The 144,179-nt window shown below is 40.9% G+C and overlaps 3 protein-coding genes across 13 annotated transcripts in view; all 3 read left to right on the forward strand.

The window, feature by feature from the left end:
* The first annotated feature begins 8,602 nt into the window (after positions 1-8,602).
* On the forward strand, positions 8,603-91,045 carry EXPH5 (exophilin 5). Of its 7 annotated transcripts, none has more exons than XM_032285663.1 (7): positions 8,603-8,688; positions 8,892-8,978; positions 59,605-59,765; positions 62,872-63,034; positions 71,161-71,209; positions 81,229-81,367; positions 85,063-91,045. In XM_032285663.1, exons 3-7 carry the CDS (start codon positions 59,714-59,716, stop codon positions 90,459-90,461), a joined length of 5,802 nt encoding a protein of 1,933 aa, XP_032141554.1. In that variant the 5' UTR covers positions 8,603-8,688; positions 8,892-8,978; positions 59,605-59,713; the 3' UTR covers positions 90,462-91,045. The 7 variants fall into 7 exon arrangements, with proteins under 7 accessions (XP_032141554.1, XP_032141552.1, XP_032141553.1 ...); XM_032285666.1 differs by lacking the exons at positions 8,603-8,688; positions 8,892-8,978 and adding exons at positions 30,815-32,210; positions 63,140-64,070; XM_032285661.1 differs by lacking the exon at positions 8,603-8,688 and having other exon boundaries at positions 8,695-8,978.
* Positions 91,046-101,872: 10,827 nt separating this feature from the next.
* Positions 101,873-125,684, forward strand: POGLUT3 (protein O-glucosyltransferase 3). Of its 4 annotated transcripts, none has more exons than XM_032285668.1 (8): positions 101,873-102,130; positions 107,825-108,022; positions 112,403-112,686; positions 116,651-116,867; positions 117,843-118,039; positions 119,718-119,912; positions 121,490-121,594; positions 124,105-125,684. In XM_032285668.1, the coding sequence occupies exons 1-8, from the start codon at positions 101,932-101,934 to the stop codon at positions 124,228-124,230; spliced, it is 1,521 nt and encodes a 506-aa protein (XP_032141559.1). In that variant the 5' UTR covers positions 101,873-101,931; the 3' UTR covers positions 124,231-125,684. The 4 variants fall into 4 exon arrangements, with proteins under 4 accessions (XP_032141559.1, XP_032141560.1, XP_032141562.1 ...); XM_032285670.1 differs by lacking the exon at positions 101,873-102,130 and adding an exon at positions 102,219-102,479; XM_032285669.1 differs by lacking the exon at positions 119,718-119,912.
* A 5,730-nt stretch (positions 125,685-131,414) lies between these two features.
* The window catches only part of CUNH11orf65 (chromosome unknown C11orf65 homolog), a 65,989-nt gene continuing 53,224 nt past the window's right edge, over positions 131,415-144,179 (forward strand). Inside the window, exons 1-2 of one of the 2 annotated variants that reach the window (XR_004270952.1) lie at positions 131,415-131,496; positions 137,866-137,955. Coding sequence is in view for 1 of the 2 variants with exons in the window: in XM_032285672.1 (XP_032141563.1) it covers positions 137,875-137,955 (81 nt within the window). In the remaining variant the exon portion in view is untranslated. The remainder of the gene's footprint in view (positions 131,497-137,865; positions 137,956-144,179) is intronic. The other variant, XM_032285672.1, reaches the window with a different exon arrangement.

The following is a 144,179-nucleotide window of genomic DNA, read 5'->3' on the forward strand; positions in this document are numbered from 1 at the left end:
TTCTTTTTCTGGTGTCGCTTGATGTGTGCACAAGGATTGTTATTGAAAGGGCACTTCTGAACAGAAGGGCAACCACCTGGAAGTACATAGAACTGCTATAAGGAAGAATGTTCTAAGAGTGAATACTATAAAATACCAGAACTGGTTATTGAGGTAATATTAAAACTGTCAGCAATCTTATTTCTGTAAAGCAGTTTAAAGTTCTTAAGTTATCTTCAGAACTGAAGGTTCTTTTTCTAAATCCAGTTAGATTGTGAAACCTACAGAGGTCTTTCATAATGATATTAAAAAGCCCTTATCTGTTAGTTTAAGACCTTCAGGGAAAATAAATAAATAAATAAATAAATAAATAAAAGGCCCTTATCAAAGTATGCACATTGTGATTACAACTGTGTTATGAGTGTTTGTGTATATGTGTATATACAATTGTGATTATAACTATAGCTTTATACACACACACACACGAGAAAGAACTTCAGAATGATATTCAAATATGAAAACAGTCCTTGAATTAGGATGGTAGGATTATAAATATTTTTTTTCTTTTACCACTTTGGTGTGATGATGCTACATTTTCAATTTAAAACAATTTAATCCTTATGTCATATATGATGTGAGATGAGTTCTGCCCAGAGGAAAGAGTTCCTCTAACTTGGAGGCAGGGAGAGAAGAGATAACATCTGGAAATTCTTGTTATTATCCCAGAAGCCAGCCAGATGTGAGGAGGAAACTGTCCAGAATCCCATTGGCCACCTAGCTGGGAAGGTCTCTCTCTCTGTCTCTCTCTCTCTGTCTCTCTCTCTCTCTCTCTCATCTGTCTTTTTCAGGAGGACTTACCATACGCTCCACACTTCCCAGAATCAGTACATTTAATTGCACAAACTTATGAGATGGAAGGAGGTGAGATGGCTACCCAAAGTCACACATTTAATAAATTGCGTGTAGCCAGAGCTTGAACCAAGGAATACTGACTCCAAGCCCATGCCCTCAGAATGAAATCTAAACTCCCTTCTTGGCTGAGCTCCCTTATGTTATCAGGCCCATACTTCCTTCTCCAACCTCCTTTTTTATGTCCCTCCTCCAGATATTTACCATGGACCAGAACCATCAGCCCAGAGCCTGCCAATCTCTCGCTTGTCTCAGCATCTTGGCACTTATCTGTGCTTGGAAAACCCTTCTCTTCTGTCTTAGCAAAACTGGAAGGCTACCCCAGGGTAGCCTTCCCAACCACCCCATGTAAGATTATCCCCTCCTCTTCAAAGTTACTCTCCACCATGTCACCTGTTAATTTTCTTTATAGCATTTATCACACTTGGTAAATCTCCTATTTATCTACAAGTGTATTGTCTCTCTTTCCAAGGGAGAGCAAACTCCCTGAAGACAGAGACCTGCTTACCTTGGTGCCTCTGTGTTTACAGCACCTGACACAGGGCCTGACATACAGCAGGTTAAACAAATACTATATGTCATAACTACTAAGCCCATTAGCTGGGTTAAGTAACCCAATGGAGTATTTCTCAGATAAACATGAAATAGTTTCAAAAGAACTTATAAATAACACATACATCTACTTTCTACCCACATTTTATTCAACCGATTTGAGGACATTTGTATGCGTATTTTCCCAGTTCTTCACATGTCTGGCTTCTCACCCTTCAGATTTCAGCTCATATGACATTACATCATACAGGTCAGTCTCCAGCCTGACCACTCTGGCTGGAGCCTTCCCTGCAGCCCTCCTGTCCTCCAGCCTGTTTACTTGTGGTTCATAGTTCTTATCACACTCTAAACTTATGTTGATTTATTTATTTTTTTAACCTGTCGATTAGAAGGCAATGTTCTTGAGGGCAGGAACATCTTGTCTACACAGTTCTTAGAACACTTCCCAACACACGGTAGACATTCCATAAACATTTGTTGAATGAAGCCACATGCGGCCACCAGTTTGTATTCCCTTTTTAGTTCTAATAGCTTTTTAACAAATTTCTTTGGTCTTTTTCCTAAGTAGATAATTATCATCTATGATCAATTTTCTCTTTTCTAAGAGTTACACCACGTAGGTTTTTTCCTTCCCTATTGTATCAACTAGAACTACCAGACCAACGTTTGACAATACAGGGAATAGCAGGTGTCCTTGATTTGTTGTTTTTTCATAGACTCACCATTAATTACAACACTGGCATTGTCTGGGACAGACATTCCTTGCCACATCAAAAAAAAATCCTTTCTAATCCTACCTCACCAAGTATGTTTAAATTTAGCTCAATGTAGTTTAGTACTGACAAAAAGCAATCTTGAATTTTATTGGAGAACTTTTGATAATAATGTGTTATTACTTTGATCTAATGATAAAGCAAACTATGTTAATATTTAAATATTCTCGCATTTCTGGAATAAACTTTACTTAGCCATTTAATATATTTCTATCTATTGTCAGCATTTTTCTTCTTAAATCTCCACATTTAAGCCACAAAGGAAGTTGTGGTGTGCTTTTTGGTTTGTATGTTTGTTTATTGACCTGCTTTTTTCAGGTGCTATCAGGATGACAGTAGATTCTTACAATGTCCCGTGAAATGTTCTGTGGTTTTTGTTTTCTGAGTTTTGAAACAGAGTCTTGTACATTTGTACAACTCTCAGAGTCCACTGCCTCCCTCTTTCACCCTTGAAGTGGAACAAGAATACTGAAAGCCCTTTACAGTGAGGGTGTGAGACAAGGCAGAATTAAATGTCTAGGACTAGGATGAATAGTAAGTATGTGTTCCTTGGTTCCTGGATTTTGTCAGGATTTTTTTGTTTTGTTTTCATTTTTTATAGGGTAGATTTTGAGAGCTAGACTTCAGATGTATTGAATTCTGATGTAAAAGAACAGCAGTCTCTGGCTCATATGATGCTCTGGGTTTCAGAATCATACTCTACCTGTCACACCAGGGGTCAGTGACAGATAGTTTGGCTGTATTCCCACCCAAATCTCATCTTAAGTTGTAGCTCCCATAATTCCCATGTGTTGTGGGAGGAACCCAGTGGGAGAAAATTGAATCATGGGGGTAGTTTCCCCCATACTGTTCTCATGGTAGTGAATAAATCTCACAAGATCTGATGGTTTTATAAGAGGAAACCCCTTTCACTTGGCTTGTCAGTCTCTCTTGTCTGCCACCATGTAAGATATGCCTTTCACCTTCCACCATGATTGTGAGGCATCCCCACATTGGAACTGTGAGTTCATTAAACCTCTTTTTCTTTATAAATTACCCAGTCTCAGGTAATTTGTCTTTATCAGCAGCATGAAAACAGACTAATATAGTGACTCTTTTAAACAGTCCAGAAGTCTTTATAAATCTAACTTAATGTTTGTATTACTTAAGGGTCTATGATACCTCATTATCCTAGGGGACTCTGTGTAGCCATGCAAAGGAGTAGATGGAAGACTATTTAATGTAATATTATCTGTGTGTGTGTATATACATAGATAGCACATGGAAAAAGGAATTAATAAGGAAATGAATAAAAATATTAAAAAAATAGTGGTTGGAAATGGATATATGGATATAGATGTCAATACTTTTTTATGTAATAAATTTTTTTGTGTAATAAAATAAAAATACTAATTTTTATGTAATAAAATTCCTAGAGGTAGCCACGATTTCATCACTTTTCTGTAAAGGACCTAACATGACTGGAGTAACTTTCAGCCTCTCTGCCTAATTCTTACTTACTCCTTCTCAGGGTAAGTAGAGAAATAAGTTATCTGGTGGTAAGGCTATGAGATTCCTTGATCCATGCTTTTTGACTGGGTGGGACTAATTTATTAGAAAGCTTGAAGCTTTCTGGTTGTCGTTTTTTTGTTGTCATTTTCCAGACCACCTTCTTTTATCACCAATAATGTCTGTTCCCCAGATTCAAGCCTCCTTCTGGTGCTTTGCACCAGGGTCTAGATTTGGAAAAGGTGGTACTAGTAAGCCTATCTGGGTGCAGAACTAAGCCACATCCTTCAACTCAACTTTACCAGTAATAAAGTAGAGATTTTAATCTCCATCTATCTGAACTGTACATTTTTTAATTTCCCCAACAAATAGGTATTACTTTCATAGTCAAGGAAAATGTTACTTTTAACATATGTATATGTATAATACGCTGAGAAGAAAATTAAAATAAAATAAGAGCAGGGTACTTTGTATACATATAATAGGTACCATTTACTGTGCACCAACAATTTGATGTGCTTTATGTGCCTCATCTCACTGAATGTTTACAATTTCATCAGGTTGTTCTATTATGATCGTTGTTTTATAGGTTTTAAAAAAAATGGCTAAATTTGGGGATTTTTTTTTGGAGGCGGAGTCACACTCGCTGGCCCAGGATGGAGTGCAGTGGTACAGTCTCAGCTCACTGCAACCTTCGCCTCCCAGGTTCAAGCAATTCTCTTGCCTCAGTCTCCTGAGTAGCTGAGATTACAGGCAGGAGCCACCACACCTGGCTAATTTTTTTTTTTTTTTTTTTGAGATGGAGTTTCGCTCTTGTTACCCAGGCTGGAGTGCAATGGCGCGATCTCGGCTCACTACAACCTCCGCCTCCTGGGTTCAGGCAATTCTCCTGCCTCAGCTTCCTGAGTAGCTGGGATTACAGGCACGTGCCACCATGCCCAGCTGATTTTTTGTATTTTTAATAGAGACAGGGTTTTACCCTGTTGGCCAGGCTGGTGGCGAACTCCTGACCTCAAGTGATCTGCTCGCCTCAGCCTCCCAAAGTGCTGGGATTACAGGCATGAGCCACCATGCCATGCCCAAGGGATTTTTAAGTTGCTGTTTTTCATGGAATATTTATTCCATATTGTGGCTGTAGGACTGAAGCCTAGGTGGAACTGAAAAGGGAGTTTTCTACCAAGATTTGCAAAGCTATTCACAAAACAGAATAGTAAAGACTAAAATGAAAAACTGCGAACTGCCTTTTGGAGTTTTGCATCTTTTGTTTACTAATAAAGACTTGGATCAACATCAAAAGTTCAAGCTGACTTGTATTTTCTTGTTTAACTGAAAGCTACCACCCAAACTCACCCCATGACTTGCTGTTGGAAGAGAAGACGTTTGCATTGTCTAGGTTAGAAGACCCAAAACAGGCCAGAAAGATACCTCTGTGAAAAAACTATCCCCAATCTACAGAGTTGCTTCTCAATGGCCTACTAGGTTTATTGGTGGCTTAAAATGGCAAAAATTCAGACATTCAGGCTGGGCGGCTCACATCTGTAATCCCAGCACTTTGGGAGGCCGAGGCGGGCAGATCACCTGAGGTCAGCAGTTTGAGATTAGTCTGTCGAACATGGCGAAACCCTTTCTTTACTAAAATTACAAAAATTAGCTGGGTGTGGTGGTGTGCGCCTATGATCCCAGCTAATCGGGAGGCTGAGGAAGGAGAATTGCTTGAATCCCGGAGACGGAGGTTGCAGTGAGCCGAGATTGAGCCACTGCACTCCAGCCTGGCGAACAGTGCGAGACTCCATCTCAATCAGTCAATCAATCAATCAATCAATCAGACATTCAAGCAAGTGATGTGATCAGTATTTCTCTTGGCTTGGTGATTGTCAGAGAAGAAAAATCTAAGCTCTCTGGCAGGGATTTGGCAAACAGACTAGAGAGGGTAGGGAACTATGAGAGATTTCTAGATTATTGCTTTCTATGCAGCTGTAACTAATAAAAACCAAACTGATGAGTATCTCTTCAGCTGAGAGCCCGGGCAAAATGTTGCTAGGATTACCAGATACGAAGATTGAAAATGGCTGCTTGCCACTGGCTGAATAAGCCCATAAAACAAACCTTTGGAGAATTATTTTTATTTTAAGAGCATTGTGTTTAAAACTCCACAAAAAACAATTCTGTATGGTATCCAGGGCAGTCCCCAGTGCCTTGTAAATTTCTCAGTATAAACGTTTCTCAATAGTATGCCCCATTGTGCCACAACCCAGGGTTGAAACATGCTTTAGTGCTGATGTCTGATGAGGTTGGTCATTCAAAGATCTCAACTCAGCTTCCACTCCTCATCCTTCGTTTGCTATCTCAGGGTTTTGGCAACCATTTTTAAGCAGATAACTTCCAAATCTACTTCTCCTTCTCTGTTTCAAGAATTCAAGTCCCACATTTCTCATTTTAAGTTGCTATGTGGATGAATTGCTGGTACCTCAAACTGCTTATGGCAAAAACTTAACACCTGATTTCTCAACAAACCTGACATTTTTTTATTCTATCAAATAGACTAGTCTCCTTTAGACACCTCTCTTGAGATCTCGCATCATCTTTGTGTCTCTGTCTTTCTTAATCCTCCTGTTTAATGAGTTACCAAATCCAGTCAATATCTTTGAAATTCCACCCCCTTTTTCTTCTCTCACTTACATTGCCTTTGATCGGGTCCTCTTTCTCTTTCTCCTGCATCAGCATGCCCACACAATGGTTTCCTTGATGCCGTTTTCACTCTGCTCTTCTTGTCTACTGCTATCAGAGCAATCTGCCCAAAGTTCCATTTTAACTGTATCGTTATTACCCTCAAAACCTGTGTTAGCTCCTCAGTACTTACACAATGAAGTCTAGATTTCATCACATGGCATTCATAGATGAGCTCACCTCAACCCAGTGTTTCTAAATCCCTTTCTCATTACTGTCCCCACTATGAACCTTTTTAGAACTTACTTTGGCAATCACCTCCCTCATGCAATGTTAATACTACAGATATACTGTATATCTGTGAAGTACATGTATATTTGTGGTTTCTACATAAAAAGAGGAAGATTTTACCCCTGTTGAGACTACATGCTCTGCCAAAGCAAATCACTTACCAATCCCTGAACATGCTCCAGTATTTTCTAGCTTCCAAGCTTTTGTTCAATCTGGCCATTAGTCAGAGAGGTTGAGGGAATATGAGAAGATTCCTAGACTGTACTTCTGCTATTCAGCATAACGATCCCTTGCCTAGAATAGCCTCACACATCTCCTCCCACCATCCTCTATTTCTTCCTGTTGAAATCTGACTCTTCATGAAGCAACCTAAATACTGTATTCTCTCCCCATCCACTCAGTTGGCATTTACTTTTCTGTGCGTGCAGGGAATTTTCTTTATTCCTCTATTATATTCTTCTTTGATATGTAGTCATCTTTCTATTTGTGTATCTCTCCCACTGGATTACAAACTTTCTAAAGACAAGGACTCTTGTTCACAGTGTATGATGCCTTCATGTAATAGGCACGAGAATATGTTGGTTGAAATTAATTCACGGAGATACTGGAAACAGTGTAAAAGCCCACCAGTGTCCATATTTAAAAGTCCCTTGTGTATGCTGAATAAATGAACACACTAGAAAATTTGGATACCATATACAAGACACACTCCCAAAACATAATCATTAATACAGACACTATAAAGGAGTTCTGTGTTGTGTACACCATGGGTGAATAGAATTGGTTCCTGGTTAACACAAACAACAGACACCCACAGAAAGTTGTCTGAATGGCAGCTAGCTGCCTAGCCATGTTTTAAATAATGACGATCAAGTGGGGTAGCCCAGAGACCAAAACAGAAATGGCAATTTTTGATATCATGTTCTTGTACAGATACAAAATTTTAATTGGATTTAAAAGAAATGATAAATGTAGAAGTACATTTTATACATTAGCAATCATCACCACCGTCTTTAAAATGACCAAATTAAGGCTGTGGGGCAGGAAAGTCAATCTGACAAAGTTATTTTTGTGTAGGAAGTGAAGCCAAGATAAAAACATGTTTTCTGTAAAAGCCTTGATAATTTAAACAAATGTATATATGTGAATATCTTTGGAAATTTCTATTATTCTTTATTCCATTGTGGAACAATCGACTTTCTAGGAAAGCTATTTCTGTGGCTTCATAGGATTACCTTTTGCTTTCACCAGAGGATTAGGAATTTTTAACTGGCACTTGTATTACTTCTCTGAGTTTATTAAGATGATGATAAAATCATACAGAAAACTTTTAACAGGCGTTTTCTACCTTCCTTTGCTTCTGGGCTGTCTTCTCCTAAAATACCACAAACAGTTTTGTTTATTTGTTTCTAAAATCTGAGAATGAGTTTTGTGGGACAGTGGATGTAGGAGGTGGGGGATGTCTATGGGATGAGAGGCTTGGCAAAGAATTCGTTTCCAAGGATACGCTAATTTCCGCCCTTCAGTCAGGTTCATTCACAGTCAGTGTAGTGAGTTTAGTTCTTTCTGATATTTCAAATAAAGTAATTCTTTTGCCAGTTACAAATCCTACTTGCAATTCTGTTTTCTATGGGCTCTTAATTATTCAAAGGGACGATTCCTCATGAATCTCCTTTTTCTCTCCTTCTACTAGTCAAGCTCAAGTTGTGCGAGCAAACAGCAAAAGCAAATACTTTGGGGCCAAAACAGCCTCCGCCTCACTTAGAGGCAGAATTATATAGCCTTGTTTGCTTAACAACTCAAATAGGGGGCGGGGAGGGTGACGGGAGGAGAAGGGGGAGGGGACTAGGGAAGGGACAAGGGAGGGGACAAGGGAGGGGACAAGGGAGGGGACAAGGGAGGGGACGAGAGAGGGCCCGCCACCCTTGGAACGGGATTGGTCCCCTCTCTCCCTCAAGCCGTTCACTTTGCATCTCGGTTGGACAGGTTGAGAGAAACATGTCATTAAGGTGTTGTCAATATGAGCCCTGTAGGTGTGGGCCGTTCCCTGGGTTTGTGGTTTTAGATTTTCAAAGGGGCGGACTTATTATTGGCTGTGGGATCAAGTTTTTGAAACTGGTCTTGTATATGTTGAAAAATGCCTTCCTAACACGAGGCGCCAAGGAACTTAAGTGTAACTCACTCACACACAGTAAAGAAAATGACGAAAGTTCCTCCGGGGTTTGATTTCAGTTTCTTAAATGACGAAGAGGCTAGGAAGATCCTTCAGGTGCTGGAAAGAAACGAGGAGCTACGGAGGGCCGAGAAGGACAGGATCAGGTACGGTGCAAATTCGTTTCTCTTGTCCTGGGCCTGGGTCCCGCAGGGGCCGGGGGTCGGCGGGGAAGGCGCGGAGCCTGCGCGGGGCACCTGCCCGGGGTTGGGGGGCCGAGGGGGTGCTCCGGACAGCTGCTGCGGAGGCTGCGGGTCGGGGAGAGGGAACTGCGCCGAGTTGCTCTCTAAAGGACTTTGGGATGCCTGATCGGTACTCTCTCCGTACACCGCATGCAGACGGGCTCGGCTGTGGGTCTGGGGTCGAACAGGCTGGGGGTCGGTGCGCTGCGGGGGCCGCATAGTGACGCTGCGCTGTGCTGGGTGTCTGCTGGGCCATCCCGGGGCGTGGGCCGTTCCAGGCACTGAAATGGGGCGGGGGCGCGATCTGGAGCGGAATCCTGGCTGCTGCTCACTCCGCGGCCCGCGCGCACCCACGTGCTCGCACGGGTCCCGCAGAGCTTCCACCCTCGCCTAACACACTTTTCTCTCCGCACCAGAGGTGCATCTCTCCACCCCACGCGGGCAGGAGCACCTCACGGGAGGCGAAAAGTCCCCACCCCAAGGGCAGGAGCTCGAGGAATTTGTCAAATAGAGGCTTCTTTGTGGGCGAATGGGACTTGGACTCACAGGGGTGGCTAAAGGAGTGGGTCTCCTTGTGTGTGGTGCTGTGGGGAGCGAGTTTCTGCGGAATTTCACACTTGACCTTACTACACATTGTTGTAGGTGAGGGATGTTACTAAGGAATGAAATCCAGAGACACAGATAATTACCTGGGCTGTAAATCAACCAGTTTTTCTGCTGGGGAAGTGTGGGGCAAGTGCTGGAATGAATTAAAGGGACTCTCTCGCCAATATTGGCATATGTTTATCTAAGTCCTTCTCTAGACAACTGTGGAAGGGAATTCAGGATATCACTCTCAGGCCACACTGTGTGCCATTGATTGGAATTTAGCGAGTCATTTTGTTTTATGATCAGCTGCTTGCTATTGTGAATACCGGGTTCCCAATTCTTTCTAAATATCCCCACCTGCCTGTCCCCGACCTCCGAAAAAGAAACCCTCCAAGGACCCTCTTCAAACTGGAAAATCTAGTTGGTCTTTGTAGAAAGAATTAGTATATACTAAACTCAATGCCCTGACTTCACCCTTCTCCCCGAAACATGACTCTTTGTGAGATAAAGGAATATTTGAGGTTGGGGAATGTGGGTTTCATACCATCATAGTCTGCCTTGAGAAAAAGTAACTTTATCATCCCCCGCCCCAACAGTATGGAAAATGTGCCTTTATGAGAACAGTATGCCACACCCACACACACCCACGTGCATGTACCTACACATATGCACATGCACCACACACGGCGCACCTAATTCTGGGAAGAAGAACTTCAGAACTGCACGGAATTTCAATGCATATTCCAAAGGCACTAAGAAACTGCAGTTATTCTCAGTGTGTGTTACTGGAAGCGTTTCTTGACTCTGAAGAGGATGGTTTTTTTTTTTTTTTTTTTTTTTTTTTTTTTTTTTTTTGCCAGAGTTTCACTCTTGTTGCCCAGGCTGGAGTGCAATGGTGTGATCTCAGCTCACCGCAACCTTCGCCTCCCAGGTTCAAGCAATTCTCCTGCCTCAGCCTGCTGTGTAGCTGGGATTACAGGCATGAGCCACTACACCCGGCTAGTTTTGTATTTATAGTAGAGACAGGGTTTCTCCGTATCGGTCAGGCTGGTCTCAAACTCCTGACCTCAGGTGATTCGCCCACCTCAGCCTCCCAAAATTCTGGGATTACAGGCGTGAGCCACCGTGCCTAGCCAGGATGGGACTTCTTAAGTGATCCATTGTGTATTTGGGGAAATTGAGAGGAGAGTTAAAATAAAAAAGAGAAGCTCTCATTTAAGATGTGATCTTTTGACTTTTTATTTTTGACCTGATGCTTGCCTTGTTGTGTTTTCTCTATTGCAACTCATGATGCCCACTTCAGTTGACTTTAGAGGGAACTCGATCTCCACATAGATATACACGAAGCACATGTATCGCCACAAAACCATTGGGCTGGGCATTAGAAGGAAGGTGAAAACACATTTTCTAATTTCATGGTACTCACATCCTAATGGAAGCACAACAGAAAAATCCATAATGCTAAAGCAAAATCAATACTGTATTATACTAAATATTAAAAATATTTAATTGCCCAAATATTTTGAAAAATATCACCATTAAAATCCAAAAAATCATTTAAGGAAAGTAGATGTGTGGACCAAATGCCCAAAGCAATTATTCTGTCTTTTCCCCTGATTAATTCCCCTCTTCCACTATTGAATACCCGTGTCTGGCTTGCCGTCTCCATGGGACTGTTGTGCCTACCCACTTCAGGCTCACAAGTATTCATTTCAGTAGCAGATATTGGCCTACAGAAAGGGCCTGAGACAACATGTCAACTTGGCTGCCTCTTCTGCTCATTTTCTTGATATGTTTGATCATATTTTCCAAATCAAAAATCAGAACACATTACTTATAACTCAAAAGTATAATTGCATTCTGTTATGCCTTGGCGTATATGAAAAATAACCAAAAAGAGATGCTTCAACAGGCCTGAGAGACTCTGGGACGCCTTTTTACTGTATTAAGAAACAGCTTCAAGATCTCTTGACTAGAGCAATAAAGGTCCAAATGGGGAAGTTTAGAAAGTTAGCAGGTTGGGGAATAACTTATGAGTTCATTTATATCTATTATAGGCTTAAGGTATCTACAAGACAACTAAGAAGAAATACACGCACTCTATAGTTAGCAATCTAGAACTACAGTGTTGGGGCTGGGCCCAGTGCCTCATGCCTGTAATCCCAGCGCTTTGGAAGACTGAGGTCAAGAGTTTGAGACCAGTCTGGTCAACACAGCCAGACCCTGTCTCTACAACAAAAATTAAAAATAAATTAGCCTGGCATCATGGCACATACTTGTAGTACTAGCTACTCAGGAGGCTGAGGTGGGGAGATCCCTTGAGTCTAAGAATTCAAGACTGCAGTGAACTATGATTGTTCCACTCCAGCCAGGGTGACAGAGTGGAGACCCTGTAGCTAAAAATAAAATTTTAAAAAAAAAACAAAGAACTACAGTGTCATGCAGGGCCAAAAATGTCTGAGATGGATGTTAAAGCTGTGAGAGTAGTTGAGTTCATCATGCAGAAGAAGGCAGCAGCCCCACCCACAGAAAGTTCCTGAACACACAGAACTTTCTCCTGATCTCCCCTCATCTGTACCAGACCTCTCTGGCTCCAACTTACCAGAAAAGTATTTGCATTAAATATAATAATGTTTCTAATATAAGTTTATTCAAATTTTTAAGAAAAACACCAAGATTCAAACTGATAAATAGGCAAAAGATAGAAATAAATTATTCACACTCGAAAATATGCAAACAGTAAACATAACAGTTAGGAAAATGTTCACCCTCACAGTAATAAATGAAAATTGAAGTAATCTTGAGATACCATGCTGCCCCTTTAAAAATAACAAAAAAATGTTAGTGAGGGTTGAAATGAAATGGGTAGATTCTGCACATTGTTAACGTCATCATATGTTGATTACAAGCCTTTTGGTGAGAATTATGGCAATATCTATCAAGATAAGCTTTACGCTTGACCCAATTGTCCAATTCTTGGATATTTCTCGTTAGTAAGAGATTAAGGTGGAGGAGATGGCCACACTAACATATATTAAGTGCTACCTTTTTATGTAATAATAGTAATTATTGTAGTAATAGTGACAGCTAACATTTATAGGCCCTTACTTCAGGCTAGGCACTGTACTAAACATGTTATACAGAGTCAATTAATCCTTCCAATAACCTCTTTAGGTATATTCTCATCTCACAGAGAAGGAAACAATTTTAAAAGGTCAAGTGTCTTGTCCAAGGTAAGCGATGGAGCCACAATTTAAAATCCAGGTCTATCTCAAAACTATTTTATTCATCAACGTTGAATAATCCTCACAACCGTTTCTTGGGGTATTAATGGCTTTTTACGGAAGTAAAACTGAAATTTGGCAATATTAAGGAACTTGCCTAAGGTCACACAGCTCATAAACATCAGGAAATTTGAACCTAAATCTATCTGGCATCAAAACCTGTATTCTTTCCATATATATATATATATGTATGTATGTATACATGTATATATGTATGTATGTATGTTATACATGTTATGCATACATATGTAAAACATATTACATACATGCTATGTTAAACATACATATAACCTGAAAAGCATCTAACTTTTTACAAGTCTTTGAAAACCATAATTACGTATCTCATCCCCACCTCCACCACTGGCTCTCCTGAATGGAAATCTGAAATAGAGAAGGACCGAAAGATTTATGTCTCCCTGTCAGCTTACAGAAGAAATATCAGTAAATCCAAAATGTTTATTTTTCCAATTGCAGAAAACTATAAATTGTGAGATGTTACAGTGCCTGGTGTAATCAAGGTTTTAAATGGCATGTCTAGATTTAAACCATTTTTTGCTCCATGGCAAGATTGCAGCCCGGGAGAGTTTTCCAGAATTTAGTTGTTTCTGATTGATTTACACTAACATCCTTGAGCACAGTTCTGAAGGGGACTATATGTGTCAAAGTCATGAAGTGGTCTGTAGCTGGTGGTAGCTGCCATATCTGGAAGAGATTAAAAGCCAGATACACAAGCCTCCTGTCTCCACTAATCATTCTGCCCTCTCCTCTCCCAGCCTGTGAAATCTGCTTCTGATTAAGGGGCAGACTTTCTAGAGACACTGGATGTCTACTGATTTGGCTTTTACTGTGTGCCAGACACTGGGTTGGCCCTGAGAATACAGTGGAGTATAAAACGCGGATTCTACCCCAAATGGCTTCAGTCTATGAAAGGTTTTCATTGGCAATAGAATGGGTAAGATGAAGTGTTCATATAAACGTAGCTCGCCCTTATGCAGCCCTGTGTGGCTTGGAAAAAGGACCAGGAGAACAATGCCTGGAGTCACAAGTACGCTCAAGAGGCTTGAGCGTGTTCTGATGCATACCAAGGTATCCGATTAATATGGATTTCTGAGGTGTCTGCACTTTCCAATGGCATCCAATTTAGTTAATTCCTTTAAACTGAGGGAGAACTTTCTCTCAGATATATTCTCCTATCTAGTTACTCCTGTGGATTGGTCTGCATAGGCAATAGGCGCAGAACTACTATAATAATATAGTTCCATATTCCAATGCCAAGAAGCAGTGTTCTTTTTAAGCTTAGTGCTATTGTAACTCTTTTAGCATATACAATCTTTCATATCTGTTTGTTTTTATCCTCATCTTCAACCTGATAAAGCGAGTATTATTATCTTCTTTTTCAAAAGCTAATAAAACAACTGCAATAATCGCTAACGTTTGTTGAGCATTGACCCATGCTAAGCTCTTTGTGTGCACTATCTCATTTAATTCTTACGGCAGCCTGATGAGTTAAGGGCTGTCTTTATCTCCGTTTGACAGAGGAAGCTTAGAGAGGGAAAGTGACATGCTTGCGATGATACTGCGAGGGAGTGTCAGATGTGGGAACTCCATCTCCACACAACCACTGCGCGGTGCTGCCTCCTACAGTACCAAAAAGTTGAAGTGCCTTTCCTCACCTGGCCCATCTGGCTCGTAACAGAACCCAGACTGGGATCTATTCACTTTAAAACTCTTGCTATTTTATTTCCACTGACCATAAAAATAAAAACCACACAATTCCAGGTAGTCAAATACCCAGCTCAAAGTTGGAGATGTTATTACTAAGGAAAATAGCATAATGGATATGGGAGGATAACTAGTACCATCCGCCTATATGGAAGGAAATTGCTGGCAACCATTTATGTTAAAAAATGCACATATGCTTTCTGATATAAAGTTCTTAAACTTTATACTGTTAAAATGGTTATCTTTGGGGAATGATATTTAAAGGGACTTTAACTCTTTTACTACTGTTTTATTTTTTAGTTATCATATGTTATTAAAAATAGGCCAAGCACTGTGGCTCACGCCTGTAATCCCAGCACTTCAGAAAGCCGAGATGGGCAGATTGCCTGAGGTCAGGAATTCAAGACCAGCCTGGCCAACATGGTGAAACCCCATCTCTACTAAAAATATAAAAATTAGCCAGGCACGGTGGCCAGCATCTGTAATCCCAGCTACCTGGGAAGCTGAGACAGGAGAATCGCTTGAACCTGGGAGGTAGAAGTTGCAGTGAGCTGAGACCGTGCCATTGTACTCCAGTCTGGGCAAAAAGAGCAAAACTCCATCTCAAAACAAACAAATAATAATAATGACACTGTTTCTTTGGATAATAAGTACAGAATGTTTGGACTGGAACTAGAAAAAAAAAAGAAAAAGAAAATTTTAAAAAGAAAAAATATACAGAATGTTTGATTTTTTACTTTCATAAACGTCTTTTATGAAGGTAAAAGAATATTTTAAAATATCTTTAAAAATAAGTATCTTTTAAAGGTAAATTTCTTTTTTAAAATGTCTAAATGTTTTTCTGCCCTTGTCCTTTTCTTTACAATGTTAATGTGTGCACAGGTAAGTTGGTACACGGTAAGTCATACATCAACCTTGATTCCTTGGGGTCAGGGATTATCTGAGGGATGGAGAGTCTCACATACTTAGTGGGTACTCAATTCCTAGTCAAATGGAACTTAACTTACTGCTGTAGCAAATACAAACTAAGGGAAAGAAAGATCTGCGGAAACCAGGTGAAGGGCGAAAGAAGGTCAGGTTAAGGTTAGTCAGAAAATACTTCTGTTCCTCATTAGCACAGATGTCTTAAACCTGAGAGCCACGTGAAGGTCAAAAGGAGGTCAGGTAAAGGTTAGTAAGAAAATGCTTTCCTTCCCTGTTATCACAGCAGGGTCTTAACATTGAGAAGAAGGTGGCTAAGAAGTAAGGAGTGCTAGCTGAGGCATGGTCTTTGGTAAACGTGGGTGGATTCTCTCCACCTTCATTCAGTTTGGTTTTTCTGCAGTGAGTTATTGCTGTTGCCCAAGCTGTGAGATTTGAGAGCCATAGGCTCGCCACCCTCTCCTTCTCGGGGTATTTCCTTATTGACATTGCCAATGACCCTATTAAAAGGCCGTACTTCAAATATTAACAGACCACAGGAGCCAGCTTCCTCATTCCTTAGAAAGTATGTTAGGCTTTCTAAATGAAAGAGGAAATGGGGGATGACAGTGACCAAATTTCCCACACCTCAACAAAGAGTCGTGATATTTTTATATTGATCGAGTTTGCCTTGGTTTCAACTTTGAAAAAAATACATTTAACAGCAGTTGAGGGAGGAAAGGGGATGGAGAGAGAGTAACTTATCCTGGCAACCACTATTTTGTTCTTCATTACTATAGTTTTATCTTTTTTTTTTTTTTTTTTTTTTTTTTTTTTTTTTTTTTAGATGGAGTTTTGCTCTTGCTGCCCAGGCTGGAGTGCAATGGCATGATCTCGGCTCATGGCAACCTCCGCCTCCCAGGTTTAAGCAATTCTCCTATTTCAGCCTCTCAAGTAGCTGGAATTACAGGCATGCGTCACCACGCCCAGCTAATTTTGTATTTTTAGTAGAAATGGGGTTTCTCTATGTTGGTCAGGCTGGTCTCAAACTCCCAGCCTCAGGTGATCCACCCACCTCAGCCTCCCAAAGTGCTGGGATTACAGGTGTGAGCCACCACACCCAGCATCTAGTTTTATCTTTTAAAGAATGTTATATAAATGGAAGCACAGAATACATAACCTTTTGAGAATAGTTTCTTTAACTCAGTAAAATGAGCGTCACACGGGTTGTTGTATGTATAAATAATTCATTCTGGCCAGGCAAGGTCGCTCACACCTGTAATCCCAGCACTTCAAGGAGGCTGAGGTGGAAAGATCACTTGAAGTTTTGCCATGTTGACCAGATTGAGACCAGCCTGGGCAACATGGCGAAACTCTGTCTCTACTAAAAATACAAAAATTAGCCAAGCATGGTGGTGCGCATCTGTAATCCCAGCTACTTGGGAGGCTGAGGCAGGAGAATCGCTTCAGCCCACAAGGTGGAGGTTGCAGTGAACCAACATAGTGCCACTGCCCTCCAGTCTGGGCAACAGAGTGAGACTTCATCTCAAAATAAATAAATGAACAAATAAATAAATAATTTATTTCATTATATTGCTGAGTAGTATTTAGTATTTCATTATAGGAATGCACTACAGTTCATTTATCCATTCACCCACTGAAGAGCATTTGTATTGTTTACACATTTTGATGATATTGGATAATACTGCTATAAACGTCCATATGCAGGCTTTTGTGTGAACATGATTTTTATTAGTAGTGGAATTCCTGGATTATATTCTTGAATTTATAAAAAACTGCCAAACTGTTTTCCCCGCAGCTGTACCATTCTGCATTCCTACCAACAGTATATAAGAGTTCCAATCTCTGTCTTTGTCGTTTAGGCTGCTAGAACAAGATACCTTAGACTGGGAAATTCATAAACAACAGGAATCTATTACTCATTGTTTTAGACCCCGGAAGTCCAAGATCAAGGCACCAGTAGATTCTGTGCTTGGCGAAGTCCCCTTCCTCATAGAGGGTGTCTTCTCTGTGTCCTCATACGGTAGAAGGGGTGAAAAGGCTTCCTCTCAAGCCTCTTATAGAAGTGCACTGATCCATTCATGAGGGAGGAGCCCTCTTGACCTAATCACCCCCTGAAGGCCCATCCCTTACTACCATCACCTTGACGGGTAGGGCTCAACATATGAATTTTGTGGGGACACATACGTTCAGACAAGAGCATAGTAGTTCTTCAGTCTTGCCAGCATTTGGTATTTTCAATATTTTTTATTTTAACCATTCTAATAGGTTTGTAGGGGTATCTCATCAGGTTTCAATTTGCATTTCCCTATTGACTAATAATGGTAAACATCTTTTTATGCTTTTTATACTTACTTGCCTTCCATATATTGTCTTTGAAGCATCTGTTAACAGTTTTTAATTGGGTTATTTATTTTCTGATTGGTTAATTTTGATAAGTCTTTATATATTCTAGATACAAATGTCCTATTGAACATCAGGTTTGCAAACATTTTCTTCCCAGCTGTAGCTTGTCTTAACGCTCCTACAGCGTCTTTGTAGAGTAAAAGTTTTCCAGTTTGACAAAATCCAACATATCAAACTTTTTTCTTTTATGAATCATGCTTTTAGTAGCATTCTAAGAATACTCTGCCTCAGCCCAGATTGCAAACATTTTCTCCTGTGATTTCTTTTTAAAGTGTTATAGTCTTATGTCTTACATTGATGCATTTGGAAATAAATTTTATGTAAAATGTGAAGCTATGATGAGATTTATTTTATTTTTGCATATTAATGCCCAATTATCCCAACACCATTGTTGAAAGACTATCCTTCATTAAACTGCCTTTGCACCTTTGTAAAAAATCTGCTGTAATTTTGGAGTCCATTTCTGGACTCTGCTCTTTTCCATCGATCAATATGTCTTTTTCTTCACAAATACTACGGTATCTTGATTACTGTGGCTTTATAGTATAGTAGGTCTTAACATCAAGTAGCCTGCTTTCTCCGTTGTCTTTTTTTTTTTTTTTTTTTTTTTTTGCATTTTTAGAAGAGACAAGGTTTTGCCATGTTGGCCAAGGTAGTCTCAAACTACTGACCTCAGGTGATCTGCCCATCTTTGCCTCCCAAGGTGCTGGGATTACAGGCGTGAGCCACTGTGCCCAGCCAGATGAATTATTTATAAATACAACAACCTGTGTCACTCTCAAAGGTGTTTTACTGAGTTAAAGAAGCCATTCGATTTTATTTTTTGTTTTTAAAACTTTGTGTTTATTGTTCCTTTGCTTTTCCATGTAAAGTTTTAAATTTCAGTTTAAAATTCTTCATTGCTGGCCGGGCGCGGTGGCTCAAGCCTGTAATCCCAGCACTTTGGGAGGCCGAGGCGGGTGGATCACGAAGTCAAGAGATCGAGACCATCCTGGTCAACATGGTGAAACCCTGTCTCTACTAAAAATACAAAAAGTTAGCTGGGCATGGTGGCACGTTCCTGTAATCCTAGCTACTCAGGAGGTTGAGGCAGGAGAATTGCCTGAGCCCAGGAGGCGGAGGTTGCGGTGAGCCGAGATCGCGCCATTGCACTCCAGCCTGGGTAACAAGAGCGAAACTCCGTCTCAAAAAAAAAAAAAATTCTTCATTGCTAGTGTACAAAAACACAATTGATATTTGGTATTGATCTTCTATCCTACCACTTAAACTTACTTATTGGCTCTAGGATGTTCTTTTTTTGTGGGGGGAAATTTTTTGGGTGATTTTCTACATAGTCATGTCATCTGTAAATGGAGATGGTTTTATTTCTTCCTTTTCAATATGTATGCCTTTTATTTCTTTTTCTTGCCTGATGGTGGAGTGTTGAGATTGTACTTCCTTGCTTTGTTGCTGACCACTCAGTCTTTCACTATGAACTATCATGTTAGCTGTAATTTTCTTGTCGATGACTTTTTCTTTTTTATTATTTTTTGTTAATTTTTTTTTTTTTTTTTAATAGAGACAGGATTTTGCTATGTTGGCCAGACTGGTCTCGAACTCCTGGGCTCAAGTGATCCGCCCTCCTCGGCCTCCCAAAGTGCTGGGATTACAGGCATGAGCCCCCATGCCCAGCCTGTAGATGACTCTTATCTGGTTCTATTTCTTGCTTGCTGAGAGTTTTTATTATGAAGTTTATTAAATGCTTTTTGTGCATCAATTTGTATGACCATGTGGCTTTTTCTCCTATAGACTATTGATATACTTAGTAACAATAATTGATTTTAGAATATCAAACCAGCCTTACTGTTGTGGGTTGAACTGTCCTTCAAAAAAATAAAAAATTAAGTGTCTATGCTAGACACTTAATCCCCAATACTAGGGAATGTGATCTAACTTAGAATCACAGAGATAATTAAGTTAAAATGAGGTGGTTAGGATGGGCCCTATCCTACTATGAATGATGTCCTTATACAAAGTGGAAAATTTGGACGCAAAGACGGACAAGCATGCAGGGAGAATGCTTTGTGCAGACTGGAGTTATGCTGCCGCAAGGCAAGGAACTATCAGAAGCTAGGAGAGAGGCCTGGGACAGACCCTTCCTTAGTGCCTCCAGAGGAAGCATGGCCCTGCCAGCAGCTTCATCTCTGGCTTCATATGTCTCACAGTTCTGGGAGCTGTGGGACATTTCTGTTGTTCAAGTCGCTCAATGCGTGGTACTTTATTATGGTAGCCCTAGCAAAGAAATTCACTTATATTCTCAAGAAAATCCCACTTGATCGTCATGTACTATTCTTTTTATATAATTTCACTACATTTGCTAATATTGAGGGTTTTAAAAAAGTCTGGGTTCATGACAGATACTGTTATATCGTTTTCTGGTTTGATATTCTTTTTTTTTTCCTTTGAGTCAGGGTCTCATTCTATCACCCAGGCTGGAGTGCAGTGGCGTGATCTCAGCCCACTACAACCTCAGCCTTCCAGGCTTGATCAAACCTCCCACCCCAGCCTCCCTAGTAGCTCGGACTACCGGCTCATGCCACCACGCCCACCTAACTTTTTTGTATTTTTAGTGGAGACAGGGTTTCACCATGTTTGCTAGGCTGGTCTTGAACTCTTGGATTCAAACACTCTACCTGCCTCAGCCTCCCAAAGTGCTAGGATTACAGCCATGAGCCACCACGCCCAGCCTGTATGCTATTTTTGTGTGGTTTTGGTGTCAGTAATTTTAGCCTTGTAAAATGACTTAGGAAGTATTTTCTTCTATTTTCTGGAAGAGATTATATAGACTTGGCATTGCTTCTTCCTGAAATGTTTGGTAAAATGAAACAATGAAACCACCTGGAACTGGAAGTTTCTTTTTTGAGAGGTTTTTAACTACGAATTCAATTTATTTGATAGATACAGAGCTTTTTCCGCTATTTCATCTTGAGTGAGTTTGACAGTTTGTATTTTCTAGAAATGAATCTATTCTAAGTTGTCAAATTTATATGCATAATGTTATTTATAATATTCATTTATCTTTTTTTTTTTTTGAGATGGAGTCTTGCTGTGTTGCCCAGGCTGGAGTGCAGTGGCATGATGTTGGCTCACCACAACCTCCGCTTCCTGGGTTCAAGCGATTCTTCTGCTTTAGCCTACCTAGTAGCTGGGACTACAGGCAAGCACCACCATGCCTGGCTAATTTTTGTATTTTTAGTAGAGAAGGAGTTTCACTATGTTGGCCAGGCGATGTCGAACTCCTGACCACATGGTCCACCCGCCTCGGCCTCCCGTAGTACCGGGATTACAGGCATGAGCCACCACACCCAGCCCATTTATTATACTTTTAATGTTTGAAGATTATATAGGAATAGCCCCTCTTTCATTCCTGATATTGATAATTTGTGTTCTTTCCCTATTTTTCTTTTTTAGTCGTGATAAAGATTTATCAAATTTATTGATCTTTTCCAAGGACCTGCTTTTTGTCTTACTTCAATTTTTCTTTATTATTTTTTCCATTTCAATTTAATTAATTTCTGCTCTGATATTTACTATTGCCTGCTTTATGTTTATTTTGCTATTTTTTTCTCATTTCTTAAGGTGAAAACTTAGATTATTGACTGAAGACCTTTCTTCTTTTCCAGTATAAACATTTTTTGGTATTTACATTATTTTCATTTTAATTAACAAATAATAATTGTACATATTCATGAAGTACATGGTGATCTTTCATTATGTATAATACATGCTGATTAGATGAGGGTAATTAGCACATCCATAATCTCAAACATTTATCATTTATTTGTGTTGGGAGCATTCAATATCCTCTCTTTTAGCTATTTGAAAATGTCCACACACACACACACACACACACACACACACACACACACACACATATTTTTTTGAGATAGAGTCTCACTCTGTTGCCCAGGCTGGTGTGCAGTGGTGTAATCTGGGCTCACTGCAACCTCCACCTCCTGGATTTTAATATTAAATATTAATATTGATTCTATTAATATCTTAATAGAATTTAAATATTCTATTTTAATTTGTATTGTAATTTTTACTATCTAAACTTCCCTCTTTCTTTTGTGGTTATGCTAGGGATACATACATAGTTCTTCATAGTCTACTTAGAATCACTGTTTTACCCTTCAAGTGAAACGTGGAAGACTTACCACCACGTAAGTCACTTTCCCTCTCTGCTTTATATTGTAGTTGTTTTGTATATTAGAACTACATACAGTGAAAAATCTCATCAAATAATGTTACAATCTTTGCTTTTAATATTTTACAGAACTCAAGAAGAGAGCAGTCTATTATATTTACTCAGTTTTACCATTTCTGTTGCTCTTTCTCCATTCCAGATGATCCAAGTTTCCTTCTGGTATAATTCCGCTTCCTTCTAAAGAACTTCCTTTAGCAATTATTTTATAGCAAGTCTGCTGGCAATAAAGTCTCTATTTTCCTTTATCTGACAATGTCTTTTCTTCATCTTCATTCCTGAATAATATTTTCACTGAATACAGAATCTAGGGTTGATGGCTTTTTTCTTTTAGCACGTATGGCATTGCTTTCATGAGTTCCTCACCTGCACAATTTTCCCAGTGCTTTCTGGTTCCCTGGAGCTCCCCCTTTCAGTCATCTGTCCTCTACTGGAAGGACATAAAGAGAGAAAAAAAAAACCCAAAAGATGTTTGCCACATCCCATGGGTCCACAGCTCCTCTAATCGGAAGATAAGATTCCCTTCCCTGAGAGTTTTAGTGTGTATGGGTCCCGGCTACCACTGCTGTTGCTGCCAGAAAACCCTTTTCCCTACTCCTCAAGCCTGAACTAAAGGGCTTCTCCTGGAACTCTCTCCATTTGCACCAATGCTCCCTTCTGGGTTTTGCACTACCCTGAGTCCATACCAGGGTATAGTGGAGGAGAGGAAAAAAGTAAATTCACAGCAGCTTCAGCAGTATTTTGTATTCTTTCACAATTTGCCTACTACTATTTACTTATCAGATATCTGTTCTGTGCCTTGTGACCAGTTTCTATGGCTACATTCGCTAGGAGAGACAGGGTGGAAGTGCTTACTCTATGTTACCTGGAAGCAGAACTCCCCATATTTACTTTTTTCTTTTTCACTTCCAAACTCATTATACAAGGCCAACATTACCCTCATACCAAAACCAGACAAAGACACAATAAAAAAAGAAGATTACAAGCCAATATAACTAATAAATACCAATGCAAAAATACTAGCAAACTGAATTAAACAACACATTAAAATGATCATTCAATGTGATCAGGTGGGATTCATCCCTGGGATGCAAGGATGGTACAACATATGCAAATTAATAAACATGATACATCACACTAGTAGAATCAAGAGCATAAACCATATGATCATTTCAATAGATGACAAAAAAGCATTCATTAAAATTCAACATCCCTTCAAGATTAAAAAAAAAAAAAACCCTCTCAACAAACTGCATATAGAAGGAGCATACCTCAAAACAATAAAGGCAATACAGGACAGACCCACACTGAGCATCATACTGAGTGGGGGAAAACAGAAATCCTTTTCTCCAAGATCTGGAACAAGACAAGGATGCCCCTTTCACTACTTTTAGTTCAACAGAATACTGGAAGTCCTAGCTTGAGCAATTAAACAGGAGAAAGAAATAAAGGGCATCCAAACTGGACAGAAATAAATCATAGTTCTTGTTTTCAGACAATATGATCTTATATTAAAAAAAAAAAAAAACCTAAAGACTTTGCCAAAAAACTGTTAGAACTGATCAACAAATTCAGTAAAGTTATAGGATTAATAACCAGAATATGTAAGGAATTTAAGCAACTCAATAGCAAAAAATAATATCATCATCATCAAATTTTAAAACGAACAAAATATCTGAATAGACACTTCTTCAAACAATACATACAAATGGCCAATGGGTATATGAAAAAATACTAAACATCACTAATCATCAGGGAAATGTACATCAAAACCACAGTGAAATATCATTCACCCAAGCTAAAATAGCTATTATCAAAAACACAGAAAATAACAGATGGTGATGAGAATGTAAATTAGTACAGCCACTATGGATAACAGTATGGAGGTTCCTCAAGAAACTACAAATAGCACTACCATATGATCCAGCAATCCTATTGCTAGGTACATATTCAAAAGAAAGGAAATCAGTGTATCAAAGATACCTCTGCACTTCCATGTTTATTGCAGCACTATTCACAATAGTCAAGATACGGCTCAACCTAGGTTTCCATGAATGGATGAATGGATGAGGAAAATGTAGTGTATATATGCACAACAGAATATTATTCAGCTATAGAAAAGGAATTAAATCCTATACTTTGCAACAACATAGATGGAACCGGAAGACATTACGTTAAGTGAAATAAGCCTAGTATAGAAATACAAATATCATATATTCTCACTCATATGTGGGAGCTAAAAGAATTAGTCATGTGGGATTGAATAGAAGGATGATTACAAGAGACTGGGAAAGGTAGTGGGAAAGGGAGAATGAAGAAAAGTTGGATAGTAGGCACAAAAATACCGTTAGAAAGAATAATATCTAGTGTTTGGTAGCATAATTGGGAAGCTAGAGTTAATTTATTGTACACTTCAAAATAGCTAGAAGTAAAGATTTGGAATGTTTCCAACACAAAGAAATGATAAATGCTTGAGGTGATGGATATTTTACTTACTCATATTTGATCATTATATATTGTATTCCTATATTAAGTATCATGCGTATCCCGTGAATATATACAACTATTATATATTCATAAAAATTAGAAACAAATTCAAAAAAGAATGAAAAATAAACAAAATTGTATTGAAGTTAAATTCATATAACATAAAACTATCCACTTTAAAGTTAACAATTCATTGGCATTTCGTACATTCACAATGTTGTACAATCACCCCCTCTATCTAGTGCCAAAACATTTTCGTCACCCCAAAATACAACCCATTAAACAGTTACTCTTCATTCCCACCTCCCCTCAACTGCTAGCAATCATGGATTTACCTATTCTGGATATTTCATATAAATGGAATTATAGAATGTATAACTTTTGTCTGCCTTCTTTTACTTAGTATAATGTTTTGGACTTTCATCTACCTTATAACATTTATCAATACTTTATTCCTTTTTTTTGGACTAAATAATAGTCTATTGTATGCATATGCCACAATTTATCTATTCATCCATTGATAGACATTTGAATTGTTTCCATATTTTGGCTATTTCGAATAATGCTGCTATGAACAATTGTCTGGCAAGTATTTGTTTGGGTACCTGTTCTCAGTTCTTCGGGGTATATGCCTAGGAATGGAATTACTGGAACATATGGTAATTCTATGTTTAACTTATGAGGAAATGTCAAACTGTTTCCCCCATATCTTTTTTTTTTTTTTTTTGAGACGGAGTCTTACTTTGTCACCCAGGCCGGAGTGCAATGATGTGATCTCGGCTCACTGCAATCTCCACCTCCCTGGTTCAAGCAATTCTGTCTCAGCCTCCCAAGTAGCTGGAACTACAGGCATGTGCCACCACACCAGGCTAATTTTTGTATTTTTAGTAGAGATGGGGTTTCACCATGTTGGTCAGGCTGGTCTCAAACTCCTGACCTCAAGTGATCCGCTTGCCTCAGCCTCCCAAAGTGCCGGGATTGCAGGCGTGAGCCACCACACCTGGCCTTTCCCCACATTATTTTTAACACAGTTGTGGTCTTATGTATTTGTGTTACTTATGAAGATCATAACATACAAATAACCCCTTCATATTAAAGATTCAGAGTCAACATTAATTTTGTGGTTGCACACTACTGCACATATTCTATGATTTAGTTAATCATGCCGATATTTTAGCCTCTTTGATGTTTTCTTATTCTATCTGTTCCTTGTTGCTATGTTAAGTAACACTGGCAAGCCTTTATGCTTACATTCTTAATTCAATTTTAATTATCTCAAGGGTAAATTCCAAAAAGTAGAACCATTCATTTAAATAACAAAAATGTTTTCTAAGTTCCTGTTACATGTTACCAAACTGCTTTCCAAAAATGTTCTACAACATTGCACCTTCACCGGCAGCGTGGGAAGGCCTTTGTTTTAACATATCCTTTCTATCCCTGAACGGCAGTATTACTTTTTAAAAATCTTTACCAGCTTTGCAGGAAAAAAAATTATGCTTCATTTAATTTCTAATGCTGTGATTATAATGACCTTAAAGTGTTTCATATGTTTACTATTCACATTTCTTGATATGTGAATTGTCTATTCATATTGCTGCCCATTTGTAAATCAACATCTGTATACAGAATGCTTCTGATCACAAATAACAGAAAATCTAACCATGACTTGAACAAATTAGGGGTTCATTTTTCTGACATAACAAGACATCTGGAAGTAGGCAACTGCTAGCTGGTTTAGTGGTTTAAGGATGGGCTGGGCGTGATGGCTTATGCCTGTAATCCCAGCACTTTGGGAGGCTGAGGCAGGCGGATCACCTGAGGTTGGGAGTTCGAGACCAACCTGACCAACATGGAGAAACCCAGTCTCTGCTAAAAATACGAAAAATTAGCCAGGTGTTGTAGCACATGCCTATAATCCCAGCTACTCGGGAGGCTGAGGCAGGAGAACTGCTTGAACCCAGGAGGTGGAGGTTGGGGTGAGCTGAAATTGAGCCATTGCACGCTCCAGCCTGCACAACAAGAGTGAAACTCCATATCAAAAAAAAGGATGTCAGGATGGTGCCTTTGTAACGCAAAATGGCTGCAGCTGCTCCAGACATCACATTCATATTTGAGGCAGAAAGAAAGAGGAAAGAGTGGAAACAATGGCTTCTTTGGGGTATATATCCAAGAAGAGTCGTTTTTATGATAGAAGTAAAGGCCTTCTCTGATGCCTTCAAGGACATTTCTACTTTATATATCCTTGATTGGAACCATGTCATGTGGCCATCCTTAGCTGCAAGGTAATTAGAAAAGCAAGAAATACTAGACTTCAACCAATCATGATCCACCCCCTGAGCCTGAATACTCTCGTGTTGACAAAAACATCAGAAAGGAGGGAAGTTGAGGGAAATGCATTCTAGAAGGCAGTCAACCGTTTAACATGGTTCGGTGTGGTTTTTGTCTTACTGATTTATACATTTCACTAGACATTAAAGAAATTGACTTTTGTCCTATGTATTTCCCAGGTTTCAATTTGCATGTAACTTCTCTTTATCTGAAAATAGATTTTTTTCTCAGTTTTATGTAGCCAAAATATACCTCCTTTTAAATTTCCTTTTTCTTTTTCTTTTTGAGATGGTCTTGCTCTGTCACCCAGGCTGCAGTGCAGTAGTACAGTGACAGTTCATTGTAACCTCTAACTCCTAGACTCAAGTGACCTCCCGCCTCAGCCTCCTGAGTAGCTAGGACTATGGACGTGCACCACCACACCCAGCTAATTTTTTAAAAATCTTGGCCAGGTGCGATGGCTCACACCTGTAATCTCAGCATTTTGGGAGGCCAAGGTGGGTGGATCACCTGAGGTCAGGAGTTCAAGACCAGCCTGGCCATCATGGTGAAACCCCATCTTAATAAAAAAATAAAAATAAATAAAATCTTTTAGTAGAGACAAGGTCTCACTATGTTGCCTACATTGGTCTCAAAACCCTGGCCTCAAGTGATTCTCCTGCCTCGCCTTTTGTTTTTAAGATGAGATAACTCTTCTCACATGGAGATTAGAGTAATATTTACTTCTAGTTTTATTTTTTTTAATGTAACTTTTTAATTACATGTATTTTATACTACATACATTTTAATTACAAAATATCACCTAACATATATTTTGTTTATAAGGTAGGATTACATAAATTTATTTTTTTCAAAGAGTTAGCAAATTGTCAATAGAACCATTGATTTCCATCTCCTTCTGACGCCCTTGATAATTCCCTTTAGGGAAAAGACTGGAGCTAGCAAATAAATAATAACCACAAAGAGTTGATGAGACAAAATGCTATAGCACCAGCTTTCATAAGATCTAAGAAGGAAATCATAGGGTAAAACACAGCTTTCACACAGAGAAGTGTGATTGTTGTTACCCTATATCACGTACGTAGTTAATGTAGTGCAGTGAATTGGCTTCACAGAGATAAAAAGAAGCAGAGAAACCAATCAGGGGACAGTGAGTAAACCTTGTGTGAAGTACTTTTCCGCCTTAAAATTGCTTGGCAGGATCAAAGGGTTCTTCTGCCCCGGGAGCTATTTAGTCAGGCAACTGGAAGAATCACTTCTCACTTTTAGTTGTTTTGGTTTTCTCTCACTACGGATTATGCATAAACACAAATGCTGTTGTGCCCACGAGCTGACGCGAGCCTGGCCTTGTGAACTGGCTTCTTTGAACCCCACGATAGTTGTTCACATTGGCTCAACTTGAGCGGTGATGTTCAATGCCTATTTTAAACACTGCTGTCATGCATTTTATGTACGGTTCCCTTCTTCTCTTTCAGACGTCAAAAAGGTGTATCAAAATGACTTTGGGGATTGTGTGTATTGAGGAGAGATCTCAGTTGCTGGCTGAATTACTACATTTGCACTCGCGCTTACACTTGGAAGCTCCTCTTCAGCATTACCAGGGGCCAAGTGAGAGCTCTGTGTGCTCAAAGCTGTCCCCTAAGTAGTGGGTATTAAGGGCTTCCCTCCTCAGAGTAGAGAAAGCTCTGGCAGGGGATGTCTGACAATGGCCCTCTCCATGCGGAGTCTATCAGGGAGGGTCTGCCAACCTCCTCACTCTCTGGTCTGTTTCCCAGTGCTTCTTCCTCCTTAAGGACATCAGTTTCTCCCCCATTCTCAGCAACCCCCCTCTTCGCCCCACCAAAACTCATTCTTATTTGTAGTTTATATTATAGCACTGGCTCCATAGTAGGTAACTGCAAAGGCCAATAAATTAGGTCATGTCTATCTACGGCTGTGTAATTGCTTTGCCTCTGCCATCCAGGCAAGTCTTTAAAAGGTTTATGAGTAACACGCTCCCTCCAGGGTAGCTGTCTCCACCTTCAAAGCCACACCAGGCCTCACCCTCAGCCAACTCTACCAGCTCTTTGTACATCCACTTCTACTGAGCTCAGGCTCCACCTTCTTCCTTAGACTTGCTTTCATTTCCCCCATGTGTCAACTTATAACACCTTGCCCTGGGCCTTCCAGAGCCTTAAGGAGAGTTCAGAGTCACAGAACAATACATAAATGTAAATACAAAAATGTAAATGTAAATATTTCGTTAAAAACAACTTGCACGTGTCTAAAGCCCTCACGAATATTGTAGATGCCACAATTTCCAAACAGTGCTCCAAAACAATCATGATAGTTTTATCAGCAAATCGATAACACTTTTCCAGGCCAGGAGCAGTGGCTCATGCCACAGGTCAAGGTAGGAGGATCACTTGAAGCCAGGAGTTCAAGCCCAGCCTGAACAATGTAGTGAGACCCCACCATCTCTACAGAAGAATTTAAAAATTAGCCAGGTATGGTGGCATATGCCTGTAGTCCCAACAATCTGAGAGGCTGAGGTGGGAGAACTGCTTGAGCAGAGGAGTTTGAAATCGCAGTGAGCTGACCATGCCACTGCACTGCAGCCTGGGCAACAGAGTGAGACCTTGTCTCTAAAGAATAAAAAAACAGGCTGGCCACAGTGGCTCACACCTGTAATCCCAGCACTTTGGGAGGCTGAGGCAGAAAAATCACTTAAGGTCAGGAATTTGAGACCAGCCTGGCCAACACAGTAAAACCACATCTCTACTAAAAATACAAAAATTAGCCAGGCCTGGTGGCATGTGCCTGTGATCCCAGCTACTGAGGAGGCTGAGACAGGAGAATTGCTTGAACCCAGGAGGCAGAGGTTGCAGTGAGCCAAGATCGTGCCACTGCACTCCAGCCTGGGCAACAGAGTGAGACTCCATCTCGAAAACATAAAAATAAAAAATGCTATTCTCTTCTCAGCTTAACTGAGCTTAATCTCTGGGGTGTTGCCCTCACAGGTGGCAGCCTCCTGAAGCTGGAGGATTCCACACCTCCAGGGGCCTGGGTCATTTCAGGAGGCAGGCCAGGCTCTGGTTACTCTCTTGGCTCCGATCTACTTTCCTTCCTGGGAGGCAGACAGTCATCTGGAGTTTTTGATTGTACGTCAACCATCAGCATTAAGCACTGGGAGTAGCACTGCAACGTTGCCTATTTTTCTTGGAGCTGCCAGATTTGATCAGCCCCTCCATTTGCAACATTGAGGTAGTTGTCTTTGGAACCTGTCACTGTCCCAAAACCAGAGGTCTAGGGACCTCCATCTTCCTCTCTAAAGTGAGAGCCCCATAGATTTTTCTTCCATAACATGATTCAATAACACCTCTGTTCAATAACATTCATTTATTTAGCAGATATATTTGAGATTCTACTGTGAACCTGGTAGCGGAGATATATAACTGTTCTCTATAACCTTTCAATGCCATGAAGGAGGCTGATTTAAAAACAGTACATACAGGTTGGGTACGGTGGCTCACGTCTATAATCCCAGCACTTTGGGAGGGCGTGGTGAGCAGATCACAAGGTCAGGAGTTCAAGACCAGCCTAGCCAACATGGTGAAACTCCTGTCTCTACCAAAAATACAAAAATTAGCTGGGCATGGTCATGCATACCTGTAATCGCACCTACTCAGGAGGCTGAGGCAGGAGAATCACTTGAACCTGGGAGGCAGAGGTTGCAGTGAGCCTAGATCACACCTCTGCACTCCAGCTGTGTTACAGAGCGAGACTGTCTCCAGTAAATAAATAAATAAATAAATAAATAAAAACAGTGCATTCACTATAACATGACAAATAAGATTAGTCACACAGAGGGCCGCAGAAGTCATTTAGCCGTCCTCCAGATGACTGGCTGAAGGAGGTGATGCCTGAACTGTGTCTTGAAGGAGGTGAGAGGTGAATAAAGGTGACGTGAACAGCAAATGGAGTGAACAACATTAGGCCATAAAGACGTGAAAGCCTACAGGCAGTTGCAGACACCATCAGCAGTGGATATCCCCACAATGCAACATGAGAGGCAGCCACAGGCAAGAGAGTGAGCTAGAGGTGAGCAGTGGACTTGTGTGTTGAGCCGAGGCCTCTGAGCTTGACAAAACTGGCGGGGAGGAGAAGCCGCTGAAATGTTTAGAGCCACTGAATGACAAGGTCAAATTAGGTGGATGGCTCTGGGTGGTGAGTGAAGCCTGGATCAGAAGAGAATTGTGTTTAGGGGCCCTGCTGGGGAAGAAGAGATGGCAAGCGATTTAAGAAATATTTGGAAAGTCGAATTAGCAGGACTTGGTGGCTGACTGGCCGCAGAAGGAAGGAGAAAGGAGAGTTCGTATGAACTGAGGTTTCTGGCTTTTGACCTACTGTTTACCCTGAAACCGGTGGGTCCAAGTGGACTCTAATATTTTGTGATTCCAGGGTAAGATAATATATCTGAATACGAAAGGACATCAATTCTTCCATCAACTTTGAAATATTTAGAGGCACATCTCTTGCTGTACATTATCTCTCAGTGATTGAGGTCAAATTTTAGGCCTGGGACCAAGACTGGGGGTTGGGGAGAGGTATGGACAGATTTCAAAGCAGAATTCTGGCCAAGGGAGCATGGAACTTGTTCCCCAGCTCCAGATGGCCCAGTGAAGGACTTCTGGGGTTGAAGCTGAGAGCAGCCACCTGACAGTGGAGGAGGGAACCGATTGGCTCTCGGGAACCACCACACGGGCCAGCCACAGTGAGCAGCCTGCCAGGCAGCAGGTGCCCAGCGAACCAGAGGAAACCGTGCGTGCTGTCATTTCCTCCCCTGCAGCTTTGGACTTCAGTCAGGAGCTTTATCTCTCCTATTCTCAGCAAAAATAATTAAGGCCAACTGATTATTGAGACTCCCTCATCCCCACCCCCCAAAAAAGTAAGACATTTTATTTCAAGTAACTGCTTCTCCTCCATGAAGCAGTAACACCCTGGCTTTCACTGGCACCCTCCCCTTTGGTACGGGGTCAGCAGAAGGGTGTTTTGTCTTCAGCGAGTGGGAAACCCCTGTCTTCAGTGTTTTCTGCCCACCAGGATAGGGCACTGTGGATTTTGCTTTTGAAGCTTGTCCAGAGTCACTCAAGAGAGACAAAGCCGTCATTCTACCGTGTGCTACCCACCACCCACCAGGTAAGCTGCTATGCGCCAGGGTGAAGTCCCCAGAAGACTGTTTGGCCTTGATATTCCAGAATTTGCTTAAATATGTTGAATACACACCCCTGGATTCAAAACGGCAAGGCTAAGAATAGTATCTTCAGCAGGCACAAGGATAAAGGAAACACATACCTCTTTCCAGTTTATCATGATGTTTGCTTAAGTAAGTCCCATTCACATTTGGGGGATCAAGATTTCTGATGTTTCCATTTTTATTGGACAAATACTTGATGAATATTTGAAAGCCTAATCTTTGTATGGGCTATGCAATCTGCTATGGTAAATGTGAAGCGTAGGACCCAAAAAATGTATAATCTGTTTGTAGGACAGGACTTGAGAACTTAAACAAGAATATAAGGCTATGCGTGACTATGTACTTAATGGATGGCACAGACAGCAGTGAGGTAGGGTTTTGGAGAAGAGAAAGATGGATGAGAAATTATCGGGCAAAACTTCATAGAGGCTGGTCTTGAAGTGGCAGGTGATACGTGGGAGGTAGGTAAGGGAGAACAGCTCCCAATTCTGGCGTAATGCTTCCATTAAGCCAATTCCACATAACACAGTTACTGAGCTATAATCAGTAGTTGGAATATGTAAATCTTCAATTCAGAAAGACTGTTCATATCAGCATTGGAAACTGAAGTCCTAAAGAAGGCTGGTGTTTGTTTACCGTGAGTACCAGCAGGCTTGTCAGATTTCGTCCCGCCCGGCTTCCTTCTCTTCCCTTCTCCAGCAAATCTGTTCACCTTCGGTAACTTCTACTAAATGTTCACTAATTTTTAACAAGCTTGCCCATAAAAATGAAATTTAGTTAACTGTTTTTGTTTTAAAATTCTGTAAATGTTAAATAGAAGAGAGGCACGAAATCATTTCTGATAAAAATAGAAGTTAAATCTGTGTGAAAGGGTTTTGTGGCCCCTTTCTCCCTAGCTCTGGCTCTCGGTTGAATCGGTTACATTGAGGAGTGGTTAAACAGTGTGTTGGTTCTATCTGTGTTGAGTGACTGGCATAAGACCACAAAAGGAAATCTGCAGTTTCCCCTCCAACTCTCATTCTTTACATGAGAGCATAGGAAGCCTCCAGAAGACTTGCATGATCTTAGTATTGAGTCTTCTTCTATGTATCTATCAAGGAAATGAGAGCATTTCGGAGTGACTGGGATTATTCACTTATTTATTTTAGAGATGGGGTTTTGCCATATTGCCCAGGCCATTCTTGAGCTCCTGGGCTCAGGGAATCCTCCCACCTTGGACTCCCAAAGTGCTGGACTTATAGGCATGAGCCACCATACTTGGTCTGGAATTCTTATTTATAACCGAGTGACACAAGACTGTAATGAAACTATTAATAGATAATAATCAACCTCGAAATCAACCTCATGATTTGATCTGTTTCTCTTGATGCAAGGCCAGCAAATAAAAACTTTGTAGCCACTTAAAACAAACAAAACAAAAACAAAGCTTCCTTCACTCAGAAGGAAAGTCTGCAGATGAAAGCCTTCACCCATTTACTCCCCCCATCCTCCTTCATGCACACCTTACCTACTTTCCATGTTATTCACTCATTCGCTGCAGAATGAGCATCACTCGTGATGAACAATAATGGATTCAGACCCAGATGTAGTGGAATTTATTCCCCAGCAAATCTAGTTCTGACTGTCTTTTAAGGCCTGTCTTCATGAATGCTTTCCCAGCCCTTAGCTAAAATTAATCTTATCCTTCTTCATAATGCCAAAGCAAGAATCTTGATTTTCTATCAATATTATATTATCAATCATGTCCTGTGTTATATCATAGCTACTTTGTACATATCATTTTCCACCAACGGATCCTGAATTTCCTGGTGTCTTCACATTATCCTTACACATTTAAATGCTCATTGTGGTTGAACTGGATTTTTTTAACCCCACTCGAAAAGATGTTTTTCAACCCGTTAGCCAAGTGCCAGCAGAAGTTAGATCATGTGATAAGGAATATGTAGAAAGGGCATTGTAAACAAAAGAGAAACTTGGAAAATTGCCTAGAGAGCATGGCAAAGTTCTTGGAATGATTGGCACCCAGGGTTTAAATGACATAGTCATGGGAAACAAGTCCAGATAGGCAAGTGTGGGGCTGGTGATAAAGAACTGAGCATTACAGGTGAGGAAGATGAGACGCATAAATGTTATTTGATCAGCCCAAATAATAACGGGATTAGAACCCCTCACCTGATTATCCCCACCACCAGGCCCAGCACCCTCACGTAAGCTCGGACAGTGATTTTTGCTACCATGCCAGGCCGGGGCAATTGGCTGGGAAAAGATGGTGACAGACAGTGTCTATGACACTAATATCTGTGCGGTTGGACCACATTATTCCTCTCTTTGTTGTTATCATGCAACTTGAAGAAAGGCAAGAGCAATAGGAAGCAAACAATCAAGAAGCAGGTGTATTGAAGACCATTCAGCACTGAGCTGTGGCACACTGTAGTGGCCAATCCGAGTTCCCGGTTAGTGTGAGACAGACTGGGCTGTGAATTACACTCTGAAGCAAGTGCCAAGAGTTGCTAATTTTGCCATTTGCTTGGCTCTTTTCCTTGAATTTCATAGAAACAATATTTCAAATGGTACCTGGGCTAACATAATCAGCAAAGGTGTTGAGCAGATAAATTATCAAAAACTATAGGCCGAATGTGGCAGCTCACGCTTATGATCCCAGCACTTTGGGAGGCTTAGGTGGGCGGATCACCCGAGGTCAGGAGTTTGACACCAGCCTGGCCAACATGATAAAAACCTGTCTCTACTACCACAAAAATTAGCCGGGCGTAGTGGTGTGTGTCTGTGATCCCAGCTACTTGGGAGGCTGAAGCAGGAGACTAGCTTGAACCCAGGAGGCAGAGATTGCAGTGAGCCGACATCTTGCAACTGCACTCCAGCCTGGGTAAAATGGAGTGAGACTCCGTCAAAAAAAGAAACAAAAAAAAGAAGCTACACATATCCTGTATACATAATAAATAATGTTCAACCTCTCTAGTAATCAAAGAAATATGAAAAAAGAAAAAAAGGGTTTTGGCCTATCAGATTACAAAGATTAAAAAGAATAGACATAACTAATATTGGTAAGGGCATGGGGAAATGGACCCTCATACAAAAAAAAAATTTGATACAACCTTTCACCAGGGTAATTTGGCGTGATAGATTTCGTAAGTCATTAAAACATGTACATCCTTTGGCCTGGCAATTCCACATCAAGGAAATTGATTCTAAGGAATTAATTAGAGATGGGTGCAATACTAGTTTTGAACTGGGTTTATTTCAACATTATGACTGTAAAAAATTAGAAATAATTCCAGTGAGAAGTGAATAGGTACATATGTTACAGTACAGAGATACAGTGGTAGAATATTGATGTAGCGGAGCATTCTTTTGTGTGTGTGTGTGTGTGTGTGTGTGTGTGTGTGTGTGTGTGTGTGACGGAGTCTCACTCTGTCACCAGACTGGAGTGCAATAGTACAATCTCGGCTCACTGCAACCTCTGCCTCCTGGGTTCAAGCAATTCTTCTGCCTCAGCCTTCCAAATAGCTGGGATTACAGGCATGTGCCACCATGCCCAGCTAATTTTTAAATTTTTAGTAGAGACAGGATTTCACTATGTTGGCCAGGCTCGTCTTGAACTCCTGACCTCAGGTGATCTGCTCACCTCGGCCTCCCAAAGTGCTTGGGTTACAGGTATGAACCACTGTGCCCAGCCTAGCACAGCATTCTTAATATAATGCTAAGTGGGAAACAGGCTACACAACAGCATGCATAGGGTAAGAGCATTTTTTGAAAAGCTTGCATACATAACTGACATGTGGAGCAAGTAGAAATCATGGAATATAACCAGAAAGCATCCTACTACTATCCGTTTATTTATTTTTTTAGACAGAGTCTAGCTCTGTCACCCAGGCTGGAGTGTAGTGGCGTGATCTTAGCTCACTGCAACCTTTGCCTCCCGGGTTCAAGCGATTCTCCTGCCTCAGCCTCTCGAGTAGCTGGGACTACAGTTGCACACCACCATGCCCAGCTAATATTTTTGTATTTTTAGTAGAGACAGGGTTTCACCATGTTGACCAGGCTGGTCTCGAACTCCTGACCTCCAGTGATCTGTCCATCTCAGCCCCCCAAAGTTCTCGGATTACAGGCATGAGCCACTGTGTACGCTGTGTACGGCCATCTCCTACTATCCCTTTAAATGCTTCCTACAAGGTAGTTCCTTGACTTTTCTGCTCACTCACAGGTAATAAAAGTCTTTTGGTCACTTTAAGACACAAACACAGTCTCAATTCATTAATAATTAGAACATCTGTATCTAGATTAATCCCAGCTTTTTTCAGAGGAGCAGCCCCTCACACAGCCACTGCTTGCTGCAGAGCAACCGCCTGGGACAGTGAAGAGGATTTGATCCTTTTCCCTTTCCCCATCAAGCTCTGCCTCTCCACCCATTCAATGGTGGTTTTTTACTGTTCCAGGGTTGAAGCACAGGGTGGCTGGGAGGCAGGTTTGAGTCTGGATGGAAGGCACATGCAGAAAAGCTGTTGCTTGACTAGAATGGTTGTAAGGTGGCATCACACTCTCTGGCTGGGCAGATGTTTATATCTGCCTCTTCTCTTACGTGCTCATCTGGGGTTTGCAGAGATGGCTCGTGGCCCAGCACTGTTCCCCAGCAGCTCTTTCCATGCACATGATGTAGTCTCCCCTGCTCTGTGCTAGGAATCCAGGGATTCACCCTCAACCTCCTCCTACTCAGGTTTCTTCACCCCTGGAGCCAACTCCAGCAGACATGAACTAAGAGAACCCCATGCATGCCTCCTCAGCCTCTCCTGGGGCCCACATCTTCTCCACGGGACACACTCACACCATGGTTGCCTGAGAAACCCTGGAAATGAGGACTGAGTGACAACTGAGCTATGCACTTCATTCTGCAGTCAAAGCAACTGGCAGGCCCCAGTTCCTCCGACTCAGATTTCTCAGGCAGGAGGCAGATACCAGTCTACCTTTCCTTCAAACCACAGGGGACATAATTAAGCTCTTCCAGTAGTACTGGTTAAGCTACCTGGCTCTAGAGAAAGCCTCCTCATAAATCCTCCCTCTGTCTTCACTCTTCCAACTCAATTCAAGTAAGAGGACTTAAAACCCTAACTAGAGAGCCTTGGCTTTTGTTTATTTTCAAAAATCCCACAAAGCAAGTTCTCCTGATTCATTTTCTCACAAGTCCCCTGGATGTCATGAATCTCTTGCTTTCATACTTTGGCTAAAACCAAGACAGAGTCCTAGTCCTGTTATCACTGCTTTAAAACACACATGATGAACATCTGTATACACACAGCAGTATCTCTGACTGTGGGAATTATGAGTGTTTTTTTTTTTTAATTCAAGTTTTTGTTTTGTTTTGTTTTTTTAATAGAAGCAGGATCTCACCATGTCACCCAGGCTGGCCTTGAACTCTTGGGTTCACTTGATCCTCCTGCCTCGACCTCCTAAAGTGTTGGGATTGCAGGAGTGAGCCTCCGCGCCCAGCCTCTTCAAGTTTTTTCTTTAATTTCCAAGTCTTTTGCATTGAATGTAATTTTACTTTCTTTTTTTTTTTTTTTTTTTTTTTTAGAAACAGTCTTATTCTGTCACCCAGGCTGGAGTGTGCAGTGGTGCAATCGCAACTCACTTCAACCTCCACCTCACAGGTTCAAGCAATTCTCCCACCTAAGCCTCCCTAGTAGCTGGGACTATAGGTATATGCCACCATACCTAGCTAATTTTTGTATTTTTTTTGTTAGTACAGACCAGGTTTCTCCATGTTGGATAACCTGGTCTTAAACTCCTGACCTCAAGTGATCCATTTGCCTCAGCCTCCCAAAGTCCTGGGATTACAGGCATGAACCACCATGCCCAGCCTGATGTAATTTTACTTTCATCATTACCAAAAAAAAAAAAAAAAAAAATCAACACTGAAAAAATTGTATAATGGCAAAGCAAAGTCAGTTTTATTGATGTTTGCAATTTCCTGTCCCAATCAAAGCTGGAGAATTCCTCTGTGAACAAATTCCTACATGCTGCTATGATTGGATGTTTTTGTTATGTTCTTTCAGGTGACAAGGAACACGGAGCAGTTTCCTCAAGGGATGGGTGGCACTTTATTGTCAGGATCTTATGGGGAAGTCAGGAAACAGCCTCAGCCCTGCACAGCCAGTCCTCCGGAACTGGAATGTTGATCAGAGTGCTGCAGCATTCTGTTGCCCGGCAATCTACCAGGCTGGTAACCACAGGCTTGTGGCCTGGCTTCTCTGTTCTGCTTCTCCCTACTCACTTGCATTGCCAGGGCTGACTTTTTTCTTGCAAGTTTCCTCTCTGCCCCATCGCTTCTTCCTGTTCATGACCCTGGTGCCTCATGGCTTCTATTCATGGCACTGCTCTACAGCTTCTCACTGTGTGTCTCTCAACCATGTCTCTTTAGTTTGTCTTACTTGTCATCATGATTTTAAGACATGCCAAGAGGAAAGATCTTATTAAGTTGCTACTCAAACTCCAAAATAGAACAAATAGAATTTGCTGGGCAGCATTCTTACTCACGTTTAGCTTTTGGGTCAAGCATGAGACTCTGGTTCAGGTGATTAGGGCGATAATGCAAAAAATGTTGGATCCCATTAGGCAAAGCACAGGAACTACCCATGACCACGGTACTATGAGTAGGACAGACTCCCAACACCTCATGGGATGCCTGTACGCTAGAAAAGTGGTCCATGTCTTTCAGACAGATCTACCGCCAGGCTTAATGCATTACTTCCGTGGCTTGATCAGGTGCTGTTTTTGGGTGTTGGCAAAGAGAATAGAGATGCCAGAATGATTTAAAACAAAACAAAACAAAACAAGATGGAGGGAATCAGATCGATTTCTTTTTCTATGCCAATAACGTCAAAGGGATTCAGAGCTAAACAGATGATGACTTTTAAAAGCTAAGGTCATCGTTAATAAATAATAGGCTACCCCCATATGCATACACCCAATAAATAGCTCCTTTCTTCTATAAAGCGCACCCGGCACTACTGCTTCTTTGCATTGACATGTCTTCTCATTTTCGGGAAATAGGTTGACTATTTACAGACTGAGTTCAATTATGTTGCACCTGTTCTTGATGGACTGAAACATATTCATTTAAAGTACATAATGTCCTCCAATGTTAGTTATATTATCATTTATATCGTATAACAACACTTCTTTTAGGCCTTTTCTCCAAAGATTCATTGAGATTTCATGATAAATTATTTAATACATGATAGGGAATAATCACAAACTTGGATTATTATTGAGATTGAGAAAGAAGAATTTAGGTACTAGAATCTGAAAGTTAAAATGACAGTGAATAATAAGAACATATAACAATGACATTACCAGAAAAATATTTTTTACACAAAATCAAATTTCATAAATAAGTTACATAATTTGGCATAGACAGATACATTTGTACTGCTAGCAGTGCTTTATTTAATCTCCAAATACAGATTTTGTTATGGAATTATTCCAGGAGTATGTTTTGGTAAATACGCGTAACTACACCTACAGACAAAACTTAACAAGGTCTTCCGGATGAGATAATACCATATGGAAACAATATGTGTGTTTTGAATCACCGAGGCAGAATAATCACTCTCATGATAACATTTAGTGCAAGGATTCAAGAGGAAATATTCAAAGTTAAAGCCCTTTGGCATGTAATTCTGCAGTAATTTCTGATGAGGTGGAGTGGTTTGTCAGGTCAGTTGGTTTATCAGCAGATGGATAAAAAGGGTTTAAATGCCACACTGATCTTTGTAAGGCAGGTTTGTTTGCCAGAGAGGACTTGGAAAAGGCACCAACCATGCAGAGAAGGGTTATTTCAAGAGTTGACCCTTTAACTGATGTCAACATCAAGCTTCCTTTGACCCGGTGAGTGAATTCTGAAGTAGATATGGTTTGCAAGTCATGGACTTTCCAAACCTACACTATCCCTGATGGGAACCAAGAGCTGTAAATTCATGGTGGTAACATTTAGAAAACCTCCAGCATCTCCTCAGCTTTCTGCATCCTAACACAAAGACTGAGATCTATCCTTTCCTCAGGCTTGCATATTTGACCAGTGTGTGTGGGTGGGGTGGGAAGGAGGATTCTGGGAATCTCATATTGCAACATTAAATTCCTTAAAGTTAAAGCAAAGTCCAGAATGTGGGATTTGCGTTGGTTTCCTAACATCCTTAAAAGCGCATGATACCGAGGGTGAATTAAGTTGAATGCAATAAAAGTGGATTTTAATTACAGTATGAGAAGTGAAAGTATTGTCGTCACCTTTCTGCTTAGACACAGAAGCAATGCATCACTTTCCTTTAACTTTATGAAATAGCGTAGGCTGCTCTTTCTGCCTTCTTTTCCTGGCAAGACAGATTCCAAGAATAAGCATTAAATTGCCTGAATATGAGAAAAAAAAAAAACATGCTCTGCATTCTTATTAATGAAAATGGAGGAGAAATGCATATTCATATGTACCATTCTATCTTGTTACCTAACTCTACATAACTAGCAGTACAGAGGATGTGGTCAGAATTGAGGATGTAGCTGTCTTTGGAAAGAAGCCATGAATAATATAATGAACACATTAAGACATTGAGATCATACACTCGGTCTATGGATGAAAACCTGCCTTGCAGATGTGCTAGTATAACAGACTTATAAGACTTAATTATGTTGTATTCTGCAGCTCTGAGAAGCTTCCTTGCACTTTTAGAATCCTGACACTCAACTGGCATTAATCCTTGCCCTACACGTTTCAGTGGAAGATGTCTGAGCATCTGTATAAAGGAAAATAAGGGGGATGCAAAAGCTAAAAACTAGTTTTTCATTCTCTTGTATTCATTTGTTCGGTTATTCAACAAATATTTCTTCACTGCTTGCTGTGTGTTCAGGAAATCTGACACTTGACTCAGGGAGCTGACAATCTAGTGATGAGACAACCAGCATGCAAAAAAAGTGCAGAGACTAAACAGAAGAGGCTTACTCTAGGCATGGGTTGAATAAATCAGGCTCCTGGAAATAATCTGGAAATGACTGTTCTCACTCAACTAATATTATCATGCTGGTGGGGTGAGGGGGGTTTGAGCTAGGTAGAAGCTTAATTCTTTCACTCACCACTTAACAACCTCTGGCGATGCGTATAATATCTACGTCACTGGATTCCTGTGGTGATTAAATGAAATAATCTAGCTGGAAGAGCCCAGCACCATAGCTGTCACATAAAGCATGTTTACCAGTGAGTTCTAGGCTCGCTTTCTGCCTCAGGAAACAATATATGTTTACAGTGAGGAGGTTCCCATCACCTTCACCAGCAGCATGGAGGTACCAGAAATGATACCAAATATTGCCTTCATTTTCCATAAAGTTATTGTCAGTTGCAATCTGGAATCATGTGTGTTTTCCTAGTCGTTTCATTTTAATCATGTGATGCATCCAGACAGGAGCATCAGAAAATTCAAAGGAAGTGAAAGAAAGGACTGTAGACACAAGAGAACAATATATCAGACTGGGACTTCTGAGGCTCAAATACAGAGAGACCCAAGGGAGACAGAGTTGGAAACTATGGGATCTGAGCTAAACATGGATTTATTGACCACATTCTTAAATAGTGGGGCATACCCTCTGCAACCTTAGCAAAAGTGTGCTTAGAATCACAAAAAAAGTGGGAAGTCTAGTGCAGTGGTGTGTGCCCGTAGTCCTAGCTATTCGGGAGGCTAAGGCACGAGAATAGCTTGAGCTTGGGGGTTCAAGGCCAGCCAGGTCAACATAGTGAGACCTGTCTCTAAAAAAATAAAGTTTAAAAAGCAGGGGCTGGGCACAGTGGCCCACACCTGTAATTCTAGTACTTTGGAAGTCTGAGGCAGGTGGATCACTTAAGATCAGGAGTTGAAGACCAGCCTGGACAACACAGTGAAACCCCATCTCTACAAAAAAATACAAAAATTAGCCAGATGTGGTGGTAGGCACCCGTAATCCCAGCTACTCAGGAGGCTGAGGCAGGAGAATTGCTTGGGCCTGGGAGGCGGAGGTTGGTGTGAGCCAAGATTATGCCACTGCACCCCAACCTAGATGATAGAGGTGCCTGCCACCACACTTGGCTAATATTTTGTATTTTTAGTGGAGACAGGGTTTTGCCATGTTGGCCAGGCAGGTCTTGAACTCCTGATCGCAAGTGATCCATTCTCCTCAGCCTCCCAAAGTGCTGGGATTATAGGCATGAGCCACTGTGCCTGGCCCTGGTTTAGTTTTCTTAATCTCATTAATTTTCTTTTGAAATTAGCTTCTTCACTCATTTACTTTCTTATTGATTATATCTCTTGTACCCTATTAAAATATAATCTAAGATCATGAGGACCTTGCCTGTCTTGTTTTCTTGAAAGATGTCTGACATAGGGTAGAGACTCGGCCCTTGGTGAACAAGTGAATGAATCTGAGTTTGGGAAATTCTCTTTTCTCTGGACCTGCATTTCTCCAACCATAAAATTAGGAGGCCGAACCAGAGGCTATCAAGGATGCTTTCCCACTTTTTATTTTTTTTACTTTTTTGAGACAGAAAAGTAAAAAAAAAATAAAAAGTGGGAAAGCATTTCTTGGCTCAATCCATGCTATACTGGGGCGGCTGAGACACAAGAACTGCCTGAACCCAGAATGTGGAGGTTGCAGTGAGCCGAGATCATGCTATTGCACTCCAGCCTGCGTGACAGAGCCAGACTCCAAAAAATGAAAGACAGAGAGGGAAGGAAGGAAGGAAGGAAGGAAGGAAGGAAGAAAGAAAAGAAAAAAAAGAAAGAAAGAAGAAAGAAAGAAAGAAAGAAAGAAAGAAAGAAGGAAGGAAGGAAGGAAGGAAGGAAGGAAGGAAGGAAAGAGAAAGAAAGAAAAGAATTAAACCAAGTAATCTGATAGAAAGCAACTGAATATGGGAGAAAGAATAATCTATTTTGAAGGGGTGGGGGGCCTCTCTAAAGATGTGACATTTTATCTAAGGCCTAAATGACACAAAGTCATAGCCATGTGACAAAATAGGGAAGAGCATTTCAGGTGGCAGGAACAAGTCTGAAGCCCAATGGGAGCCAGCTTGGCTTGTTTGAGGGAAAAAAGGAAGCCAAATGCTGAGTGGAGAGGAAAGAGGTGTAATTAAAAGTGGTAGAAAAGGTAAAAGGTCAGACACTATGTAGCCTTGAAGACCACAGAGATTGACATTGTATTTACATATGATGAGAAGCTACTGGAGGGATTTAAGCATGCATGGCATGACACATCTTACATTTACAAAAAATCATGTTCAATAAAATTGATGGGGGCCAGGCCTGATGGCTCACACCTGTAATCTCAGCGCTCTGGGAGACCGAAGTGGGCGGATCACCTGAGGTTGGGAGTTTGAGACAAGCCTAACCAACATGGAGAAACCCCATTTCTATTAAAAATACAAAATTAGCTGGGCCTGGTAACACATGCCTGAAATCCCAGCTACTCGGGAGGCTGAGGCAAATTACTTGAACCTGGGAGGCAGAGGTTGCAGTAAGCTGAGATGGTGCCATTGCACTCCAGCCTAGGCAACAAGAACGAAACTCTGTCTCAGAAAAAAAAGGGGGTAGAAAAGGCAGAAGGTCAGACACTATGTAGCCTTGAAGACCACAGAGTTTGGCAATGTATTCTAAGCATGATGAGAAGCTACCAGAAGGATTTAAGTAGGGGGTGACATGATATATCTTACATTTACAAAAAATTATGTTCAATGAAATTGATGGGGGCCAGGCCTGATGGCTCACGCCTGTAGTCCTAACACTTTGGGAGGCCAAGGTGAGCAGATCACTTGAGGCCAGGAGTTCGAGACCAGCCTGACCAACTTGGCAAAACCCTATCTCTACTAAAAATACAAAATTAGCTGGGCATGGTGCCACATGTCTGTAATCCCAGCTACTTGGGAGGAGGCTGAGGCAGGAGAATTGCTTGAACCTGTGAGGCAGAGGTTGCAGTGAACCAAGATCACGCCATGCCACTCTAGCCTAGGTGACAGAGCAAGACTCCATCTAAAAACAAACACAACCAAAATAAATCATAAACCATAAAATTGGTGAGATGCCACTGTTTTGTACTGATCTCCTCCCGCACTAGAGCCCAGTAGATCAAACCAAAATGGAATCACTCTAAGTGCTACATAATCAAACTGAAACTTAAAAAACAAAAACAGGCAAATCTCCAAATAGCCCAGCTTTTCAAAAAACACATACAGGAAAAAAAAAAAAAAAACCCAGCAGACTGACAACTAATCGCAAAGGGCCCAGTCAACCAGAGCCCACATGATAAGGAAGGTTCCCCTGCTTTAACCTTTACAGGGAATACAGGGAAAGTGACCTGAAGTAGGCTAATGTTAATCAGTCCACTTTTTTTATTATGCTGTTTTATTGGTCCTGCTCAAGCTATCTTGTAAAAACTGACTGTTCTGCCAGGCAAGATGCTGCTCCATTCAAAAATCACTAATAAATGCCAATTAGATCTTTAAAACTCTTTAGTCATCCCTCTTGCTCCTGTGTGGAGCCTGGATGGAAGAGCCAGGGTAGAAGCAAGGAGACCGATAGAGGCTTGTATTAGTCCATTCTCACACTGCTATGAAGACATACCTGAGACTGGGTAATTTATAAGGGAAAGAGGTTTGATTGACTCACAGTTATGCATGGCTTGGGAGGCCTCAGGAAACTTACAAATATGGCGGGAAGGGGAAAAATGCATGTCCTTCTTTACATGGCGGCAGGAGAGAGACGTGCCGAGTAAAGTGGGGTAAACACCTTATAAAACCATCAGATCTCCTGAGAACTCATTCACTATCATGAGAACAACATAGGGGAACCACCCCCATGATCTAATCACCCCCCATGAGGTCCCGCCCCCAACACATGGGGATTACAGTTCAGGATACAATTCAAGATGAGATTTGGGGTGGGGACACAGCCAAACCATATCAGGGCTCCTGCAGACATCCAGGTGAGAGATGGTGGTGGCTTGATGCAGGGAGATGACTGTGTACATACTTGCTGGACTGCAAGCTCCAGAAAGGTGAGAATGTCTCTTTTGTACACTAATGTGTTCCAAGCTGCTAGAACACTGTATAATATATGGTAAATGCTCAATAAATGTTAGTTGAATCAATAAATGGTTATTTTCTGAAATTAGAATCCAGGTTTAAGATAAATAAAAGTATAAGCTGTTCATGTATGCGGAAATAGTATGACTTATTTAGGTTTGGAATAGTATGTGTTTTTAGACCTTTTAATAAAGTACATGGAATATTTTTGTAACTGTGTGGCCCAAGCCGTGGCATTGGCCAGTGCATTCACTGCAGTGTGAGAGCTAGCGGGGTGACTACAGGCAGTGAGCCTCGCCCAGTGCACTCCTCTGGTCTGTGTTTGTGAACATCTGCACTGCAGCTTGTTTTCTCATGATCATGCTGTTGGTTTAAGTACAACATGGAAATCCAGGAGTGGGTCTGTTGGCCCTTTGCCAAATAGCTGATGCTTTTGAGTTTCTTTACAGGATAAGGAAACCTGAGGATGATTCTTTCTCTTTTTTTGCGGGGGGAGACAGGGTCTCACTCTGTCACCCAAGGCTGGAGTGCAGTGGCACAATCTTGGCTCACTGCAACCTCTGCCACTTGGCTTCAAGTGGTTCTCCTGCCTCAGCCACCCAAGTAGCTGGGACTACAGGTGCCCGCCACCACACCTGGCTAATTGTTTTGTATCTTTAATAGAGACGGGGTTTCGCCATGTTGTTCAGGTTACTCTCAAACTCCTGACATCAAGTGATCTACCCATTTTGGCCTCCCAAAGTGCTGGGATTACAGGCCTGAGCCACTGTACCCAGCTATGATTATCTTTGCTACCATAAACCTCTTTTGTGTTGGGAGTGGTGATACATAATTCCCGCCCTCAACCCCATAATCCTTCCACCACCTTTACCAACCATCCTGTACATGTCACAGGTCACAATGACAGTGCTTCATTTGTTCCAGGCACAGCTGTATGGGCCTTACATGCATTCACTTCACTAATCCTCACAAATGCTCCAGGAGATGTTATTACTCTTTTCCCCCCTTTACGAATGTGCAAACTGAGATACAGAGAGGTTAGAATTACAGAGTTAATAAAGATCAGGGTGGCTGGGCATGGTGGCTCACAACTCTAATCCCAGCACTTTGGGAGGCTGAGGAGGGAGGACCACTTGAGGCCAGGAGTTTGAGACCAGCCTGGCCAACATGGCGAAACACTGTCTACAAAAATTAGCTGGGCATGGTGGTGCCTGCTACTCAGGAGGCTGAGTAAGGAGAATCACTTTAATCTGAGAGGTGAAGGTTGCAGTGAGCTAAGATTGTACAACTGCCCTCCAGCCTGTGCAACAGAGAGAGACCCTGTCTCCAAAAAAATAAAAAATAAAAAAAGGTCAGGGGCCACATTCATCCCAGAAAGTCTGATTTCAATTTAGCCTCTCAGTATTTTAGTTTCTGCATTGGTAAAATAGGGATAATATTATCTACCTTCACAAGGGTTCTTGTGAAAATTAAATTAGTTAATATATGTAACATGCCTGACTCAGGGTAAGCGCTGTGTAACTATTAGCTATGATTAGCTTTCCAGTATTATTCCTATGGAAAAATTACTTTCTACACACATGATTTTGTGTGCAGGATCACATCTTGCACTTATGTCAAGTATCCACTGATTTGCTTCACAATGATGGCAGAATAAGTGTGTAGAATTCATTTATTATCCCCCAGAGTGAGCAAATCTATACTGATGGACCATGAGTCTGGGACCCTGCTAGGTTCCAGGCATACCAAAACAAATGAGACACAGCACCTGTCCTCAAGGAGCTGACAGCCTGGTGACACATCCAAACAGGTACATGACAAGTAATTCAATATAATTTGGTAAATACAGAAATGACAGTGGGTGATTTCCGAGCTGGCTCAGGTAAAAGGTATAAATTCAAAAAGAGATCATGTAAACCTAGGAAGACAGAAGAACCCTGAGAAGCTACAAGACGGACTGACACTTAAACCCTAAGTCTGACCTCAGGGTGGACACCTAGTGTTTTCTACAGTACCTTCTGGAGGGTGACTATTGGTAAAGGGTGACTATGGGTGAGGGACCTATCACCGCGATCTGAACCAGATAGGAATTACACATCCTTATTGTTAAGTTTTCTTAGAAAACTTATCTTTTCTGTCTACTGTGAGTTTGTGTTTTGTAAAAAGAAACATCCAGGAAGGGTGCAATGGTCAATTTTTTTTTTCTGGGACAGAGTCTCACTCTGTCCCCCATGCTGGAGTGCAGTGGCATGAACTTGGCTCACGGCAACCTCCCGCCTCCCCAGTTCAGCGATTCTCCTGCCTCAGAGTCCCCAAGTAGTTGGGATTACAGGTGTCCGCCACCACGCATGGCTAATTTTTTTGTATTTTTAGTAGAGACAAGGTTTTGCCATGTTGGCCAGGCTGGTTTAGAAACTCCTGACCTCAAGAGATCTGCCCACCTCGGCCTCCCAAAGTGCTAGCCGCACCAGCCTTTGTTCTTCTTTTCTTTCACCCAGGTTGGAGTACAGTGGCACCATCTGGGCTCACTGCAGCTTTGACCTCCTGAGCTCAGATTCTTTCACCTCAGCTTGAATAGCTAAGATTTCAGGCACGCACTAGCATGCCCAGCTAGTTTTGTTCATTTGTTTGGGGTTTTTTGTAGAGACAGAGTCTCACTATGTTGCCACAGCTGGTCTTGAACTCCTGGGCTCAAGCAATCCTTCCACCTTGGCCTCCCAAAGTGCTGGGGTTACAGGCGTGAGCTACCATACAGTGGTCAATTTTCAAAATACAGAAAATATTGCTTTTTATCCTAGAGTAAATTCATGGAGTTGAAGTGGGCTTCATTACCCAGCTTGGCCTGAAAGCTGGTGCCATTATTTTGTTGCCTCTGAGTCCTAAAGGGCTGTTACTCTTGCTATTGTTGCTTGCTGGCTGGCTTTATAAAGTTTACCACTTTTCCTTGTCTGAGCTTTCCTTCCTTCAGACTTCTATGATTTAACTTTACCCTTATGAAAAGAACATATTTTTCAACACACTTGCTTGCTAATCCTTGCCCCTCTCTGAGTCTTGGCCGTGGGCTAAACCAAAGAACAGGCTCTGAGGTCAGGGACAAAGGCTCTCAAATAACAATCTTTTCAGATCGACAGGGAGAGAGACCAGGCCCCGGATTATAAAGCTGCTGGTGCAGCCGCTGAACCACAGGGCTTTTGCTTCCTTCTCTCCGCCTGTTCCTGACTGGGAACACTCAACAGTTGTTCTAAAGCTTTGCCTGGAGGGTGAGCTATAAGAAACCTGTTACCTGGAAGTATCACCTTTCTGGAGTAGGAGAACAAAAGGCCACACTTTCCCCAGTTGGTGAGTCTCCCTTGTGGCTTCAGGGTTTTGAAAAGGCTCCTGCTTGGACATCCTGATCCATCCTCCGTTACCGCCCTGGCCCGACGTTTAAGCCCTGACTCGGGATATAGTTCCTGCCCCACCGCCTCCATTTGTGCTTTTCCGTGTGTCGTGGTTGCTGGGCAGTATGAAACAAAATTATGTTTGGATTCCTGTGTAGGAGGAAAACTTTAATACTTCTTAGATCTGCAAATCAAGTGACAAAATCACTTTTACAGGATTTGGTGTAATTGGAAACTTCATTCTGCGGTTGGCTGATGGCTGAACTTGTAGGGGATCGAGGGACTATTTGTCAAGACGTCCTCGAAGGCTAGGGTAGAGGGTTGATAGAGATCAGGGTGCTTAGCTGCCCGAAGGCAGAACAAGGCGTTACAAGACGATCAGCTCTGCGAAGGTCAGCTGTAAAAGAAAAAACGATGTGTGTACAAGGGAGTAAGAAAAGTGAAGGAGAAATGTCAGGGAGGAGATAAAAAGAGAAGTGAGAACATCAGAAAGAGGAGCTGATGCTCTTGACAAGAGGAGCTGATAAAGGGAACTATTTTGAGAAATATTTGAGATTGTTCTGACCAGAAAATGGAAGCTATTCCTGTTTTCTGGGCTTAGGAAATTGTTTGCTTTCAGAACTTGCAAAACTGCTCTCTCTTCAATCATATTTGAATTCTCATTACTGCCTGCTTAATTGGCAAAAGTCACTGTAAGTTTATATCAATTGCATTATTAGTGCGGTTAGTAATACCCACAGACAATGAGATATATGGTTAGGAGAACATGGGCTTTAGATTCAGAGGCATGTGGGTTCACATCTCAGTTCAGCAGCTCCGGCCAAACTTCTTTCTGTAAATGAGGACAATACTGGAGTGGTGTGAGGGTGAAAATTGGCAATAAGGACTGCAAACTCCAGGAGATGGCAGGAGCTTCATTCATATCATCTGCTATTATTTTTTTTATAGGTATTATTTCACCCAAAGACAAGTCATTTGACCAGATTATATCTGGAGACCTCTTTTGGCTTTATAAGCTTTCTCAATGATTTGGATGTGATGTAGGAATGCTGAGGCTTTTCTGACCATTGATTTCAGACTAGAAGATATCTTGGGGATAATCTCATCTATGTCCAAGTTTCTTTCAACTTGTACATAACCAACCATCCCCAAATTTATTTTTTTTAATTTATTTTTTGAGACGAAGTCTTACTCTGTTGCCCAGGCTGGAGGGCAGTGGCGCAATCTTGGCATATTGTCACCTCCGCTTCCCAGGTTCAAGTAATTCTCCTGCCTCAGCCTCCTGAGTAGCTGATTACAAGCATGCACCATCACGCCCGGCCAATTTTTGTATTTTTAGTAGAGACAGGGTTTCTCCATGTTAGCCAGGCTGGTCTTGAACTCCTGGCCTCAAGTGATCCACGCGCCTCGGCCTCCCAAAGTGCTGGGATTTCAGGTGTAAGCCACGACTCCCAGTCTCACCCTAAAATTTAAAGGCTTAAAACTACTTCTGTTTATTAGCTTACCAGTCCGTGGGCTAGCCATTTGGGCTGGACTCAGCTGGGTGGGTTTCCTGGGATCACTCATTGGGCACCACCATGACAGCTCAGCTGGATCTGGGTGGTCTAAGACGCTTTCACTCACGTGTTGGGTAGTTGGCAATGGTTCCCTGCCAGGCCTCTCTCTGTGTATGGTCTTGTCCTCAAGGAGACTAGCCCAGGCTTCCTTATACACAAGTCTCAAGGTTCCAAGAGGAAGAGAACAGAAGCTGTAAGATCCCGTGAGGCCTGGACTCAGAAGTCTCAGTTTCACTTCCATCATATTCTATTGGTCTAAGCAAGTGCAAGTCTGGCCCAGATTCCAGGAGGAGGTGAAAGAGACCCCGCCTCTTAATGGCAGTTGTCAGTCTTACTTCAAAGGCCAGAACTATTCTGTTTTGCTTCCTTGGTAATGGTAAACACAGTGCCATCACTGACTACCTGAACATTGAATTTTCTGGCTGTTGACTGTACCTGTTTATCCACTTTCCTGACAACCATTAAGAAAGAGGTAAAAGAGACCTCGCCTCTTAAGAGTGGCAAAGAGTCACATTGTCAAGGAATGTACCTCCAGGAATGATAGGAACTGCGGAGGAATTCTTTGCAAACAGTCTACCCATCATTTATTCCTCTTTGACAAATGGGGAAAGAAAAACCAGGAAAGTTAAATACTTGTCCAAGATCACCCAGCTAGAACCTGATCCTACTTCTGGGCTCTGTCTCCTATCTGATAGTAACTCAAGAATGGGCCAGGGAGGGTGGATTAACAAGGAGCAGATAAGCGGGGCCAAAGAATTACTTACAAACAAAGAATGGGAGATAAATGGACAGCTATCATTTACTGAGCACGTTTCTAAATGGTTAGTCCATAATTAATTCATCACGGAAAAAAGATGGGCACAAAGCCTTGCTTAGAATAAAGACAAAAGTGACTAGCAAAGGTCATCAAGAGCTAAGTTGGGAAAGACAAAGAAGAGGAGAGGGAGGTGGGTGTCATAACTCAAAACTGGAAATAAAGGAAAAATAAGTTTAACTCAGGAATAGGAATATAAAAGGAGTGGCGTGTTCAAGAGGTGCTAGGATGAAATCCAAGGCAGCATTCTGCAGATGGATTTATGTGAATGAAGAAAGGACATTTTGACTTGGAGCAGAGGGATGGGCCTCTGGCCTAGCAAGAAAAGACCTGATTTAATTTAATCAAGTTGATCACCCTCAGGGTAAAACAAATTAGAAGTGTAGACAACAGTCCCTTGTGATATGTTGAGTCAAGTGGGACTCATTAAGCAGGCAAGCTGTGTATTAGTAATTTCCCTGTATGTATGTCATTCTCAACTCTGAGGTTCTCATTGGCATAAAGTAGACTGTGCGTCCCAATTGGCGCTGAATATGTAACAAGAGGAAGAGCCTTGTGCAGGCTGGTTATGAAGTTGATTGAATTCTGCTTACAAACAAATGTTATCTCTGTCAAACTGAGGCTATCAGAAATAGAAAGTACTGTCCTCAAGTTTCATGTCACTGCACCCCCACTGTATGTTTAGAATCTTTTCTTACTCGCAAATGTTGATCTTATTTGATATTTTATTTTTTTTAGTAAATGGATGAATCTAAACCATTGATTTGATCATTGTTGTGCTCCTTTTAGTACCAGAAGCTCAGTTAACCATTATAAATGTACAAACTACACTTAATAGAGCTCTTGAATGTGTAGGGTTAAGAAGATGAGTTACAGGTACCCAGGGAGTTTGAGTTTAGACTTTTATGTTATAGTTTCCCTTCCTGGGTCGCCCTTACGTCAAAGGCCAGAACTATTTCTGTGTTGCTTCCTTGATAACAGTAAACGTGGTGCCGTTATCGACCTGAACGTTGAATATTCTGGTTGATGACTGCACCTGTTCATCATTATCCTGACACCCATCCCAGAGTCATCCTTAAAATATTTCTGCTTTAACTGTTTACAATAGCAAGGACCTGGAACCAACCCAAATGCCCATCGACGATAGACTGGATAGGGAAAATGTGGCACATATACACCATGGAATATTATGCAGCCATAAAAAACGATGAGTTTGGGTCCTTTGTGGGGACATGGATGAACCTGGAAACCATCATTCTCAGCAAACTGACAGAGGAGCAGAAGATCAAACACCGCATGTTCTCACTCATAGGCGGGTGTTGAACGATGAGAGCACATGGACACAGGGAGGGGAGCACTACACACTGGGGTCAGTTGGGGGGAAATAGGGGAGGGACGGTGGGGGGTGGGAAGCTGGGGAGGGATAGCAGGGGGAGAAATGCCAGATGTAGGTGATGGGGAGGAAGGCAGCAAATCACACTGCCACGTGTGTTCCTATGCAACAATTTTGCATGTTCTTCACATGTACCCCAAAACCTAAAATGCAATAAAATAAATAAATGGGAAAAAAAAAAGAAAAATTAAAAAAAATAAAATAAATAAATAAATAAAAATTTAAAAAAAATTTCTGCTTTAAAAATATTTGAATTTTTTCAAAATCTTGCCCTCTTCATGTATATGTATGCCACTATTGTCTGAACGTCATTTCTCACTATCTTCAGGAAACAAATACTAGCATAAGCATATCCACAGATGATGTCTATTTTACTTCCAACAGCCCTGTCCAGAGTAAGGTGTGAATAGCTCAACATTCCAAATTTCATCAAAATGAAAGTTAATCTCATCATTATAAGATGATGACCAAAAAAGCTCAAAAACTTTATTTAAAACACATAAGAAAAATTAGCTTTTTAAAAATTAAAAAGTTCTTATTCCAATAAAGAACTTTGAGACACTGATTTTTTTTTTTAAAGACAGAGTTTGACTCTCTTGCCCAGGCTGGAGTGCAGTGGTGTAATCTTGGCTCACCGCAACCTCCTTCTCCTGGGTTTAAGTGATTATCCTGCCTCAGCCTTCCAAGTAGCGGGGATTACAGGCACCCACCACCAAGCTTGGCTAATTTTGTATTTTTAGTAGAGACAGGGCTTCACCATGTTGGCCAGGCTGGTCTCGAACTCCTGACTTCAGGTGATTCACCTGTCTCAACCTCCCAAAGGCATGAGCCACCACGCCCAGTTGAGACACTGATTTATAAATTGACAAAACATACAATTTTCAAATCACAAAATATAATTCCTAAACAGACATGAGGGAAGGGTTCAAACCTTGCTCTTGTCAAATAAATGTAACATATTTCATTAAACAAAGAACATAAAGATTTTTTAAAAGAAAAATAATCACTAACAATTATAAATAATACCACCAAAATATTAAATTAGGAAAATACAAATACTTGATAATACCTTGTCTCCCAAGGATGCCTAGCAGCAGACTTGTACATTGCTGGCATAAGTGATATTGCTACAGCTATTTTGGTATCATGCATAAAGAATTAAAAAAGGGGCTGGTCTCCATGGTTTAAGCCTGTAATCCCAGCACTTTGGGAGGCCAAGGTGTAAGGATCTCTGAGGCCAAGAGTGAGAGAACAGCCTGGGTAACAGAGTGAGACCTTCATCTCTACAAAAAATAGAAATATTAGCTGGGCATAGTAGCGTACAACTGTAGTCCTAGCTACTCAGGAGGATGAGGCAGGAGGATCATTTTAGCCCAGAACTTTGAGGCTACAGTGAGCTATGATAGCACCACTGCACTCCAGGCTGGACAACAGAGTGAGATCCTGTCTCTAGAAAAAATAAAATTTAACTTTAAAAAAAAATCACAAAAATGTTTTGACTCTTTGACCCAATCATTCTACTTTAGTGTCTGACGGAGACACTATAAAAATAGAAAATGCACGATGATATTTATTACAGCAATATTCATATGAAAAATCTCACTGCCCTGCATCAGGAGAATAATAAATAAGGGATGGAAAACATACTAGCTTGAATATTATGCAAATACTTAATGATTGCTCTGAAGATGAATGATGTTAAAGGTGTTATTTAAATTTTGGTAATATTAAGTTTTTGCAATGTTAACTTTTGGGTTTTAAAAGATTATGCATGATCTCTGTGAGTGGCATCTTCTATGCACTTATGTAAATTAGATGTCTGGGAATCTTCCTTGACGTATCTCTACCCCTACTCCCCAAAACGCCATCACTTGGGGGTTGCTTTTCCCCTCTAAGTCACCCGGAACACTTTCCTCTTTTCTCCAGCTTCCCCACCACCATCCTGGTTCAAGCAGACACCTCTTTTGTTTAGACTCTACAAGTATCCGGACTGGTCTTCTGCCCTCCACTAGAACCCACTCTCTACCTGAAGCTAGGATGGTTCTTTTTTCTTGAGACAGAGTCTCACTCTGTTGCCCAGGCTGGAGTGCAATGGCTCGATCTCAACTCACTGCAACCTCCGTCTCCCAGGTTCAATAATTCTCCTGCCTCAGCCTCCCAAGTAACTGGGACTACAGGCGCCCGCCACTACACCCAGCTAACTTTTGTATTTTTAGTAGAGACAGGGTTTCACCATATTGGCCAAGCTGGTCTCAAACTCCTGACCTTGTGATCCGCCTGTCTCGGCCTCCCAAAGTGCTGGGATTACGGGTGTGAGCCACTACACCCAGCAGTAGGATGGTCTTTTAAAAATGCAAATCCAATGTCCCTTGCCCCTGCTGAGCCGTCAATCATTGTTCCATGACCTGTAATGCTATGTTATCCAACAGCTGCCTCTCTCCCTTTCTGCTGGGCTTGGGCTTCCTCTCCATCTCTGCACTCCAGCTACACAGACCTTTTTTCAGTTCCTTGCTTCTTTCCTTGGGGCACTTGTTGCTCTATGGAGGCTACCCCTCTGCCTGGAAAGCTCTCTCCCAGACCCTCCTGCCACGACCCTTTGGCCTCATACTTCATCCTTCATTCTTCCAGCCCTATGTCATCTCAGGGAAACTTTCACTGGTGGAGCCTCAGCCCAGGTCTGGTTGTTATATGCTCTCTTAGCAGCTATTTGCTGGTTTTTTTTAGACAAGGTCTCACTCTGTTGCCCAGGCTGGAGCCCAGTGGTGTGATCCTAGTCACCGCAGCCTCCAACTCCTGGGCTCAAGGGATCCTCCTGCCTCAGCTTCCTAAACAGCTGGGACTACAGGAGCATACCACTACAGCTGGCCAATTTTAAAATTTTTTGTAGAAATGAGTTTTCACTATGTTGGCCAGGCTGGTTGCTTACTCCTGGTCTCAAGTGATCCTCCTACCTTTCCTCCCATAGCATTGAAATTACAGACAAGAGCAACCACACCCAACCCTATTTACTTTTTTAATGTTTCCCACACACACACACCCATCCTAGCAGAATTTAAATCCCATAAAGGCAGGGACTTGTTCACTGCTCTTTGCCTGGGGTTCAAATGTGTGTTGAGTGAATAAGTCATATTTACCACTATTTGTTACCTTATGTCAATATTGTTATTGGATTCATATCTGTCTCTTCTATAGACTGTAATCTCTCTAGGGTGGGAGCACTATCTGCTTTGCTCATCATTGGATGCCAGCATTTGTACCATAGGAGGCCTTTCACAAACGTACACTGAATATTATACATATACCTCAGCATCCCAAGTAGCTGGGACCACAGGTTCAAGCCACCACGGCTGGCTAACTTTTAAGTTTTTTGTAGAGACAGGGTCTCACCATGTTGCCCAGAATGGTCTTGAATTCCTGGACTCAAGCAGACCTCCTGCCTCAGCCTCCCAAAGTGCTGGGATTACTGTTGTGAGCCACCACACCCAGCCAGGATATATTTCATCACAGTTGTGTGAGAAATGAGGCAGAAAAATCACCCTGAAAGATTAATATTGACTGTGTTCAGATTATGACAAGATTACTGATTTCTTTCTATCTCCAAAAAAAATTAATGGAAAGGTGACAACACAAATAAAAATTCACAATTAAACAAAAAGAAGAAATAGTTCCACATATTGTACACATTGAATAATAAAAAAGATAAAAAAAATAAAGTAAGCTAAAAATAGAAATGATACCTATAATTATTCTACTCTAAAACATCAGGTGTTTTCCTTTTTTTTTTTTTTTTTTTTTGGTGTGCCCAAGAGGTGGATCATTCTACATAGCTATAATCATAGATAAATGTTGTATTTTGGTTTTCCTGCTTCATTTTTGTCATGTGCATTTTCCCAGGATTCTATGTTGCCCACATAATTATTGTCAGCAACTACATGATGCTCAGTTAAATTAATGCTCTTGGGGTGGGGTTATTACTTTAAGATAAATTTCCTGGAGTGGAATTCAAAGTGTATGAGTACTTTCAGAGAAATGCATACTTCTGGCTTCATTAGCCAGAACACAGAAAAGAAGCAGTCAATGGTGGATACATACATAAGCATGGAAAGAAAGCTTGAAGTACGATTAAGTGAACTGTGATTATTTCTGGGCTCGGCATGGTGGCTCATGCTTATAATCTTAACACTTTGAGAGGTTAAAGCGGGAGGATTGCTTGAGGCCAGGAGTTCAAGGCAAGCCTGGGCAACAGAATGAGATTCTGTCTCTACAAAAATTAGTCAGGGACGGTGGTCCCAGCTACGAGAGGCTGAGGCCAGAGGATCACTTGAGCCTAGGAGGTCAAGGCTTCAGTGAGCTATATTCGCACCACTGCACTCCAGCCTGGGCAACAGAGCGAGTCGTTGTCTCTAGAAATAAATGCATAAATAAATAAAAATTGTAAAAAGAGAGTCAATATTACATCAAGCCTGTTCGGGGGGAAATGTGGTTTATATGCATCTTTCTAAGTCAAGTAGCTTGACTGTCTTCTGAAACGAGACTGATGTTTTCAGAAACAGAGAAGAGTGCTGCTGGCTTTTGGGGAACTGACAATTAGGGAGGGCTCCAAAGAAGTGGAGGTTGTGTACAAATGTGGGGCATTAGTAAGTGAGGTGTCCGTAAGTTAGAGGCAGCCACTATTGGTTAGAAGCAGATACTTACAGTCTCTTAGTTTGCTGTTAGTAAATGAAGTAGCAATAGAGACAGGAGTACCAGGCATCAGAGGGCAGAAATGGCAGAAAAGGAGCCACCGATGCAAATTCTGTAAGTTGAACATGGCGATTGCTGTCTAATGCTTTGCAAAATGCAAGTCTGGGCAAGGTGACCTCTGGCTTCTTTCTTGAATATTTTATAAAAGAGCAGTTTCATAGCCTCAAGCAGGAGCCTGAGTTGCAACCCTCAGTTCATTGCCTTTTAACTCCAAATTTGCCACTTTACAGATATCTTGCTCATCACCTCCTTAACAAAACAAAGACCCTAACACTTGTGCTTTATGGCAGACCCTGGATAAGGGATAACAGCTGCTGAGCCAAGTGGAATACTTTATTTCCCAAGACTGGAATCCAACAACATGCCTAACTTTTCCATCAGTGTTGTGGAAAAGCAACCACTCTGGCCAGGCACGGTGGCTCATGCCTGTAATCCCATCACTTTGGGAGGCCAAGACAGGGGGATCACCTGAAGTTGGGAGTTTGAGATCAGCCTGACCAACATGGAGAAACCCCACCTCTACTAAAAATAAAAAATTAGATGGGCATGGTGGCACATGCCTGTAATCCCAGCTACTGGGGAGGCTGAGGCAGGAGAATTGCTTGAACCCGGGAAGCAGAGGTTGCAGTGAGCCAAGATCGTGCCATTGCACTCCAGCCTGGGCGACAAGAGCAAAACTCTGTCTCAAAAAAAAAAAAAAGGTACCCACTCTATAAGCATTGTGATCATGTTCTTCAGACACCCCTTTCTGCTCATTTTGCCTATCCAGGAACATCTCCCTCCGGATTAAGCACCTCTCATTTCCAAACAGTTCTAGGGTCTTCCTTAAATAAAGCAAATTAATCTACTTTGAAAAAAGTATTAATAAATCACAATAACCAGGGATTTAATTAACTTCAAGCGGTACTTTCAAGAACTGGGCAGGAAAGGGGAGGAAACTAGAAAAAAAAACATAATAGGATTTCAGACCATGTGTTCTGAAATTATGGAGCAGACGCATTTGTACACTGTGTGGTTTTTCTGTCCATCTCAAATTACCTCATCCCTTACTACCTTTGCATTAGACCTGTGCTCACTAATGGGTTTTTGTGTTTTGTGTGTAAAGATGTCCATTACCTAAAACCATTACATTTGGTGGTGCATGCTGGCTCATGCCTATAATTCTAACACTTTGGGAGGCTGAGGCAGGGGATCACTTGAGGTCAGGAGTTCAAGACCAGCCTGACCACCATGGCAAAACCCCACCTCTAACTAAAAATAAAGAAATTAACCAGGTGTGCTGGCTTTCACCTATAATCCCAGCTACTCAGGAGACTGAGGCAGGAGAATTGCTTGAGCCCAGGAGACAGAGGTTGCAGTAAGCCAAGATCATGCCACTGTACTCCAGCCTGGGTGACAGAGTGAGACTTCCCCATTTCAAAGACTGAGCAAGACTGTGTCTCAAATAATAAGAATAATAAGAAGACCATTACATTCAATAATTTTTTTCTGCATGTTAGCTTTTATCTTTGACCACTGGATTGACAAGCAAGTATCCTATTTGTTACTTTGACTGTTAAATCCATGGCCTACCTGGGGCCTCATAAACACTAAATTGATTAACATTGCTCAATAAACATTTAATGAATTAACAAGTGAATGAATGAGTAATCAGAATGAGAATATTCTAGTTTCTGCATGTTGTTAGAACATCTATTATTCAATTGCATTATTAGGTCAGGTTTTAGCACATTGCTTAATCCAGGTTGTCCTCATCAGCTTGATGATTATTTTAACTACCGGTAAAACTTTTAGTTTGCCATCATATTTACAAGAATATGAAAAAAAGAAACAAGAAAACACCTAAAATACATACAGTGCTGAAAGGGAAATTCTGATTCGGGCCATTTTTTTCCTAGACTTATAGATTATGCTGCTCCTCTATTAGGAAAAGTTTAGCCCATCACATGAATTTGCATTAGATGTGAATGAATTTAAAGAGTGCATTGAGGCTGGGCAAGATGGCTCACTCCTGTAATCCCAACACTTTGGGAGGCTGAGGCATGCAGATTGCTTGAGCTTGGGAGGTCAAGATCAGTCTGGGCAACATGGTGAAACCCCATATATACTAAAAATAGAAAAAATTAGCTGGGCATGGTAGTATGTGTCTGTGGTCTCCGCTACTTGGGAGGCTGAGGTGGGAGGATCACTTGAGCCCAGGAGGTGGAGGTTGCAGTGAGATGTGGTTGTACCACTGCACTCCAGCCTGGTGACAGAGTGAGACTTCCCCATTTCATAAAAAAGTACATTGGTTTAAGGATGAGCTTGATGTTAAGAAAATAAAGACTGCATTGACATTTTTATTTCAGTAAACTTCAGAAGACAAAGAGGGATATCAGATGGCTTCAGGGAGTGACTGGTGAATGGTTTGAAGAAATTCAAAGAAAAAAGTTTTGCGATGAAACAGACGTTAGCCAAATGTTAAAACAACCACTTACATACAGGCTAAGGAAGGAGATGGCAAAAAATGGTAAGAAAAAGATTTTAAAGTTTTTTTTCTTTTTTTCTTCTGTGGCATAGTATTCCAGATAATGGCCCAGTGTATCTCCAGTGTAACTAATCCATGTTTAGAACCATTTTAAAGTCATAAGGCACAAAAGTTTATAATACAATATACATTAAAAAGAAGTGAACTGAAAGTTTACTGTAATAATGTCTTGGGGTTTTTTTTGTTTTTTGTTTTTAATCAGCCAAGATAGAGTAGTGGGTGGGAACGTAGACACTGATGTCAACAAAGGCCTATATTTAAATCTCCACTCTGTCTCTATTCATGTGAGTCTGTTCAAGTCATTTATTCTCTGTAAACAGAGAATAATGTTTCCTCATCTTTAAATTGATACATTGATACCTACCTCATAGGGTGGTTATGAGAATTAAATAAAATTATGTGTACAATGTATTAAGCTGGGTGGGGGCCGTGGCTCACACCTGCAATCCCAGCACTTTGGGAGGCTAAAGCGGGAGGATTGCTTGAGCTCAGGAGTTTGAGACCAGCCTGGGCAACATAGCAAAACCTCATCATTACAAAAAAATACAAAAATTAGCTGGGCATGCTGGTGCACACCTGTAGCCCCAGCTACTCTGGAAGCTGAGGCAGGAGGATCAGTTGAGCCCAGGAGGCAGACATTGCAGTGAAGTGAGATCGTGCCACTGCACTCCAGCCTGGGTGACAGAGTGAGACCCCACCTCAATAAATAAATAAATAATACAATATTAAGCTAGAACGGGGTAAGCACTTAAATAAATGGGATGACTATGATGAAGAGGGGGGAGAAAAAGCAAAGGAGTGGAGGAAGGGAGAATCCGAGAAGGGAGGGAAGGTGGTGCAGGAGCTGCCACACTTCTGGAGCTTTGGTAAACTCCTTGAATGAGTTCCAGTAAAAGCCTTCTGTGGGTTCTCTGTGTGACTACCAACATGTATTTAACTTCACCAGTCAATTCTTTTTGTATCTATAAAAACAGATTAAAAGGATTCTAAAACTTGCTTTCATAGGACTATTGTGAGGAAAATGAAGTGCACTAGAAATTATTAAATACCAAAATAAAGTATCTTTTTACTGATGCAGAGTCACATAGACTGGTTTTTTGCATATTGCTAACATTAGCAACATCAGGAAACATGTAAAAATACATTTAAACTTCTCTGTTGATAATATTTTGCAACTCTTATAATAAACAAATCTATGTAAAAAGACACAGTTCGCCCGGCACAGTGGCTCACGCCTGTAATCCCAGCACTTTGGGAGGCCGAGGCAGGTGGATCACGAGGTCAAGAGATGGAGACCATCCTGGACAACATGGTGAAACCCCGTCTCTACTAAAAATACAAAAAATTAGCTGGGCATGGTGGCACATGCCTGTAATCCCAGCTACTTGGGAGGCTGAGACAGAAGAATCGTTTGAAGCCAGGAGGCAGAGGTTGCGGTGAGCCGAGAATGCGCCACTGCACTCCAGCCTGGGCAACAAAAGGGGAACCCCGTCTAAAAAAAAAAAAAAAAAAGACTCACAGTTCAGAGTTTTAGAACACCCCCATATATATCCTGGTGACTTTTCCCTTGTCCTAAATTCCTCTAATATTTATAAACTTAGCATGTCCAAAATCATCATAATATTATGGATTATTTATTTATTTAGAGACAAGAGTCTCACTCTGTCGCCCAGAGTGGAGTGGAGTGGCATGATCTTGGCTCATTGCAACCTCCACCTCCTGGGTTCAAGCGATTCTCCTGCCTTAGCCTCCTGAGTAGCTGGGATTACAGGTGTGCGCCACCACGCCCAGCTAACTTTTTTGTATTTTTAGTGGAGATGGGGTTTCTCTATGTTGGCCAGGCTGGTCTCAAGCTCTTGACCTCAGGTGATCCACCTGCCTCAGCCTCTCAAAGTGCTGGAATTACAGGTGTGAGCCACTGTGCCTGGCCAATGTTATGGGTTTTGTATATGTTGATGTTGCCTTTGAATTTTTAATACTTATATATTATCCATACATATATATTATATATAAATAGTTTGAATATCCATTATCCAACCTGTTTGTCACCAGAAGTATTACTGATTTCAGATCTTTTTGTATTTTGAAGTATTTGCATTATATAAACTGAAAAGTTGAGCATCCCAAATCCAAAAATCCCAAATCTGAAAGTCTCCAATAAGCATTTTTTTTTTTTTTGAGATGGAATCTCACTCTTGTTGCCCAGGCTGGAGTGCAATGGAATAATCTTGGCTCACCAAAACCTCTTCCTCCTGAGTTCAAGCAATTCTCCTGCCTCAGCCTCCTGAGTAGCTGAGATTATAGGCATGTGCCACCACACCTGGCTAATTTTGTATTTTGTATTTTTAGTAGAGACAAGGTTTCTCCATGTTGGCCAGGCTGGTCTCAAACTCCTGACCTCAGGTGATCTACCTGTCTCGGCCTCCCAAATTGCTAGACTTACAGGCGCGAACCACCGCACCCAGTCCCAATGCGCATTTTCTTCAAGCATCATGTTGGTGCTCAAAATTTTTGGATTTTGGAGAAATTTTGGATTTCAAGTTTTTAGGATTTAGAATGTTCACCCTGTATACATTACATGCAAACATAGATAAAAACCATGTATGTAGCAAATACATATCCACAGAGATAGATTTTGGAAAGGAATAAAGAACAATTTAAATGGCTTAATTTCCTTTTCCTTTGCTTTTTCAGTATAAGAAGTTATGTAGCATGTCTGTATCACCATGGTTTTAAGTTACTAAAATAAAAACTTCTGAAGGACAGCATGGTTAAGCAACATGAGAATTGAATGGGGTCCCTGACTTCCTAGCTTGGGTGAAAGGAGGAATACTGTCTGGAACTTTGATTCACAGTACACATTGAAAGATTCCCTACTATATGGATTTTCACTATGCCGCAGAACCATCAGAGGCGCAGGAGAGAGGTTGTTCTGACTCCCCTAATCCCCTGAGGTCATCATGTGAGGATGCCTGCCCTGTTTCTAGACTGCATAGAGGGAGAAAGTGACACGAGAGCAAAGGCTTCATTCTTTCAAGTATATTTGCTTGGAAATAATTGATACAAAAATTTTATAATTTTTTTTTAGATCCAATAGAATTACCTACATCAAGATCCAAAAATTTAACTAATCAAAAAAAACCAACATCTGTTTCTTCCCGGATGAGCTTCAGATCGTCATTTGCTTCCCTGTTCTCGTTCAGGAAATCTGGAAAGGAGACTTCAAAGCTTCCATCGCTGGGACAGAAAGGGTGAGTTAAACTCAGGTCATGTTACAGCCCATTTGTTATCTGATATCAGAGGCCAGCAGCCTGCTTTGTGTTCAGAATGTTTAATGTTTGTTCTTAGAATTTCAGTTCCAGTGGTATTAATAACAAAGGAAATGGGGCTTAGCTTCCATAGTGACAAAGTTCTTAGGAAACCATGAGACTTGGCTCACCTGAAATCCAACTTCTAACGAAATGCAGAGTGCATTGGTGGTGCATTTGGTGAGTGATGGATTAAACACTGGGAAATCACGATTGCCAGTTTTTTTCACTGCTCCAAGAATCTGGCCTATGTCATGACCAGGAAGATATATTGAAATAAAAACTACTCTTTCTTTGCAGAGTATGTGTCCTGGTCATAAGCGAGTTGGAGTATAAAGACTAGATGAAAGCAAATGTGAGATGAGCAAAGAGACTGGAGAAAAATAGAATTCTAAAATGGAGGAAATGTAGTTAGTGTTATTAGAAATGTTGACGGCTGTTCCTATGTGATTGCTCAGAATGCATAAGGTGAGAGAGGAGAAGCTTCTGGAGCAGTGGAAACTTAGTTCCAGATGGTTCCCAGTTTAGGACTGTGCAAATCAGTTCACTTGACTCACTATGTTGTTGGATTGCTTTGTGAAAAACAAGCAAGGCTATGCTTAAGTGCAGTTGAGCTGACTGCTAAATATTTTCAGCAAGTCTTCCTGGTTGCAAAGCTTCCCACCCTCTTAAGGTGTTGGCTTGGCACGTGATACGTTCCTTGTACCGTCAAACCGCACGGTGTGTTGCAGTGCTAAATAAAAGGTGTTGGAGGTCACTGTCGCTGAGAAACAAGAGGCAGCAAGCAGCTGGTGGGGCGTGTGATGAGGCTGCTGGACTTGGCAGACCACTGTCCTCCCCTCTTGGGTGAATGGAGAGTTTTTCACTCCCAGCTTTCACCTGAGGCTGTTTTTGTCTGATGGAAAAAGAACTGACTAAAATGTAGCTTTATATGACGGTAGCTACCACAGTCCCTAGCAAGGAAATACTCTTCAAATAGGTGAGTTGTTTTTCTTTATAAAAATTTTTGAGACACTAGTGATTCTCACATTTGGAGAATTTAAAATTGAGAAGTATTTCTGCACAGTAAATATTTATTTGAGTGAGAAAAAATATTTCCACTGTGTGGTATAGCCAGGATTTGTGATATCATTTGTATCTCAGGTGATTTTCTTTAAGGCAGAATGTTGTGTAGCTGAACCGTCTAATATTAGTAAATTGAGAAAAGTTGAGGAACCTGTTAATTCTAGGGGCAAGTTATTTCCAAGCTCATATTGCAAATTACTGCAAAGGTGGAAGAAGATATAGATCTATAATCTTCATGCTGGGTATCATGTATTTTGCTTATAGACCAAACTGGAAAAAATTAAAACTCTTTAAAAATTCTGTTTAGCAAATGTCCTTCTTAGATATCAAAATGACTTGGAATTCTCTTTTAACCAGAAGAATTGAAACATAGATACAACATGCAGAATTAAAACATGTTTTATCATTTAAGTATATTTCTGTGTGTTTAGCAGTTTTCAGAATTTGTCATCTTCAAATACATTTTACTTTCAAAACATAAATGAGAACATTTAACATTTATCTTATTATTATTGATATTGATAAGCATGTGTTAATTCTGCTGGTACAGAATATAATTAAATGCACTGGTTTTTGCTCCTAAGAGGTTTCAGAAGATGAAATACAAAAGCATGTGTTTTTTTGTTTTAAATTTGAATGTGACCTAAATATTTGGATATGAATCCTATATGTGGGAGAAGAAGTATTTCTTAAGGGGGGTATTGTATTATGATATATCAAGTCATACATTCTGAAGGGCTCTATAATCTCAGGTAAAACCTAACTTTCTTTGGCAGCGTCGATCTGAAATACAAAATCAACTCACAAAATGGACTGTGATTCAGGAGCTCCTCCTTGCTTGTGAGCACCGGGGAGGGACTGACGAATGGCCCAGGGACACACAGTCATCCTCTGCAGGCAGCAGTCAGGTTTCTACTTGCTGAAGCCATAGGGGCTTGACTGTCACACTCAGTGCTCTGGAGAACAAGTCAGTAAAGCCATTTAGAGGATCTTTTTCAAATCAGAGAAAAAGAATCAACACAAGGTGAAAGATAGCCTTCCGATCAGCACTTAAACACATGCTTATCAGAGACTTCTTTTTCTCTCTTCTAAGCTTTGGTTCTAACTGAGAAATGCACTTGATAATAGGTGACCCTCCCCGGAAGAGCGTGGACTTCATCATTTCACCAGATTCACTCGTTCCCTTTAAGGCCCAGTCAATAAAAGTATATGGTGTCTTCAAGCTCTGATGTCCTACTATCAGGGATAAAAAGCCATAGGAACACAGTGACTTTGTGAACTTGTAAAAATGCAAGGAGAAAGGCCGGCCATGGGACTCATGCCTATAATCCCGGCACTTTGGGAGGCTAAAAAGGGAGGATCACTTGAGCCCAGGAGTTTTGAGACTAGCTTGAACAACATGGTGAAACCCCATCTCTGCCAAAAAATAAATTATCCAGGCATGGTAGCACAAGCCTGTAGTCCCAGCAACTTGGGAGGGTGAGGCAGGAGGATCACTCGAGCCCTCCACTTGAGGTGGAGGGTGCAGTGAGTCACGTCACACCACTGCACTCCAGCCTGGGTGACAGAGTGAAACCTTGTTTGAAAAAAAAAAGCAAAAAGATTTACCATTTCTGCCTCAAATACAACTTGTTCCTCTTCTCAAACATATACACTTCCCAAATTATCCCATTATGATTTTATTCCTATTTATAAATGATTGACCCTATCCCAACCCCAAGAAAAAAGAAAAATAATTTCCATTCATGTTTTAATGTATATATTCTTAGCCAATAAATCCAAGAAAAAGTATACACATATACAAGTAGCTTCCCCTCAACATCTTTCTGTATTGTAAGTCATGTTTCTACGTGTCTTGTTCTGGGGTATCTAGTGCATGTGGCATGTGCTCAGCCCCTACCACAGAATTTCAGTAACTTTGTCATCTCATAAATTCCTTCCACCGGGGTCAGTAGGTATCCAATTATGTATGTCATCAGCTTATGCATGCAGTCTTCCCAGCTGCCAAGCAGAATCTATAGTTGTTCCTTTTAGACCCCCAGTTATTCCAGTGACACCCTCCCCACTTCGTAGTAATAATAAGTGATGTGTGTTGCCCTTCAGATGCAAAGAGCTTTGGTGGATCCACCTAGCTGCTCTAGACATGTCCAAATTTGCCTGACCCATAGGGCGTACACAGCGCAGACAGTCCAGCTGCAACCTCTAGGTTACATAAGTCCAAAGATTAAATACTATTTTGGAAAATTAAAAGGGCAGATCACATTTTTTTTTCCTGGTCTCTCTGTCTCTTGATCGCTCTCTATCACCCGCCTTCTCTCCACCGCTGTCCCTCCTCCTTCCAAATGCCCTACTGTGTACGTTTGCTCATTGCTAGTTGAGTGCCTGTGTCTAAGTTGGAAGACACAAAAATCTAAGACACCTAGATGCAGGAGAAGTCAGAGAAAGCAAGCTCCTTCTTTGGAAACACTCCTTCTGTGATCCCAGGTGTGGCATCCACAGATAAACGGCAGCACTGTGGTGGCAAGAGGGAGAAACAAGACCGGGGAGTGGTTTCCAGTTGTATCCTGGGTGGCCAATGGTTCCCAGCTGATCTGGTTAATCATTATTAGAATCTCATCAGCAATTTTTAAATGAAGACAGATAATCAGGCCCCAACCTGGTGCTTTTGAAGTAAGGCACGGAGGTTTTACTTATTTATTTTTAATTCTCCAGAATATTTGGGTGCTCATTCAAGTTTGGGTACTGCTACAGCTTAGCTTCCTCCCTGGTAAGGGCTGTCAGAATTTTTGGCATGGGGAATAATAGCCAGAAATAGCTTCCCTTTCATTTATTTATCAAGCTTCTTTCCCACTCTACATCAGACCCTATGTTAAGTGCTGGAAATGAAATAGTGAAATGAAAGCAGGATTTTATATTCTAGCAGGGAACACCAGATTGCCGCAGGGGTCGGGCAGGCAGCATACCACGGAACACTAGGATGTGCCACTTGCATCATGACCATCATGGATTTGTACATGTCTTATGGCAATTTCCAGCAAATGACAGGAACCAGTCTGGAGAAAGGGGTGCCCTTTAGAATTCACACAGGGATACTATGTGGCCTAGCTGCCTAGGTAACAGCTAGGTACACTGACGATTACAGTATAAGGTGGTGGCTGTTGTGGTGATGCATGACGTTGCTGCCAGGAAAGAATGTAGAAGAACTTAAGTCAGACTAGAGGATCAAGATCCCTTCCTGAATGAGGAGAGCTAATTTTTGAAGGACAAATAAGACTAAGCCAGGCAATTAGGAATCCAGACGCTCCACTAGGCAAAAGAAATGACGTAAACCAAGGTGCAGAGAGTAGAGAGGCAGGAATTCATGTAGGTCACTGAGGCTCAATGACCCAGTACAAGGTGAGGGCTGATAAGAGATGGGGCAAGAGAGGTTGGCAGAGGCCACAGCACAGGGAAGTCTGCAGAGAAGTGGCATGATTCAGTTTATATTGAGCGCTCTAAAGAAAGTATAGGGAATTGATTGGATTGGGACAAAAACCTGGACACAGAGAACAGTTAAGAGGCTATTACAGCAAAAAACGGCAAAGGATGATAAATGTCTTAATTAGGGTAAAGGCAGGGAGATGTAGCGACGTGGATGGGTTTGAGGCAGATTTCTGAGTTTGAATCAACAGGATTTGTTGATTGGGAGGATAGGAAGGAGTGGGATAGAAGGAGGACACAGAGTCCGTTTTGGACAAGTATGATCTCAGTGGCCTATGGCCATCCATGTGAACGTCCTCATTGGGTAAAGCATGCCCCACCAATACTTGGGGGGAAATCACCCAGGGTTCTGGTTAGAAAAGAATATTCTTGAGCCCCACCCTACTCTATTGAGTGAGAATTTCTGAATGGTATCTGTAAAGGTATGGAAATGAGAGAATATTTAATGGAGGCAGAATTAATTTGACAAGTCTAGAGTGCAGGTACCTATGGAGGAGAGTGTGAGCACATGAGATTTGAAGGGTGCTGGACTATCCAGGGAAGTTTGCTGGATTAAAGAAAAGCCTTATGTCATGTTAGGATTTTGATTTTTTTTTAATTTCTTTAATTTTTTTGTATTTTTAGTGGAGACACAGTTTCACCATGTTGCCCAGGCTGGTCTTGAACACCTGACCTCAAATGATCTGCCCACCTCAGCTGGGATTACAGGTGTGAGCCACTGCGACTGGCCTCATGTTAGGATTTTAGATAATACTTTATTGTAAGGTTTTTAGGTGAGATCTTTCTATTGATGGTGTGAAGGATGGAGAGGAGCCCAGAAGAGAAACTGTAGAAGCTGAGTATCAGGAAGAATGACTGGAGATGGAGAAGTGGGGATATACATGAAATCTCTCAGATATAGCATCAATAGGACTTGTGGGTAAATGCAGAAGATGAGGTGTCTTAGTATCCCTTAAAATGACCAACTATAATTTTCATGGGGCTTTTACAAGTATAATTTTCATGATACCACTGTTGCTTTTTTTCACTCTCCAAGTGGAAACTCGTCACATCAGAAACATAAATTAACTTGTGGGAAGGCCTGGGAGTGGGTGCAGAGACTCCAAGCTCTCAAAACTGCCGAGTCCTATGCTCTTCTACTCAAGTCCGCAGGAGCACACACGGCCATGGCCCCCTTGGGCAAGCATGCATCCTTGCACTCGCTGCCTGCCCTGACACTTGGTGGTGGCATCCCAGCTGTGCTCCAGGCATCCCCTGGTCCTTTAGCTGCATCTCCCACACACCTGCCATTGTCAGAAACCTGCTCCAAATCAGAAGCAGGGCCTGGCGAGCTGGTGAGTGTTGGGCTGAGGGGATGCACCGTGAGGGATGTAGCCCAGTAGAATTCTGGAAAGAACCTTCACAGTCTGGCATGTAGCCCTGGCTCCGGGCATACTGGATTACTTGCTAGTCCCTGACCTCCCTTGCAGTGCCCCCATCTCCAAGCTTTTGCTCAGGCTATTCTTTAGCCTCTTGTTCCACTTCCACTGCCATCTTCCTATTGCCTTCCCTGTTTATCCCTGGAAGGGCTTGCTGGCCCCTCTGCATTTCCCATGTGTTTTCCTTATACCTCTTTATCATCCTTATCAAATCTTGACTTAGGTTTTGACTCTTTATGTACCTGCTGTTTCCTAAAAGCTCTCAGAGAACAGGGTCCCTATCTGAGTCACATTTGTTTCCTCCAAAGAGCTCAACATAGTATGTAGAGTGTAGGAGGAAAACAGGCTCAATAAATGTGTATGGAAAGGAAGAATAAAAATAAAGGCCATATTTAACTCCTGGATATTATTAGTAGATCCAGTATTTCAGAATTACGTGGAAAAAAATCTCTACTTTTCATTTCAATTTCTGTTAAAATCTGAGCTAAACTGTAAAATACATGTGGATATCTTAAGGATATAAAATTATTTGGTCTCCCAGGTTTTATGTTTAACTTTTATGAGCCACGAAGCAGCTAGAAGTCTGAAAGGACACCTTTGCCTTGCAACTTTTAATTGATCTGACTTAGAGTCCCAGTTTCTTTAACTCTTGATCCCCACTGCTGTTCTCTCAGCGGAGGAAAGGGCCTGATTTCATACAGAGCGCTCAGTCATTGTGGTCTATTAAATCTTTTTTTTTTTCTTTTTTCTTTTTTGAGACTGAGTTTTGCCCTTTTCGCCCAGGCTAAAGTGCAGTGGTGCGATCTCAGCTCACTGCAACCTCCGCCTCCTGGGTTCAAGCAATTCTCATGCCTCAGCCTCCTGTGTAGCTGGGATTACAGGCACCTGCTACTGCACCTGGCTAATTTTGTATTTTTAGTATAGATAGGGTTTCACGATGTTGGTCAGGCTGGTCTCTAATTCCTGGCCGCAAATGATCCACCTACCTCGACCTCCCAAAGTGCTGGGATTACAGGCATGAGCCACCACACCCGGACAGTCTATTAAATTTTGAATTCAGACAGAGAACCACTTGGCATAAGATTATAGATTTATTTCAAAGATTATGCCAGGTGTGGTGGCTAGTGCCTGTAATCCCAGCACTTTGGGAGGCGGAGGTAGGAGGATCACCTGAACCCATGAGGTTGAGCTCACAATGTACTGAGATCGTGCCACTGCACTCCAGCCTGGGTGTCAGAATGAGATCGTGTCTCAAATAAATAAATAAATAAATAAAAGATGAAAATTTATCTCAATTCTGGGCCTAGATCTTAAATCAGTCAGCTTCTCATTGAATTTGAGAAAGCAGCACAAATAGTAAAAGAATACTTTTTCACTTCCAAAATGGTTTCCTAGTAAGTCAGGCATCTTTATAGAAATCAACATCCTAAAGCAGTGTTCATTGTAGTTGTTGTTGCGGGTTTTTTTACTCTCTCTCTTTTTAAATTATCTTATGTACTGTCATTTCTGGTTGTTACTTAATTGCTCTTTACAATAAAAATGCACAGAAACAGAAAATTTGTTTCCCATTAGGAAGAAGAGTCAGCGTACTGTACTGGTTAACGAGGGCTCTGGATCCAGAGAGCCTTTGCCTAGCTTTTAGCTTAGCCAATAACTGTGTACCTCGGGCAGTTAATTCTAACTTCTCTGTACCTCCATCTTCTCATCTATAAAATGGGAGTAGCCATAATGTCCATCTCAGGAGAGTGATCTATCTAAATAACTTAACACGCACCAAGATTGGGCCTAACACATAATAAACAGTGCAACAAACCTAGCTGTTATATTTTATGTTTTATGTTGTGCTCAAATATAGATCCACTAATATGTAATTTTTTCTTGGCTACCTGAGTGACAAAGATGTAAAGCATTGATTCTAAGCAATCATAAGAAATGGTTTCTAATTTTTTTTTCAATAATGCACTAACGAAGAAACATCTTTCTGCAGAGAATTAGAACTAGATCTTCTCAGGATATCAAAAGCTAATGGCAAATGTGCTGTTGATTTTTCCTCCCAGTAAAAGTTAGACTCTTCTTCAAAGAAATCATTTCAAATTATTTCCACAGATGCGACGGCCACGCAGGACCTCCAGTGCCTGTGAGCGGAGCTGCTGTGGTAAGTAACCAGATAACTACAAGTTACTCTAAGAAATTCGGAATTTATGTAATCCCAGGTGGCTACCTATTTAAGTAGGATTTCCCTCGGCTCAGTTTTAAATTTATTTTAGAAGCTTGGATTTCTCCTCAAGAGTTCAAAGCTTTCCAATTATTTTTGGCTTCCAGATGACTCTGGTACTGGAATTCTCTGCAGGAAGGAGTGAGGCCATCATGTTTCTAGACACACCATCGGTGGCATCTCTGGTATTTTACCACATGTCACTCTCATATAGCCCTGAGAGGTTGATCAGAGGAAGTTGCCAGAGGCAGCCACAGCCACATTTGCCAGCCAGGATGGTCCTGAACCAGACCCTTTATGAGTGCAGCCGTCATTTGTACTCAAAGAGGAAGCCATGATAGGTGAGATACAGGAACAAGTTCGTATGAGAGTTGACCCAGCGAGACGCTTCCTCAGAGACTAAAATTTAAATTTGTCACCATGTTCAGATGCTGACAAGATAAAGAAGTTAAGCTTTTTGTTTCCACTTTTTCATGGTCAAAACTTTTGATCTACAGATGCCTGTGTCTTCCTGCATAACTCATGTGGTTTGGAAGTAAAAGAAAGGGAGAGTTTGGAAGGGACCTTTAGGAAGCTTCCGGAAGCATGCAGGAGGAGAACAAGTATACTTATCAGTGGATCATGGCCTTAGTACTGGGCACCTCCGTTTTTCTTTCTCTGTTGCTCTCTTTCTCTCTCTCTCCCTCTTTGCAAAAAGCATGGGATAAAATTCTGGTGAGGAGTGCATATCAAGAGAGGTTCTTTTTCCTTTTTTTTTTATTTTTTTTTTGAGACAGAGTCTCTTTCTGTCACCCAGGCTGGAGTGCAGTGGTGTGATCTTGGCTCACTGCAACCTCTGACTCCCAAGTTCAAGTGATTCCCCTGTCTCAGCCTCCCAAGTAGCTGGGATTACAGGCCCACGCCACCACGCCCAGTTAATTTTTATATTTTTAGTAAAGACAGGTTTCACCATGTTGGCCAAGCTGGTCTTGAACTCCTGGCCTCAAGTGAGCCTCAGCCTCCAAAAGTGCTGGGATTACAGGCATGAATCACCGTGCCCAGCCAGAAACAGGGGTTCTTTGCACTACTTCTTTCTGGACGATAACACTGAGCCCTATTTTTCTCCTGTGTATGTCTCAGGCCCAACCATGACACCAGCACTAACAACTGCTACGCTCTAGTGGAGAACTTACTGTCCTCCAGGCACTTGACATAGATCATTTCATTTAATCCCCAGAAAAAAAAAATCAATAAAATTGGTATTATTATTCTCCCCATCTTAAAGACAAAGAAATTGAGGTTTAAAGAGTTAAAGATCATGCTCAAGGTCACCCTGGTAAATGATAGACTCAGGATTAGAAAGCCTGGTTTTCTGGAAACTCTACAGCGGGAAGTCAGTCATGCCTACAGCTCCTCAGCTCTGATGCCCTGATTACACCTGCACCGCAGAGACTCAGCTCGCCACCTGCAGAGACTCTGCTTTAACTGAGCAGTGGACTGAAGTGGCATGACCTCCCCATCCAGCTTTGCTCTCTGAGAGGACAGAGCCCTGCTCCAGAATGCTTCTGTACTCTTTGTTTTCCTGGGGAAAATATTCGGACTGACCATCCTCTGCCGTTTGAGAGCCATGGGGTCTGAAGCAGAAAACAGATGTAAAAAGAAAGGCAAATGCCTGGAACAAGTGGAGCTAATTTGGAGTTTTGGGGATTTGAAAATCCAGTCTAGGGATTAATAGATGTCACATTTTGACAGTCCTGGTTGTCACTTGCATCTAACCATTTCATTGTTCAGAGCATGTCAATCTAAAAGGCAAGAGCAGGACAGATAAGTGAAATGGAAGCCAGTGATCATTGCTCCCCACGAATAACTATTATGAAAAGTAAGAGAGAGGCTGGGCAGAGTGGCTCAGCCCTATACTCCCAACACTTAGCGAGGCCAAAGAGGATTACTTGAGGCCAGGAGTTTGAGACCAGTTTGGGCAACATAGTGAGATCCTATGTCTACGAAAAAAAAAATGTTTTTTAATCAGCCAGGTGTGGTGGTACATGCTTGTAGTACTAGCTAATCAGGAAGCTGAGGAGGAAGGATCACTTGAGCCCAGGAGTTGGAGGCTGCAGTGAGGTATAATTGCATCACTGTAGTCCAGCCTGGGCAACAGAAAGAGGAAAGGAAGAAAGGAAAAAAGAAAGAGAGAAGCAAGGAAGGAAGGAAGGAAGGATTGATTGTAAAAAGAGAGAAAAAAATAATGAAAATACTATCTCTAAATTTTTTAAGTGATGTCTGAAATAAGACTTCTGCATGACATGTAGATTTCCCTTACTTATTCAAGGAAGTCCTATCCCCTTAACCCCACAGAGCTGGAAGTTGACCATTGATGCCATAGGGATTCTCTCCAAGATTTGAGGTGATGAACTTCTCATCACTTGGTTGGCAGCCTGGCAGGAATGGTACAAGCAGATTCCACCATTTTATGGGAAGTTATACCTTATTATTAGATGATCTTCCACTTAGAAAGGAAGGAAGCTGCTACTTAAACATATGCATAAGCTTAAAAGAAGCAAAAGAAACATAGAAATTTTAGAGCTAGAGAAATACTTATAGATCTTCTAGCCCAGGATTTCTCTCAACCTCAGCACCATTGACATTTTGGACTCCTGTGTATTGCAGGGAGTTTAGGAGCATGCCTGGGCCACTTGACTATTCCTTATCTCTAGAAAACTCTGGCTGATACTTCCAATGTGGTATTTCTTACACTGGGCTCTTTATCCAGGTTGGTATGAGCTCCCCAGGCAGGGTCTGTATATTAGTTCATTTTCATGCTGCCGACAAAGAGATACCCAAGACTGGGTGATTTAAAGAAAAAGAGGCTTAATGGAGTCACAGTTCCATGTAGCTGGGGAGGCCTCACAATCATGATGGAAGGTGAAAGGCACATCTTACATGGTGTCAGGCAAGAGAGAACGAGAGCCAAGCTAAAGGGGAAACCCCTTATAAAACCGTCAGATCTCGTGAGACTTATTCATGACCGTAAGAACAGTATGGGGGAAACCACCCCCATGATTCAATAATTTCCCACTGGGTCCCTCTCACAACATGTGGGAATTGTAAGAGCTACAATTCAAAATGAGATTTGGGTGGGGACACAGCAAAACCTTATCAGCCTGTGTATCCCCACTGCCTGGCACAAACTGAGCACTCAGTAATTGAAAGAAGAAATGAATGAGTGGTTTTAAGCTGCAGGTACATTGGTGGATATGACCTGTGCAGGGAAACAGACCCACAGAACTAATTCAGGAACACCTTGAAAAATTCGTTTGTTGACTTTACCAAGGCGTTTGATAACATCAGTGAGTTTAGGCTTCAGGTCTGACAGCTGTTCTACAGGTTTGGCTGCCCTAGGAAGTTCTCAAGTACTCTAGGGCTACGCTATGACAGAGGTTTGTTTGTCTAGTAAGGTCAGAATCACAGACAATATCAGCAAAGTGAATTGGAGTTGTGTAAAAGGCCTCATTTTGCTCAGTCTATTTTATGTACCATGTAAGTGAGACCCTGAAAGCCAGCATTTTGCAACTGGCCTCTCATCCTGTGGGATACTTTTCTACCTCATTTGGCTACCAGCATTAACAGGAGTCCTCCAGGAAGTTCCCTATAACCACAAAAGAATAGTAGCAACAGTAAGAATTACTAAGTGCTGACATCATTCTAAATGCATTGCAACTATTAATACTAATTCACCTAATTCTTACAGCAACCCTATGCAATGGGTATTGTTACTGTTGCTGTTATTTTCCTTTTACCAAGAAAGAAACTAAGGTCTAGAGAGATTAAGTAACTTGCCCAAAGTCGTATAAATATTAATGGGCAGAGCCAGGATTGGAACCTATGTAGAGCTCATGTGTTTAACCACTATGCTGTGCTTAACCACTATGCTGTCCTGCCTCCCACATGCTTTTCTGAATCCTAATATTACAAATCTCCAGTATCTCAATTTCTGTAATAATATATACTAGTAATCTTATATAATTAGTTTTCTTTTTTTTTTGAGATGGAGTCTCACTCTGTCACCCAGGCTGGAGTGCAGTGGCACAATCTCGGCTTGCTGCAACCTTTGCCCCTGCCCCAGGCTTAAGCGATCCTCCCACTTCAGCCTCCCAAGTAGCTGAGACCACAGACATGTGCAATCATGCCTGCTAAGTTTTTGTATTTTTGGTAGAGACAGGGTTTCACCATGTTGCCCAGGCTGGTCTTGACTTCCTCAGCTCAAGTGATCTGCCCGCCTTGGCCTCCCAAAATGCTGAGAATACAGGCGTGAATCACCATACCCAACCATATATAGGTACTTTTTTACCTTGGTATATCATAAATCAATTCATAACTAGGTGCAAAGTATCACGCCATATGCAATGCAAGGCATGGACTGTCTAAGACAAAGTGTCTCTCTTCGGAGAGTTTACCGTCTAACTGAAGACATGTACATTAGTGAAATAACAGTAAAAAAAATAAATAACAGAAATAAGTGGGTTTGGGATCAGATCATATGAGTATGGGTAGCCAGTGCCATCATATATATTATTCATGTGATTTACAATAAGGCAGTTACATCAGTTTCCTCACCTGAAAAATGGGAATGATAATTCCTACTTAATTAACATATTTGTTATAAGATTCAGTAAGAGAGGATATTTTTAAGTATATTAAAAACAAATGAGTAATTTTGTTCAAATATTAGAAAGTTGGAGGCTGGGCATGGTAGCTCATGCCTATAATCCTGGCACTTTAGGATGCCAAGGTGAAAGGACTGATTGAGCCCAGGAGTTTAAGACCAGCCTGGACAACGTAGCAACCCATTTCTACAAAAAAATTAAAAAATTAGCCAGGCATGGTGGCACACATTTGTAGTCCCAGTCACTCAGGAAGCTGAGGTGGGAGAACTGCTTAAGCCAGGAGTTCAAGGTTACAGTGAGCAGTGATTGCACAACTGCACTCCAGCCTGGGTGGTGGAGCAAGTCTCTCTCTCTTAAAACAACAACAACAACAAAAACTGGAAAGGATTTTGACACAATTGTGCTGCAAAGAGGTGTTAGAACCTCATCCTCTAGGCCAGGGATGGGAAATAGGCTTCACTTTTTATGGCAACTCCACAGCATGGAGCATTATTTTCAGGGGGCTTCTGAGTCCAAAACTAAGCCCTGATGAGAATCAGTCACTGTCTGCTCTGAGTCCTGGAGGGATTTACTTCTAGGTCAGAAGAAACTTCAGGTGCCTCCCAGCAGCTCTATGACTGGTATTTGGCTTCAGAGAATGCCTACTACAAGGATGTAATGCACTAATAGGCCAAGAGCTGCAAAACTTGATCATGAGTAGAATGAAGTGTTTTAGCATTGGCTCTGGAATCTGACAGACTGGAAATGAATCCCCTCCCTCCACCAATGTGACCAGAGACTAATGACCTGACCTCTCGAATCCTCAGTTTTCTTCTCTAGGATAATCAATGTTTAGTTGCTGCTGCTAACAACAGCAATAATATCTCATAATTTAATTAATTTATTCAAGCTAATAATAACTTAGCTTAAATAAAAGTTAGGAGTCTATAGGGAGTGATAGTTTTCAGTATTTGATGTCTGATACCTACTATTGACTCACAGCTTCTTTTTTTTTTTTAATCACTAACATCACCCTTGCAGAATTACAGATGAATGTAAATGAAACCTCCGTATTTTCTCTTGTTAGCTATATAATTTACATCTCTATGTGTTGAAAGCATCCTGGGCATGTTGTTTGAGTAGGGTGGGTCTTGAAGTAGCAGATCTGGGCACAAATAAAACCAAAGGAAATTATACTCAGGGTCTCTAGAGGATAGTGATTCTTCCCAGCCTGGAGAGGGTCACCTCTTCGCATGACCCCTCTGTTCATGTACTTTTCATTTCATTGTGAATTATCATTACAAAGGAATGCAATCCTGGGGGCCACAAGGAATGTACTGGTCTACATACATAGAGAAAAGATTGTTTGGGTGTTAAATGATTAAGAGAGAATTATGCCTGATATTCTCTTAATCAGATATATCTACTTTGCACCAACTATCAAAATTGCAGATTTGAGAAGAATGGATTTATAAGATCTGTGACTAATTGTTATCACTAATAATAACAATTATCGATGTAAGGTAACCTCTGAATTGGACAGACAAGAGGGAACACTTTGATGTAGGGTAAAAAGAATTAACTTTAACTGATCTGATTTCTCAAATGGTTAGTTTTAGGTTTTATTACCTCCAATCAGTATCCCACTATAGTTGTGTTTTGCTTTTAATATTTGTTTACTTCTGAATTTTAATTAGTATGCTAAATTATTCGATGACCAATAAGTTATCATGGGAGCATGCCTTCCTTATTAATAAATCTCCTTTGTGAGTAGTCAATTGTGGCTTACTCATACAATGACAACTATAGGTCAATGAAATTTGGGCAGGTTTCTGTAGGAATTAAGTGACCTAGACCTTGAGAAAGAAAACAAGCAGGAGTGAAAATACAAGGTCACGAGGAATGTAGTGGGTAAGAGAACCAGCGCAGTGGAATCGGACAGACCTGTGATGGAGAACTCAAGAAGTTGGAGCTTTGGAAATGTTGACATGTGATCTTAGGTATGAAAGATGAGATAAAAATGTAGTGGTGAAGGTCAAATGGAAAGGGAAATCTTGAGGTGGGGAAGAGGGACTCAAGAGACAAGGACTGGGTAGCAAAGAAAGCTGAAGATCAAGACTGGAAAGGGAAGTGGGTGAGTGCAGGATGAGTTCAAGTGGAGTCATGAGTGACAGAGCCAGTTTGACAGAGGAAATGCAAATGGGGTTTTGGCACAAGAAAGTGAAAGCATGGGAGTGGATAATGTCCACAAGGTTATGAAGACAAATAAAAGCTTGAAAGTAGAGCAGTGATTGGATTTTATGAAATCAAGATAAATACTTGGTAGTAAAATATAGTAATAATAATAGCCGGGCTCAGTGGCTCATGCCTGTAATCCCAGCACTTTGGAAAGCCTAGCCAGGTGTATTGCCTGAGATTGGGAGATCGAGACCAGTCTAGTCAACCTGGTGAAACCTTGTCTCTACTAAAAATACAAAAGAAGTAGCTGATGTGGTGGCATGTGCCTGTAATCCCAGCTACTCAGGAGGCTGAGGCAGGGGAATTCTCGAACCAGGGAGGTGGAGGTTGCAGTGAGCTGAGATCACACCACCACACTCTGGCTTGGGCAACAGAGCGAGACTCTGTCTTAAAAAAGTAAAATAAAATAAAATAAATAATAAAGGCAAACAAGTTTAGTTTTAAGTCATTCTCTTAAATCCTTTCATTGAAAAATTAGCAAGATTTTTTTACGTCATTTATTATTTATACAGTCATATTTTTGAATGCCTTTGTTTCAGAACTACCAAATCAGCTCCTTAATGACAGTCTGAGGGATTCTACCATTCTAGAGCAGCAGCCCCCAGCCTTTTTGGCACCAGGGACCCACTTTGTGGAAAACAACTTCTTCACTGAAGGGGGTGGTTTGGGAATGAAACTGTTCCACCTCTGAACATCAGGCATTAGTTGGATTCTCATAAGAAGAACACAACCTAGATCCCTCACATGTGCAGTTCACAATAGTGTTATATGTAAACTTTCAATGCCGCAAAAGAAGCAGCACTCGAATGTAAATTTCCTCGGCAAGGCAGTTTACTTCTATAGAAGGGTGCAGCTCACAAACGAAACAATGGCGAGTGCACACCTGGACTAGGAGGGGAAGGAGGACTTATTCCTGACAGAGGTAGCCCCTTCTGCTATGTTATTCCCCTACTGGCTAGGGTTAGACTACACAGTCTAGGCTAATTCCGATTGGCTGTTTTAAAGAGAGCAGGGGTACCAGCCAGAGTGGCAGGGTAGGTAGTTTGGCAGGAAGGATGGTTAGGGGCAGGTAACCAGTGGTGACTCAGGTCAAAGCAGGTGACTGGAGCAGGTGACTGGGATGAGTCAGGACAGAGCAGGGGACCAGGGGAAGAGATGTGAACTACTGATTAGAACTGGCAGAAAAGGTTGTTTACTGAAACTACAAGAAATTTAAACTTTAAAATGGAGAACAAAGAACTGAACATACTGACATACTGATCCTATGAAGAGAAATTTAAAACTCATTGGTTCGTGCTTCTTTGAGAATCTAATCCCTGGGCTGATCTGACTGGAAGCGGAACTTAGGCGGTAATGTTCGCCCCTCACCCCACACTGTGCAGCCTGATTCCTAACAGGCCACAGATTAGTGCCAGTCCGTGGCCCAGGGGTCAGGAACCCCTATTCTAGATGACCTCTGATAGAAACACAGTTTTCTCCCTAAATCCGTGAGGTTCACAATTTTTTTTTTTTTTTTTTTTTTGAGACAGAGTCTCGCACTATTTCCCAGCCTGGAGTGCAGAGGCACGATCTTAGCTCACAACAACCTCCACCTCCCTGGGTTCAAGCAATTCTCCTGCCTCAGCTTCCTAAGTAGCTGAGATTACATGCATCTACCACCATGTCCAGCTAATTTTTGTATATAGATATATACAAAAGATATATGTGTGTGTGTGTGTGTGTGTGTGTATAAATTTTTTTTTTTCCAAAACACAGTCTTGCTCTGTCACCTAGGCTGGAGTGCTGTGGCCAGATCTTGGCTCACTGCAATCTGCGTCTCCTGGGTTTAAGCAGTTCTGCCTCAGCCTCCGGAGTAGCTGGGATTATAGGCACCGGCCACCATGCCTAGCTAATTTTTGCATTTTTAGTAGAGACAGGATTTCACCTTGTTGGCCAGGCTGGTTTGGAACTCTGGGACCTCAAGTGATCTGCCCGCCTCAGCCTCCCAAAGTGTTAGGATTACAGGTGTGAGCCACCGCACACGGTCAAGTTCACAAATCTGAAGGTCTACTATGAGTTCTAGCTAACAGGCTCTTAATAACTGGCTCCAATGCTAGGAAATCTAAAATCCAAGCCATTGGAGCCATGGAGACAGCATTCCAAACTCAAGAGAGGTCCATTTCTTTCCTCTCTTCCAGGAATGCCCCGCTAAGATCTGTGTAGTGCTGTTACCACACCCCACCACTTACCCAAAGTTAGTCTTTGGTTCAGGAGTTTCCTTAGTATTGTCCCATCTGTGGTTGCCAAGAAGATGTTACCCGACAAAGGTCCAGATCCAGACCCCAAGAGTGGGTTCTTGGATCTCTCACGAGAACGAATTCAGGACGAGTCCATAAAGTGAAAGCAAGTTTATTAAGAAAGTAAAGGAATAAAAGAATGGCCACTTCATAGACAGAGCAGGCCCTGAGGGCTGCTGGTTGCCCATTGTTATGGTTATTTCGTGATGATATGCTAAACGAGAGGTGGATTATTCAATCCTCCCCTTTTTAGACTATATAGGATAATTTCCTGACCTTGGCATTTTTAAACTGTCATGGTGCTGGTGGGAGTGTAACAGTGAGAATGACCAGAGGTCACTCTTGTCGCTATCTTTGTACTGGTAGGTTCTGGCCGGCTTCTTCATTGTAACCAGTTTTTATAAGCAAGGTCTTTGTGACCTGTACCTTGGGCTGAACTTCTATCTCATCCTGTGACTTAGAATGCCTTAACCAGCTGGGAATGCAGCCCAGTAAGTCTCAGCCTTATCTTACCCAGCCCCTATTCGAGTTGGATTGCTCTGATTCAAACGCCTGTGATGGCGCTATGTAAGTTTGCAGGAAACTTTGGCAGAGAGAGGCTCAGTACCTTGCCTGAAAGACTCATCACTGAAAGAATTAAAGTGGGTATAGAGAAGTTCAAATGGCAAAAACAACACATTATAAATTGAGAAATAAATATTAGAAAAATGGATTTGTAGTGCTTAGACTAAGACTTTTAAGCTTGGGACAGTTTTGTGCGAGTGTGTGAGTATTTTGACTGGTGAAGTCTCAGAAATAATATTGTTCTCTACTTTAAAATTAGGAGGCAAAAATATACAATTCACCCCTGGAAAATCAACTAGTCAACAGTGCATTTGTCCCCAAGCCAGCAATCATGAGGGAGGAGAGTAGTATGCCTACACCGTGGGACACTTCACTGCTGGAGAATGAGTTTTTCCAAGGTAAGTTCATCCATTAAATTGCCTTTGCAACAACTGGTACTAAAGGAAGTAAACAATAACTAGTTTGTATTAAAGTACTCAAAACATATCAAATGCTGTACTTTATTTTTTAAGTCCTCTTGTTTAGCTTATTTGAAGAGGATGCTGATATATTGTTATTAACACAAGTATTAAGAACCTTGTGATTAAATATAATCTAAGCAAATATTCTCAAATCAAGGACCGATAAATATATGGAATAGTAATAATGTTTAATATTTAACCTCAGGGGTCAGGAGTTCAAGACCAGCCTGGCCAACTTGGTAAAACCCCCGACGCTACCTAAAAATAAAAATTAGCTGGATGTGGTCACATGTGCCTGTAATCCTAGCTACTTGGGAGGCTGAGGCAAGAGAATTGCTTGAACCCAGAAGACAGAGGTTGCAGTGAGCCTAGATCACACTATTGCACTCCAGCCTGGGTGACAGAGCAAGACTCCATCTCAGAAAAATAAATAAATAAATAAATAAATATTTAACCTCAGGTAAAAAGGAAATACATCTTTAGGAAACACATCTACAAAGTTTGCTGTTTAATAGACTTTTATTGTTCCAGATTAGGACCCAAATGCACTGTGACAAAATCTAATTGTCACTAAACAATTAACCTTGCACAATGATAAAAACTGAAACAGGTTCCAAAAGCGGTGGCGTTCCAAATGCACATGTATCTTATCATTATATGATCATAGTTCACTTTTACAAAGGTTACTCTGTATAAGCCCAGCCATTTGAAAAGTTAACTCTGAAGTTATCACCAGCTTCACCTTGAGGAACTGTTTAGTTTGCAAAGCCAATACCATCACCTGGCCCTTATCCTGTGGGACAGCAGTCGGGGAGAGACAGCCAGCTGAGCAGTCAACCTAGGGGCTTTCTTCAGGAAGACACTTCCTGGCAGAGACCAGAGGAAAATCACTGATCCAAAATGAAGGTTTTGTTGGAAAAGGAGAGCTACTGTTTATGGAATGAAAATGATAATAATGTGGCCTTTCTGAATAAAGTACAGAAGCAGAGCAGGAATTTTTCTGAACTCAGGAGTGGTGAGTAAAACAGCATTGTTAATCTGGGATTCTAAGTGGCTTTAATTTAAAATCCTGTCATGGAGATGTTAAGAGTGGTTACCTCTAGGTAGAATTCCTGGTGATTTTACCTATTTTGTTATACCTTTCTGTATTTTCTGTTCTAACTACATTTTGCTCTTGTGGTCAGCCAGGGCTTTAAGGGGAAAGGAAAACATAAACAGCTTGAAAGGGAGAATGGATATCAAAGAGATTTTCATTATGATTTGTTTTAAAGATAGATTTTTATTCATTATGCAGTTTTGTTTTGTTTTGTTTTTGCTCCACCTTATACTTCAGCATTGTTTAATTATTTTATTGTGGCTATAGGGAACAAATTACTTCAGGCCCTAGGAGGGGTAAATAAATATTTTCATGAAAACATTGGCAGATTATTCCCTAAAGGATTCCTTAATTACATATCCTTAATATTCAAGATCAGTTTTTCTTTTGGCTGCACAAACTTAATAGCACCAACCTGCAGTTAAAATAGGGTAGGGAAAATCCAGAACAGATTTTTAAAAATCCCTTTAGCAGCTTCCCTAACATAATTGGCATATTGCATGTACATTTCACCTATGTATGCTCAGACACTTACTTTCCTTGTCATTATACAGTTAAAATCAAATTTATAATTTATTCATATTTATTGAACATGAAAATAGTAAATTATACTACTATAGAGTGGGTCTTAAAGAGTCTACAAACCTCAAAGGATTATGATTCTATTCAAAGTCTAATGGGTTTTTATTGAGGAAAAGTTGTCACATACAATTAAATTAATACAATTCAAAGAAAAGCCAACTGTGTCCCCAAAAGGATGTTGTGGCGTGTCTGAGATCACAGAGGCTGTGATCCTAGAGAGCATGAGCCCTCGGTCTGGGCTTGGTCTAGGTCTTCAGTTATCATAAAGAGGTCCCTGGACACTGACTTTGGCACCACTCCCTGAGTTTGCTACTGAAGAAAAATAATAATTATTTGACAATAGCAACTTCATGTCTTTGTAAAACTATGAGCTCATCTTATAGTAAAATCATCTGTATAGTCCATAAAGAGCAGAAAATAAAAAGTGAGCTCTTATGACACAGAGGTTGCATTGCACAGTGGTTGCATGCATGGACTCAGGAAACAGACCGTCTGGGTTCCAATCCCAGTGCTGTGCGATCTTAGCAATTTAGTTAATTTCTTCTTGCTTCAGTTTCCTCATTATAGAATAAGAAGAATAATAGGACCAACCTTCTAAGGTTATGTGAGGATTTAATGAATTAATATATTAAGTGTTTAGGATTCTGCCTGACACACAGAAAGTGCTGTCTTATAGGAATATTAATGGATGTTAATTTTTCCAGAAAAAAAATCTAACATTGGCATATTATTTAATAACAATATATAGCACTTTTAATTATATATATTGTTCAAATCCATCCAACTAAGTATGTTCATAAATTAGGTGTAAACTTTTAGTGTAAATACTGTTTCCTTTTTTTTTTTGATAGAGTCTTTCTCTGTCACTTAGGCTGGAGTGCAGTGGCATGATCTCAGCTCACTACAACCTCTGCCTCCCAGTTTCAAGCAGTTCTCCTGAGTAGCAGGGATTACAGGTGTGCACCACCACACCTGGCTAATTTTTGTATTTATAGTAGAGACAGGGTTTCACCCTGTTGGCCAGGCTGGTCTTGAACTCTTGACCTCAGGTGATCTGCCCACCTCGACCTCCCAAAGTGCTGGAATTCCAGGCGTGAGCCACCTTGCCTGGCCGAAAATGCTGTTTTCTTAACAGTGCAACACAGAAATCATATGCTCTGTAAGAGGCTCATTTCTATTATGATCCCAGGAGGTATACACAGGTGGAAATATTGTAGCAACCTAGTGACATGAAAGAAACAGAAAGACAAGGCTTAATAATACTAACAATTATCAAATTATTCAATGTCTGCATTATTAATTCTTTTTTATTACTAGCCCATATCTTAAAAAAACTCATTACATTTTAGATGCACTAAAAGAAACCATGACTAAAATTCATTGTTAGAAAAATATAGTTCTGTTGTCTTAAGGAATTATGAAAGGTTTACTTTGAAAAAATGTGATTTGAAAAAGTAGGAAAGAAATTTTCACTATAGTCTTGTAAAAGTCAGTCTAAAAAATATAATCAAAATTACATTTATGATAATATCATAAAAAAATTATAAATGAATGCCGGGCGCGGTGGCTCAAGCCTGTAATCCCAGCACTGTGGGAGGCCGAGGCAGGTGGATCATGAGGTCAAGAGATCGAGACCATCCTGGTCAACATGGTGAAACCCCGTCTCTACTAAAAATACAAAAAATTAGCTGGGCATGGTGGCGCGTGCCTGTAATCCCAGCGACTCAGGAGGCTGGGGCAGGAGAATTGCCTGAACCCGGGAGGCGGAGGGTGCGGTGAGCCGAGATCGCGCCATTGCACTCCAGCCTGGGTAACAAGAGGGAAACTCTGTCTCAAAAAAAAAAAAAAAAAATTATAAATGATTATGTTTCTTAAAAAGGAGGCTTCAATGATTCAACTCATTACTAAACTGTAAAAACATATATAAAAAAGTTGATTCACTTTCTCTTTTCAGTTTTAGATGACTTGGATAGCAAATTGGCTCAGGAACAGTCTGCAAGCTCAGTGAACACCAGAACGCCCCTCAACTGTGGATCAAGAACACAGTTTAGTCATTTTTATTCCAGTGGGAACAGACATGGTAATATCACAGAAAGGCACAAAAAACACTATAATGACACTTCCAATATGTCTATCTATGACATCCTAAGACCAGGAGCTCCTAGGGAAGGTTTTAAAACCTTTTCTCCTAGGACAAGGACAATTTATGATATGTATAGAACAAGGGAGCCCAGAGCCTTTAAAGAAGATCATGTGCAAAAGAATACTTTTGGAAGTACTTCGCTGTGCTTTGACAGTAGGCAACGGTCGGCCTTACCAGCCACAGGGCATTTCACAGCAAGAAGCTTACATTTTCCAGCCACAACTCAGAACAAGAGTGTGTTTGTACCACTAAGGCACCGGCAGAGTCCAAAGAGAACTCCTTTATCATCCATCATATGGAACAGATCAGATTTCTCTAGAGATAGGCAGAACCAGGCAGAGTTCCTGAGGGCACCATCACCAATGGAAATTGACCCTGCTGACAAGTATGCGTATCCCAGGTATTTTCAGGAGAATAGGAGCTATGAGTCATACCATTCACAGAATGTTTACCACCATGTTAGTTTAAATGCCCCCATGGAGAATGCAATGAGTCCTGACACTTTTGAGAACTCAGAGAATATGCCATTCTACCATCAAAGCAACCCATTTGCCAGATCTTTCTTCAGCAGTACCTTTGGACAAAGCAGAGAACAGAGGAGATTTGGACAAAGTCCTTTTGGGGGTCAGCAGAAAGGACATTCTTCCTGGTCTGACTTTCATCGAACCAGGAATTCATTCAGTTCTTCTGACAGAGACTTTGAAATGATTTCCATGGAAGCAAATAGTGCATCAGCTATTCATAGCCATAGTGTTTCTTCTGAACACTGGGAATCATTTTCTTCTGGTTATGGAACAGATGTTTCCAGAGGCCAAGAGGAGCCACCTCCCTGGCAGTTTGATTTTCACACATCCACACTGGAGAGGATGGAGGTATCACATGGTAATGAGAACCAGTTGACTCCTCATTTTGGCACGCCAAATGTTTGCTCCATGACTGGTTCAAGCTGTCACATCAAATCTGGTGAGTTGGTAAGTCAACAGGAGGACAGTTCTCCTGTAGAAGTACATATAAACAAAGAAGCTTCCTCATTTGGAATTGCTCAGACTCTAGCACCCTCATTCAAAACTTCCTTTTCCCAGATTTCTGATGACAGAAGGAATTCTCAGAGTTCCAACTTGCAGAATCCCACAGGCACTTTGCCGAAAATTATTCTTAATAAGCCTGCCTCTCATCCAATGAGAAGCCATGCAGAAGTCACTATGACCAACAGCAATTCAACTGACTCTCTGCCTCTTGCCAAAAGCCAGCACAATATCAAAGAAGTAAATAGTGAGAAAGACTTAAATGAATTTATTTCAAAAGAAGACAGACAGCTAAGCAAGATGGACCAGACAAAGAAGGCAAGTGAAATACCCCTGCCTGTTTCACAGACAGGGACGTCAAACCATTTACCTGATTTTCAAAATCCCTTCTCTCAGGACTCAGCCAAGAGCAACAGGTTTGATTTTAATGCATCTACCACAATAAGTTCAAAAAAGCCACCCAGAGTCTTTTCCCGGAAAGATACCTCCAAAACGTATGTACCGTATAAAGATAAATCCAATGACATTAAACAAGATGAGAGGTTTACTGGGAATAGAAAACTTGGCTCGACAGCTTCCCTTCCTTTCATTCAGGAACACAGAACACCACCATCTCTCCCCAGGCCAGACCAAGGTTGTCACCAGGAATTAACTGTAACTAATGAAGATATTTCAAGCATTATTACAAATAACCACTGGAGCTCCGTACCGACTGATACTCAAAATGCACAATCTCTAGAAAAGCCTGTTATTTTAGATACTGAGGGAGAACAATATGCTGCAATTCATTCTACCAACTGTGGCAAGTTGGCTGCTGGCCACAAGACCTCGTGTGATTCTTTAGCTCTGTCATCAGCTGCAATACCAGATTCCTCACCCTCCAGTAATTCTTCCCTTGATGCTCCTGTGGTTCCATCTACTACAGTGTTCTCCAGGAGAAGTCCTTCAGACAAAGATTCATCACTGGGAGAAAGAGAAGAAAAAGACAATGCTGGGAAGGGCCAAAATAATCAGTTTGTTGTAAGTCACTCAGAAAGCCAAGAGAGAAATGATAGTCATGTGCCTGCACATGATGAAGTGGTTGATGTTGTCAAATGCCATTCACACTCTCCTTTTAGGACTGGAAGGGGAAAAGGAAAAATAAGGCATCATATATCCTGTATTGAAAAGTTAAGCAAAACAGAAAATAGAATAGTACCCACCAGTGGTCGTGGGAGCCTCATTGAAGCAAATCAAAGCAATTCCAAAGCTTCCGAGCTTGACACAATTTATTGTACCTTGCCAAGAAAATCAAGCAGTTTTCTCATACATGGCAGGCAGTCAGGAAGTCAAATAATGCCTGCTTCATTGAGGAATGGGCCACTTCCCTTCCAAATCAAAAATAATGTAGAAGATACAATGGGGAACTGTACATTAAACAAATTTAGTCCCGGTTCTCCTGAGTCGGTGACTGAATGTTCCAAAGTCGTTTCAGACTCAGCCCTGGGAGCACCTGAAACCACAGAGAGAATGACAAATGTGAAAAGCGGTGGATCTACTTCTTTTAGAAAAGGACCACTTCCGTTCCTCACCAAGAGGGCTATGTCATGTCCCTCAGGGGAGCCACATGCCTCAACTGGAAGAGAAGAAAGAAAAAAGCCATTGGCCTCAGGCACGGATGCTTCTGAGCTAACACCAAGGCTTTGGGAGAGAATTATTTGCCCTGTGGAAAGTGACTCATCTGTTAGAGATTGTTCTTTAACCAAAAGACACCACCAAAAGGAAAACTTCCAAGAATTCACTGAGAAGGAAGGTAAAATGGCTGCCTCCAGGAGAAGTGTATTTGCCCTTTCAAATGAAGACCCTTTACCTTTTTGTTCAGACTTGTCAGGAAAAGAACGGGAAAAAACTTTACATAAAGTTAAGACAACTAGTATGTTTTCTGTTTCTGGTGATGAAGATAATGTAAAATGTCTGGAGGTGGTCTCAATATATTACACTCTACCAAGGAAACCCAGCAAAAAATTCTGTAACCTCCTTCAACAATATACACAAAATACTGATTCACTTATAGAATCACCTCGAGTGGAGACTGAAACCTTTCCCAATGCTCTAGAAAAAGACGCACAGAATCATTCTACACAAGAGCAGTCAGGAACACCTTCGTGTGAAGATCTAAAGATGTCGGTCAACTCTGATCAGAGTCTGATCATTGAAAATATGACTGCCTTCCGATTATCAAATAGCGGGCTCCTAGAGCCTACATTACAGGAAATGGCTTCTATTGAGGCAGCTGTTTCTCTTCCTAAAGAGGAATCTAAAGTTAGAGAGAATTTTTCAGATAATTTAGCTAAAACACCTTTAGAGGATTCAGAAAACAGGAAAGAAGGAGGCAAAAAATTGCAAAGTGAAACCCTGCATACTTTATTGATGCTTCAGGGAAAAAATGTTTCCAAAGAAAGATCCGAAAATTGCCAACAATCCATTAATTCAAGTGACAGTGGTCCCTCTAGTCTTCCAGCTCTTTCAGAAAATAATATTGGAAATTCCCAAACCAGAAGAAGTTCTTGGGAGTGTACAGGGAGTGGTAGAACCATTCCATTTACTGGAAATGGGAAGTGTCCTCAGAAAGATCACATATCCACAGCTGTAGGTGATGGCTCCAATGGCTCACAGCCTAGGGAAGGCAGAGGGGACATTGACACCAACTGCCAAAGAATGACTAATGAAACACTTTCTCACTCAGAGAGCCAAGTCTTTGCTCTTACTCCAGCACTGCATAAACTATGGCTTGGTGAGGAGACTCAGTCAGATGAACCAGACTTAGGAAATCTGCAGTCTGGACCTAGAGAATTACCTCAAAGAAGTCAGAAGGCAAATATGACAGAGAGCAGGAAGGCTGAAGATGAAATGCAGTTAGCATGGGATCAACCTTCCCTTCCTGAAGGAAACAATAAAAATAAAACCACCTTGGAAGACCTAGTGAAGGGGGAAAATAGATCTTCAGGTAAACACAGATTGGCAGCCATGTCTAAAGCAAGCAGAAAATTCCCAGCTAAAGATGTAAGCCCTAGAAGACATGTAGCTACTATCTTCCCCAAAAGTAGGAGTAGGTCTGGCTTTGACCATTTACCTGTTGGCACAGTGGAGTGCAACCCACTCTTCCCTGAGCCTACTCCAAAGTCTGCAGAATCCAGAGGTGAAAGCAGGTTGAGTGAAGATGGAATGCACATGAAGAAGTCCAAGAAGCCTCTCCCCACTACTTTACTACCCAACAGAGAATCTTCTACACACGCCAGCAACCAGAAGTCTAACAGCATTTCACAACGACATCAGAATGAGTTTAAAAATGTCCCAGGATCACAACAACAGTATGAGAATTCTAAAGACGTCACAATAGCTCAGAATTTAGAAGGAGAATCAGGAGCCCCATCCCTGCTCACATTCACCAGCCTCAGGGAAGCAGAATTCTCTGACGATCAGAGGAGGCTGAGCCCTCCTTTTCCACTGGAGCCTGCACAGAAATCTGGAGTAAGCATCCCACTGGCCAGTTTTCGGCAGCAACAAAGGAGTGCTTCATCTCTGGAGTGGGAACCTGAGCCACACATCTATCGTTCAAAGAGTTTAAAAAGCATTAATGTGCATGGCGATCTGCTACGAAAAAGTCATCCTCCGAAAGTCAGGGAGCGCCATTTTTCTGAAAGTACTTCTATTGACAATGCCCTGAGTCGACTGACCCTTGGGAATGAATTCTCTATCAACAATGGGTACAGTCGAAGATTCAAATCTTTCTCTGAACTCCCCTCCTGTGATGGAAATGAAAGTTGGACTTTTCGCAGCGGGACAAAAGCAGGTCCCAAGTCTGCAACATCTATATGCAGACCTATCGACTATGGGATCTTTGGGAAAGAACAACAGTTAGCTTTCTTAGAGAATGTAAAGAGGTCACTTACACAAGGAAGGTTATGGAAACCAAGTTTTCTTAAGAACCCGGGCTTCCTGAAAGATGATTCGATGAACGCTCCCAAACCCTCAGAGTCATTAAGCTCAAATTCTCCCAGTAGTCAGATGCCAGAAGATGGCTTATCTCCAAGTGAACCACTCAATATCTATGAAGACGACCCAGTGGACTCAGATTGTGATACAGACACAACCACAGATGATGAATACTACCTGGATGAAAAGGACAAAGAGTCAGAACTGTGAGGCTTTTTCAATAAAATGCTTTACCTTTTCCACCAAAAGCTTATAATGGAACTGAGGTGTATATGTGCACATGCATGGGAGGATAAAAGATCTAGTCTGGGCAGTGTCTTCTCTGAAATGTCCCACATCTCCTTTTTTTTCCTCCACACCCAATATAGACACTTCCTGAAAGCTAGAACAATGAATTCTTGTTCTGAGAGAGTCTCTGCTATTTTTTTCTCTCTCTAAATGTTCTTAGCCTGCCTTTCCACCACGCCCACTTAATCCCTAATTCACTGTCTGATTTGGGCTTTCTGCTTTACTTCCCTCCTACCATTTTTCATCTTTAATTGTGATTTACAACCCTAGTATCCCAGGTACATACAAAACTTAGGCATTACCCAGCACAACTGCAAAACTCTGTATTTGTTCTTCGGGTCCACACCTTATGCTCATGACATTAAATAAAAGGTAGGGACGATAACAATGGGGTAAATGTTATCATCCTGTTTGACTCATGAACATTTAGGAAGTTTCAGGTGGTGGTTTTCTCTTTCAAACAAAGATAAGGAATTTTTTTTAACCTGAGAAACTGGTTGCAAAAAGGAAAAAATAAACCCCAAAATAAAGGAATTTTCTAAGTACATCCTGTTATATCCATAGTGGAGCCTGGGAGGCACATGGTCAAAGCAACTATTGAGGTTATAGATGAGGACCTGAATCCCTAGTAAGCCAACAGGAGATTAGCAGTCCTAGAAATTCCTCTGAAACTGTGGGAGATTATTAAGGTCTGGATTATTAAGGGCTTTTAGATAAGCCAAGGACTTAGGCCAGGCCACCTCACCATACAGAGAGTTTCCTGGTCACAGATTTCTGCTTATGAAGAGAACATAGCTGAGGAGCAGAGACAGGAAGTAGGCATCCCTTCGTGGGACTGACCTACTGCAGCTCTCTCAGCAACTGGTTTTTCCCATTTCCTCAGAGCTGTCCATTTTCACATTTTCTTTTTTTTGTTTTTGTTTTTTTGTTTTGTTTTGCTTTTTTTTTTTTTTTTTGAGACGCAGTCTTGCTCTGTCATTTGGGCTGGAGTGCAGTGGCATGATCTTGGCTTGCTGTAACCTTCACCTCCTGGGTTCAAGCAATTCTTCTGCCTCAGCCTCCCAAGTAGCTGGGATCACAGGCGCACACCGCCTCGCCGGACTAATATTTTTGTATTTTAGTAGAGATGGAGTTTCACCATTTGCCCAGGCTGGTCTTGAACTCCTAAGCTCAGGCAATCAGCCCACCTTGGCCTCTCAAAGTGCTAGGATTACAGGCGTGAGTCACTGCACCCAGCATTTTTTTTGTTTGTTTTGAGACAGAGTCTCACTCTTGTCGCCCAGGCTGGAGTACAATGGTCTGATCTCAGCTGACTGAAACCTCCTCCTCCTAGGTTCAAGCGATTCTCCTGCCTCAGCCTCCCAAATAATTAGGACTACAGGCGCTTACCACCACACCCAGCAATTTTTAAATTTTGTTTTATTTATTTATTTATTTATTTAGAGATGGAGTTTCACCATGTTGGCCAGACTGGCCTCAAACTCCTGACCTCAGACTATCCGCCTGCCTCAGCCTCCCAAAGTGCTGGGATTACAGGCATGTACCATTGTGCCTAGCCCACATTTTGTTTAATTGCAAATAGAACACTTCTTTTCAGGTGGGACATTTTAGTCCTAAGTATCAAGAAGGAACCTTGGCCAAGTCCCTAAAATGCCAGCAAGTCAGATCTTACACCCTGGGATTCAGTCTTCTCTTTAGGATCATTTACCAAGCCCTTGGGAAATTCTAAGGCAGAGTTCCTAAGGGCCTGTCACTATGATGCTCTCAATAATTTATCTAGAGTAAATCACTTATGATTTATTCTGGCTTTCCTAACTCTTTAGTTGCCATACAGAACCTCGGGGGATTTCTCTCCTAATTCAGGATAAAGGCCGACAGATGGCAGTGAAGATAATCTGCTTTAACTACAGAGAGCGTGCATTCCTGATCTCAATACTATGATAGTCAACAGGAGTGAATTTTATCTTGTTTGGTTTATATTTGCTTCATGACCTAATCTTATTTTCCATTTTTCATACCTAGCCTGTTTCATCATTATAAGCTAAGAATAATGATAGGTGTCGGTAAAGTGTATAGAGATCTGGAACTGATAGAGATTTAAGAAAGAACTACTGTATATTATTATTATCCTTCTAATCATTGCCTTACTTAGATACAAAATGCTAGGGTTAGTTTATATGGTTCCCATGCATCTCCAAGCTAATGAAGATGAGGTAACTAACATGAAAGCTATTCCCTAAATCTGTCAACTGTTTTAAACTTCAAGCTCTGACCAATCCTGAGCTCAAAAAGCTCAAAAATCAAATACAGTATTGTGAACTTTTCAATGCAAACGTGTATGGTAAAGAATAAATAACACTTGATTTCTTATTTAATATATGTTTGTAAATTCTGCCTTTCCTCTTTTTCTATTTATCTGATTATTATTATTATTATTATTATTATTATTTTTGAGATGGAGTCTGGCTCTGTTGCCCAGACTGAAGTGCAGTGGTGCAATCTCGGCTCACTGCCGCCTCTGCATCCTGGGTTCAAGCAATTCTCCTGCCTCAGCCTCCCAAGTAGCTGGGATTACAGGTGCCCACCACTGTGCCTGGCTAATTTTTGTATTTTTAGTAGAGACAGGGGTTTCACCATGTTGGCCAAGCTAGTTTCAAACTCCTGACCTCAGGTGATTCGCCCGCCTCAACTTCCCAAAGTGCTGGAATTAGAGGCATGATCCACTGTACCCGGCCTGTTCATCTGATAGTAAAACTTTTATAAACCATGACCTACATTTTCTATGCAATTTTAAGATACTCAGAGTTAATATTTTAATTATTAACTCTGAATTTTTTAATGATCAGCTTTCAAATTATATTTCAGTTTATACTCTGAGTCTATGTGTATGCACAAAAGGTGAAATGAAGTTAGCTTTTTTTTCGGTGAGTTTAGGCTGTATTGACAGTTACCTAAGTTAGGTAAGGATGAAACTGCTTTGGGGCCCAGACTGCTGGAATCTACTATTTAAATTCAAAGGCAATTGATGGCCAGTGTTCAATTGCACTATTGTAATGTTTGCATGTTGGTCTAGCTCAAGTATCAGGAAAACATAAAATTCATGAAAATAGCACCTTTTACAGTTTTATACTTTTATAAAGCACTTCGTTAAAGAAGTATAGCAAATTTCTATGTATTTTTAACATATAAGCCACTGCATTTTAATGTTCATTTTTGATATAGCTATGGTAACTTATAATAGTCATTTTTATATTCATAACTTGTTTTCTGAAAGATATAATCATTATTCAAATAAACTTTCATGTAAATGGAGTAAATCATGGGGGAATCAATTCTAATAAGTACCTTATAAATTACACACCTGTTTCGATACCAGATTTCTATAACCATAAATTTTATACTGTAAAGTCCATTTAAAATAGGGTATAATGAGATTATTTTAATTTTTAGAGACTCCCCTCTAAATAATTCACTCTTACATTGTAAATACATTGATGCCAACAAAATTCCAACTGCTACTAACAAAGATTTGGTCAGTGATAAGCTAATACAAACTACTCTGTGTAGGAGGTAAATATGTGTACGGGGGGGGGCGGGGTAAAAATCCACTTAGGTTATGGCAAAGATGGGAATTAAACTGGAAAACTCTTACCTCCATAAAATCGATATCCTTTGTTAAGTGCCAAAGGGTTTAAGAGAACTCTTGCTAAGAGTTTATTGATAATGATAATGCTTCAGAATACCCGATTTAAATGTACAGTGTAAATATGTAAAATATTTTACTTCCCAGGCAAGTTTGTGAATGTATTGCCACTTAGCGGCTCTTTGTGACTGGCGATTCTGTGTATCTGAAACAAATAAGCTGTAAGCACTTTTGTTAAAACTTTGTCAAATAATCCTTTTATGTACTTGTTCTCAGACTTGTTCTCTGGGTATGAAATGTGTTACAAGACAAGGTGCAAATTTAAAACAATGCCTGTATTGAAATAAATGATTTAAACAGATGCACTATTTGATTTGGTTTTTATTTACATCTTCAAATGATTGTTTTTAAATTTGAAAGTTTCAGAAAAAATATAAAAGGCGAGGGGCTCGGGAAGGCATAAGTTTTCAAGTCAGTCTTTCTTTGAATGAAATCTGCCACATAGGTGGTTTAAAAAAAAAACAGTGCCTTGCGTCTCTCTTATTTGTACCCAAAAAGCAACCAGCCAACATCAGGAAATCAATGTGTCTTGTTGGATAATAGGAGAGGAATGAAGGAGCTCTGACATTTCTTTCTGGCGATTCTCACATTTATAAAGGAAGAGGGGCTGGGTGCTATGGCTCACGCCTGTAATCCCAGCACTTTGGGAGGCCAAGGCAGGTAAATCACCTGAGCTCAGAAGCTCTGCTTAGTCTGGCCAACATGGTGAAACCCTGCCTCTACTAAAATAAAAAAATTAGCCAGGTGTGGTGGCATGCACTTGCTACTCATAGTGTGCACTCCCAGCTACTTGGGAGGCTGAGGCAGGAGGATCCTTTGAACTCAGGTTGGGGAGGTTGCAGTGAGCCAAGATCGCACCACTGCACTCCAGCCTGGGCAACAGAGCAAAACTCTGTCTCAGGAAGAGGGAGTTACATGGAGTTGGGTCATCCACTGTGCAGTAGCACTGATGAAAGATAAGCAGGTCTCTCTAGTTGAATATAAGTCATGCAATGTTAATTTCTCCCAAGAAATTAATTAATAGATTTGTATTAATCTTTTACCTTTTCTGGAAAAGCAACCCAAAGCCCTTTCTCTATCAAGAACGGGAGTGTGTCATCATTTTGGTTACGGACAGCATTTTATTCAAAATATTTTGCTGTCCTTTACTCAAATTTAAAATACAGTGGATCAGCTAAGACTTTTAGTGATAGACAACAGAATCCTCTCTAGCTAGTTCAAATAGAAAAAGATCTATTGGAGGCTGGGCACAGTGGCTCATGCCTATAATCCCAGCACTTTGGGAGGCCAAGGCAGGTGGATCACTTGAGGTCAGGAGTTCAAGACTAGGCTAGCCAACATGGCAAAACCCCATCTCTACTAAAAATACAAAAATTAGTCATGTGTGATAGCGGGTGCCTATAATCCCAGCTACTGGAGAGGCTGAGGCAGGAGAATCGCCTGAAACCAGGAGGCAGAGGCTGCAGTGAGCCAAGATTGCACCACTGCACTCCAGCCTGGGCAACAGAGTGAGAAAGAAAAGAAAGAAAAGAAAGAAAAGAAAGAAAGAGAGAGAGAGAGAGAGAGAGAAAGAAGAAAGAAAGAAGAAAGAAAGAAAGAAAGAAAGAAAAAGAAAGAAAGAGAAAGAAAGGAAGGAAGGAAAGAAAAGAAAGAAAGGAAGAAAGGAAGGAGAGAGAGAGAAAGAAAGAGAAAGAAAGAAAGGAAAGGAAGGAAGGAAGAAAGAAAGAAGGAAGGAAGAAAGAAAAGAAAGAGACAGAGAGAAAGAAAGGAGAGAGAAAGAAAGAAAAAGAGAAAGAAAGGAAAGAGAGAAAGAAGGAAGGAAGGAGAGAGAGAAAGAAAGAAAGAGAAAGAAAGGGAGGAAGGAAGGAAAGAAAGAAAAGAAAGAAGAAAGAAACAAAGAAAGGAAGAAGGAAGGAAGAGAAAAGGAAGGAAGGAATGAAAGAGAGAGAAAAGGAAATATCTATTAAATTGTATACTTTGCTCACAAACTCATTAATAGGGATAAGGAGATAGATTTTGAGCTGAAATTCCAGGACCAATTCTAAAAACCATGCCACAGAATTGGACCTGTCAAGGGTGCTGCTGTCTCTTTTATGACTAGGAAAATGCCGAATCAAGACATCAAGTGGGCCAGTATCCTGAATCACTGCCTTCATTTGGTCCAGAAATTACTCCTATAGAAATAAAAATACTGGTATGTATAGACTTGCACATAGGATTTTTATTGCTACAATGTTTGTTGTGGCAAAACCTGGAAACAAAGTTAATGCCTGACTAAGAAATGACTGAATATATTACAAAATATTTACATATGTAATATTGTAAAACCATTAAAATTCCTCTTTAACTTTAGAAATTGTCTATTTTCAGTGCCACTAAGTTGACTTAGAATTTCTATGAAGTACCCTTGGGGGAGGAAAGTAAAATTTCATTTTTGTAAAGCATTAACCAAGAAACCTGCATATGCATGTGTGCATATGGAGGAGCACACTAGGTTATTAATGTTGGTTGTTTTGTAGGCAGGTGTTGGGGGAGAGGATGTTCAAGAACAGGAGAAAAGAGACAGAGAAGTTTCTTTCCTCCAAAGAAGAAACTGTAAATATACACACATCTAGATATGTATAGAAAGATAATAAGTGAGAAGTTATAGTTATTCATGTACTTAAGTGCAATTATTTATTGGCAGTATATAGATTAAAAAGTAAATATAAGTTTTTAAAGGACTTCTGTCCAGGAGAATATTTAATAAATTACTTTTCTTTTGTAAAAAATTGATCATTGGCCAGGCATGGTGGCTCATGCCTGTAATCCCAGTACTTTGGGAGGCTGAGGCAGGTGGATCACTTGAGGTCAGGAGTTCAAGACCAGCCCAGCCAACAGGATGGAACCCTGTCTCTACTAAAAATACAAAAATTAGCTGGCATCATGGCGGACACCTATAGTCCCAGGTACTCAGGAGGCTGAGGCAGGAGAATCACTTGAACCTAGGACGCAGAGGTTGCTGTGCACTGAGATCATGCTGCTGCACTCCAGCCTGGGTGACAGAGTGAAACTCTGTCTCAGAAAACAAAAATTATCATCATACTTGATTCTACAAAACTTTGTGTTTTAATAATATAAATGCTAGCACTAAGCTTCCCTCTAGGCCCATGTTTTCTTCCCCAATCATCCTTTCTAGATTATGTCATCTTTCCAGATTGGAAATTACAATTCCATTCTAGAAATGTTTTGAAGAGATGTAGTATGTACTGATATGACTGTCCAGCAGACCCTTTTTCTTTGGGCTGGAAACTGACATCTCCTCCCCTCAGGCCATATGTTGACTGTGGAAGAATCAACTTATACAACCCTAAGAATCTTGGCACAATTGATTGTTTCAAGGTGGAATGTTTTGGAGAAAATCGGTTCTGGATGCAAGTTAATATTTAAACCAATTGTGTCACAATCTAAAATGTACCATATAAACAGTAATACATGCAAGGGCCAGGACTGAGTTTATATCCCTAGCACCTTGCAGAATGCATGACATAAAGTCATGATATAAAGTGGATATTGAATAAATATTATTGAAAAAATTAAAATAAAATTTTGTGCATTTTGTGGGATCTAATCTTGTCTAACCCTATGTAAGCTTTTTAATTCACTAGTGGCATTGAAAATTTGACAATTTCTACAAAAATTAGCCAGGTGTTGTAGCATACACGTGTAGGCCCAGCTACTCAGGAGGCTGAGGCAGGAGAATTGCTTGAACCTGGGAGATGGAGGTTGCAATGAGATGAGATCACACCATTGTACTCCAGCCTAGATGACAGAGCGAGAGTCCATCTCAAAATAAAATAAATGAATAAATAAAAATTAAAAAAGAAAATTACACAATATCTAAAGTTAAAGATGAATTTATTATAAGGATTCAAGGATGTCTCAGAAACCACAGGTAGAGATGCTGCTCATAAACTGTACCAATCTCTGGTGTACTATACATAACCCAGAGAGTTTTCTATATTTCTTTTCTGTTTTCGGAATACAAGGTAAAAAATAACAAAGGTCATAATGCTTCTGTTGATTTCTGTTTTCAGAATACATGGCAAAAAACAACAAAGGTTATAATGCTTCTGTTGGAAAGCAGGCGGTACGTTAAAAATCTCCTAACCTTGATTTTAAACTCCCAGGGAAAGGGGATTAGTTCAGCATGAGTCAGTTTCCAAACTAGGAGCCAATGAACTGTAGCCATAGTTAAAGTTATGCTTTTACAGAGCATCACTGTTAACCAGGTGGGCTGTGGAGTAAAAAAAAAAGGAGTTACCAGAAAAGGTGGAAATGTTATGAACTGAGTAGACAATAATTAGCTGTGAATTTTATGTGACATTAATGTAAAGATTCCAGGGGTCAGTGCAGTTCACGGAAGTATATTGAAGTTAGACTTTCCAGAGTCACACACTGACTTTAATTCTACGTATTTGAAATTGGAGCTCAATATGGAGATGAATGTGACAGGGAATGAAAAACTTCTTGGAGTGTATCAGTTACTTCAGAGTTTTATACATGATGTTCCTCCTATCCAGAATGCTCTCCTCCTTCTGTTCATGCGGCTGATTCCCGTTTGACCTTCAAGGTTCGGCACAGATGTCGTCTCTTTCAGAAGCCTCTCTTGGTTCTCCTAAGACTAGATTAGCTGGTCTTCATATGTAGTGTATAGTACACTGTACTATGTTGGAAGAGGCTCTCTGCTATGGCCTTGGAACTTCTTTGATCATTCTTGCTTGGTATTCCAGGCTCTCTGCCATGGACCTTGAACTTCTCTGATCATTCTTGCTGGTCTGCCACTCCAATGCCCAGCTTTTTATCCAGCCATTTCTCTGGGTAGCGTTTGTAGCAAGTAACCTTGAGGGATGAGATAATATCTCCCCACCCACAAAGAGCAGGCTTAATTCTGTGAAGCCTAAAAGAGGCAAATTCCTTTAGCTTAGTGCTCCTCTCTTGTAATGAAACCCATTTCAGGCATCCGTCATAGTCTGTTTGCATTGTCTCCACAGGACTTGGGAGGCTTAGGAACAAAACACAAACCAACATAAAGCTCTGGCTACTACTTTTGCAGTGAATAAAAAAGTTATTTGATACAGGAGTGTTGTATCTTTTGACAGCATCCATGAAACAGTAACAGGCCAACTTGTTAGTTTGTAAGTGGGATAAAATCCTAGACCATGCCAGTTCTTGACACCCATATTTTAACACCTATGTGCTATTTACATTGTCTCTTTGTTTTTCTTCTCCACGAAACTACAGGCACTTGGAAGTCAAAATACAATATCCAAAATAAGTAGGCATTTAATAAATATGTGTTGAATGAATGAAATTTGATTAATGATAAAGAGTCTGGTCAAGGCACTTGTTGATCTGAAGAGATATGCTCTTTGGAGACAGATTAAGATGAGAAGGAAAACAAGTTGGTGCAGGCATAGTATTACTAAACACGAGTGTGTTCAGGTACAATTATATGGCTTCTCTGACGTGTTAAAAAAATACTGGGTGTTAACCCAAATGTTATGCAACTTATTAGGCCATATTTTACTATCATCCGGTACCCGCTAAACCTGATTATTTCTCTGGAAATTGTTTTAAGTCAGATTTTGAAAGAGTGTGAGCAAAATGTGTTCCACACTTTTTTTTTTTTTTTTTGACACAGAGTCTCGTTCTGGTGCCCAAGCTGGAGTGCAGCGGCGTGATCTCAGCTCAATGCAACCTCTGCCTCCCAGGTTCAAGCAATTCTCCTGCCTCACCCTCCTGAGTAGCCAGAATTACAGGTGCATGCTACCACACTCAGCTAATTTTTGTATTTTTAGTAGAGACGGGGTTTCACCATGTTAGCCAGGCTTGCCTCGAACTCCTGACCTTGTGATCTACGTGCCTCAGCCTCCCAAAGTGCTGGATTACAGTTGTGAGCCACTGCGCCCGGCCTCCATACAATTTTTTAAAGTGCTGGTTGGAACAGAGCAAAGCTTTCCATTTAAAGCAAGCAGACACTCCACAAAATAAAATTTATCAGTGAAAGTAATACCAAGTAATGTTGCACTTTAGCCCTAAAAACTATCAGCGACTACCAGTTCCTGAAAATCTTTGCAAAGTACAAAGAATACCGTCCACAACCACTGCCTAGCCTTCCTAAAATAGGTCAAGAGAACCGTGAAAATGTGGGAAAGATTTTGCCCTGGTAAAACTCGGTCATAGCAAGAATGCTGAGTAGCACAACTAAAGGGTGGACAAAGGCCTGCCCAGTGCCTGGCTCTGATGTGGGGATTGAGGTCTGCCAAGAGGGTGCAGAAACCCTGTGTCCATTCTGGGGTGTGAGTTCCCTCTGGCTCATTCAACCAGAGGAAAATCTTTACTGCCTTTAAACAGATTCAGACCATAAGCAGATAAAAAAAGAGGAGAAATCATTAACTGGATAAAATGATCAAAAAACAAAGGCAGACATTGGCCTTGACAACCTCTTCCTGGATCCAGCGTTCATCTTCTGAGGAGTGGTGGAGGTGGCTGCGACCAGCCATGCACCACCACCCCTTCTTCCACATCGATTACAGAGGAACAGGAGACTCCTGGCTTTGAGATAAAGCTCATACACAGGCTCAAGGCAATGCCTGGTCTTCTGCCACCCCAGTGCCCAGACTCCGTAGATGTTCTACAAACACCTGCTGGAAGAAGGGGAGTGCGGGAGGAAGGGGGGAAAGGGGGGGAGTCGGGGAAATCACAGTTCTGTGAAGGAGGCTGCTGAGCAGAAAAGCAACAAAGCGGGCCACAAGAGAACCAAGCTGCTGTGAAGAGACGGCTGTGAGGGAGGGCGGGGGCGTGGCCTTGGCTCTTATCTTGTAAACTCGGCGACATTCTTTGGGAAAAGGCTTTCCCCTAAACTACATCGATCTTGGGGTGGGACCCTTTCTGTCGTCCCACAGTAATCACTACTGGGTCTACGTCCTTTAAAAACACCAGAGCGGCGGACCAGGTGGCTCACGCCTGTAATCTCGGCACTTTGGGAGGCCAAGTGGGGCGGATTGCTTGCAATCAGTTCAAGACCACCCCGGGCAACATGGGGAAGACCCCCGTCTCTACAAAAATAGCAATAAATTAAATTAGCCAGTGTGGTGTCGTGTGCCTATAGTCTCAGCTATTCGGGAGGCCGGGGCGGGAGGATTTCTTGAGCACAGGAGTTCCAGGGTGCAGTGAGCTGTGATCGCGCCACTGCATTCCAGCCTAGGCGACAGAGCCAGCCCCCTTATCTGTAATAAAAACAGAGAAAGAAGGAAGGAAAGGAAGGAAGAAAAACAAAGAGAAAGACCACTGGAGGTGGAGGCCAGGCGTGCCCGAGGCCTTGGCAATCACCAGCGCACACTCTCAGCCTCGGTCTCTGTGCGGGCCTCTCCACCCCTTTCCTTCACAGGGCCAGTTACGCTGCGGGGAGGAACCCGCGCGCCCATCGCCGACACCTGCCGGGCGCGCAGTGGGTGAGTGCGGCGCTGGCTTGCGTTCCCGCCCAAAGGAGCCGGGGAGGGACAGCAGGCGGAAAAGGGAGCCAGCGCCGCAATTTTTCCTGCCCGAAAGACCCGCCCCGCGGTGGGCCCCAGTCCCCGCCCGGCCAGCGGCGCAATCGGCCCCTCCTCGCCGCAGCGGAGCTGGACCGCAGCTGCCCCGCCGACCATGCGCCGCCTCCCACGGGCCCTGCTGCTGCTGCGGCTCGCCCTGCTGGTGGCCGAGGGCGCCCCGGAGGCGCTGGTGAGCGCGCCGCGGAGCCTGGTGTGGGGGCCCGGGCTGCAGGCGGCCGTCGTCCTGCCGGTCCGCTATTTCTACCTGCAGGCGGTCAACTCGGAGGGCCAGAACTTCACTCGCGCGCCCCCAGGTAGCGTCCAGCCGGCCGTCCTCCCTCGCCCCGCGGCCGGGTCCCCGCGCGTACCCGCCGCCCGGGAATCCGCCCGCGGCCTGCGTGGCGTCCCTCCCCGGCGTGTGTCGCCCCCTTTTGGGCCTGGTCAGCTTCTCCCGCCCGGACACAACGCGGGCAGAAATCGTAACAAAAGTTTGTGGAATGAATGAACGAGCTTCAAGGGCGCTTCCGCATTTAAAGTGCAGGGACTGACGTTGCAAATTGAAGGCGCCCGGGCGTTACAAGGAGGGTGCCGTGACTCACACGTTGCTCCATCTCTGACTTAGTTATCTGAACTGTGAGGGATTGCAGGGAGCGCTTTCCAGGGGTGAGTCATCAAGCCCACGGATCGCCTCGAATTACAGGGCTTGGGCCTGATGGGTTTGGACCAACGAACTCCTACGCAGAGGAAACGTCAGAGCAGTAGGAAGGGGAGGGGTTTACGTGTTAGTTTTTTGTTTCCTTTTTAGTTCTGAGTTCTTGAAAGCAGATTACAGGAGCTAGGGAAACAGTAGAAATCATTCGGTTTTCCCTCTACTGAGGGTGGGATGGATCTCATCCTGATTCCCTTTCTGCCTGGTCCTCGTCCCTCGTTGTCCTTCGTGTCTTACCTTTGCAACTTCTTAAAACTTGTTCTGCTGGTTTCAAGCTGTTACCAGTCGGGATTTGCTAATTAATGTCTAAGTTCAGGGCTCTGGCCAATTAGCACCTTGTTTTATTAGCGAAGAGACAAGTAGAATGACCCAGTGCCTCTGCCCCTGCTAGGCCAGCTGGGAACACAGCTGCCAGAAGTGTGTCCCAGCTTGGGAAGGGGAAAAGAGGGTCGTGACAGGTGGGCAAAGCAGAGAATTTAGGAGCCAAACATAATTCACTTTTAGATTTAATGATTTTTAAAATTTCATTCATTCAAGAAATACTAATTTGATGTCTGCTTCTGTGTTTGGAATTCTGCTGGGGATCTAAGGATGAAAAGGGAATGCGTGTCCATCAAGGAACTTACAGTCTGTTGGTAAAAGACATGCAAATAACTGATCACTGTACAAGATAATTGAAGGTTATGTACAGAGTGCAGTGGCAACATCGAAGTACTGCCAGAAACTTGAGAAGTTCAGGAAGATTTCAGGAGCAGAGACTTGAAGGATGAGAAGGTTTGCTGGGCAGGCATGTAGGTGGACGCTCCGGCACGTGCAAAAGCACAGAGGCATAGAAAGCGTGGTGTTCGGCAAAATAAGTACTGTAATTTAATGATACTGAGCAGAAGGGGCTAGTTGATTGTAGCCACTGGTCTTCAAGGGCCTTGAATGTCAAGCAAATGACTCTATAACTAGATAAAAGAGAGCAACTGGAGAAATTTGAGCTGAGGCAAGAATCTGCCTCTAACTTAACCACCTCAGTGGCTTATGCTCTACATTTGATTCAGAACACCACTCCTGAAGTTGTCTTTGAGCATTGCTTTGATAACATGTCTACCAGTTAGACTCTAAATACTCAGACAACTGGTTTCATATGAATTATATGCATTTGGGTAGAATAATTCCAACTCTATTGATAGAAACGCATGTGTGTATATCAGGGCTTCACAAACTTTTGCTTTAAAGGGCCAGATAGTAAATAATTTATGCTTTGCAGGTCATATAGTCTATCACATTTATTCAGCTCTGCTTTGTAGCCATGGACATGTAACAAACAAACCTGTCTATGTTACAATAAAACTTTTTATGGCCACTGAAATTTCAATTTCATATAATTTTTCATAAGTTACAGAATATTATTCTTCCTTCGATTTTTCTCCCCTTTTATTTTAATAGACAGGGTCTCTCTCTCTTACCCAGGGTGGACTGCGGTGGTGCAATCATGGCTACTGCAGCCTCAAATTCCTGGGCTCAAGGGATCCTTCTGCCTCAGTCTCCCAAAATGCTGGGATTACAGGCATAATCCATCATGCCCATCCCCATTTTAAAAATGTAAGAATCACTGTTAGCTTACAGGATTTGCAAAAACAGGCAGTGAGCTGGTTTAGCTATAGTTTGCAACCTCTTATGTATATTAAAGACCCTCAATTAAAATCCAAATGGTACATGACTTAAAGTTGTGTGTACATTTAGATATGCACATATATATACATAAATATATTCTTTAAACAAATAAAAACCGTTTACAAACAGTTTCTATTAAATATCTTGACAGAAGGAAAGTTACATTTATTTTTCTGCACAATTTACCCCTGCAATCTATGACTTTCCTTTTTTAACTTTTTTTAGTCTTAGAAAGACCTCCTAGACTGGGCAGCATAGCATAGAGATTCCATCTCTACTTAAAATAAAAATTTTAAAAAGTACTACTCAGGAAGCTGAGGGAGGAGGATCAGTTGAGCCCAGGAGCTCAAGGTTGCACTGCATTATGATTGTGCCACTGCACTCCAGCCTGGGCGACAAAGCAAGACTCTTTCTCTAAATAAATACAGAAAATAAAGACTTTTTGGACAACCTTACTTTTATTCCCTTGGATTCCCTTTGTTTCCTTTTAGGCCCCTTGATTTCTGGCTTCCAGTTAAAAAGGTGCCTTATAGTTCTGAAAACTCACCCAGCTAGTTTCTTACATTTCTGCCACCAACATTAACTTGCAAGTCCTGAAGTCTTTCCCTCTTCAAGAACTAATGAATGGCCAGGTACAGTGGCTCATGCCTTGTAATCTCAGCACTTTGGGAGGCCAAGGCTGGTAGATTGCCTAACTCAGAAGTTTGAGACCAGCCTGGGCAATATGGCAAAATCCATCTACCAAAAAATCCAAAATATCAGCCAGATGTGGTGGTGCATACCTGAGGTCCCAGTTACTGGAGAGGCTGAGGTGGGAGGATCTCTTGAGCCTGGGAAGTTGAGGTTGCGTTGAGTTGAGATTGCGCCTCTGGGTGACAGAATGAGACTCAGTCTCAAAAAAAAAAAAAACTAATTGGAAAAGAGGAAAAATCTTATTTTCTCAAGCTGTAGTCTATTGTACACAACTTAGAAAGGTTGCCTTGTTATCACTCCCATTCAACAGTGTAGAATTTATCTGAATGCCACTATCACACTACATATATCCAAGTACCCAGATAACAAACATATTGTGAACCTCAGTGATCTAAAGCAGGATATCTGAAACTGGCATTCACAGACAGAAATTATAGGATCTTTGACCTTGGATGGAGAAAAAATACTGTATGTTTATTTTCAGTAAGCTCCTGCTTAAATTGAGCATTTCCTTCAGTTATGAATGTAGGCAGTACCTGTTGATACTGTTATATTCCCAGCTTGTAGCACAACGCTTCGTAGAGGGGCTGAGTAACTATTGTAGATGAAAAGAAGGGGTAGAGAGAGGGATGATTGAAGTATGTCAAGTTGGAAGGATATACTTTTTTTCTACTCAGTCTTCTATCTTCATCAGTAATAATATCTTCATAAAATAACCTTACCTCCTGGTTGTGTAGTACTTTGGCGTTTTATACTATATTTGCTAAATTTGTCCTCCAAAATAGTCTTATAAGGTAGGAAGGATAGATATTACTGTCTTTCTTTACACATGAGAAGCTGGGCTCAATGAAGCTAAAATGCCTTGCCTGGTGGGCTCCACAGCGAATGTGTCAGAGCCAAGGCAGGAACAACCCTTTGAACTTCTACTTCATTGCTCTTTCTGTTTTATCAAATCATCCTTAATAGGATTGTCATGTGTCAGTTTACAATAAGATCTTGGAGAGTGTTCATGGTTGACAGGTAGCCAGATATTTTTGGAGGATTTCCACTTAGCCTCATGGCATAATACCTTGGCCTTCTGGGATTCTGTTTTCCTTGACCATGTGAGGTCAACACTTTTGTTGCAGCAGTAGAGAGCCTTAATGAACTTCCTAAACAACAGAGGAGGAGATGACTCCATTGTATCCAAAGTGCCAGAAGTATTCCTCCAACTGTGACTGCTGCAAAGCTACATTCAGATATTGGCTCTGCAACACATTTTGTATGTGACCTTGGGCAAGTTACTTTACTTCTTGGAGCCTTGGTTTCTTGATCTATAAAATGGGAGTAACAGATACCTTCCTCAAAGTTCTTGTAGGAAATAAATGACACAGAAAATACATATGAAACTGTCAAGCCCATAAAAAGTGCTAAGTGAATTTCTAAATATGCTTTTGATTTCTTACCAAATCAAACATGTTCAAGATTTCTGATTCTAATGATGTAACATTTTGATACTGCCTACATTTAGAAACTGTAACATTTAGAAACTCAGAATTTCACAAACTTGTTTAGTAATTTCAAAAGATGTATTTTAAATATTCTAAATTTTGTAGTATGATAAATGTGAAGTAAAAGACAACTTTGGTCACAATTTTGTTTGCTAGGACTGTGGATTTCAGAGGATTCACTACCTTTTTAGCATTCTTCTTTGATATGGTATCAAATCAAAATGATATATCTACTGCACTTTCTGAAGAAAGAGGTTTCAAAGTTCATTCCTGGGCCACAGTAACTTTAATCACAAGAGTATCATTTCAAAGCCTAAGTGTCAGCTAATAGGAAAGGGAAAGTTTTTAAATATATTATTTACCTAGAACAGAAAACCCACAAAACTTTGAAGGTGGAATGGATTATTATAGTATAACTGTTTCTTTTCAAGCTGAGCAAATAGATTCAGAAGCAATCTCTAGTATTTACAAAGATGTGTGTGTGTGTGTGTGTGTGTGTGTGTGTGTGTGTGTGTGAACTTGTACAAAAGTCTGGTTACTAGCTATATAATCTCTCTCTACCTAAGGAAATGGGTTTAGAAGTACCACTTGAAATTTGGGCTTAGTAAATGGGGAAATTTTCACAGAAATGATGGTTATTAGATACTGAAATGGTATACAAAGAAAGATTGTGTGTATTTTACAAGGAGAAAGTTAGATGACTATAGAGGTCTGTCATGCTTAGAGTCCATGGATTTTTAACTATCTGGACTTTAATCCTACACAAAGGAGGAAAAGACCAAACAAACAAAAAGTTTATTTTTTATTTGCTTTAAAAAAATACATTACTTTTGTTTATGCAATAAATCTTGTTTGAATGATTAATGATTCAAATGTTTAGTCTGATCCATGGTTTGAATACATGAACCAGACCAAGCACTGTGGCTCAAGCCTGTAATCCCAACACTTCGGGAGGCTGAGGCAGTGGGGATTGCTTGAGGTCAGGAGTTTGAGATCAGCCTGGGCAATGTAGCAAGATGCTCTTCAACCCATCCCCCGCCCCATCCCCCCCAAACCATCTTTACAAAAAATTTAAAATATTAGCTGGGCATGGAGGCACACTCCTATAAGTCCCAACTACTCGTGGGGCTGATGCAGGTTGAGACAGGAGGTTCATGAGCCCAGGAGGTTGGAACTATAATGAGCTAGGAGGATTGTACCTCTGCACTCCAGCCTGGATGACAGAGCGAGACTCTGTATCAAAAAAAAAAAAAAAAAAAAAGATAAAAAAAGAATGCATGAACCACTCATAGTTCTTGGCCTCAAAGATCTTCCAAAGGAAATGATTTTTTAAAAACCAACAATGCTGCAAGAATAAGCAACATATTTAAGTTATTCAATAACAACTATCCAGTAATTGTAAAGGTATAATAATCATGACATGGTAGAGTTGTTTATATTTCTTTTTCTTTTAGGTCAAACACCATTCAAAGTAGTAGTCAAATCTCTTTCACCTAAAGAGCTGGTCCGGATTCATGTCCCTAAACCTTTGGACAGGAATGATGGAACATTTTTGATGAGATACAGGATGTATGAAACTGCCAATGAAGGGCTGAAGATAGAGGTCCTTTATGGTGATGAACATGTGGCTCAGTCTCCCTATATTTTGAAAGGTAAGTGATTATTATATACTCCAGTGTCAGCCTGGCATGTACGTCCCATGCCTTTCAGAATGGGCTAAACCTGATGACCTCAGAGTCATGTGCAATACAGTAAACATTGTATACATACCTCCTGGAGCACAATTTAAATTTTAAGGGAAAGAAAATTAAGTAATTTAAAGAGATTTAAATGATAAGGAAAAAAAGTCTTGTGTATTTACCCACGTAATTACTAGTTGTGAAACTCTTCATTCCTTTGTGTAGATTCATATTTCCATCTAGTAACATAAAGGATTTCTATTAATATTTCTTTTACTGTGAGAATGCTGGTGATGAATTCTTTCAGCTTTTGAATGTCTTAAACGATCGTTATTTTGCCTTTTGTTTGTTTGTTTGAGTTGTTTTTTGTTTATTTTGAGACAAGGTCTTGCTCTGTGGCCTAGGCTGGAGTATAGTGGCACAGTCAAAGCTCACTGCAGGCTGGGCACAGTGGCTCATGCCTGTAATCCCAACACTTTGGTAAGACAAGGCAGGCAGATGGCTTGAGCTTAGGGGTTCAAGACCAGCCTGGGCAACATGGTGGAACCCCATCTCTACTAAAAATACAAAAATTAGCTGGGCATTGTGGTGGTGCATGACTGAAGTCCCAGCTACTCGGGAAGCTGAGGCTGGAGAATCGCTTAACCGGGGAGGCGGAGGTTGCAGTGACCTAAGATCGCGTCACTGCACTCCAGCCTGGGTGACAGAGCAAGACTCCATCTCAAAAAAAAAGCTCACTGCAACCTCAAACTGCTGGGCTAGGTCGCATGCAGTGGCTCACACCTATAATTCTAGCACTTTGCGAAGCCGAGGCCAGAGAATTACTTGAGCCCAGAAATTCAAGACCAGCTTGGGCAACATGGCAAAAACCTGTCTATACAGAAAATACAAAAAATTAGCTGGGTGTGTTGGTGCATACCTGTAGTCCCAGCTACCCAAGAGGCTGAGCTAAGAGGATCACCTGAGCCCAGGAGGTCAAGGCTGTGGTAAGCTGTGATCATGCCACTGCACTGTGGCCTGGAGGACAGAGTGAGACCCCCTTTCTCAAAAAAACAAATAAACAAACAAACAAAACTGCTGGGTTAAAGCAAACCTCCAGCCTCAGGCTCCTAAGTAGCTAGGATTGTAGGCACACACCACCACACCCCGCAAATTAAAAAAAAATATTTTTTTTGTAGAAACAAAGTCTTGTTTGTTATTGTTACCTATTGTCAAACTTCTAGGCTCAAGTGATCCTCCTGCCTCGGCTCCCCAAAGTGCTAGGATTACAGGCATGAGCTACCATGCCCAGCCCATTTTGCCTTTGTTTTTAAAAGATGTTGTCTCTAGTTATAGTTATAGGTTGATGGGTTTTTTTTTTTTTTTGATACTTGAAAAATGTGACTCCACTGTCTTCTGACTTGCATTGCTTCTAACAAATCTAGCATTGTCCTTATCTTTGTTCATCTGTGCTGCTTTTAAGGTTTTCTCTTTTTCAGTTGTTTTGAGAAAATTAATTATTATATGCCTTGGTGCAGTTTTCTTCATATTTCCTGCGTTTGGATTTGTGGAACTTCTTGGAATTGGGGGTTTGTAGTTTTCATCGAATTTAGAAAAATTTTGGTCATTATTGCTTCCAATATGTTTTCTGTTACATTCCACCTTACCTTCAAGGATACTGATTGCCCATATATTGGGCTTGAAATTATCCTATGGTTCATTGATACTCTTTTCATTTTTAAAATTCTTTTTTCTCTTTGTTTCATTTTGTATACTTTGTATTATCATCTCTAAATTCTCTTTTCTTCTGCAATGTGCAATCTGTCATCAGTCCTATACAGTGTAGTTTTCACCTCTCCATGCTTTTTCATCTTCTTGAGCTCTTTTCTAGGGTGCAGTTAAATTACTGGGAGATAGTTTAATCCTTCCAAGTTTTGCTTTTACAATTTGTTAGGTGAGACTAGAGCCATGTCTAGCCTAGGACTAATTATTCCCCACTACTAAGGCAATACACTTCCGTATACTTTACCCAAGCACTATGAATTAGGAGGCTTTCCAATCTGACTGGTACCCACTGCTAAGTAATGTTCCCTCTGATCATTTTGGATGGGTTCTTCCCCTGTCTTCCCCTAGAACATAAGAACACTCAGGTGGTAAGTATCTTAAATAACCATGTCTCAGCCTGAAATCTGTTTTCATCCTTTGTCATTATCATTCTAAACATTTAAATATTACACCTAAATAGTTAAACTGTATTATTTTTGGAATCAGTACAGGGAAGGAGCCCATCCAAAATGCACTGATCATATGCCCTGATCATAATATGCTCTGCTTAATATGTGAAGAGGACCTTCTACAGATCTCTAACCTTCTCTAGGACCTGCAGTACTTCCTTTTCAGATACTCTGTCCTACAAAGTCTAGAGCTGCCTTGGTCTCCCTGGACTGTCAGCTCTGCTTCCTCAACTCAGTGAGGTTGGCTGCCTGGCTTTGCCTACAGTCCCCCTCCCTGCACTACAACCTCGAAGCTCCTTTAAACAGTAGGCTGTAGGAATCCTAGGGCTTACGTTATTTGTTCCCCATCTCTCAGACTCACTGTCCTTCATTGCCTGATACCTAGTGCTTTAAAAACTATTGTTTAAGGCCAGGTGCAGTGACTCATGCCTGTAATCCCAGCACTTTGGGAGGCCGAGGCAGGCAGATCACTTGATGTCAGGAGTTGGAGACCAACCTGGCCAATATGGTAAAACCCTTCTGTACTAAAAATACAAAAAAATTAGCTGGGCATGGTGGCGAGCACCTGTAATCCCAGCTATTCAGGAGGCTGAGGCAGGAAAATCACTTGAACCCAGGAGAAAGAGATTGAAGGTGAGCCGAGATCACACCACTGCACTCCAGTCTAGGTGACACAGTGTGACTCGGTCTCAAAAGAACAACAACAAAAACAACAAAAAACTGTTGTTTCATATATTTTGTGGGGGTGTTTTCTGGTCATTTTAGGTGGGAGGGTACATCAGTCTTGTTGCTTGTTGTCAATGAAAAGAGTCAAACTTATGGCCAGGCACTGTGACTCATGCCTATAATCCCAGCACTTTGGGAGGCTGAGGCAGGTGGATCACCTGAGGTCAGAAGTTCAAGACCAGCCTGGCCAACCTGGTGAAACCCCATCTCTACTAAAAATACAAAAATTAGCCAAATGTGGTGATGCATGCCTGTAATCGCAGCTACTCGGGAGGTTGAGGCAGGAGAATCGCTTGAACCCGGGAGGTGGAGGTTGCAGTGAGCCGAGATCAGGCCACTACACTCCAGCCTGGGCAACAGAGTGTATCTCCCCACCCCACCGCCCCTCAAAAAAAAGAAAGAAAGAAAAGAGTCCAATTCTAAAATATTTGAAGACGTTTATTCTGAGCCGAATATGAGTGACAAATGGCCCATGACACAACCCTCAGGAGATCCTGAGAACATGTGCTCAAGGTGGTCAGGCTACAGTTTTATACATTTTAGGGAGACATAAGACATTGATCAATACATGTAAGATGTACATTGGTTTGGTCTGGAAAGGAAGGACAATTGGAAGTGGGGGAGGTGTTTGGGAGGGGTTCGGCAGGGGGCAGGGCTTCCAGGTCATAGGTAGATTCAAAGACTTTCTGATTGGCAGTTGGTTGAAAGAATTAAGTTATTGTCTAAAGACCTAGAATCAATAGAAAGGAATGTGTGGGGTTATGTTAAGGGTTTGTGGAAACCAAGGTTTTATCACACAGATGAGGCCTCCAGGTAGCAGCCTACAGAGAGGAGATTGCAAATGCTTCTTATCAGGCTTAAAGAGTCATTTCTGTCAGTTTTAAGGTCTGTGTTGATGTAAATGCTGTTCAGCTGGGCCTGAATTCCAAAAGAGATGAGGGCATAATGAGGCATGTCTGGCTTCCCCTTCCCTTCATGGCCAAACTAGTTTTTCAGGTTAACTTTGGAATGTCTTTGGCCGAAAGGAGAGATCCATTTGGATGGTTGGGGAGGCTTAGGAATTTTATTTTTGGTTTGCATAATGTCTAAAAATTAATACAATCTTTTTCTCCTTGCTAAAAGGTAAGTTGTTTTATGTTTGCTGCCATTTATACCTCACTAGAAATGAATTTATCAGCTAAGTGACAGAGAGTAGGTTAGATTGAGAGAGGGCATATACTAAACTAACTGTGTTATCCAAGGTGGTATGAAAAGGAAGGTAAAAGTGTAGGACTCTAACAAAATCACTGATTTGACTAGGGCAGATTATCTCTGGATAATCTTAGAATTCACCAAGAAGCAGAGACAGAAGTGACTCCCTGTGTTTTGGTGCTTGTTGATGGAGTGCAGCCTTCTTCCTGTTTTCCTTTCCTAGGACCAGTATACCATGAGTACTGTGAGTGTCCAGAAAATCCTCAGGCCTGGCAGAAAACTCTTTCTTGTCCAACCAAAGAACCGCAGATTACAAAAGATTTTGCTTCCTTTCCCAGCATCAATCTCCAGCAAATGCTAAACGAAGTCCCCAAAAGGTTTGGGGACGAGAGAGGTGCCGTTGTTCATTACACAATTGTCAATAACCACATTTACCGGAGATCTTTAGGGAAATACACGGACTTCAAAATGTTCTCTGATGAGATTTTGTTATCACTGACAAGAAAGGTAGGAGAATGAATGAATTGATATAGTTTAATTATTTAGGTATAACATTTAAATGTTTAGAATGATATGACAAAGGATGAAACAGATTTCAGGCTGAGAAATGGGCATCTAAGATATTTGCAACCTGAGTGTTCATATGTTTTCCACCTTTGTGGATCTCATTGTCCTGTAAGATTTAAAATTAAGTGGCTTGAGGCCAGGCATGGTGGCGCATGCCTGCAGTCACAGCACTTTGGGAGGCCAAGAGGAATGGATCACCTGAGGTCAGGAGTTCGAGACCAGGCTGGCCAACATGGCAAAACCCCATCTCTACTGAAAATACAAAAATTAGCTGGGTATGGTGACAGGCACCTGTAATTCCAGCTACTCGGGAGGCTGAGGCAGGAGAATGGCTTGAACCCAGGAGGTGGAGGTTGCAGTGACCCAAGATTGCACCACTGCAGTCCAACCTGGGTGACAGAATGAGACTCCATTTCAAATAAAGAAATACATACATACATAAAATAAAATAAAATTAAGTGGCTTGAGCCCCCATCCCAGGTAGGTGTGCCATGCAGGACGCTCCCAAGGTCTTTTTGAACTTCCAGACATTTATAACAAGGTTACTTCTTCTTCTCCTCCTCCTCCTCCTTCCTCCTCCTCTTCTTCTTCAAAACTGTCTATATTTACAGTATCCAAACAGAACTGTCTTATTAATTAATTTATTTATTTTTTAATTGAGATGGGGTCTTATGCAGGCTGGCCTCAAACTCTTGGGCTCAAGCCATCCTCCCACCTCAGCCTCAGTCCTAGCTGGGACTATAGGCACACACGACTGTTGCAAGAGGTCACTTTAAGTTCTCTGTTCCTGCTGAATACTCCTTCTGTTTAGATTTCACCTTCTGCAGCTGTTTACTTCTCTTCGCCTCAAAATGATCTGAACTTAGAACACATTTTCCTTGTTTTTCCCTAAGCATACCTAGAAGTTAGCATGCATGGCACATTTTGTCAAAGCTTGGGGTACCAGAAACAGGTTGCTTTTTTTTTCACCAGTGCATACTAAAAAACATACAAACAAAACCCCTGATATTTAAAAATAGACATCTCTGTACTAATCAGACTCTCAGTCATGCTTGCCTCTGGGAATTTCTCAGGGCTGTCCTTGATCTTAAGGTCTTAGCCTCTTACTAATGTGGTTAGGCCCCACTGTCTTTCAGGCTCTCCACATCCCCCAATAGCGCCCCCCTTATCCCACTATTCAGCCTCTCTTTCCACATTTGCAGAACTCCAAATTCTTCTTAAGCAGAGCAACTGAGACCACCTTTTGTTCTTATTTCTGATTATACAGGATGAAGGATGGAGGTGGGCAGTATTTATCTTTCTTACCCAGAGAGACCATTAAGGGAGGTTTTTGTTTGTTTGTTTGTTTGTTTGTTTTGAGATGGAGTATTGCTGTGTCACCAGGCTGGAATGCAGTGGCACGATATCGGCTCATGGCAACCTCCAACTCCCTGGTTCAAGTGATTCTCCTGCCTCAGCCTCCCGAGTAGCTGGGATTACAAGCACCCATCACCATGCCCAGCTAATTTTTGTATTTTTAGTAGAGATGGGGTTTCATCATGTTGTCCAGGATTGTCCCGATCTCCTGACCTCGTGATCCGCCCACCTCAGCCTCCCAAAGTGCTGGGACTACAGGTGTGAGCCACTGTGCCCGGCCAAGAGAGTTTTTTACACCAAAACAACACAGTTTTCCTGACACGTTATACAATCCCCCAAGTATGCTGACTGTGTGGCTGCAGTCAGTCCTTACTTTAAATAGCAGTCCCCACCCCCTCCGCCACCAGCCCACAGTGTGAGTGTACAAGCAAATTATGGGCATCTGCTCCTAAAGGTAGTGCTCTCTTCCTGGGCTACAACCGGTCAATCACGCCCTGTATTCTCGCCTCTTTAACCCATGTTGCTGGCTTCATCACAGTAGATTTCAGCCAGGGATGATTTTGCCCATCAGAGGACATTTGCCAATGTTTAGAGACATTTTTGGTTGTCACAACTCAGGGATTGCTATTAGCATCTAGTGGGTAAGCATCCTACAATACAAAGGATAGTGACCTCACAGCAAAGAATCATCCAGCCCCAAATGTCAATAGTGTGTGCTTGAGAGACCTTGCTCCACAGTGAGCACTTCTGATGTGGAGTTTATTAATGAGTTTATAAATAATAGCAGGGAGGCTGGACATGGTGGCTCACACCTGTAATCCCAACACTCTCAGAGGGTGAGGCAGGTGAATCATTTGAGGTCAGGAGTTTGAGACCAGCCTGGCCAACACGGCCAACCCCGTCTCTACTAAAAATATAAAAATTAGCCAGGTGTGGTGACATGTACCTATAGTCCCAGTTACTTGGGAGGCTGAGGCACAAGAATCACTTGAACCTGAGAAGCAGAGGTTGTGGTGAGCCGAGATCGCACCACTGCACTCCAGCCTGGGCAGCAGAGCAAGACTGTGTCTCAAATAATAATAATAATAATAACAATGACAGGGAAACAAGAGGGTGAATATTCATATCTCTCAACCTTTCCTTTTGTTCTTTGCTCAGTAGCTGGGGAAGAAATCTAAGATGAAAGAGACACAGTCCTAGTCTTTGAGCAGCCCACTCTCGTGGGACTTGTTTTTGTTTTTTGGGAGTGGAAGTGGGTTGTGAATACAAACAAATAATTATATCCCGACATGATAGGTCTCAAAAAAAATAAGTACCCAGGGTTCAAGTGCCTGAGGAGGGTGAGTCATAGAGGAGGTGGTGTTAGATCTGAGTTTGAAAGATGAGAAAGAAGACTGTCAAGTTAAATAAGTAGAGCATTCCAAGTGAAGGGAATTACATATTAAGTGGATGGCATTTTCAGAGAGTAGCTTAAGGTTTCCTGGTAGGTGGACAGATGAAAGATGAGGCGTATAGCCAGGGTGGACCCAGATAGGCCTTGAATGCCAGCCAGAGAGTTGAGATCTTGTGCCATAGGCTTAAGGTTCTGTTAAGCTTGCTAGTGACATTAACCAAGTTATTTTAGAAACTTCAGTTTTGGAATTAATTTTAGTTTTGGAAATCTTAGCAGCCCTGTGGAGAACAGATTACAGTATGGAGAGCCCAGAATCAGATCACCTAGTAAGGAAGCTATTACAACAATCTAGGCAAGAAATGATGAGGGCCTAAACTGAGACGTTGACCGTGGAGATGGAAATGGAGTGGCAGAGTGGCAGGTTGCAGAGGCAAGGGCAGATGAGGTAAAGAAGGGGACAGTGAAGGAAAACAAGGCTGGTTCTAACTTTGTAGATTTTCTTGTTTAGGCAGCTGGCAGAGAGGGTTCTCAAAGCTGCTCATTCATACCTGTCTACACAATTTCCAGTTCTCTAACACTACATTTTATTTTATTTATTTATTTATTTAATTTATTTGAAAACAGTCTTACTCTGTTGCCCAGGCTGGAGTACAGTGGCGCGATCTCAGCTCACTGCAACCTCCATCTCCCAGGTTAAAGGGATTCTACTGCCTTACCCTCCTGAGTAGCTGGGATTACAGGTGCCTGCCACCAGCCCAGCTAATTTTTGTAATTTTAGTAGTGATAGGGTTTCACCATGTTGGCCAGACTGGTCTCAAACTCCTGACCTTAACTGATCCACTCCCAAAGTCCTGGGATTACAGGTGTGAGCCACCATGCCCGGCCTCAAACACCAAATTTTAAATCCACCTCTGCACAGAGGTAGCTGACTCCTGGTTAAGTGAATTTGTCATGTAGGATCCTCACAAGTGACAAATTCACAGGCATCCTGTCAATGACAGGCATGCTTCTCTCCTCTCTTACTGTTTTTGAATGGTCAACTCTGTCAGAAATATGTAAGAAAACCAAAGAACTGTCGTATTTAGTCTTTGGTTTTCTTACATATATGGAAGACATATCTTCCCAAGAGTGACATTTGTTTATATGTTTATTTAGGTCCTCCTCCCAGATTTAGAATTTTATGTTAATCTTGGAGATTGGCCTTTGGAGCATCGAAAAGTCAACGGAACCCCCAGCCCCATACCTATCATTTCATGGTGCGGCTCTCTGGATTCAAGAGATATTGTCCTTCCAACATATGACATCACCCACTCCACGCTTGAAGCCATGAGGGGCGTTACAAATGATCTCCTCTCTATTCAGGGAAATACAGGTAATTCAGAGAAATATAGGCGTTCAGGAAAATGCATGGCTAATTAACAAAGAGAAAGCTTAGAGAGAAAGTGGGTTATACATATATGTTTGCATTCAATAGCATATTAGAAAAAGTCTTTCCTGTATTCAAAATTCTGACCAACTTGAGTAAAGATTTGTGGATGTTACTCAGTTACAGCATTTTTTTTCTGGTCACTCTATGTAAGAACAAAGGCCTAGCTCATGTTTTATTGTGAAACACAGAAGATGGAAGAAGCTAATGCCTTGGTGAGTGGGCCAAGTCACTGAATCTCTTTTTGCTTTGAACATGGACCGACATTATTTCAGATATTTCCTAGTATTATACAACAGAATACACCAATACTCACGTGAGCTTTCACTAGCAGACAAATGGATAAAATTAGAGCATTCTTTAATATAATACAGCAAATAAAAGGACTGTTTTTCTTTTTTGAAAGTCTAAACTTGAAAGTACTTCCAGCGGCTGGGTGCGGTGGCTCACACCTGTAATCCTAGCACTTTGGGAGGCTGAGGTAGGTGGATCATGAGGTCAAGAGATTGAGACCATCCTAGCCAACATGGTGAAACCCTGTCTCTACTAAAAGTACAAAAATTAACTGGGTGTGGTGGTGCATGCCTTTAGTCCCAGCTGCTACTCGAGAGGCTGAGGCAGGAGAATTGCTTGAACCCAAGAGGCAGAGGTTGCAGTGAGCTGAGATCGCACCACTGCACTCCAACCTGGGTAACAGAGTGAGACACCATCTCAAAAAAAAAAGAAAAAAAGAAAGTACTTCTGGCAAATTGAGATTCAATCCCATATTTTTTTTAAAATTGCATCTGCTTTAGAAGATGAGTTGATGATAAAAGAGCTTTAACATCTTAAATAACAATGGTAGATTAAAGAGGATTATGCTTACCATATTAAAATATCAAACTCATAATCATAATTTTTTTTATGGATTCAAACTTGTAGGGCCTTCCTGGATCAATAAAACAGAGAGAGCTTTCTTCAGAGGTAGAGACAGCCGAGAGGAGAGGCTCCAGTTGGTACAACTGTCCAAAAAAAATCCTCAGCTACTAGATGCAGGAATTACAGGATATTTCTTTTTCCAAGAGAAAGAAAAGGAGCTTGGAAAAGCCAAGTTGATGGGTTTCTTTGATTTCTTTAAGGTATGCATTTGAGACTTCCTCTATGGATATTAAGTGATAAACTTGTATTAAAAGTCTACCAAAATAGGTGGGCTTCAGCAAATTTCTTCTTTCTTGTGAACTGACATACATGTTTACATTTTCTTATTAGGTAACAGGAATTACAAAACTCATTGTGGTTTCCTTCTTTTGTTGTTAACTTTACCAAATAGCTCAGAACTGTACTTAATTCTCAAAATATAGTACAAGGATTAACCTGGGATTTTGATGTAGTTTTTTTTTTCTTTTTTCTTTTCTTTTTTTTAAATTTGCTTTAATAAACTGGGAATATAATACCTTTTACATAAAGTGATCTCAAATGTCTTTTGTAAATAGAAAAAGTACAAATTCCATGTATGTAAAATGGGAGTTGGGATTGGGGTTCAAGGCCTGCTTCTAATCCTGTCTCTGCCACCAGCTATGGGATCTTCCTCTCTTGGTGCCTTGGTTTTTAAACCCATGTGATGCCTGCCTACTCCTTCAGAGCATTATCACGAAGCCTAAAGGAGATATGTGAACAATGTGACAAAAGCTGATAGGCTCAAAAACTCCTTGTACCAATTATTTAAGAAAAAATTAATTACCAAATCTGGGAGTGTGTCCTCTTCATCCTGGAGTGATATAATGAGTAGAACAGGGGATTTGGGACTCAGAGAATGGAGGTTTATACATTTCTCTGAACACTAGTTTTTTCATTTGTAAAAAGAAAAAGAAAGGGTTAATAATACCTGCTTTGGATTATTATAATTGAATGAAGTTTAATGCCTATGAAAAGTGCATTTGAAATGGAAAATAAAGTGTGTAAATCCAACAAATATGCAGACAGCATACCTACTGTGTTGCCAGCATTGCCCATCCTTAAATGTCTCCAGGTTTGTCTCCTCAGCTCAAAAATTGTAAAATAGAGACAGTGCCTGCCTGTTTCATAGATTGCATATAAGGAACAAATGAAATAATGAATAAATGAAAATGTTCATTGTTATCAGTATTCAGCTTTAAGAACTTTTGAAAATAGTTTTCCTGGCTGGGCACCGTGGCTCACACCATGATCCCAGCACTTTGGGAGGCTAAGCCAAGCAGATCACCTGAGGTTGGGAGTTTGAGACCAGCCTGGCCAACATGGGGAAACCCTGTCTCTACTAAAAATAGGAAAAAATTCGCTGGCCGCAGTAGCAGGCGCCTGTAATCCCAGCTACTCAGGAGGTTGAGGCACCAGAATCATTTGAACCTGGGAGGCGGAGGTTGCAGTGAGCCAAGATTACACCACTATACTCCAGCCTGGGTGACAGAGCAAGACACTGTCTCAAAAAAGAAAAAAAATTAAAATTTAAAAAGAGAAAGAAAATAGTTTTCCTACCTGGTTACAGAAATCTGGATTCTATATTTCAGAGACATGATTGAAATAGGTCTCCACTCCTATTTCCTAAAATTTAGCATCTTGCATTTAAACAATATATTTCTTAAAATTAATCTGAGAAAGGCTACTTGTGACTTTTAAACAAAGAGAAGATATAAGTTATACAATAAAACTTTTAAACCCAAAAGTTGGAAAATGGAAAATAATTCCTCTGTAGTTGATATTAGAGTGTTGATGAGAAGCAGAAGTAAAGCAAGTGACTACTGAAAGTTTGTTTATATTTGTTTGTTTTTCATCTTCCAGTACAAGTATCAAGTTAATGTGGATGGGACCGTGGCTGCTTACAGATATCCATATCTCATGCTGGGTGACAGTCTGGTTTTAAAGCAGGACTCACCATATTATGAACATTTCTATACGGCACTAGAGCCTTGGAAGCATTATGTTCCAATTAAAAGAAATCTTGGTGATTTATTAGAGAAAGTTAAATGGGCTAAGGTATGCTTCCCAGCAATTTTTATTTCTTTGGGCAATAACAGATTCGCCAGAGTTGGTTAGTTGAGTTCCATCACAACACAATTTGATTTGACATAATGGAATTGAAAGAAATATTATTTTCTGAAATTGCTGTTCCCCTGAAGTATCTAAAGAATCAGCATCAGAATCATTTTGCATACCCTTTATCAACATTTTGGAAGATTTTCAGAAGATTTGAAGTCCAGCGTTATATAAAATACAGATTTTCTAAATGCTGTTTACACATACAAACAAGAACACACAAAATGCAAATTACTAATTCAAAGACCAGAGTTAAAGTGCTTTATGAACAAGAAAACATTTAAGCCAATTATAGTACTCTTTTCTTATCCCCAGTTAGAAGAAAAGGCACAAATTCTTAATGAATGCATGTTATACAACCTCCCAAGAATCACATTTCCCATAAAATAGGAATTCCTTTTTTAAAAGGAAAGGAATTAAAAAGCTGTTCCATTTTATTATAAAACTACAAAAATGTACCCTTCCATTTTGAGACTTTATACTGATTCTAAGAAACAATATATGGTTATGGAAATGATCAGATGCCTGAGGCAGAATCAGTGTTGTGACCCTTCATAAGAGCCAGGATAGCTCACAAATGGCTTTTCCTGTGGGCAGCATGGTAGAAGATTAACTATTTTCCAAAAGTATAATTAGGAATGCTGACTATTAATGGTACTGAATGAACAGCCTGTAGGTACTAATGACTGAAGTTTTCGGTTACAAAGCAATACAGTCTTTTATAGCTACCATTTTATAACACTTTTTGGTTCTGACTGCAAATTTGCATGGAGCTTTTAAAATATGTTGTAACATGAAAATGGATTAATTCTACTATCATGCAGAGAGGAACTAGGCTGGTGGGACAGATGAGGAAGCCAAAGAGTACTTCCTGGGTGGCCAGGAAGGTATCAAGATGATCACAATAGGGGCTGCACGTGGGTTGTTGCACTGTGGGGAGAAGGAGTGGTTTCCTGGTACTCTGGAAAAAAAAAAAGGAGGGCCAAACTTGTGATCATTTCTCTTTAACAGAGATGTCTAGGAAAATACTCTGTCTCTTCCCATAGCCTCATTCTTTTATTTATCAGTTTGTTGTTTATTTTTTTTGAGACAGAGTCTCGCTCTTTCGCCCAGGCTGGAGTGCAGTGGCACGATCTCTGTTCACTGCAACCTCCGCCTCCCGGGTTCAAGGAGTCTTGTGCTTCAGCCTCCTGAGTATCTGGAATTACAGGCACCTGCAACCACACCCAGCTAATTTTTGTATTTTTAGTAGAGATGGGGTTTCACCATGTTGGCCAGGCTGATCTCAAACTCCTGACCTTAAGTGATCCTCTAGCCTCGGGCTCCCAAAGTGCTGGGATTACAGGCGTGAGCCACTGCACCTAGCCCCTGTAGCTTCATTCTTAAGTTATAATTCCATTATATTTTGTCTTTCCCATGCTGTTCACTTTCCATCCCACCTCTTTTCCACCTCTCACTTAGCCCTCACTTTCTTTGTGGGTCACAGTAGTAATTTTCATTTTTTTTTAACCTTTCAGGAAAATGATGAAGAAGCCAAGAAGATTGCAAAAGAAGGACAACTGATGGCTAGGGACCTACTACAGCCACACAGGCTTTACTGCTACTATTACCAAGTACTGCAGGTCAGTTCAGAGTGTCCATCCACACTGCTGGGTCAGGTGTCCTCAGACCACATGCACTTGGCCTGTGTACTTCCTACCTGGCTTGCTGAAGGGCTCAGAGAGTCAGCCTATGGACCGGCTGGCTAAGCTGAGGCACTAGTCTAGGGAAAGATAGTGCTAAGTCTTTGTTTGGTGGCCTCCTTTTTTTTGTTTTTGTTTTTTTGAGATGAAGCTCTCTCTGTCACTTGGGATGGAGTGCAATGGCTCAGTCTCGGTTCACTGCAGCCTCTGCCTCCCAGGTTCAAGCATTCTCCTGCCTTAGCCTCCCAAGTAGCTGGGATTACAGGCTTGTGCCACCACATCTGGTGAATTTTTGTATTTTTAGTAGAAACTGAGTTTCGCCATGTCAGCCAGCCTGGCCTTGAACTCCTGGCCTCAGGTGATCCGCCCACCTTGGCCTCCCACGGTGCTAGGATTATACGTGTGAGCCACTAAGCCCGGCCATGGCCTCCATATTTTCATCTTTATTCTATATTATGAAAAACGATGCTGGGAGCCCTCACATATGTAGATTAGCAGATCTTCCCATCTTCTCAGTGCTCTCTTTTATAAAATGCCTCGTGGAATTCCTAGTGTAGGTTTTCTGGAACCTCAGAGAAAAACATTTTTGCTTATCTGAAAAAAAAGAGGGTTAGACTGGAGATCATTAACATCTTTTTTTACTCAAAATGTTGCCTCCTTATTCTCCTTGATACTTAAGATTTGTGCCTTTTACAGTACAAGGCAGAAAGCAAATATTTAGCTTGGTATAGCAAACAAACTAATGAAAAATATGTATAATAGTTCTAACACCTTAGGGCAAAATCCTGAAGTACTATGTCTATTGGGAATCCAAGGATTGGTCTTTCAAGTAACTACCTTGAGTTTTAATCAGAAAAATCTAGACAGGAAGAAAGAAAAGGAAATTATGTTCTTGTTTTTAATCTAACTTTATTTTTCTGTAGGCATTATGAAAGTAAATTTCCCTAGATGCTTGTGGATACTACCCTCTCATATTTTTATTTTCATAGAAAAATAAAATCAATAAGTTACACTATTTACTAAAAGCTCCCCTTCCTTCCCTTAAGTTGGCTCTGTCCCATCTGTTGGTCTAGCTTTAATTGTTAGAAGGTTTTTTTTTTTGACAATTTCTTGTTTGGGTGCAGTGGGTCACACCTGTAATTCCAACTACTCAGGAGGCTGAGGCAGGAGAATCTTTTGAACCTGGGAGGCGGAGGTTGCAGTGAGCCCAGATGGTGCCATTGCACTCCAGCCTGGGCAACAAGAGTGAAACCCCATCTCAAAAAAAAAAAAAGTCTTACTCTGTCACCCAGGCTAGAATGCAGTGGCATGATCACAGCTGACTGCAGCCTCAACATCCCACTCTCCCTCTTTAGCCTGCCCCTAGTAGCTGGGACTATACCACTCTCCCACCTCAGCCTGCCCCTAGTAGCTGGGACTATACCACTCTCCCACCTCAGCCTCCTGCCAGTAGCTGGGACTACACCACCACACTCAGTGAATTTGTTTATTTTTTTTTAGAGACAAGCTCTTGCTGTGTTGCCCAGGTTCCTCAAGCAATCCTCCAGCCTCAGCCTCCCAAAGAGCTTTAATTTTAATAGTAGGAATTTCTCTCCCTAAAATATTAATTAGGCTCATCTACTTGTGTCAGCATTTTGTTGCATTTGGTCCAGTACCAAGAATGTACAGTGAAATGGACATGGCATCATTGAACTGAAATATCCAGTTTGTAGCTGGTCAGGGTGGCTCACACCTATAGTTCCAGCACTTTGGGAGGCCAACATAGGTGGATTGCTTTAGTCCAGGAGTTGAAGACCAGCCTGACAACATGGTGAAACCCCATCTCTACAAAAAAATTAAAAAATTAGCTGGGCATGGTGGTATGTGCCTATGGTCCCAGCTACTTGGGAGGCTGAGGTGGAAGGATCGCTTGAGCCTAGGATGTCAGAGGCTGCAGTGAGCTGAGACCACGCCACTGCACTTCAGCCTCAGTGACAGGTTGCGACCGTGTCTCAAAAAAACAAACAAACAAAAAACTTCATTTATAGAAATATTTCAGTCAGTGGTCACAGTAGAGGAACATTTCACAGACCTGCTGCCATTTAAAAATGTGTGTGACTATCGGCTTGAGTATTCAACAAAGTTAATTATTCATTAACAAGTGGAAGATAAATGCTGAGAGCTGCTGTTTGTTTCAGGTAGGGACGTCTGGCTTGGCATCCATTTTGTAGAGGCTTCCAATCTACACATAAAATTGTGGAATGGGGCTTCTTTCTAGATTGCGAATTATCACTAGTGATAGCTAAAGTTAAAATGTAACTTTAGTACTAAAATAAACCAGACCTTTGGTTTTAGTCTGAAGACACACAACAACTAGAAAAGATGGCATCACTGGGGATGGGAGTGGGTGGAGGAGTCAACAGAATGAAGTGTGGACTAACCTTTCAGTTGCCTTTAAACCCACATTTCAGAAATATGCTGAGCGCCAGTCCAGCAAACCCGAAGTACGTGATGGAATGGAACTTGTTCCTCAGCCAGAAGACAGCACAGCCATCTGCCAGTGCCACAGGGAAAAGCCTTCAAGAGAAGAGCTTTGAGTCAGCCCAGATTCACACTCTTGTATAACCCAGCTACATCTTTAAGGAAAGATCAAATCTAAGCTGTGAAGGACAGTACAGAAGATTTTACCAAGTGGACTGCTTCTCTCAGTGGCTTTATATGTGTAGATGGATGTAGCCATACTGATTGAGCATTGCTTATCTGAAATGCTTGGGACCAGGAGAGTTTCAGATTTCAGATTTGGGGATATTTGCATATACATAATGAGATATCTTGGGGATGAGACCCAAGTCTAAACACAAAATTCATTTATGTTTCATATATACCTTGTAAACATATCCTGAAGGTAATCTTATATAATACTTTTAATAATTTTATGCATGAAACAAAGTTTGTATACATTGAACTGTCAGAAAGCAAAGGTGTCACTATCTTAGTGACCCATGTGGTGTCAGCACTCAAAAAGTTTTGGATTTTGCAGTATTTCAGATTTTGGATTTTTGTGTGAGGGATGTTCAACCTGTATTTGAACAAGTATGACCAAATATTTTTGGACATTAAGATCTTTTGAGTAAAAACTGCTATTATCAGCATCATAGTTTCTCTAAAAAGAAAACTTGGGGATCATAGCAGATACACAGGCTTGCTAAAATATAAATCAGCCTCTGTAAAACTGTTTACATATTTATTGGTTTACGTATTTTATTGGTTTATTTCTATCCCCTGTTCACTTTTTCTCTTCCACTTCCAATTATGAAGAGAAAATATTTGTTCAGGGTTTTTTTTCCTCCCTGTCACTGCATAATTTCTTCTCTTACAAGCTGCTTTTGGCTTTCATTAATAACAGCTTCTTTTAAAAGGTCTGATAAGGATATTTAAGGAAGAAGAGGATGACTCTGTTACTAAAGGTGGCATGGAGACTGTGGAGGGAATATTTTTTAAAGCACTACTCATAACTTTTAAACTACATTTTTCCAAAGCCTGAGACAACATTAAGGAGAAATTGTGCCTTAAGCTAGTTATTCCCAATCTATTTGAGTTGTATACCCATCAAAGACAATACAGTTGTTAACATAGATGAAGGTATGCTGGAGTCATCATTCATTATCTATATATTGAATAGGTCAAAGATAACTGTAGGTGAAGCACTTTCATTATTTTTAAGCTGAAAAGGGGATTCTTGAAAACCTCTACAACAATCTTCAGGAAGCCTGGTATCTTGGGATTCAGCAATAGGCCAACAACTAAGGCAAGCTTCCATTTCTCACCTCACTACTTTTCTATTTCACTAGGTGTCATTGCTAAGACAAAGACTTTGGAAATTTCCTCTGTCTTTTAGGACAGGGTCAGGATTTACGACTCATAGCCTGATAGCTCATTACATACTCCTTGTAACCATCAGTCCAAGGTTCAGTTCAGTAAAGCGATGCTGTAAAACGAGCTATCTGCATTCCCAATTTAAAAATATGTACTCTGAAAATCAAAACTAAATTTGAAAAAAAAAGAAGAAGAAGAAAAGAAAAAAAAAATGTATTATTGACCAGGCACAGTGGCTTACACCTGTAATCCCACTTTGGGAGGCCAAGGTGGGAGGATCACTTGAGGTCAGGAGTTCAAGTCCAGGCTGACCAACATGGTGAAATCGCAACTCTACTAAAAATACAAAAATTAGCTGGGCATGGTGGCATATACCTGTAATCCCAGCTACTTGGGGGGTTGAGGCAGGAGAATCACTTGAACCTGGGAGGCGGAGGTTGCAATGAGCCAAGATCGCACCACTGCACTCCAGCCTGGGCAACAGAGTGAGACTTTATCTCAAAAAATGAAAATAAAAACCTGTACTCTACTAACTGAAATATTTACTTAATCTGGCAAACAATGTAACTATTTTTAAAGTGGTCATATCTATTCTTGCTGAAGAACAGTAAACAGAATTTTTAAACTAAGCAAAACCAAATTTCAGCACAGTGTAATCAATGCCAAGTATCTAAGGTAAACTCTAATACCCATCCATTGTGCAAAACCACAAGTACACAAGTATTAAATAAAGGGCAAGCTGTCCTGAGACCTTACCTAATGAATCTGTGTCTTAAATATTGTATGTAGTGTTTAAGGCTTGTCAAAACTGGGTTTATGGAAAGAAAGGTTGCCTGCCTCATACCTTTCTGCCTCGAATCCCAGGTGCTAATGGCTAATGGCATTTTAAACATCTTAAATTTTTTAAATTTTTATTGCTTCTGTCAAACAGGCCTAATATTTAAAAACAAGTTGAGATAAATCAGGCAGCTTCAGGGAGTGGAACAGGAAGGATGTGCTTAAGAAAAAAAGTGGAGCCCCTCAAAAAATTCTATAGGGGCCAGGCACAGTGACTCATGCCTGTAATCCCAGCACTTTGGGAGGCCGAGGTGGGTGAATCATTTCAGTTCGGGAGTTTGAGAGCAGCCTGACCAACATGGAGAAACCCCGTCTCTACTAAAAATACAAAATTAGCCAGGTGTGGTGGCACATGCTTGTAATCCCAGCTACTCAGGAGGCTGAGGCAGGAGAATCGCTAGAACCTGGGAGGCAGAGGTTGCGGTGAGCCAAGATTTTGCCATTGTACTCCAGCCTGGGCAACAAGAGGGAAACTCAGTCCCCCCCCAAAAAAAAAAAATTCTATAGGGAGACAGCAGCCTTAATCTAGGTAATTCTTCATCTCGCCAATTCAGCCACAGCCTTTAAAGAGTGTTAATGGCTTTTTGGTTTGTAAACAAAAATGTTCCATGTGGTTGAAAGTTTGGAAGGAGATTCACCAATATCTGAGGAGAAGATAAAGTGAAGGGAATTTTTACTTTTTGCTTTATATCTTTCTATAATATTTAATTTTTTTGCTATAAGTATGGATCAAATAGCAAAATATAGAAAAATGCCAACCTTAGAAAAGACAATACATGCATGAAAGACATAAATGGGAAAAGAAAATAGATATTTATATTTTCCATTATGCTCTTTTAAAACCTATGTTTAGAACTTTATATCATGGGATCTATCTATATATACTTTTTAAATAAAATAAATTTTCTAAATAAAAATTTGAAAAAGATATCTTTTTTTAAGAGAAAGGAGTTGTAACCACTTATAGCCCTGGTATTTCTATAACTGCATTGGTGTAGTTTTGATTCTATTATGTCTCCATGAATTAATGAACCAAAATCACCACTCAGTCCCTAGGGGGCATAAATCTACAATAAAATCAGAAGAAAAGAAAAGGCCAGTCACAGTGGCTCACACCTCAGCACTTTGGGAGGCCAAGGCAGGAGGATCACTTAAGCCCAGGAGTTTAAGACTAGCCCTGGCAACATAGTGAGGCCCTCAACTCAACAACAACAAAAATTTAAAAATTAGCTGGACATAGTGGTGAACACCTGTAGTCCCAGCTACTTGGGAGGCTGAGGTGAGCTGGCTGCTTGAGCCCAGGAGTTCAAGATTACAGTGAGCTATGATCATGACACTGCACTCCAGCCTGGGCAACAGAGCAAGATCCTTTCTTGAAGCCACCTTTGCAAAAATTATACATGAGAAAATCATTACAGTGAAAAGCATCTGACCTAACCAACTCCATCTTGCTTCTAACCTCCAAGCTGTCCTTGTTCATTCCTGGGCATAAGCCAAACTAACCTTGGAAGGAACTTAGTTTACAGTTTAACTTTGAAACAAAGATGATAACGGCCTTTTCCCAAAACAACCCGTCTTCATCCCTGGGGATTAGACTGCCTTTGCAAGACTAACAAATTAGCTACAAGACAGAACTTATGGTTTAGGAGTCATGCATCTGGAGGCTGCCAGATTATGGGCCTCCCCAAATTGCTCCTGGGGATAACATCACTATTGTAAGACCTAAAATCAGTGCTTGAGATATTTTGCAGATCCTGCGCTTGATGATTCCACTAGCATCACTCAAGTCAATAAACTGGCTCATCTGGTCTTGTGGCCCTACCCCAGGAACTGAGTCAGCATAGGAGGACAGCTTCGACTCCCTATGATTTCATCTCTGACCCCACTAATAAGAAACTCCCCACTTTCTGATCCCCTACCCACCAAATTATCCTTAAAAATCACAATCCCTGACATTTCAAGGAGACTGATTTGAGTAATAAAACTCTGTTCTCCCATACAGCTGACTCTGCAAAAATTAAACTCTTTCTCTATTGTAATTCCCCTGTCTTGATAAATTGGCTCTGTCTAGGTAGCAGGCAAGGAGAACTCATTGGGTGGCTACAGTCTAAAAAAAAAGAAAGAAAGAAAGAAAAAGAAAAAAGAAAAAAATATTTAAGCATGGCATCATTATTTTTGTTGATGGTGAAAATACAAGGGTATGCACAGAAGACAAACAGTCCCCTGGCATAACAAAAGTCATTGAGTGAAGAGGACAGATTTCTCATCCGAGAATTAGCTAAAGATGCCAACTCCCTTCCCCTAGCCTCTTCAAAGTGCTAAGTCTCAACAAGAGGATTGATGCCTGGTTGAAGGTCTCTCTGGCTTCCTTTAGGACCACTGCAGGACCTGTGCCTTTGACCCACACCCACTCCTCATGTGTGACATTGTTTTTCTACTACGTGAGATATTTTCCACAATTATAAAAGATTCCATGCTCACATCCAGGGAACAGCCTTGGAGTCCTCCATTGTTGGAGTTTGTTCTACTGCCAAAGCAGAGAGGGAAGAAATAGCATATAACTGTGACTCTTCTCCCTTGGCACTATAAATATTTCCCCTTTTCTCATGCCAATTCATTTTTGTTTCCTTTTCTCTCTGCATGGTCTATAAAGAAAAATCTTTGCCTTGTAAGTGGAAAGCAAGAATATTAATTTCATAAATATAATATGATAGTTGTATAATAGTAGTAAGACAAAGAAGAGAGAAACAGAAGAGAAAGAGAATGAGTGGAGAGGGGAACAGAGAGAAGGAAAGAAGGAACGATTTCTGTGAAACCACCCAGAAGTTCTTCCAAGTTCTGCTTCTTAGTAAACTGTTCCTAGATTTAAGCAGGTGCGGGTAAATGAATAAACCTAACACTTGAGAGTTTCTAGTCTTAATGATCCCTTGAGGCTACTTTAAAGAAAGATAATTTTAAAGAACTGAACAATTTTTACATATATTAGAGTAATAAGAAAAGGTTGGAGCCTATTATGTAGAAATTGCCTAATTCTGGATTGGGTTAGAAGTAACATAAGTACTCAATAGTGACTATTGTAAATACTTTTTAAAATAATTCAGATAAGCACTACGTTAAAAATATGCAGAGTTTATCTTATTAGGTTGGTGCAAAAGTAATTGTGGTTTTTACCATTAAACATTAAACATAATGGCAAAAACCACAATTACTTTTGCACCAATCTAATAAAAATTATATATAAACAGCAATATACCTTAAATTTATTTTGATATTTCATCCTGTACATTTAGGAATTTTTGTTCTGAATTATTTACTGGCTTAGTTTTGTAGTTTTTAATTAAAAATTTTTAAATTATGGTAAAATATACATGCATCTATCATTCTAACTACTTTTAATTATACAATTCAGTGGCATTAAGTACATTCACATTGTTGTGTAGTTTTGCTTTTATTCAAAAAAAATTTTTTTTTGATAGGGAATCTCACTCTGTTGCCCAGGCTGGAGTGCAATTGTGCCATCTCAGCTCACTGCAACCTCTGCCTCCCGGGTTCAAGCGATTCTCCTGCCTCAGCCTCCTAAGTAGCTGGGACCACAGGCAGGCGCGACACCACGCCCAGCACCATGCTTGGCTAATTTTTGTATTTTTAGTAGAGGGGAGTTTCACCATGGTGGCCAGGCTGGTCTCGAACTCCCGACCTCAAGTAATTGATCTACCTGCCTCAGCTTCCCAAAGAACTGGGATTACAGGTGTGAGCCACCACATGTGGCCTGAATTTAAGTTTATTTTTTAAGTTAGTTTCTATTAGATTGAAAATTAAGATACAGATAATATTTCTATGACTATATTTTTACAGTTTATTGTTCATAACTACTGTGTATGAATGCATCAAGGTAACTACATGAAGTGGAACTGAAGCCTGAAGCTCACCCCTTGCTTATGATTGCGATAATGATTTTAAAGAACGCTGGAAGCTCAGTGAGTCACTGAATTAACCTACCCAGAATTTTTTTCTGTACAAATGTTTTCATTATATTGGAAAATTTTTCTTCAGGTGTTTTTACCCCCTTAAAAGTTTATCTTCCTTATAAACTACTTATATTCCATGCATGAACATAGCAGAAATGTAGCAGAACTGGGCAGTTCTAAACAAGATTTTTTTACACTGCAATAATCTGTGACCAACTAAAGCACTGCCCAAGTGTCAGACTCAGAATTCAAGTAAGTCAGACATGCTTTAGATAAGCAGTGCTTGCATTTAAGGTCGTTTGAAAACTCATTCAAGAGGTCACCTGTTTTCACTTAAACCCAGTTTAGCCTTATCGGCTAAAAAGCTTACATTTAGAAATAACATTGGACTGCAAGTCACGTATTCTTTGACCTTGAGCAAGACCTGTCAAATTGCTAGAAGGATCAGTTTTCTTATTTTCAAATTAATAAACTAATTAAATAGGCCAGGCTTGTAATCCCAGCACTTTGGGAGGCCGAGGCGGGTGGATCGCTTGAGCCCAGGAGTTCGAGACCAGCCTGGGCAACATGGAGAAACCTTGTCGCCACTATTAACAAAAACAGAAAAATTAGCCTGGTGTGGTGGTGCATTCCTGTGGTCCCAGCTACTCAGGAGGCTAATGTGGGAGAATCACCTGAGCTGGGGGAGTTCCAGGCTGCAATGAGCCGAGATTGCATCACTGCACTCCAGCCTCAGCCACAGAGCAAGACCCTATCTCAAAAAAAAGTTTTAAAAAATCAATTAAATAGAAAATATTTCACTATGTATCTCAATATCTTTAAGGTTCGTGGCTGAAGTGACTGGGCTTTATTATATACTAAGCCCAACTTCATAGACAATCACTTTGGCTTCCCTTCCAAAATTCTTTGCCTCAAAGCTATCGACAATTGAAGGCGGGCTTCTAACAGATCCAGCAGTCTTCATAGGCTGTCCTGGATCCCCTGGACTTGGACACGGTGCAGGCGAAGGAAAGGCCGAGGGGCAGAGGCGGGACCTAGAAGGCGGGGCTAGGAGGGCAGTGGGGCGGGACAGAACGGACTGAGTTACGTCATTTCCGCCTGCGACATTTCCTAGGAGTCAAGCGGCGCCGAGGCCAGCAGCAATTGGCAGGAGAAGGGAATAGTGTCGCCCCCTTTCAGCCGGTACTACTCGTCCGCTAGCCTTTATTGCCACTGGTTTGAGCCTTCCTTGTTTCAAGGCCCTAAAGAACCCATACCCTTGATATTCGTGCCCTATCCGTCTCCCTTAAGGACGTTTCCTTCCTCTAAAGTCCCGCAGCAAGGCCTCCACCTAGTTTACAATCCTGCCCGGGAGGAGCCCGTTCCTCAGAGCTTCCTTTACTCGCCTCGGTGAAATTGCGTCGGTATGATTGATAAGCCCTTGCTGCTCATATTGCGCGTTTACAGTTCCCCACTCCCCAGTCCTCCTCAAAGATAATGCTTCATCCACCTTCCCGCTGACCGGGAAGTACACTTTAACCTTTAGATTTTTATTCATTTCTTCCCCTTCCCCTCTCCCATTCCACCTAGGAAGTGGTTTTACGTCTTTTCATTTTTTGAGAGACGGAAAAGGGAAAGGCGTTTTTTAAAGGATAGGTTACTAGTTGTTTTTCGTCTTCTGCCCTCAGTATCAAGGACTACGGGTAAAAAGGAAAAGGGAAATTACGAAACTTACAAAGGTCACAAGAAACATTTGTTTATTTAATAAATTTAGTAGAGGAAACAAAACAGGAAGTATACCTGTTCCAATCCCAGCAAATTAAAAATTGTTTGCTGCTTTTAAAGTGAAATCCAGCATCCAAACACATCTTGTAGGCCTTTTTCCACGAAGAGTAAAAATAGACCAGTGAAAACATCATCTGTTATAATAAAAAGTTTTATTGACGGGATATAATAAGCTTGCAAAATCGTTATCTCAGAATCTACAAGTGGCACATGGGTGTAGTAAAATACTTAATTGCCTGAGGAGTTGTTTGATAGTATAGTTTATGTTTTCTTTGTTTTTGAGATGGAGTTTCGCTCTGTTGCCCAGACTGGAGTGCAGTGGCACGATCTCAGCTCACTGCAACCTCCGCCTCTTGGCTTCATGCGATTCTCCTGCGTCAGCCTCCCGAGTAGCTGGGACTATAGATGTGCGCCACCACAACCGGCTAATTTTTGTATTTTTAGTGGAGACAGGGTTTCGTCATGTTGGCCAGGCTGGTCTCGGACTCATGACCTCAGGTGATCCTCCCATCTTGGCCTCCCAAAGTGCTGGGATTACAGGTGTGAGCCACTGCGCCCAGCCTAATAGTACATTTTAGTATCTTAAAACTTATGAAATTTTCACATTGGTTAATTTATTTGAAGCATCGTTAATAACCACATAAAGTCAATCTTATTTCTTATCTGAAGCTATCAACAGTCCCACTCTCAGCTCCAGATGGTGTCCTCTTACACCTATTCAAAGGTTTTACACTTTAACTTACCCTTTTTTGCCTCTTTAAGTTCTGCTTCACTTTCATTTATCCCTCACTACTGGATGGTACGTTTTAACATGCTTTAGAATCTCTTTTTTTAAAAAACCTTTATCCATTCTCAGTCTGCAGCTGCACCCCAGTTTTCTGCTTCCTTATAGCACTCCAGAGAACTACTACCCTTCTTACTGTGTCAACTTTCCCACATCCTCAACCCACCCCAAGTTTCCTTCCCTGCTTACTCCACCGAAACTGTGCCTGTGTGTCACTAGTGACTATCTGTCCAAATCTCCTTTTTTTTTTTTTCCCCTATTTACTTGTCCTTGGAACCAATATTTGACACAATTGAATATGAAATTGTAGAACTTCATTGTTTATTTCTGAATTTATTTTGAGTGCTGGAATATATTTCCTCAATATTTTGTGTATTCATAAGTATATAGTGGTGGCATTTATGACACACTTTTTTGGAGTTTTCTAAACACTCTTGGAAAGAATATTAGAATACTTATTATAGTCCTAATATCTAATTTATGTTTAGTTTTTTACTTTTCTAAAATTTAGAATCAAGCATTCCCATAGAATGTGTATGGGTATAAATTGGAAACCATTTTTGAGGACAGTGTTGTCACAATATGAAGTTATATTGTATATATCTGAACTATATGCATATTGTGGGAAAAAAAAACAACACTGTGGGAGGCCAAGACGGTCAGATCACTTGAGGTCAGGAGTTCAAGAGCAGCCTGGCCGGCCGGGCGCGGTAGCTCAAGCCTGTAATCCCAGCACTGTGGGAGGCCGAGGCGGGTGGATCACGAGGTCAAGAGATCGAGACCATCCTGGTCAACATGGTGAAACCCTGTCTCTACTAAAACTACAAAAAATTAGCTGGGCATGGTGGCGCGTGCCTGTAATCCCAGCGACTCAGGAGGCTGGGGCAGGAGAATTGCCTGAACCCAGGAGGCGGAGGTTGCGGTGAGCCGAGATCGCGCCATTGCACTCCAGCCTGGGTAACAAGAGCGAAACTCCATCTCAAAAAAAAAAAAAAAAAAAAGAGCAGCCTGGCCAACGTGGCAAAACCTCATCTCTACTAAAAATACAAAAGTTGGCCAGGCATGTGGCTGAGATGCCCAGGAGGCAGAGGTTGCAGTGAGCCAAGATACTGCCACTGCATTCTGGCCTGGGCAACAGAGCAAGAGACCTTGTCTCAAAAAAAAAAGTTACAAATGTACACAAATATATGTGTAAGAATATTCATTTTGGAATTAGAAAAAAGGAACAGTCTGAATGTCCAATAATGGAGGAAAGAATAAGTAAATAGTGACATACCCAGTCTTAGAAATACTGTGCAACTATGAAAAAAAGGAGCAAGATCTATATGTATTAACATGGAAAAGTCTCCATAGGTTATTAAGGGAAAAAGAAAATATGTGTAGTTCGATCATGTTAATGCAAACAAATCTATATGTGTTAGTATGTATGTGTGTGTGTATACGTACAGACACATATACATGTTTTAAAATTTTAAATATATTAGAAAAGATCTGTAACAACACGTAACCATTGAAGAGAGAAGTGGGTTAGAAGAAGTCGAGGTGGGCAAGTTTTACTTTCTACTGCATAGTTCTGTATTGTTTGAATTTCTGTATTATTTATATGATAACTTTAAATGTAAACAAATCTAGACAGTATTATGAATAACTTTGGATTTCAAACAGTAATGAGCTGTTAAATAAGGAATAATATTTACAGATATCTCTAATGCTGTTTTTTAATTGTCCTGATTCTATGGTTATTTGTAGCTGATCAAAATAACTATATTCTGTATGTTGATCAGTGAAAAAGAACATGGACAAGAAAACATGAAAGTAATAAGTTGACCACTACATTTTAAAATTCATTATAATTATTTTTCTATTTTTTCTCACGTTTAAAAACTGAACTTGTGGTGTGATTTTTTTAAGTTATACTAAATCTCAGATGGCAAAGCTACCTTTTACATTTGTCTCTTTTAGTAGTATAGTGACAGTCTCCTTAAAAGTTATTAAAACTGATTCTCACAATATTTGCAAGGAAACCATTTTTTTCTTGAAGTGTCCTGAAATACAGATAAATTATATTCTCTATTTCTACCTGCTGCCTAGCAAGAGTATTTCTCAACATACTCTCCTTTGATCAAAATTAACAGGCTGGGCACGGTGGCTCATGCCTGTTATCCAGCACTTTGGGAGGTCAAGGAGGGTGAATTGCTTGAGGCCAGGAGTTTGAGACCAGCCTGGCCAACAGAGTAAAACTGTCTCTACTGAAAATACAAAAATTAGCCAAGCTTGGTGGCACACGCCTGTAATCCCAGCTACTCAGGAGGCTGAGACATGAGAGTCACTTGAACCCAGGAGGCAGAGGTTGCAATGAGCCGAGATGATGTCTATGTACTCCAGCCTGGGTGACAGAGCAAAACTGTGTCTAAAAAAAAAAAAAATTAACAAATCTTTTAGACCTGAAATATCATTCCTTATTCTCATTTGTGCTAATAGTTATTTTTAAATTAAGAGAATAATTGTACTTAAATATTACCTCAGTTTTCTAATTGGAATAATGTATATGAATAGTTTTTATTTTGGAAAATAGTTTGTATTACAGTAATAGATATGATTTATTGAGTGGCTATGGTGGGTCAGAAACTATACTAAATGCTTTACCTGTGTTATCTGAGTTAATCTTCACAATTCTGTGAGTTAGGTACAGTGAGTCCCCCTATTTTACAGGTGAATAACTTGAAGTTTGAGTGAGCTAAGTAACTTTTGTAAGCTCACACAGCTAAGGATGAAGTAGAATTTGTTGAGATTTAAACCCAGGTCTATCTTACTTCAGAGCCCAAAGACTTAACCTATTTCCCCATGCCTCCTGTATTATAAAGGCTATTTGTAGGGAAAGCAAAAAAAGACATAAGTTTTTTTCCATCCTTCTCCCAACTCTTAAAAATGTCAATTTAAAAAACAACAATTTATCAAATTAGGAAGAAAATACTGTTAGTTTTAAGCATCTGGATAACTTTAAACATCAAAAAGGAAAATCACAAACTGCGAAATATATAAATACATTTTTCATGTTTTTTAATGAATGGCATATCCTTTTTGACAGTTTTTCTGTTCAGCCTCTGTCTTTCTAAACATAACGTACACATTAGATGTGTGTTTTATGTTTAAATAGGTCAGGGCTTTGGGATTTGTAAAGCCTTACATGTTTTGCATTTTACATGCACCAGTTCAGATCAATTTTTATTATTTTTAGAGAGACAGGGTCTCATTCTGTGTCCCAGGCTGGAGTACAGGGATGTGATCATAGCTCACTGCAGCTTTGAACTCCTGGGCTCAAGCAATCCTCCTGTTTCAGCCTCCCAAGTAGCTAGGACTACAGTGTGTGCCACCCTGCCCAGCTTTTTGTTGTTGTTGTTGTAGAGATGGAGGTCTCACTGTATTGCCCAGGCTGGTGTTGAACTCCTGGCCTCAAGCATTCCTCCTCCCTTGGCCTCCCAAAACCATGGGATTACAGGCATGAGTCACTGTATTCAGCCCAGAATTTAAGCTTTTAAGCAAAATTTGTTCACTTTGAACTATGATAAAGCATCTCAGAACCATATTGCCACTGTCAGTGTAATTAGTAACATTAGTTATCCTGTGAAGTATTAATAACTCTAAGAGTAGGTAAAAATCCATGTTTCTCCCTGTATTCAGTGCATGACCTTTTTTTCCTTTCATATTTGATCATATAAGGTCTAATTTTAGGTTAGGGACCTGGGCAATTTTAGTGGTTGCAACTCTGTCTCTATGCATGTTAAGAAAGGTTTATTTGAAGTCATGCAACAGTGTATGTAAAAGTCAGTGACTTTCAAGATAAACTTGAATTCAATAACTGGCTTAATTACTTACTATTTGATCTTAGGCCTTTAAGCTTAGGCTTCTCATATCTAACACAAGCTATTTAGGGTTGTGGAATTGGAAAAAACAACATATTAAGTCATCAATAATTGGTGACCACCTTTGGCTGGGTGCAGTGGCTCATACATGTAGTCTCAGCACTTTCAAAGGCAGAGGCAGGAGGATCACTAGAGTACAGGAATTCAAGACCAGCCTGGGCAACATAGCAAGAACCTCTCTCTACAAAACATTTTAAAAATGAGCTGGGTGTGGTAGCATGTGCCTGTAGTCCCAGCTACTCAGGAGGGTAAGGCAGGAGGATCGATTGACCCTAAGAGTTCAAGGCTGTAGTGACCTATGATTCTGCCATGGCATTCTAGCCGAGGCAACAGAGACTCTTTTATTTTTATTATTTTGATATAAAATATTATTTTAATTGTTTTATTTATACAACTCTATTTAATTTTCATTGGGTTCTAGTGGTAGTTTTTTTTTTTTTTTTGAGAAGGAGTCTTGCTCTGTCACCACGCTGGAGTGCAGTGGCACAGTCTCGGCTCATTGCAACCTCCGCCTCCTGGGTTCAAGTGATTCTTCCGCCTCAGCCTCCCGAGTAACTGGGAACACAGGTGCATGCCACCACACCCGGCTAATTTTTTTTGTATTTTTAGTAGAGACGGGGTTTCACAGTGTTGGCCAGGATGGTCTCGATCTCTTGAGCTCGTGATCTGCCCGCCTCGGCCTCCCAAAGTGCTGGGATTACAGGCGTGAGCCACTGTGCCTGGCCTCTAGTGATAGTTTTATAATGGAGCACATAAAATTATTTTAGGCTGGGCGCAGTGGCTCATGCCTGTAATCCCAGCACTTTGGGAGGCCAAGCCAGGAGCAGTTTGACAGTAGCCTAGGCAACATAGCAAGACCCCATTTCTACAAAAAGAGGTAAAAAAAGAAAGCCAGGTGTAGTGGTGCATGCCTAGAGTAGCTGTTTAGGAGGCTAAGGTGAGAGGATCACTTGAGCCCAGCAGTTTGAGGCTGCAATGAGCTATGATCACACCACTGCACTCAAGCCTGGGTGACAGAGCAAGACTGTCACTAAAAATAAAATTATTTTAAATGTACCCTTTTTGCTCATTTTCTTTTAGGAATTTCAAATGCCTTGGAAAGAGGACTTAGAATTTGCAAAGCAGGATAAAGCTGCCAGAGTCATTCAGCAGGCCTGGAAAAGTTTCCTTGTAAGTTTATTTACAAGTTTTACTGAGATATAATTTTTATGTCATAAAATTTAAAGTGTACAGTTCAGTACTTTTTTTTTTTGACAGGATCTTGCTCTGTTGCCTAGGCTGTAGTGCAATAGCACAATCTCACCTCGCTGCAGCCTCTGCCCTTCATGCTCGAGCAGTTCTCCCACCGCAGCCTCCCAAATAGCTGGGATTACAGGCACACTATTACGCCTGGCTAATTTTTGTATTTTAGTAGGGACAGGGTTTCACCATGTTGGCCAGGCTGGTCCGAAACTCCTGACTTCAGGTGATCCACCCTCCTCAGCTTCCCAAAGTGCTAGGATTACAGGCGTGAGCCACCACCCTTGGCCAGTTAAGTACTTTTTATATAAAGTGTCCAATTCAGTAGCTTTTAGTATACTTGCAGAATTGTGTGCCACTCTTCACATTAAAAAGAAGACTTTTTAACGTTTCAAAAAGTTACAATTATTTCATTAGCTGCACAAATATTTATTGAGTTCCTGATCTGGGGCAGGCACTTTTATAATGGCTATCAATGAACGTATCATTAATAAGATTATTTGCCTTTCACCGCTAAACACTTTAGTTCTTGATTGAGGAACCAGTATTGTAAGCAGATGTTAGGACTATAGTCACTCATTAAATATTTATTGAATACTTATTCTTGAGGAGCTTAAAGTTTATTAGTACACTAAATCTGAGTTAATGTCGTGGTCACTTGTTGTGCTCCTATAAGGGTAGAGCTGTTCTTATATGTGTAAGGAATATTCCAAGTTGAATTACCTGGTTGGGTGAGAGCCAAGAGCTAAAATTACCTCACTCTTTTCTCTCTGATAGCAGCAATACTCTATCTGTGCCTGGTAATTTTAAGTGAAGTATTATGGGTCTGTTTCTAGCACATGCTGATACAAAGGTTTTATGGCTTACAAGACCACCTTTGTATCAGTTAATCACATTTTGTAAAGTTGCTTCATTATTTGCCTTTACCAAAGCCATAAAGGCTATGCTGAGGTATAACAATGTTAATTTCTAACACTAAAATAACATATATTTTTTAAAAATACAAGGGTCTCACTATTTTGCCCAGGATGGTCTCAAACTCCTGAGCTCAAGTGATCCTCCCACCTCAGCTTCCCAAGTAGCTCACCCTATGCCGAACACCATTGTATTGAACACCATTGTATCCAGCTAATCTTTTTTTAAAATTTACTCAGTTGGTTTTGATCAACATACTTATCATCTAGGATTACGCTTTTCTATCATTTGCAACTGTTTTCTTCCACATCCAACCAGCCACACACCTTTGACTAGCTGTTGTGTTCCTGGCATTGTGCTAGGCAATTTCACAATACATCCTTGCCCTTAAGGGAGCCTCAGTAGAGAAGTCATGTAAATAAAGGGGTGGGGTGTGTGTGTGTGTGTGTGTGTGTAGACTGAGGTCATATTTTCACCTATCCCTCAAGAACCTCATTGAAATGACACTATGTAATATAGAAGGGTAATCCATAACAAAGAGGAGGGGGATTCATCAGCAGGTAAAAATTTTATCTAATTTTTGGAAAACCGAAAATAGATGATAGCATCCTGTTGGAAAAACTGTAGAAACACTTGCCTAGACACATTTCATAGGCGTTCCAGTTTCCATTGAGGGAATTGGTTTGCCATTAGAACCCCAGAGAGGATATGAATTTGGAGTTAACAATTTAAAAGAGCTGGAAGGAGAAGGACTGAAGACAAGGAGGTTAATTGAAGGTCTGTACACGGAGCAGCTGTGCCAGTTGTCTTCAGTCTTTTGCAGATCAAGAGCTGCAAGTAGGTGGATATTTACTGGTAGTCTTGCTAAGTTGGGTTTATTATGTATTTTAGATATGAACCCCATATCTAATATATGATTTGCAATATTTTCTCCCATTCTGTAGGTTGTCTCTTCATTCTGTTGATTATTTCCTTGTCTGTGTAGAAGCTTTTTAATTTAATATAATCCCATTTACCTATTTTTACTTTTGTTGCCTGTATCTGGGGTTATATCCACAAAATTATTGCCCAGATCAGTGTCATGAAGCTTTTCCTCCATATTTTCTTCCAGTAGTTTTACAGTTTCAGGTCTTATATTTAAGTCTGTAATCTATTTTGTATTAATTTTTGTATATAGTATGAGATTGGAGTCTTAATTTCATTCTTCTACTTGGGGACATTCAATTTCCCCAGCATCATTTATTGAAGAGACCATCCTTTATTCATTGCATGCTCTTGGAATCTTTGTCAAAAATCAACCATAAGTGTATGGATTTATTTCTGTGCTCTCTATTCTGTTCCATTGGTCTACGTGTATGGTTATATGCTGGCATCACACTGTTTTGATTATTACAGCTTTATAGGGGATTTTGAAATCAGGTAGTATCGTGCTTTGTTTTGTTTTGTTTGTTAATGGGGTCTTTTGTCGCTCCATATGAATTTCAAAATTGTTTTTCCTATTTCTGTGAAAAGTGTCATTGGTATTTTGATAGGGATTGCATTGAATCTGCAAATTGCTTTGGGTGGTATGGACATTTTCACAATACTTTCCATTCTATGAACACAGAATAGCTTTCCATTTATTTGTGTCTTATTTGATGTTTTTTTATATCAGCATTTTATAGTTTTTAGTGTACAGATCTTTTGTGTCCTTGGTTAAATTTACTCCAGTATGTTTTTGGGGGGGATAAGTATGGTAAAAGGGATTGTTTCTTAATTTCTTTTTTGGATAGTTTGTTTTTAGTGTATAGAAACACCACTGATTTTTGTATGTTGAGTTTGTAACTTTACTAAATTTGCTCATTCTTTTTAAGAGTTTTTTGATAAAGTCGTTTTTTTTTTTTTTTAGATTTTTTTTTCAAAGACGAGGTTTTGTTGGTCAGGCTGGTCTTGAACTCCTGACCTCAGGTGATCCATCCTACCTTGGCCCCCAAAGTGCTTGGATTATAGGCGTGAGCCACCATGCCCGGCCTGATAAAGTCTTTAAGGTCTTCTATATATAAGATCATGTCATTTGCAAACAGAAGACAATTTAACATCTTCCTTTTTTTGATGTGTATATCTTTTATTTCTTTCTCTTTCCTAATTTCTCTGGCTGAGACTTCCAGTTCCATGCTGAATACAGGTGGTAAGCAGGGGCATCCTTGTTCTTGATCTTGAGGAGAAGCTTTCAACTTTTCACCATTGAGTATGATGTTAGCTATGGGCTTGTCATATGTGACCTTTAAAGACAAATTAAGGAATATAGTGAGACAAAAATGGAGACACAACATACCAAAACTTATGGGATGCAGCAGAGGCAATTCTAAAAGAGAATTTCATAGCAATAAATGTCTACATCACAAAACAAGATAGCTCCCAAACAACCTAATGTTACGCTTCAAGGAGCTAGAAACAGAAGAACAAATTAAGTTAGCAGAAGGAAGAAAATAAAGATTAGAGTAGAAGTAATTGAAATAAAAACTAGAAAAACAATAGAAACTAAGAGTTGGGTTTTTGAAGAGTTAAACAAAATTGCCAAATCTTTAACTACACTAACTAATAAAAAAGAAAATCAGGTGTGGTAGCACATGTCTGTAGTCCCAGCTACTTTGGAGGCTGAGGCAGTAGGATCATTTGAGCCCAGGAGTTTCAGTCCAGCCTGGGCAGGATAGTAAGACTACATCTCTAAAAATAAACAAATAAATAAAAATAAAATAAAATTTAAAAAAAACCAGAAGACTCAAATAAAATCACAAATGAAAGACAAGACATTACAACTAAAACTACAGAAATATAAAGGAAAATAAGAAACTACAATGAACAGTTACATGCCAATAAATAGGATAACTTAGAATAAATGGATAAATTCTTAGTTACATATAACCTCCCAAGAATAAATCATGAAGAAATAGAAAATGTGAAGAGACTAATAATGAGTAAGGAGGTTGGATCAGTAATAAAAAACCTCCTATCAAAGAAAAGTCCAGGATGGCTTCATAGTTGAATTCACTGATGGCTTTACTGTTGAATTCTACTAAACATTTAAAGAAAAAATAATAATCTGCCCTTTTCAAACTCTTTCAAAAAATTGAAGAGGAGAGCATACTTCTAACCTCATTTACAAAGCCAACATAACTTAGATACCAAGGCCAGACAAGGATGTTATAATAAAATTACAGGCTTATATCCCTGATGAACATAGATGAATAGGATCTTCAACTAAATACTAGCAAACTGAGTTTAACAGCACGTTAAAAGAATTATTCACCATGATCAAGTGAGATTTATCCTTTGTATGAAAAGTGATTCACCATATACAAATGTGATAGACCACATTAATAAAGGTTAAAAACCGTGTGATCACTGCAATAGATATTTCATATATTTTACAACACTTCTTATCTGAATAACATTTTATTTTATATTGATATAGCTACCCTACTGTTCTTTTGGTGGGTATCTTTACATGGCATCTTTTCCTATTCCTTCCTTTTCAGCTTTTTGTGTCCTTATCTTTAAATTATGTCTCTTGTAAACAAAATATAGCAGGTCTAACTTTGCATAACTCTAAGCAATCTTTATCTTTTAATTAGCATGTTTAGACCAGTTATGTTTATTGTGATTACTGTATTCATTGGGCTTAAGGCTACCACATTGCTTTTTGTTTTCTACTTGTCTGATCTGTTTTTTCCTGCATTTCTCCTTCCCTTTCCCTTTCTTTGTAGTAATTGAATATTGTTAGTTTGTCATTATTTTCTTTATTAATTTTTTAGTTATTTTGATTGATTAAAGATGCCATGAATTGTTTTCTATTTCTCCTATTCACAGGAGGTGGCGATATTTTCCCTTTCATCTAGGCTATTTTAGTTACTTGCTTTACCACTAAAACCAATAGATAGGACATGACATTCTGGAACCTCTTAGTCTAGGTCATAGAAAGCATTACAGTGTTCATGTCTGTGTCCTGACATGTTCATCTTGAGTGAGAACAGCCACCATGTAAGAAGAATAACTGTCCTGAAACTGCCAGGCTGAAGGAAATCCCAAGCTAGCCTCATGGAGAGGTTGCCTACAGAGATTGATGATTGACTGTTCCCAGTTTTAACAGATATTCCAGCCCACTTAACCAGATACATAAATGAAAAGCCCATTTTTGATACACCATCCCCAACAAATGTAATAAGGAAAAGAACCAAGAGACCTATTTGACAGCTAGAATTGAGGTCCCTGACATTGGGCCCCAGTTGAGCCATTCCAGCCGTTCTGCTGTTCAAGTCATCCCAGCTGAAGCCTCAATCATTGTGGAGATGAGACAGTACTTCAATACTGTTCCCTACCAGAATTTCCATTATTGTGAGCATAATAAAATGGTGGTGGTTTTTATAGTACTAAATTTTAAGGTACTTTGCTACACAGTAATAGATGAATAGAACAGCTATATATTCTTCTAGAGGGTTAAGCTAGAAAGGGCAACGTTATAGTATTTGCCCTTGATTAATTAGTCTCTACCTAAGTTAGTACTTTAACCCTTTTCAGAACAATGTAACAATCTAGTAGCAGGTTAAGTTAGCCCCTTCACCTTTGTCCTATTATTTCCTGACATTTCCTTAACACTTTTGTTTTAAATACAGTAGACATTATTATTATTGTTTTAAACAGCCAGAGTTCTCTCTTTTATTGTGGTAAAATGTTCATAACGTAAAATTTACTAGTTTAACCATATTTAGGTGTATAACTCAGTTACATTAAGTATGATCACAGTGTTGTGCAACTGTCACCACTATCCATTTCCACAGCTTTTTCATCATCCCAAACAAAACCTCGTGTACCTATTAAATGAAAATCTCCTAGTTGCTAGACCCCAGTTATCTCTATTCTACTTTATGTCTCTGTGAATTTTCCTGTTTTAGTTAGCTCATTTAAGTGGATTTGTCTTTTTGTTGCTGGTTTTTTTTACTCAACATAACATTTTCAAGGTTCATCCAATTTATAGCATGTGTCAGAATTTCATTCCTTTCTAAGGCTGGATAATATCCCATTACATATCTGGAAGCTACATTATATTTATAATTTCATCTGTTAATGCACATTTGGGCTGTTTCCACTTTTTGGTTGCTGTGAATATTGCTGCTAAAAATTGATGTAAAAGTATCTGTTTGAGCCATTGCTTTCTTTTGGGTGTATGTCTAGAAGAAGAGTTGCTGGATCATGTTGTAATT

The sequence above is a fragment of the Sapajus apella genome, unplaced genomic scaffold (assembly GCF_009761245.1).
Source record: "Sapajus apella isolate SASKATOON/1434 unplaced genomic scaffold, GSC_monkey_1.0 scaffold16, whole genome shotgun sequence".
Classification (NCBI taxonomy): domain Eukaryota; kingdom Metazoa; phylum Chordata; class Mammalia; order Primates; family Cebidae; genus Sapajus; species Sapajus apella.

Coding starts and splice junctions, on each gene's coding strand:
- EXPH5 (XM_032285661.1), top strand. CDS start 8,860: ATGACGAAAGTTCCTCCGGGGTTTGATTTCAGTTTCTTAAATGACGAA. Junction 59,766..62,871: donor GAAGGAGATGGCAAAAAATG/GTAAGAAAAAGA, acceptor ATTTTTTTTTAG/ATCCAATAGAATTACCTACA. Junction 63,035..71,160: donor CCATCGCTGGGACAGAAAGG/GTGAGTTAAACT, acceptor TTATTTCCACAG/ATGCGACGGCCACGCAGGAC.
- POGLUT3 (XM_032285668.1), top strand. CDS start 101,932: ATGCGCCGCCTCCCACGGGCCCTGCTGCTGCTGCGGCTCGCCCTGCTG. Junction 112,687..116,650: donor TGTTATCACTGACAAGAAAG/GTAGGAGAATGA, acceptor ATGTTTATTTAG/GTCCTCCTCCCAGATTTAGA. Junction 119,913..121,489: donor AGAAAGTTAAATGGGCTAAG/GTATGCTTCCCA, acceptor TTAACCTTTCAG/GAAAATGATGAAGAAGCCAA.